This window comes from Hylaeus volcanicus, chromosome 1 (genome assembly GCF_026283585.1).
Source record: "Hylaeus volcanicus isolate JK05 chromosome 1, UHH_iyHylVolc1.0_haploid, whole genome shotgun sequence".
Classification (NCBI taxonomy): domain Eukaryota; kingdom Metazoa; phylum Arthropoda; class Insecta; order Hymenoptera; family Colletidae; genus Hylaeus; species Hylaeus volcanicus.
This window is the reverse complement of record NC_071976.1, coordinates 15,437,046-15,581,224: the sequence shown is the minus strand read 5'-3', so window position 1 is coordinate 15,581,224 and position 144,179 is coordinate 15,437,046. Positions and strand designations below refer to the sequence as shown.

Here is a 144,179-nt window from a genome sequence, read left to right as displayed (position 1 = left end):
AATTGTAATGTTTTCACAATCCAATCTAAAAATAAGTGAAAAATGAAAACGCAAGCAAATGAAAGATATATTTTTTTTTAATTCTCTCTTTACTTAACTTCGAAAGACGATTTAAGGATAACAGGAAAGAAAAATGGCTAAAGTGTGCTATATTTTCTGGGCCATCCTAATACATCTGCTGAGATTTTCTACAAGCCTGCATGGATTGGAGGCGGGCAAGGAAACGCAAAGAGAGAGTGAGAGCAAGGGAGAGAAGTGGAAGGGACGACGTTTTTGCCGTCGATGCATAAATTCCGCCGACTTTGCGTGCACCGTCTCATGAACCCCGGGAATCTGGGGCAAAAAGGGTCGGGACAGGTTTACCAAGGTTCTTCTTTGTCCGCCACCTTGTTATCGTTATGCGCTCTCTCCTCTCGTTTTACGCTCTGCCCACCGCGCGTCGTTGCATCGACTAATTTATTGATTGCTATTCAGTTCGCTTAGATCGTTTGCGAGAATCGAGACAGATTCATTTCACTTTTTTTTGTCATGTGCTACTCGTGACGATCGAAAGTGCTGTTACGTTTTTTCCCCGACACTGTGTATCGAGGCACAAGAAAAACTTCGCATGAAATTATAGATGAAGCGGTGATTTATCTTTGATCTACCATGTTCTGTTTCCATATAGCGAAGAAAGATATTTCACGGTTTCTAATCGAACAATCCATTTAACTTGTTTCATATAATTTTCTTCGTAGATTTGTAAACACTCTACTTATCGAGAGTCTATTCGTATAATTTTTTATCTTACAATTAGTGCTTAGCTACAAGACGCTCAATTTGACCATCAATTTCAACATAAAATTTGAAGAAAGTTTACCGATATTCCTATAGTATAACAAACTATGCTATATTCGAATCTTGAGAATTTCGGCTTATTATCTTAAGTTGCTTAACTAATATTTTATTTTTCATTGCTATTTAAAATATTAAATTTTGCAAAATTTGGAGCTACTTTAAAACACAACTATTAAACTAAAATTTGTTGTGTTCCAGTGTATAGACCATGAGGTACGCATCTTCAAAGTGTGCATTTGATAACAACGATAACACTATAACTAGAGCCACTTTCTTTTAAGTGGTCGATAATATTTATTGAGTACTTTTAACGTGCAAAGTATTATTAAAAAGTGGCATAAGCTTCATATAGAAAATCATTATAAAAGTTTCGCCGAGCGAGTGAGAAAAACAGGCGTGCTCAGGCGGGCGCGGTGATAAAGGAACACGATAGCAGCGAAACGAAATTCGAGTGTGCGACTTCAAAATTAAATAGCGTTCAAAAATGTCGCTATTTCGGCTTCTTTGTTGATCACTTTCTCGATCTAATCCAATTTTTTTATTTTACTCTAGCTCGAACACCCAGTCAAAATGGTAATTCGCCTGGACTAAAAAGGATTCTTCGATTGATTGTTACGTGCTATGCCGACGACGCCTACGTTAGGAATTTTTCGAACCCGAACAGTTTTCTTTGAATACAAAAAATATATTTCGCGCGCTTTAAACTATTTAAGACTATGCAAGTGTAGGCGGAATTAAAGAATAACAATATTTCAACGAATTGAAATGAATGAACAATTGCTTCCAATATTCATTACGTGCAAGAAATAATAATCAGCAAGTCTCTTCGAATTGCATTGATTTCTGTCCGTTCGATTACTGGAACATTGTCCTTGTATTCCCTAAACCAGTTTCAGGAATTGGTGAGAAGAATCTTTCAACATCTGGATGCTTTAAAATCTTAGCAATTCGATGGGGCTTACTGTATTGAATATCATTTCCCTGGGCTTCCAGTTGCAGGCCTCGCGTCCCAAACGTACTGTAACTTAAGGAGACTCACTGTATCACGAATACCTCTTTCTTCGTACCAATGACAATGTCGAAGAATCAGAATTCGCTAAATACAAACCTTATAGCTGGTATATTTTGCTAATGTTCTTGTTATATTATGTTTCTTTTAAATCCAAAATTTACTAGCTCCATTCGATAGTAACACTTTCTAATCCAAAAAATTAATTATTTTATAGTACGAAGAATTGTTAAAATTCATGTACATTTGAATGTGTACATACAGTACATACAATACATACGGTCTAAAGAAATTATCCGATCAGTGAATGTTTTTTTCTTTTTTATTTTGAAGCTTTTAAATCTCAAAGGAGAGATTTATTCGCTTTACATGCTGTTGACAATGTATATGTAGAACTAAATTTTGTTAACATATCTGAAATTATACATTAATATTACAGTTCTTCAAAAAAGACATAACACAATTACACGCCGCAACGTTCGGTTTAGTAATCAAAACAGACAGATTGATGGACAAATATAATTTAAGTTTACAGAGTTGCTGTAACAATTTGACTCTTTGCTTTTCAAAGAGTGGGCACTGCCAAACAATATGATCAATGCTCTGATAATCATAATCACACCAACACTTAGAATTACTTACTAATCCTACCCTTGCGAGAGAAGCAGCAAGGTTATAATGATCAGCTCTACAACGATTTATCGTTACAATTAATTCACGTGAGAGATTCCAATGCGAGAACCATGGACAATTATTATCCTTATAAAAATTATGAAAATACTTTTTCCCTTTACTCAAACTAAGATCAATCAAAGTGGTTTTAGTGTTGTTTATCATATTATTCCTAAAAATCTCACGAAAATCTGTGAAGGGAATACGAACTGGTTCAGGCATGTTGGTATCACACATAGATTTGGTAGGATAGATCGTTTTCAAGAATTCCAGAATGCGAAGGTATCCAGTGGAATGTAATGTGACCCGTGTTATCTTTGTTTTGTAGAAAATTTAAATATTTCGTTTTGATCTCTAAGACATAAGGATTGGTTTTGGTTTCTATGAAAGGTTTAGCGAGACTCTCAAGAACACTAAGAGAATCTGATAAGATGAGGTTAATATTATTAACATTATTAAGGGCTATGTCTAGAGCGTCGTTAATTTCAATGCATTCAGCCGTGAATATCGATGCATTCCGGTTTAATGACCTTTTAATTTCTACATTTAGTTTCGAACAATTGCAAGCAGTGCCGACTGAAGGAGCATACAGTCTTTTACTTCCATCTATAAAAATGGCATATGCGTGTTCTTTTTCTATGAAGCGGCTAAGATCACCATTAGGATCTTTTGATGACTTAATTGTATAACCAAGAGTAGAATCAATTGGAATCGGGCTAAATATTATATCAAAATTGTGATTATATGGGTTATACTTATCAGTTATAAAAAGACAAGGACAAAGGCCACTGAAATCCGCGATACATAATTCAAGAATAGTTTTCTTTTTCCGTTTTCTATATCTAGAAATGTTTTTGCACAAGTCATGAAGAGTTTTACTGATAGGAAGGCTTTGATTAGACAAAGTTTTTACAAGATACATATTACAAAGAAATTTGGCTCTTTCATAAATAAGAGGTAACTTTGATTCGGCAAGGAGGATGTTCATCGGAGTTGTTTTACGATAGCCCAATGCTAATCTCATTGCAGTATATTGAGTTTGCTCTAGTTTCTTTTTTAAATTCTTGCGAATAGGAAAGTAAACAAAAATTCCATAGTCTATTATAGAACGGATGAGGCTTTTGTATCAGTGAATGTTCAACGTTCAATTGCAGGGAAACTAGCTACTCTTAACTTCGTATCCGTGAACGTGTCCCAACCATCGGCATCGTCTGTATTCCCAGCGGATGCGTGGTGAATTGCGAATTCTACACCGAAAACAAATCACAGTCCTGGCCGTGCCTCGTGTCCTTCGAGATTATTCGACCAGTCCCTGGAATGTGCACGACCCTGACCGTGGACTAACACCTTCTTGTCTCGGCGACGATTGTTTCGTACGTGATGTGAAACCGATTGCTTCCAGCCGTCTGTGCCGATAGACTGTTGGGGATATCGACGCTTTGACGTGTTCGTCGTTTTTAGAACCGTTTAAGTCGCTTTAGTCGCTTCAAAGATGTCATCTGAATGACAATTCCCCTTGATTTCAAAGGGAAACGTTTTGGCAGCTGAATTTTACATGGACATCCGTGCCTTGTACGTTTAGTACTTTGATTGTTGATAGTACTGTCCTTCAAGTTGTCAGGACTTATGTTCTTTGAATTGTCACGTAGCTCTCTTCACTTCCGGAAACTATTCGTATGGAAGCTGTTTCTTAGCTACTCTTGCAAAAGCAGACAAGCTGACTCGGATAGTACTGAGTGTCCTTTGTTTGGAAAAGGTCGCAGGACATCTGGTTACGGACTAAGACCACCTACATGAAACTGAGTGGCTACTATATACAATACAGTCATAATAGTTCAAATTTGTTTGATTGTGTGAGCAATCCTTTGACTTGTGATTTATGATGATGTTCCAAATGAGGGGAATGATCTAATTTTTGTGGTTTTCGTTTGTGCCATTGAATATAAATAAAATATTAGAACAAGTAGTGAATAGCAAGAAGATTGTTCGCGCAATAAAATAAACTTAGACCATTTTTCCAGTTATAAGCTACATAATTACGCTTCATCGCTCGGAATAACCGAAGTCTTGGTGTTTCTGAAACTTACACAGTAGTACGTAATATTGGTTTTCAGAATTTCACACTTTCGAGATTAAGCTTGGACCAGCTAAAGGATAGGTAGGCGTTCTAAGTATTGGCCAGTACTTTTAGTCTGGACAATTGCTATCAGAAGTAAAACTCTTTAGTGAACACGACATCGGAAATAAGGGTTCCTTGAAAGAACTTCCGCTCTCATCCTCCACAGCGACTATCGAAAAGAATACTTAAAAATAAACACCCAGCATAGCGGTACTCTATTCTTGGAACATCTACCTGCCCTTTAGGTTGTCCTAACTCGGCCTAAACAACATTTTGCGCATTCGAGAAGTCAGTGTGATTATAAGTGGGGAAATCAGCGATTTTTAATTGAAACCGAGAACAATAAAATTGCTCCGAGTTATTAGCCATGCGAAATGATGGGTTCTTTGTATTAGGTTGTCCCAAAAGTTTCTCCCGTGATTTGCATTCAGTTATTTTGTGTGGCACTGTTCATATAAATAGACAACCTAATTTCTTAAATGCTAATATTGTAACAGAAATGAAGCAAAATAAATCGTACGCAATTCAATAATATAACATTAGACATAAAATATTATGTATATATTACTTATTACTGAAATGGAAGAAACTTAGGACAACCTAATACTAACAACCCATCGGTATAAATATTAAGGGAATGATTCCAATTCCTAAATCCAGGACAAACGTCGAATCTTATACGTAAAAGTTACTCTAGTCTGTCGATGTCGATGGTTTGGGTTGGAACATTTTATACATCCGAAATTAGATATTTCGTCTCATAAAAAATTCGAGATAAGTCAGGTTGAACATTCCACGGCTACAAAGGTCTCGAAAGTCATTTATTACTGTCGGCATAGTGAATTGGAATTCTCGAATAGCTGTAGGCCACATATACCTAGTCCTGACCACGGGTCATATTAACCGTTACTATATGCAGAATAAAATGAACTGGGCGCTGTAGGCCACGATGAATCGTCCTGGCAATACCGTTTGACTACTCCAACCCTCTATCTGTCGTCTCCTCGCGTATAACAACAAGTATCCGATCTCTGTTTCTCGAACAGTCGAACAAACTGACAAGGCGGAAAAAGAGGAAGTCGCACCTGTCTGGGAAGCGGTCTTTGACTAGCAATTCATTTTCCTCCAACTATAATTACGGACTCACTTTTGAAAGTTTTGAGATAATTGTTCATTATTATCATTAATACGATAGATCGATAGCCACTCGATGAAAATAGTAAGAGATATTATTTAAACAAATTTGTATTATTTTGAATCTTTGTTTGATATAAGCGAATGATATCCAATTTGTATGTTAACTTGAAAGATTTGTTCGAATACAATTTCAAATGAGATCTTTCCACAAAATTAACAATGATAGACGTATGTATTTTCAATGAAATTCCTTACTTAAAGCTTTTGTACTAGAATATTTATCATGTTATTTACGGTGAACAAAAATGTTTATCTGACAATTATAAGTAGAACAACAGCTGATAAATTAGGAGGTGTCAATAATTTCTTATAAACAAACAGGTGTATATTGATTCAATTTCTCTATTTTCGTTGCAAATTCATGTACTCTTCGTTTCTTTTCTAATATAATTTTATATATATGTATATATATTCATATTTTTCCCTTCTTCGATTTCATTAAAAGAATAAGAGGTAGACATTACAATGAATAGTTACATATTATACTATGTGTAAAGTAAGGTATTTCTACATAGCAGATTCTGTTTTAAGAGCTATGCTAATTAAGTTAGTTAAACGTGGGATACAAGTCGAAAAGTCTTTTCCATTTTGACAATTGAGTCTTCGTTATTTTCTTCTGCAATAAAAATCTTTACTCAAAATCCTGAAATAGATTTCAAACTAAAGACATCGTTTCGACGTGCAACAATTAGAAAATTGGTCCACTGACAACAGATCTACTGAACCAACAGATTAAGCAAATTTTTTAGAATTTCTGCAACTTCTCGAGTAAAAATTGTTTACGAACGATCGTTGGAAGAAGGATTTTTCAAATAACACCCAAATCTGTCACTGGCTCATAGGATAAAACGCCACTGAAACGACGCGAAAAAATGCTCAAGGAGTCGTTGACAGCGCGTTAACTTGGTCCGCATTTCGGCGACGTTTACGACTCGGTTGCGCGGAACCGGTTGCTACTCGCGAGCCGATTTCGCCATCGGAGCTTTTACGATAAAATAACGCGAATCGTTTCGCAGGTGGTTACGTTTTAAGAGACGACGATCGACCAGTTCGGCACTTTCCTCTTCCCCCCTGCTTTGACGATCAAAAACCAAAATAAAAGCGGTGAATTGAAATATCGTCGTGGCATTAGTTTCTTATATAACTCGCGGGTTTCGCGGAGCATAAATTATTCGCGTTATTACGCTGACGGAAAGTAGAGGAGATAAATTCGCGAGATAAATAGCGATACGCCCGTGAGGCCAGTCGTTGTTTTACGGGAGAGAGATACATTTATAATATTTCGCTCGTAATTCACGGGACGGTTAACGCGACGAAAAATCGACCAACTTTCAGCGATTTCGCCGCGAAAGCTTCTCACGGTGCCGCGAGGTGCACTGGTAGGAAATGCAGATCACGTAGACACGCGCCGTGGGGCAAACTTTTTCGCTGCTTAAAATGTTTTTGCACTGCTTTGTTCGCCGCCCGACGAGTAACGTCTAGACGGATCGAGACGGTACGTAAATACGTGCAATTTTCTCAAACTATGTATATGAAAGAGGAAAGTAAAATAATTGGCTGCTTCCTCCTTTAACCCTTATCACTCAAAGGATTATGAATTAGCTTATGAAATAGCTTTTTATTTGTTAAAAATATTCATAAATGTTGGGTAAGCACAAAATGAAAGTAAAGAAACGAAACATACTCATATTTGATTATTGCGAATTAAAAATTATTTCAGAAGAAACCGTTAGATATAAATAAAATAAAATTGAATACATTACGAACAAAATTATTACAGATAGTTTCAAAGGAACAATGTATAATATACACTGGCTCAGTTAAGCAGACTCACATTTCTCATTAAACATCTTTTCATATTATATTGATCATAATAATAAAAACTATTGAATAAACATTAGTTTTTTCTTTGGTGTACATCTAAAATTTCTTGATTTGTTAGGTGTACCTTGAACACAAAAAGTTTGCGGAACACTGACGTAACCCACAGATGACTCGGTATCCGATCCATTCGTTTGCACCTCGAATCTTCGCGTATTCAGTTTTTTTCAGGCAGTAATAAGTTCAAATGATTGCTTTTTAGTTCGTCAAACGTACGCATGCTGTCGAACAGCTGGTATGAGGTAATAAAATTCGTAACGATCCATTTCTTCTGCAATTTACCGATCGAAGCAAATCCATTCGATTGGTTTTACTTGGTCCGTAGTGCATTTGCGCTCAGCATTCTGTTGCGTACGATTCCGCGACGTATCCTCTGTTCAAATATTTTCAAATGTTTCAATTTGCATGCCACTGTATGTCTCGACGAGGTCCCTCTGTAACGATATAGTTAATTTAACTATATCACGTTTGGATACAATGGAGTATTGCTACCATTGCGTACTGTATTATTCACGAAGTACTCTCGCTGTTTAACATTGCGAAGTCTGTCGATGTCGGCGTGTCAATTTACACATTTGTGGCTAATGTTGACCCAATTAGTGCGTTTGAATGTAATTTAGGAAGGCATCGATTGTGAACGGTGAGTCAGTATTAATAATTATGAGTAGAAGCTCGTTGTCTATTCTATGTTAATCTTGCAGAATTTATTTGGAGTACTAATATGATCTAAATTAATCATTCATATCCTCTGTAAAATAGCTAACTTATTCAGTTCGGTACAAATACCGAACGAACGAATCTGGTAACACAAATCTCTTGGTCGATTGAAATACAATAAAATATAGCCGTAATTAAATACGAATATAGCTTATCAAAATTGTGTACATTCGCATTGAGTGATGCATTTTAAGAGAATTTACCGGTGATATTTGAAACATACTTTGATGATCTTATCGATCTTTTCACCGTTCTTCATTCAAATTATGAAAATATTAGTAAATCGTGTGAATATTCAGTAAACAATTCGCATTTTAATTTTGTCTAATTAACAGTCAAAGTAAGACATTTTTTTTCTGGCACCTGTTGAATATTGTATAAATGTAATATAGAGTCAAAGATATGAAAACATATAAAGAGCGAAAATTTGATAAAAATAATTATTTCTTATTCTACATATTAAATAGACCATTAGAAACAAAGTTAAAATTAGTTCCAACTAACTTGTAGTGATCAAACTTAAGATACCCACTGTACACAAATAAAAGATTCTCTAAGATAAACCAGATAAAATTTATATTCGAGGTGGGTCTCAACTGACTCCCAGAAGTCAAATTGTAGAACTGAACCCTCCTTTTATTTAAAGGCCTTTTTAGACGGTCATATCTGTTCTCAGTTCAGTTTCAGTATCACTCGAACTCTCAGTTTTTCCTATGTCTAGAAAGTAAAGAGTAAAAGAAGAATGAAAACGGAAACTGAGAACTGACGGGATGGATAGACCTATTTGTTTCATTTCATTTCTTCAAATTCCTAAGTACAAACAAGGGAACAGTGAGAACTGAACGGATCATGTAAAAAGATCTAGTTTTCCAAACTGAAATGAAACGAGAATAGAAACTGAGATATGATCGTCTAAGGCCGATCGCACACGGGCGCAATCGATCAGTTTCAAACCACTCTGAAACTAGTTACATGCGACCGTGGATCTAGGTAAGACAAAGAGATAGTGGAGTAGGTAAAACAAAGAGCACAAACGGTTTGCAACACTAATTTCAAATCGGTTGCGTCGTATGCGATCGGCCTAAAAGGACCTTAACCGTTTGAGTCCCAGGACGTATTGAAAAAACACTGTCGAAGAATCCTAAACAGCGCAACCACGCATTCTCTAAATGAGTACTGGGTTTTCTAGACATAAAATCTGAACAGCGCGATCGTGCTGCTTGGGATTCAAACGGTTAAAAAACACTTGTCCGTTCAGTCACCTCTCGGTAACTTTGGCGACGAAAACTGTTCGAATAAGTCTCTACTGCGAGTGCACGTGTCGAGGTACATACAACGAGGATCGCGAGAAACAATCGATTTCCATGCGAGGCGGCTTCGCGATCCCATGTCCGCGAGCTAGGCGGGACATTAAAGACGCAAAGCATATTCCCAAGAGGGAAGGAGACCGACGCGAAACGGAAGAAGATAAATATCGGCGTTCGTCGGGGTCGGCTATTATGAATCGACGGAGAAGAAAAAAATACATACCGAGTCCGTGTAGTTTTTAGCTTTATCGATCAAGTTTATAGCCGAAAGAAGGCATAAACCTTACTTATTACCACGCCCACGCTTTCTGCGGACTATTAACGTGCGAAACTAATTCACATTGTGTAGCGCGACTCCGCGGGCACCGAGACCAGAGGAATCTGGGCCACTGGCTAAACACCGGCCAATAAATCGAGGCATTATCGATACTCTGACCACGGAGAAAGTGTTCGATATATTTCCCCTGGTGCCCGTCGATCGAGCATTACGCCATTGCGCGACAACGGTCACCCTAGTATACACGTACACCCCCGCCCATCAGCAATAAGACACTCATCGAAATGGAAACAAATTTGTTTATATTGCTTTTCTTATGTATGCTGTGTAATATCTAGTGGAGTAATTGGCAACGAAATGTAATTTTGTCGCCCTTAGAACAATTATGAAAATCAGTATTGTTTAAATACATCCAACGTGCTACAAAATCATTAAAACAGGAAATAATAATGTAGAATACTGTTATATGATGTTAAAAGAAGGAATGTTCGAAATTGAACAAATTTATTTATTTATTCATCGAAAATATACATTTCCAATCAATAAACTTTAGTGTCACAGAAGAACATAATGCATATTCAACATTTTCGTCGAAAAACACAATCATAAAACATGATAATTTTAAAGAGAAGAGAAAAGAAAAACTAAAACTGTAGTTTATAAGTTTTAATGTAAAATATAATTAATAACAAGAGATGAAATTTCACTTTTTCGAATATGAAGTCACAAATACAACAATTATTACTGTCTTGTATTAGATAGAGCAAGAGTAGACAAACATTACACGTCATCGAGGCTTTCAACTTCTTTTGCCTGTGAAATATGAAGAAGTTAACCCTTTGGACTCGAGAGGTGACTCTCAGTCACCACTAGGTTTTCTTTAGATTTAATTTCTTTGGAACTCGAAGTGCAAATAAAATGATTGTCGTTGAGGCAATGGTGACCTGATTCTCAAATCTCAAATTAGAGATCTCATTTTCGAAGTCAATACAATCTTAGCATTCGTGGCAATAGAATGCTAAGAAAGCATCTCAAGTTGCTGGTAGATACCAGAAAAAAAGGCCTCGAGTGCAAAGGGTTAAAAACACCCAGGTGACCAAGACTATGAATCTATGAAAAAGCAAAGCTACGAATACTACACCTAGGAGTCATGTATGAAGTTGGCTAAAAAATTTAACAACTAAAAACCAAGTTATTTTTGTTTTCTAATATTGTTTTTTCGTTGCTGAACTTGTATCATATATATACTACTTGTCTATACGTGTATGCCCTTTAGGGTAAATAATGTATTGTATATCGTGTTTTATTAGTCTAATTTTCTATCAATCTTTCTTTGTCTTTTCCAGCCCTAGTAATGACAGAGATGTTTTAATGATACTGATCTGTAAAAAATAATATCGTAACTTCAGGTCTCATTTTTCACTGTATATGACCTTTGGTACATCATACCATCTATTTTATTTAATATATATTTAAATAAGCCGAAGCTTATACGTAAACGATACAGTTTCAGTGTATTCGAATAATTGATTATAGGCATCCATCTGCAGCGAAGCGTATGAAACGCACAACGTAGACTTGATATACATATTAATGAACGAGACCAGTTAACTGATTAGATTACCCATTTACATAGCCATCATTTACATATTATTAAATCTGAACTGGTATTAATGCTAATATATTATATAAAAAAATGCGTGAATGTATTATATATTTCATATTTTAAATGGCAATAAATCAAAATAAAAAAATAATTCTATTATTATTATAGACATTTTATTATTGAAAAGTGCTAAAATTACACCGAATATGATGTAAATGTAAGTGAGACGCTTGTTCTAAACCTAAAATGAGCTTGAACTTGTTCAATGATATGGATATTTATAAATTCATTTCTAATATAGAAGTTCATCTTAATGTAAATAAACATATAAAATCAAATATATACAAAATAAAAAATGTACCATAAAATTTCATTCTATATAATAGTCTTTAAATATGTACATCACAGCAGAATTGTTACTATTTCAGTTGGTTGTAATCACCTGATTGTCAGTTAAGTTATAGTATTCTATGTCTGTGATATACATAGAAAATTGTGAAAACTTTTAACTTAATAAGTTTCTCGATGCTTAAAATAATTTTGCAAGAGACATACAACATCACAAACACAATTGTATGTACTATATACGTGATGTTTTATCTTTAAACATAAATGGGTTAAAAATACAAGGTGTCCCAACATTTATAACCATGGTACACGTACACGTACGTGATTGCATAGGAGAGACGAACTCACCGCGGAATCCTGACCGCGTTAAGCTTGGACTAAGCTAATTAAGGCTAAATCGACTGGCTGTGTTGGCCACGGAGACCGTACCCAGAGAATGAAGCTGGTGCGCCAACATTAGGCTCGGATTGCTCTTTATGGAGCCCCGAACACGGAAGGCTCGTACACGAATTCCCGATCGCTATCTTCGCGATCGAAGTCTTCGTATAGGTCGCGATGGCGATGGACTTCCATCTTGGACCCCTAAAAGGTGACAGATGCCGCGTTCGATCCCGCGGAAAAGGGAAAAAGTAACTCGACCGACCAAACGTTTCTTTTTCCTTTGCACGTCCGCGGCTAATTGCTCCACGGACAATTAACGTAATCGATTTTAACCCCTTACGGCGGTTGTCAACGCAATGTTAGATCCTATCGAACAGCTGTAAATCTTGAGGCATGTTACGGTGACCACTGTTCTCGCAATGAAATTGTAATTTAGTAGGGTGTTCCGCGAAATCGCTGTTTCGACATTGTTGCAGAGTGAACGTACTTAGGGATACTGATAAAAGTATAGACGAGTTTAATTTTTATTGTTAAGACTCATTTTAGTATTTATCTTTAGTCAAACTTTATATATTTGCAACATTTTTTAATGTAATTAATTTTAATGTAATTATCGCCATTAGCAGTGAAATATTTCTACAGGAATGCTAACAGAAATAAAAATAAAATTACGATACATCAATAAAACGAATGAAATTAATATAAAATTTTAAATATGGCATTTTATTCTTCTTATTAATGTTTCATAACTTTACTATTTGTGCAGTTTTGAAGACTACACTGTGAAGCCTAATGATTTATTTAGAATTTATTCCAATAGTTGCCGAGTTCGCTTTAAAATTATTGGTCGTAATATTTATTATACTGTATCTCAGAACTCGGGAAATAGCTGTGTATCAAATATGAAGAATAATCTCTCGAGAAAGTTGGCTGAAAATAGACTCTAGGCTTTGTCACGATCGACCAAGTAAAGTGACTCAATTCACGCGGGATTTCTCAAATATCCTTCAATCAAATGCGACTAACATGTCCTCCAAGCACAAACTGTGACCCGTTTCACGTTTCTGCTTCATCAATGAACAAACTCGGAGCCCATACAAGGTGTCTGTCAAATGTCGATGATTCACTTCTAATTTTCACTTTAGCACGTGCTTGTCTAAAATTGCAGATGACTAATTGAAAACTAAAAAGATACCTAATATTCTTCCATAAATTGTTAATTCAAAAATATCCAATATATCGTCAATTATATATTAAAAATAATATATAAAATAGTGTGACTGATTTACTTTAATTTTTATTCCAATATTATTTTTAACGACGATATACATATATAGATACTAATGAAGACTACACTTAACCCCACGTGATTATAATCAACCACTTTGCGATAATAATTATAGGTTCCATAATGTAGCAATTCATTTTTGTACAATTTTGCAATATTTCATGGAATAATACCACTTTCTCTGTGTCTTCAATTTCCTTTTTTTAGCTTCAAAAAAAGATATTAAAGTTCATATTACTACTATAATTATTCATACATGTCATTTACATTATAATAGTTTCCACAAAGCAATCGAGAAACATTTTCAGAGTCGTCGTTCAACCAAATTAAAGAGAACATCTGTATATTTTAGAAGATAAGGGAAAATTTGTGCCTTCAAATAGACAAGTTAAATATTATTTAGTCTTGTTGAATATACGTGTCTATACCAAACACTGCCATATACAGATACGAAATTATATATTTTTTAAAGAAATATATTATGACATAGTTCTTCATAGTTATGACATAGTTATAATTTCTTTTCTAATGAATATGTGTTGTTCTAAACTTGGGATTGCAAATAGACAATCCGAAACGTTGACAAATAAAACAAACATTTACGACCACCGAGACTATCTTAAAACCCGTGAAATAATTTTACAAATGAATATATAACACGAATTTATACGTATTTTAAAAAAATATCCAATAATGGACCATCCACGAGTTCTCCGCACACGTCCAAGTAACTTTCTCGTTCGAATGGACCACGTGTCCCAATTCATCAACACACTGGCGGACGGTAAACGTCGACGAGTGGCATTCGCGCAATAAGTACGTGCTCGAGACCAGCAAAATTTGCGACAGGTAAAATTGTGCATAGTCTCTCGCCTTCTGCGAGAAAGCTACTGAACTCTCTCGTGATGTACACCTGTCGCACACGCGGAGTGATATTCATCGCGTGCAACAGAATCGAAACATAAGAGAGACGTTCTCATAGGGGCTTGGAACGTTTCAGCTGTTCATTGGCGTATAATGCAAACGGAAGTTATTGGCAATGTCAGCGTCACAATTATTATTCATCCCCTAGCGTCGGTTGCTTACACGGTTGTTACATCGCGTACTTGCTTAACATAATTGAGTTCTAATTGTTGTTGTCTATACCCTCGTTTATATGTAGTAGCGTCAGAAGCTGTTCTGCTATATTTGATGAGACCTGGTACTGACCAGACATTCGTGATTGATAGCTATTTGTTTCTTTTTTTTCAACTTCTTGAGTTTTATACAACAGTTTATATTCTACATAATTATGAGACTATGTATAACTCTATAGAACTATGTCATAATATATTTCTTTAAAAAATATATAATTTCGTATCTGTACATGGAAGTGTTTGGTATAGACACGTATATTCAACAAGACTAAATAATACTTAACTTGTCTATTTCAAGGGACAAATTTTCCCTTATCTTCTAAAATATACAGATGTTATCTTTAATTTGGTTGAACGACGATTCTGAAAATGTTTTTCGATTGTTTTGTGGAAACTATTATAATGTAAATGACATGTATGAATAATTATAGTAGTAATATGAACTTTAATATCTTTTTTCTGCTTCCTTATTAACGTTATCATTTTGGTACAGCTTCTAAAAACAACTTTCGTATTCTAACATCAAGGAAAATACAGCCAAGAGCCCTTGTAGTCAACGTTGTTACCATACTTATATCAGAGAAAGGAAAATAATAATAATATAAGAACAAAAGGAAATGAAGAAATAATGGAAATTCTAATCTTAAAGAAGAAGGCATTGGTAGCCAAAATTGATCCAAAATCTGTTAGTCTATAAATTACAAGTCCCTCTAGAGCCTAGACTCGTTGATCTCTCGAAAATCCAAGAGTTAATCCCAGAATGCCAAACATTCGTAACACCAGCTCAAAGTAATTAAGCACAGGGCTATCTTTGGCTATGTATTTCTAAATGTGTCATCCAACAGTGCACAGAATATCCTATAATCTGCTAGATATTTACAACTTCTCTCTAATAAATTATCACAAGTAACAGAACGTTATTTTCAAACTTCCATTTTCAGAGGACACAAAGACACTTGATTAATCGTTTAGTATCATGATTTATTTAAAGAAATTTATAATTGTACTTAGATCATTTCTGGCATTATCTCTTTACAATTTAAAGAGTTTCTCGACTTTGTGATCTAATTTTAAGTTACCTATCGCTGGATTCCAACTTGGTTAAAAATCTTAATAGCACTTAGTTATAATTGTCGGTATTGTCGCATTTTATATACTATGCTCGAAATATAAGGATCTATGTATCAATCCTTAAAATATATATATATGATTTCTGTGTCTTCTGTGTCCAACCTTTTCACTGTTGCAATAATGAATAGTGAAAAAACTCAGCGCTGAATTCATGTCACGATATGTTTTCAATCATTTCATCTACGCATGTAAGAATTAAATTTATAAATAAAATATTTTCAAAATCGTTCATAGAATAAAAAATTCATATATCTGATATCTTATGAAGATCTTAAAATAAAAAAAAATCTAATTTCTGAAACATTTATTGTCAAAAACTAAATTACTCATTCAGTTTGTATTTATTAATCTATCAAGAGGCTATAGTACGGTTAACAATGGTTCGTACTTTACCCTTATTGCTTACCAAATGCTACCTACCTCGAAACAGAAATAAATAATCGATAATCAAAGCCAAACAACATTAATCGCGTGTCTGGCGAACTTTTCATAGTTTTAGAAACACAAATATTGGGTTGCAAACGAGCATACGACCCGCTTCGCGCCAAGACATTCGTTGCGCGCATATTTCCTGTGTCGGCGCGCGAAGTAACAGAGCAAACAAACGACGAGGCGCGAAAAAAACGTCGGCGAGGGGCAGGATGAGGGCCAGTTCCGAATCATTGCCCGCAATTTCTTATTCCCGCCTAACCACAGAGACACCAGAGACTCACGAGGCAGGCCAGGGGGGCGGAAAGGAGCGAACCACGCGGATCTTAAATATACCCACGAGCGTTCCAGCGCTGAAGAAACGAGTAGCCACGATTCCTCGCGATTCGAAACGGCTGGACCAAGGCGTAAGAATTCATACATAAAACAATGGTCACGTGTTACCTTCGGAATTGATGTCCTTATCACGATTCGCGAAGATTTTCAAGGTGTAGCTACCATACTCAGCATTAGCCTTATTCGTTAACTGATCCTTCTCGCAGAATTGTACACAAAATGTATCATAAAATGTGAAAGCCACTTCGAAGGTTAATTAGAAACGCAAGAATAATTCAAAAAAATTAGACGTATTTGAACTTGTTCCAGAATTATAGTCATTTTTGTAGTCTACTAATGTTTAGTTGGTTATTTTCTTAGAAAGTGATTAAAATATGCATCTGCGACACGTTAGATGTTATGTCTGGATTGTCGTTCTTTCATAATCTTCTTTTAAACAGGATTCGCTAACACCTGCTTGTAAAGGTGTACGCAATGGTTACATCCTAATCACTTTTTCAAACTTAGACAATTACATCGGAGACTTCTTTAAACTTATTTTACTATACAACCAATAATGACTATCAAAAAAATATGTCTGATTACATTATCATCAATTATCACGGACTATAAATCTACTCTGAATTGTTGCCGATGACTTGATGAAAGAATAGCGTAAGTCATAAAAATAGTAATAAGAATAATAAGGAAAAGTTACTCGGACTTTAACAACTCGAAATGATTCATGAAACAATGAACCTCTATCGGAAAAGTTAACTCTAGTACCTTTCCTTTCTAGAGAGTATCAAATTAATTTGAATGAGTGAATATCGTTACTTTTTTTGTTTATTAGAACAAATACATTTTAAACTTATGGTACGCTTTTCAAAAGGAAAATCTTTTTAACTTTGTAATATACAATTTGGAGAAAGAAAAACCCAGCAGTTTTTAATTCTGAATAATTATACTAACTACTTTAAACACCATAAAACATAAAAATGTGTTAAAGCTGCTGCTAATGCGCTGTGGCATTAAGGGATATTAGGTAATCTCACCAACGAAACCTTTGGTTCTTCAGAACTACGTTGCTCTTCAAGAACAATTTACCATTTTCCATTTTCCATTTTCTTCTCTTAGTTCTTTCCCAACTTCACCACTACATTTCCCCGAAAAGGTCACGAGCAGCGATCACTCGTAACATCCCTTGGTCTAATAATGGTATCGGTTCTCACCAGTCATTCCGTCTGTCGCAGCACGCGCGCAGTCAAGCTCTGCGATTAATATGCACCACCACCGAAAGAGGATTATTAAACCGGAATGATGAATGACCAGCGGGACCGTAATAGAATCCAAAGGGGGTTGACGGCGTTTTAGGGTTTACTTAACGATGACAGTGGTCGCGCGATGGTGGAAAGGATCCGTGGTGTAGGGGAAACAACAAAAAGGATTCCACGGTGAGATATTTGAGAATGATTTCATAGTTGCATTCCTCGAAATCCGCGGAGTTGTCGAAGAGCGAGGGAGATACCACGATGCCCATCTGGAATAATACATAGAATACCTTTTGCCATTGTGTCCCTTTTCGGCCCCTTCTCGCCCAGCCACTACACGTTCTTCTCTGTCTGTTCTTTCTGTTACTTGCTCTCCGTTTGCTCGCATATACGGTATACAGGGTGTATTCTAACACGTGGGACCTATTTCAGTAGTCGATTAAGGACACAAAAGCAGTAGAAAAAGTGTGGAATTTTAGGACCAAAGAGACGGACTCTGTCAACAATTCCACGTGACTTGTGTTATGATTTCCCACTCGTAGACAGAGACTCAACGGAGTAATGGGATTTATCCCAAGGCGCGTAATTTTGTGGATTGGATTATATTGTCTCGATGAATAAAGTATAATCTTTTATGGTGAATTGCGCTAATATTTGTGACTATTAATGGTAATTTCGTTACTATTCTTCATTAAATTCTAAACAAAATTCTATTAAATATATAGTTGAATTAATTTACTAAAATCACTAGGGTAACATCTTAACCATAAAATAAATAGCAACTGACAATCCAATGAAACGTCGTATGTGGCTATTTAAATCACTTTATATAAAGATAAGTAACTGAACATTGATAGAGTACAAAGCTAACTACCGATAACTCAGCAACAGTACTTGATAGGACACATGTTCACGAACCTTTTTCGTTGATTGTATGACTTTGTTCAAGTGCTCAAGTGTTGAAGAAGGTCCCGTGTATTAAAATAAACTGTTTATGTATATATAAGGTACTTCAAATAATACAATAAATCATCACACAGCAGTTAAAGTATTACCTATAGATTATTCATTTAGGAGGTGATTCTAAAAGTCAAAATAAAGCGAGAGTTCAGTAGAGGCTTCGTTCTAAAGTTCCAAGCAACTAAAAGATTCAAATATATTGGAAATATAGGCGGTGGAATAAATGAGTTAGACTTTTCTTTTACCGTTGACTTTAAAAACTTTATTAGAAACACTAGGAAGGGCACGTCTGTTTTGCACGAAAGAAGCAGCTCGAATGAAAGAGTGTGAGGTCAGTAACGAAGACCCTATCGGTCCCATACTTTGTCTAAACAAGCCAAGGTGGGACGCAGCTGCACCATCTTGACTTGTGTCTAGGAAAGAAACCCAAGCGCACAGAGATGATTTTTATAACGAAAACTGTCTCTTTTAAAAAGAGAAAATCCAACAAAATATAACTTTAAACCTCTGCCACAATTTCATAATTCTAGAGTTTTTCCTTACTCTAACTTCTACGACGACTCCATAAGAGGCTGTCCAATCCTACTTAAACACCCTGTATACGCATCCAGTGTGTATAAACGTAGATACAGATAGATGCGCGTGAGTCTAGATAAAGTGCAGGGCACCTTCCTCTCTCGTAATATGGTACACCTACAACGGAGCAGAGGCATTATGCTCGTCTGCCAGGCGGCGCGTTTCACCCGTGGATTATGCAGCCCGCACACGTACGTTCCCCGCATTATGCTCTCTTCGATTCCCGAAGAATCCGCAGTCCTCGAACCTGTGTATCGTCGCGTGGTCTCCTGAAAAGGCGACGATGGTCACCGATGGTCCCTCTCGCTTTCAAGGCACAAACGAGCCCGCGACTGAGCGCGCGCGCCCGCGCCACTAGCATAATTTGTCCGACCATTCAAATGCGTAATGATGTAAGTTAAGCACGTACGCCGTCGTTGCCCTCGTGACAGGAGGTTCGAACGAATCGCAGGAAAATGGCCCCCTTGAGAGAGAACGCTCTGTGGGCATGATTTTTTTAGCGTTCCACACCTACGGCCACGCCGCGTCGATTTTGCGGGCAGGTGTCCCGTGCCCTTTCAATTATTACGCGGACACTGGCAAAGAAGAGGGTTGACATCTCTCGATGGGAGTATAATAATGCATAGTCTTTTAAGATTCCAGACGTGGTCGAAACAATGAGGGATGAGGGGAGGAACCATTGTCTTGGCGCCTCGAGATCGCCTGTGTGTCGAATTCCAGGATACGCTCAGTGGCGTAGCCGAGACGGAGTCTGGACGACAGATCTTTCAACCCTAACGTTTTTCTCGGATAAAATAGACTTCCGTACCGTGTATTTGCATATGTTTTGTTTGATTTCAATTTCATTTTTCGGCTCTGATGGTATTATTATCATGACGATCACCGAACTGGGTCGTTTGCGCCATTTCGTCTCATTTTACTGTTCTGGGCTTTAGATATCTCTGTAACACTGTGGAATTGTTTTTGAGATTAAATTAGCAGGGTGAATCAGATCAAGAGGTTACATTTTTAGCGATAAGATGATATCATTTTGTTTAAATTAAGAGTAGAAATTTTGTCAGACAATGTATAACTCGTAAAAAGAAAAAAATTGTATTTACTTATTTTATTGCTTCAAACCATAAATGGATTACAAAGTATCAAAACATAAAAAAACAAACGTGGAACACAACATTTACGAGAGTTTAAATTTCTCCATCAATTTATAAATAGCATGCCTAAGAGAGTATGAGGGAAAGCAACAGACATGCTGAGATTGTCTATTGTAATGGGTAACCTGGTAAAGTATCTATTATTAGTATAATTAGTCTTACGATCAAAGGTAGAGAAAACAGAAGATTGATGTAAATATCACAGGACGAGCGAACAGTTTATTCTAGAAATCGTACGTTTGAAAAGAAACATTGCATTTTTTAATACTCCTACGTTGGTTAACTATGCGCATGTGGAGCAAGTTAAGAATTTATGAGAAGACAATAATTCGTGACAAATTTAATGTAGAATGCTAAAATCAGACAATTTTAGAAATTTGCGTTAAATTCTCTCCAGTTGATTCTGATACTCGATATTATTCTGGATCTATATACTGGAAATGTATTCGTTCCAAAAGAGTACCTACAAAGGCATCGTACACCAGGTTCAAAGTGCATAGATCTTGAAATTTTTTAGCAGTACGCGTTACAAATCTTAGCAATTCAAAGGCAAAGTATAAAATTCTAGATATTTGTTTAGCAAATTTGTCGAGATAAATTGTCTTCTTCGATCTTTTATTCTCTATGACGAATACAATGAATAGTAGAGAGATTTAAAGAAAATTTATATCGCTTAAAGTATTCTTAATGACAATCCAAGAATTTACGTATCTCGATTAGAATTTCATAATTGTATTATTGGACTGATAACATAGGTTACCTGTACTGATAAACACCTACACTAGAATCATCTATTAAGATTGATACTAAAATTACAAAGCAAGTCAATTTAAGCCAATTGTGATGCAATCTTTAATTATGGTTAATTATATTAATAAATTAATAAGTATCCTGCCTAATTCAGTGGTTTTAGTTAAGTTTAAAATTCACAGCTATACAAACTTCATTTCCTTTAACGAATGCCCATCCTGCACTTACAATGGGTGTAGAAAGTATTCGTACACCGATCAATTTCCAAAAAAACTGTGTAAAATTGTAATTTATTAACTTATTTTTTATAAACAATGACATTTTACATGTTCTAGGAAATCTCTAGAATAGATTGATTACAAAAAAATAGCTATTTATGTAAGTTACGAAATTAAGAAAAAGAAAACAATTAATCGATAGAAATGTTGAAGCAATAAGTATTCGCACAACTATTTAAAAGTACTTTACTGGAAATTTGATGTTTTCTAATTCACACGGAGGAATAAACTAATGTGTTTACGTTACAAACTCTACTGTAAATGGTTTGTCATAAGAATCGTACAAATACTTATTGCCTCTATACTTTTACCCACTTTTCGCATTTTTTTGTTAATTTCACAAATTATATTAACTAGTAAATGTTGTTTGGACTATATTTATCTTAGAGACTTCCGAGAATATGTAAAATATCATTGATTACAAAAAAAGAAGCGAATAAACTACAATTTCACACAAAAGTTTTTTCGGAAATTGATCGGTGTACGAATACATTCTACAGCCACTGTATATTCCCATAAATTTTGTGGCATAAATACCTTCGAAAATATCTATAGTATTCCAAGTTCAACGACATTTCTCCACGGCTGAAACTTTTGATAAATTGTTTGGTAGAAAATGAAGGCAAGAAATTCTTCTGTAGACAGCGACGCCAGTGTTCAGAACTCACCGCCACGAACACCCGATCGTTTTACAAATTAAATACGTACGTACGCGTGGCGGGGGCTATGTGAGTTAATGCAGTATGCGAAGAAAATAGCGAAACGCGCGAGTCCCGAGAGGCGAGAAACCGACGGATAAAAGAAAACCGTAGAAATCGATTCCTATTATGGCGGCTCCATTGTTCCAACGGACACCTTGACGCACGTAAACGTTGGCTAATGGCTAATGGCTAATGGATCCCTTCGATCTATCGCGATTGCCGCGCGCGCACACCTTCCCTAAATCTTCGAATCGCACAGGTGCCAATCTCGCCGCAGCCGAGATCAATTAACGAAGACCTCGATCGCCGACGTTCGTCTTCGATTGTCTACATCTCTCCACCCCTATATCTGGAGACGGTATACAAATTTCATTCAACGAATAAAAGATACGCAACTTTGTACACCTTATTCGTTCGGTAAAAATTTAACTTTAAATTGTATACAGAATGCAATTATAATCAAGAATTTATGATAACGTGAAAATTGTTTCTTAGTCGACATCTATTTTCAAGCACTGTTCATGAATATTTCTATAAATAATGAATGCATATAAATATAATGTCGGATGATGTATAAGCAAAAACTTTTTACGATGTGTATTAGTTGTACAATTAAACAACCTGGCAGTTTGTGGTTAGAAAATCACATGTGCAATTTTTTAAGCGATATAGTTAAGGGACAAATTTTCTTCGAAGAAGTAAAGTCATAATACTGTATTTAAATAGAAATTTTGTATTTTGTCGCGAACATAGAGAAACTATAAATTGGTTGAACGATTGAAATCAAAAACTAAATGTTTAACTATGTACAAGCTCAGAACACTCAAACAAACAACACTTGTTTCAACAATTTTTAAAAGATATTATACACTAAATTCCTAATATACTTCGTTTAATATTTACTGTCTCGGTTTGTGTCTTTAAGCTTTCATATTCTTAGTAAAAAAGACTATGCACCACTGGTGTAATGTAATGGCATGTTTACGCGCTCGATAAACGTCACGGAGCCATGGTCGACACGGGGATCGATCGGAGATTGATGCGATGTGGCCCAATCATAGTTCAAGGTAGGGTCATCCAAGATCTTCGCGGTGGATCCATAATGAAGCGAAATGGATTGGGCTTGGCGAAGGTGTAGAGATACGCCTGTATTCGTGCCAGGTTGCGTGCTCGTTACGAATTCGACGAACGTCGGTGAAGAATGATGATCGATAGCCGTTAACCATTTTACAATATAGGACCAAAGATCACGGTTACTTCGTAAATCGAGCGCAGGCCCCCTTGAACTTTAAGTTTATTATAAAAATGATAAATTAGATATTACGTGTAATATGATTGGAAAGACTAGACTTTTCCAGAATTGTAGCCTTTTTGGGTAGATTTTTACCCTCCCGTTATTCCGATTCATAGAAAAAGGCGAACACGCAAAAGAAAAACGAAATAACATTTCTCCTTCTTTTTCGTCGCTATTCTTATTTTAATTCATCTTTCCTATAAATAAATAGGTTATAATGATTTTATCTTGACTAGCGTTGTTTCAATTATTATTATCACGACAAAACTGTTTCCAAACCACAGAAATGCATTTACATATTTTTTTTCAATAACTTTTTATTTATGTTATTTATTAGGTTTTCTGTTTTCCAATATTAATCTTATTTCACACTATATCCATATTATTTTCCCGAAATAGTATCACCATAAAATCGAAACATCGACGATACATACTATTATTCAAAATTGTTTTCTTTTTGCCTATCATCCAAATCTCATTAAAAAATAACGATTTAATAAATACGTACGTTTAAAAAAAAGTCAATTTATTTGTTATATCTGTCCCATGACCTCACATACAAAACAAATGTAATCCATATAATCATGCTCTTTGTACCAAATAACTTTTGTAAACACCTTTTATACAGTGGGTGTAGAATGTATTCGTAGACTGATCAATTTCCTAATAAAACTGTAAACTTAATAAATTACAACTTGTAAAGTTAATAAATTACAATTGAACGAATTTTTTGTTTTAATTGATCAGTGTACGAATACTTACTACACCCACTGTATATTAAATTTTCAATATTGATCACATCTGTGTCCCTAAAACTTCCCTATTCCTTTGTTAAATCCCCGTGAACTATGCGAAAGTCTCACAAGCGATATTCCAGTCTCATAAAGTCAGAAATCTTCGTAAGTAGCCGTCTAGGAAGCCACTATCGCGAGATCAGTCGTTGAAATCCGTGTAATAAATCGCGCCAATATCGATGGATTAATTTATCATCGGTCCGCGCCTCAGGGTGATTTATTTCCAGCGGTAACGTCATCGATACCGATGCATTAATAACGCTGCAACTTTCTTGATACCCCACTCGACACGAGGAAGGGGAAATAATCGTAGCGCCACAGACTATTAAAGTCAAGGACCATTAGGTGATTACGCGATCTTCGTCATTGAATTATCGACACCGATGCGCGACGATTAGCTAAGGAAGCAATAACCGTTGGATTTGATATTCGCCGTGGGACTTTCCGCGATCACGGAATAGCCATTTCCAAATCGTTGCACCTGCCTTCTTGAATCATTGCCGAATCATTTAGTTCGTTCCTGGCTATTGACAGACCCTCGAGGACCAAAGGAGCCTCGAACGCGTTCCCGTCATTCGACCTAATGTGTGCACAGAATTTCGACCGTCCCACAGGTTCTCTTTTCCGGAGCTACTTGAAAATTCATTATGGTTCGACGGTTGGGAAATTTTCTCGGAACTTTCACTGCTGAACGAACCAATTCAGAATCGGGGATCTTTGTGTAGCTACGCTTCGTTCGATTGTGGCATTACCTTTTTCTAGTTTCCGGAATTATTGCTTTACTTCTAGTGGAGTCTTCTTCGGAATACTTTAACGTAGAGATCTTCCAATATTTCCTGTTTTCTATAAAACTTAAATCGTATTCTGGAATAATTTGAGTTCTTGATCGTGATACTTTTCATGTATTTCTGACTATCGATGTGCTAACTCGGAAAATGTGTATACTAGAAGTTCCTTTGCGTTCAAGTGAATTTCAAAATACACATTCTCCGGATGAACTAGGTCGTATACATTTACAAATCTTTCGAATTCGTTGATTAATATTTTTTTTCTTGACCAAGAAAAATGTTTAACACGGACAATAACAACATAATCACAGATAAATAGACCAAAAAGGAAATTTTGGTTTCCTTCGAAAAGTAAAAAATATCAACGTACATAAATATTAATTGAAGTGATAACTTACTTTAATCAAAATATTATACTATATTTTAGACTTACTTACGAATGTTAAGGCTTGTTCCATTCTAAAATGAGCTCCAATAATTCCATATAATAATATACAATCCTACTAAATGTAATACATACTTTGTTTTCTTCTATTATAAATTTAATCCCGAACTGTTCTCTTTGAAAATAATTCGTCAACTACTTCAAGTTATTTTAACTTCCATAAAGACCATTAAATTGAACAACTTCGAAATATACATCAATTTTAATAATATCGATTAAGTTTTTTGAAAATGTATGACGATATTCTAAGTTTATTTGAAACAGGAAAGTTCACGTAAACGCAAACTAATGTATTCCAGTTTGTGTAATAATATATTACATAAAACGATTCACGACAAAAATGCTATTTTAAATATTCTCAGCCACGTCGTGTTAACGATAACAGACATTGTCAATTATCGCGATGAAGCTAAAACAAAGGTCAACTGTAGTCTTTTATAATTTCAAGAAATTGATTATTCCGCGCTGAAAAATAACTTTAACAGCAGCCCCGAAGTGGTTCAATTCTAAAAGACACTGCTGGAAAAATTCAAAGAAAAGTAATCAAAAAACGAAAATGTTTATCGATCCAGTAGACGAGACGAGTAATCAAGGCACACGATCCCTAACTCGACGTTGAAGTTCTTCGAGCATGAATTCCGGCAGGAGCAAACACAAACCGTAGCTCCGAAGCGTTCGCAGGTTTTCCGTAAACGCCACACGAATGTTTCTCCTAAATCGACACACCTGCCTTCTGGAATGCCTGATGGTTTCGGTGGAGCGAGTCGGTCGGTTGCTCGAATCCTGCAGGACGAAAACATCCCCTTCCTGGAAATGGGCATCCTCTCCCTGTGTACACAGGATTTGACTTTTCCAGCCGCCGTTTCTTTTCCTTAAGTACGCGAGAACCGCAAGAATAACGATCAATATTTACGAAGCACTCTCGTCTCCATGACTCGTGGTATTTGTACAACCTACCGATGGAAGTGCCTCTTCACCTCTTTATCTGCTGTGCATATCCGTTTGATATCTTCATCTCGTCGAATTCACCGCTTCCCTGCACGATTGCACGCTATCGGCCGCCCAGACGAAAAAGGAGAAGAGAAGTAACGAGGAAGAAAGTACCCGAGAAGCCAAGATGTGTAACAAACGGATCGTAGGTCAACGATCAGGGCCTCGATCGGGTTTGTTTGAGGACGATTTAGAGATCCTGCAGTATAGAGCGTGACTCGACTTTATTAAGGCAGCCGACAACCCTTAAAGCTCGATCTCTTCTTTCCAGCGCCTTCGTTTCTCCTACATGGCTCATATTCGTTATTTGCTTCGTTTCTGAAAGACATTCATGACATCTCCGTGTAATTTAGCGAAGAATCGAGGGGACAGTTGGCTTTTCCGCTAAAAGTAAGCATTTTAGAGGCATTTATTTCAAGTAGAAGGCAGAAGTGATCCATCAGAGGTTTTTACTATTCGTTTACCGGGTTTTTATGATATAGAAAATATTTGAATATATTTGAACAGAGTGTCGGTGGTATTACTAATTGAAAAAAAACAGAACTTCTATGGTTGGAAAACTTTTCCAGGAAACGATATCTCCGCTCCAAATTGAGCTAGCTCGAAGAATTAAAGTTTTTTGTAACCGTCAAATGGCTCTTTGACACAAAATAGTATAATGTGAGAATGTTTAAAGTTGATAAAACGATAACGTTTTATTGAACTAAGTAATTTTCCTAAGCATAACAAAACCTGATAGAGATCAAGGAATAATTTCAATTTCTGATGAAGACATTCTGTAAAGAAAGGTTGTTTTACTAGAAAAGGCCGCTTTTCCTTTATTATTGTTATATGGGCGCAAAGAGCTAAATTTGAAAATCCTGTAAAGTTGTATATACATATGTATATATAAGAAAAATTATTTAAATCTTAAAATTCCTGGTGTATTACTTTAGAGTTTTAAACAATAAGTAGTCGCCCTGGTACAATTTAGGAATCATTATTCTTTATAATATTCGTATGAACATATATACATAAAAAAAAAAATGCAAAATACTCCACAATACCATTTTTACACACACATGAAAAACAAATCACCATTATTACATTAGCATAAGCTACATAAGTACAATGAAAAATTATATCAATTGCATCTAATTTATAAAAATATTTATAGCACACGCAAAACGAAATGATTTATGTTCGGTCAGTTCTTTATCTATATTTTTGATTATTGGGTTAGCATGTGTTTCGATAATAGCAACAAAATTGAAGGTAACTCTCCCTTACTGCATGTAGATATCATCGTAATGGCGATCTCGAAAACACTATTGTCCCTCTCAACCGCGGTAGAAACTCACCGACGTGCCTTAACAATCTGTAAATCTGACAGTGACTGGCTGTTCACACTATCAAGCAAGAACTGATACGGGCCGTCGGAACATTCTCTCGGAGAATGGCAACCGGCGACAAACGGAACCGTGACGGACACCATGAATACTTCCATGCAAAACTCATTGAAGAATGCTTCGACGGCCAAACATAGAGAATCAATCTTCTATCGTCCAACGATCGTTTTATCGGCAGCAAAAGCCTCTCAACAACTAACGAGACACGGTTGCCTCACTAACGAGTGGAAGCTGTGCTTTAAATCTTCAATTACTAGAACGTGTAACCAATCGAATCGATAACGAACATTAAAACAAGAGGAAAAATTGGAGTGTCATAAAAAAAAAATTATTAACAACATTCTTTGCAGTATGAAACTCATTTACGTAATATACAATTTACTTAACATTCTGTTAGTATTCAAATAATATTTAAAAAACGTTTGTTTAATTTATTATAGTTTTTGGCTTGCAAATGATTATCCACTAATGTTAATTCTGTATTATCTTCATTCTAAGTGTAAGCATTGCTTGATTTAGGCTGGTTAATTGGTTTCTTTATCTTTTTATGCGTAGAATAAAATGAGAAATATTTTTTTGAACGAACGAATCAAAATTCAACTGTTCGACTAAATGTTACAAGCAAATCGCGGTTCGAATCTTGAATTACATTTACTAGAACAAAGTATCAGATATTGCCACGTGGTTTATCAATGTAGTTTGTAAAAAACAAAGAATTTAAATAAATCTATTATTTACTTTTACTATTTGGCGTGTAAATCAACGTCAGAGATCATTCGCATAAGTGTTCGTGATTCTCTTCTTTCGAAATTATTTCATAGTAATAACTGCGTTTATCGATCAAACAAACGTTTTATCATTTCGTTTTGTACACGTGATATTAATTGAAAATCTGAAGAATTGATCTGAAATAATCAAGCTATCATTTTATAATTATAATATATGAAAAAAAAACTTTTTTCATGTTTACAATTGAAGACCTCTTATACGAGAGACGATTTTTGTCCCAAAAATGAAATAATTGAAAATCTATCAGTGGCAGATAAAATACTTCAGCACTTAGTCTTTCCCAAGAGAAGTCAGTTTAATTGAATTGGTGTTTGGAAAGAGGACCCATGTTACAAATTTTCGAAATTTGTGTTTTTTATTGGGAAAGGGTTTATGTAAAAAAATTGAAAAGTACCTATTAGTGCCTTTGAACACTACTAAATGTTAATAGCAGTCCGCAAAAAGATATAAATTCATGTTTTAGAAATGGAAGGACCTACAGTGGGTGTAGAAAGTATTCGTACACCGATCAATTTCCCAAAAAACTTTTTTGTGTGAAATTGTAGTTTATTCGCTTCTTTTTTTATAATCAATGATATTTTACATATTCTCGGAAGTCTCTAAGATAGATATAGTCCAAACAACATTTACTAGTTAATGTAATTTGTGAAATTAACAAAAAAATGCGAAAAGTGGGTAAAAGTATAAAAGCAATAAGTATTTGTACGATTCTTATGACGAACCATCTACAGTAGAGTTTGTAAAGTACTCTTAAAAAAGGTTCTAGTAGAGGAATGGCAAAAGATCCCACTTCGAATAACTAATAATTTAGTTAATTTAATGCTTAGAAGAGTTACAATAATTATAAAATCAAAAGGAAATCCCACGAAGGAAGTATTATATACTCATAAAGTAATATAAATTTCTTTTTTTTTTTAATGAAGTTTTAAAAATTAAACAGTTGTACGAATACTTATTGCTTCAACATTTCTATCGATTAATTGTTTTTTTCTTGTTAATTTCGCAATTTACATAAATAGCTACATTTTTTTGTACTGTATCTATTCTAGAGATTTCCGAGAATATGTAGAATGTCATTGTTTATAAAAAATAAGTTAATAAATTACAATTTTTCATAGTTCTTTTGGAAATTGATCGGTGTACGAATACTTTCTACACCCACTGTATGTAAAAATAATACAAAAGTAGAGAGTAAGGTAATACGTAAAATTAGAAGAGGAGCCTATGTTGCACTAGGTGCTCAGGACATCGCTACTCAATGACACTAATAGTTATTCGTTAATTCTGTAAAATTATAAATTTGTAACATAGCCCCTTCTTTTAGATACCCATTGAATTATAGTTTCCTAAAGAAAGCCTTCTACATAACTTGATATATAGAGTTTGCAAATAAACCACATCTCCGCTAAACATAAATCTACATATTCTATATTCTAATTCTTGAACAAATCCCTATACATTCATTTGATTCGTTATTCTAACAAAATTTCGCCCGTTCCTGACTGAAATGCAGAGTATCGCTGGAATCGGGCGTGTTCCCCGTACTCTATTAACGATTCATCGACTTTCTAGTGGGAGGATGCAATGTCCCGGCGCCGTGGTCCGATAGAATTTTAAGCGTTACATTAGTCGGACTAATGACCGACATGACTGTTCGTGGGTAGATACCGGTTCTTTGAGATCCGAGAGAGTTGAGGAGCATGCCCTCGAGAAGATCGTTGCAGACGAGCGAGCAATACGGAGAACGACCACCGTCGCCGCGAAGAGGGCGCCACGTACTTGGTCGCATTCGCAAGCTCGATCTCTGTGTTCTATTCGCCTCTCTGATTTTCTACGTGTGCTCGCGGATTTTCGAGGAAACGTCTTCCTACACTTTATTCGTTCAACAGTCCTAAAAAACCTTTGACTCGTAAAACCAGCAACGGAATGAAAGAAATATGGACAAATGGAATAGGTGCAGCGACTTACAAACATCGCGATCTGCTAGAAAAAGAAGCAAATTTCTGTGATCTAAATAAGAAAAGAAACTAGCTTTCAGATAACAATTGAGTAGATCCTAATAAGTGTACAAATATTGAAGCATGGAAAATGAAATTCATAAAGAATTTATTTTTATTTTTACTCCTGCTGGCGTTGTCTGCAATGGATCTATGCAAATACAGATTATTTCGCGAATTAGTATTTGCAGAAAATTGTATTGCAGTAAATACTGCTCTAAAATTATATACGCGATATAAAAGAAAAATTTCTATTCTGTTTACATGGAATCATGTAAAGTAGTCTATGTATTTTATTATACATTCCGATCTTTCATCAATACTACACATTAATCTAATTGAAAGCTAATAAATATAATTTAGAGATCGGTCTAAAAAAACCTCAGAAGTGAAACTCGATAGAAATGTTTCTCGAGTTGTTATCCACACTTTTTCGTATTAAAAGTTTCCGTCTGTGTCTTCTTTAACTTGCCAGACCTCCTATTTTGTAAAACGCTAATATTGGCAGATTAACTCATGGGACAGGATATGCGACGGAACTAGGTTTGGTCCATCACGTATATTTATAGGGCCGGGATCAAACGGGTGTTTGATGGAAGCTGAAACTCTTCGAAGTGTTACAGAGCGAGGGCAAATAGAGAAATAGAAACCTGGAGGGCGCGTGCCGAAAGTGAAACAGGAAACGAGGTCTAGCGGTGATCGTAAGTCAAGAAAGCACTCTCGCTCTCTTAAAAGCCTAATGCCACGGGAAAAGAAAACTACGAGGGGGGCTAATTCATAGCTAGGCTAGGATCTCGAGGCGAATCGTGATCCGGACGGGCCTCTGTCGTGGTTATGCGCGCCATGAGCCGTATGGAAATTTTCAGCGACAGTAATGAGGCTTAAGGGGCGGTTGTGTAATCAGTGTGCTCCAACTCGATGGAAACAATGTTCCACGGGGCCGGTGTTCGCACTCTGAAAATTAAATTCCACGCGAGTTTCGCAATTTCAGCGGGTCCGTGGTCACGGAACCATTTATCACGCCGCCCGTTTGCTTTTGTTAATGAGTGTCAAACTGTCTTTTGCGACGCTGGCAATGCGTGAAACGTCTTGATTAAATGAAAACAGGGGACCACCGTATCGCGGTTTTGTCATTTAATTCGATCGTCGTCGCGTTTAGAGTTAAGCGAAGATTAGAGAAAAATATTACAAATTCTATTTTAGGTATTTGGCGTTGTACAATTGAAGTAAAATAATATTTTAAACAGAAAGCGGAATTTCTGCAAATAAACTATTTTTAATTCACGAGAATATAACGTGTGAAATTATGGAACAACCTTAAAAACTGAAACTTATCTATGAAGCTAAATTCAAATTATGTTCGAACGACAGTAGGTACATTTCTCGTCAATATCAATGAAATACATTAATTACCTACGAAATTATTGATAATGAAATCTTGAAACTAAAACTAAATTTTTATTTTTAGGTTTTTTATGAATTTTAAATTTTGATTATTGATATTTTCATAGTTTTGTATCTATATTATTTATTATTATAATATGATTGAGGATCATATCAATTTTCTTTTGAAATATGATTCTTTTTAACAAGGATTTATACTTCTCTTGAAAAGGATTAAACAATCGACCAAAATATCGAGATAAATGAAATGTTTCACGTACAACTACAGTTTGACCACAACATTCAGGTGATCAAATTACTAGAATATACGAAGCAAACAATACAACACTTCTATCATTTAACGTGAAATAAAAATTCCTTAATTTAAGTCACTCGTGACACGGTTCTCAATTGCTATTATTTGTTTACAAAATAGAACAAAATAAAATTTTCTTCGAGAGTAAGTAAAACCCAGTCTACTCTTCAAACTCGTAGGCACTAAAACGGTTAATGGAGGATCAAAAACAATCGATCAATTTCGCAACTTTTGATTCGTTTCACTCACAGGCGATGTCAAGGGAATCGTAAATATTTAAAACGCGGTATTAAACGGAGAGTGCATTGAACGATAACTGAGATATTTAACTAAGAAATTACGTATCTTATCCAGGCTGGATAGTTATACGAGTTCTTTTTAATCGTATTCAATCGACTTTGGAAACTTTCCACGGCCAAATTAACGCCCAATGAATAAAGTTCCCATTGATATATAATTCCCTCGCGAAAATTACTCCAAAAGAATAAAAAAACAAAAAGAAATCCAAACTCAGCTGAAATTTACGGCTGCCGTCGCTCTTGGATAAGATAAACGATGTTTATCGAACTATACAAATTATTCTCTATCTATAATATCTGTGATCGTAGATCGTCGAACAATGTTTTCTACGCGCGATTCCATTTGGAAAAATCTGCATATTTGGATTAGTGCCACTATAAAAAAAATGAACAAAATATAAAAATTAAATGACACGTAGTCAAAATCTAACAATCGACAAATATGACGCTTTGAAATTCGATGCAAAATTAGTTTCTTTCGAATAATGTCTATATTCCTTCAGAATCCAAATTAGGTTTTTGGAGCAAAATCATACCACGAGTTTATTAGCGCTTAACTAAATGTTTTATACAGATGGAAAGTGGATTTATATAACAACCACTGTCAAATGGGTTTTTTTTAGAGAGATGAATTATTTAAAAAAATAAATACCATGTGTTACGCGATGTATTCATTTTGAAAACTTACAAAACATACAAAACAATTTCGTGTTTCAGAAATTATCCGATCCTTTTGTAACTTATTATGTAATTTGCTTCTTTCTACATATAGTTAATTTTTTGTCTACAAATTAATTTCTTCCCTTCCCACTTTTTCTTGTGTTACTACGTTCACACAATTGTGCTTCTGTTTTAAAATTTAAGGTTTATATTTGTACACATATAAGTAAAGAGTGTTATGTAGTCTGATCGAAACATGTTAATAAAGACGACAAAAGTATTCTAGCTTAATTTATCAAAAAAAGAGGAAACCACACGTATCACATATCAAACGAAATTCTAAGAGCAAACATATTAATTACAATGCATTAACAATTCCCGACAAACAGAAGTTTTAGTTTAGACAGAAGCGAATGAAGTTGATTTAAAAATGTCTTAAGTTTCAATTGGCACCATTTACAATTTGGATCAAGGAAAATCGTAACATTTCACGTAAATATAACTCTCAATTCGTATCCAAATATGTGAAATAATACACTTTTTCACAAATATTATATATTCGACAGCACTTGTATTCGCAGACATGATTTCTCGATAACGAAGTTGAAGAACCATCAAAATCTCGATAAAGTTATGTAACTTGTAAAACTTCATCGAAGCTAAAGAACTTTTCTTCAAGATCAAACGTCGGCATTGCCATTGCAACCTCGCACAGTCGATAGGAGACATAATACCGAATGCACTTTTGTAATTTTAATAAAGTACCGTAAATATATATTTTCTACTCGCGTTCTGAATCGAAAAATATAACGTTAGTTTCGCTAATGAAAAAGCTCGCGTACCACTGATTTATACAATCTTCGACTCTGCCACTAGATTCGAGAATCCTAAAATATTCACTATCCAAAACTTAAAGAAAAATGTACCGTCCCCTGTTCTACGTCGCACACCCGATGATTCCCCGCGAACTAAACTCGTCGAATCACTGGTACAAAAATTTCCTATTCTCCGTTGACTCAGAAATAAAACTCTCAACGTAACGAAAACTGCACGTTCCAGCGACTGGGAAAAGGGACGTCGGAGGTATATTCGCGGCGCGACAATTCCACGGGGAAAAGACACGATCTCGGTGGTGGCACTTGTCTCGTATCGGCACACTCTCAAGCAGGCCTCGATCCTCCGACGGGAGAGAACACGGGCTAAGGGAGATCCACTCGGAAACTCGCGTCTCGCGAGCAGGCGGCGTAATACCGCGTAGTCGGCGAGCGCACCGAGACACGTCGGCCAGCGCCGCGGAGGGAACGAGGGTCCTCGTAGTTCGTGAGTTCTCGGCACCGCTCGGCATTCCCCGCCACCCCCGTTCGACGCTCGAGACTGCCGACGCGAGACGAACAGCCGCGACAGCGCGCTCGGCCGACAGACGCGTCCGCGACACCGACTAGGAAGGAGGTTCTGTTCATTCTGCGTTCATGGGACTCGTCTCGACGTAGCTCCCGCACGATCTATCCGCTTACGCTCGTCTACGGAACAACGCGCGCCGACACGCTCCGTCGGGACGGGTGCAACGAGCGTTTTTCTGATCATTTTCAGATCATTCTAAAACATCCACCGATTAATTCCGTGCTCCGTTTTCACGCGAAGAGCGTCGCTCCGGTTGGCTACGCGACCCGTGCGAATCGCAAGTGCGTGAGAAAGTAATACCGGGGGTGTGCTTCAGGCGAGAAGGATACGTGCTACGTTTCTTGTGCTCTACGTGGGATCCCTGTGCGAAGGATTTTTTCCTCCTGGATTTTTCATGTTCTTCGTGCTCTCGGGTGTTCACCTGGATACCTGATCTGATGCGCACACACGACGTGCTTTTTTTTTTTGTTTAAATATTTTTTGAAGATCGTTAGTGAAAAACGTTGGAGTGAGTTTATCGTTTCTGGGTTTCGCGTCGATTCGCCGTGACGATCTTTCGTGAGATGATCGGCGAGTTTACGGTCGGTTGGTGGTTCGCGTGATACCGTCGGATAACTTTCTTGACCCTGAATCGGAGTGCCGGAGCGTCGATCACGGAACCTACGGAGCATCATCTCTCCGATGCGTCGCGAGTCTACCGGACCGTCTAGGAAGCTTCTTTCGTCGACGGCTCGTCGTTTGGATTGGATTACGGCAACTTTGGACCAATGAGAGGGCTGACAAGGCTCGCTCCAGGTGAGAGAAACACGGGGTGGACCCATGGAACGCGTACCTCGCTGGACACCGTTGCAACCAGCCGAACACCGGAACGACTCGATTGGTTCTAATCGCGCGCCGATCGCGAGAAATTCCATCAGTGAATTCCGCGATTCGTGAACACACTGTGCACGACCCTTCGCTCGAAGACTCGGCCAGTTTGGATACAACGCTCGGCGTTCCTGGAAATGCTTCGAGGATAAACACCCTTTGGCGAGGAAGGAAAGGATACAACACGGTGCTCGACTCGCGAGAAGTAGAAAAACAACGCGAGTAGGAGAACCGTTATAATCGAGGAAAGTGAAGTGTGGATGTGGTGTCCGTGCAACCGTGGTGGAACGTGGTTGTGGACGACGACAACAAAAGTGCGATTGTTGTTGTTCTTTTTGTTATTGTTGTCGTCGTTGTTGTTTGTTATTGAGTCTCGGTGAGCGTGGTGACGGTGGTTTTGGTCCGTTGTCCACGTTGTTACGATGGTTTCCTCGTCCTTTGTGACTTTGGTGTTCCTCGTCTGCCTGCAAACGGTTCTACTCTCTACTGTGAGCAACTGCGCGAAGACGATCAGCATGTACTGGAACACCACCAACTCCATGTAAGTGTCGCGAGTTTTATTGCTTCCTTTTTTCCACTCTCGATCGACGATTTTCCTGGCAGCGGGTGGGAAAACCGACGCCACGTGGCCGGCGCGCCGCGACCTGTGATTTTCGTCTACCGTTCGGCGACGTCGAGCCCGACGCTGGATCGTTAGCACGTGTGTCAAACCAGAAGATTAGGCGGAAGTTCCATTCGAACAAAAATTTCGTTACTTGTTCGATAAAAATCAGTATTAGGTTGTCCCAAAAGTTTCTTTTGCTTTATTAATAAGTAATACATGCACAATATTTTATGTTTTATGTTACATTACTGAATTGTGCACGATTCATTTTGCTCCATTACTGTTACTGTTACAACATGAACATCTATGAAATTAGATTGTCTATTTATATAAACACGACCACATAAAATAATTGAGTGCAACTCGCGAAAGAAACTTTCGGGACAACCTAATAGAATGAAACGTTGGATCGAAAGATTGATTGTTTAAGATTCTGTGGATAGGATCTAGTGTCCAGTGTTAAATGTAACGTTTTTGGATCCAGCGTTACATTTAGCTTGTTTTTGTGCAAAATCAGTGATCATTTCGCCGAAAGTGGATTTTTACAAATATAACTTCATTTTGATAGGTAAAAATTGATTTTATTTTGTTTACTTCTCGACACCGGTAAAAAATTATATCAAAAGTGCAGTAAATGTGTTATTTGTTCATAAAGAGAAGCAATTATTACTTTTGTTAGAAATCTGTATCGATAATAATAGAATCTCTTAGTATTCTCAAATCTAATACGAATCGCCGCAAGTGTTAGTTCTTGCTCCCAGTGGCTAAATTACCTACAACTTCTTTCGGACACAACCGTTTATCGGCTGTATGTAGCAAAGAAAAGAAATTGTCAATCACGTTTGACATCGCTCTTCAAATAGTAAACCTATTGCTTTAGAAACAGTTGTTTTTTCGAAATTAATTCATCTATATAAAGCTTATCTGTTTAATCAAATTCTAGTGAAACTTAGTTTTCGCTAAAACAATCACAAAATTGTGTAAATTGAAAGTGAAACAATGTGAATTGGTATTTTTCAAGTTAAACAACTGAGAGCTTACACAAACAACTGTTCGGTTGGGTAGACGTAGCAGATAAATGGCTAGCCAATGTTTCTATTAGACATGTATTACCAAAATAAAGGTTTGCCCATGTGCCAAAGCGTTTTGAAGTCGTCGCCCGGGGAATCGATTTCTCACGGCGTCGTCGCTTTTGAGTAACGGTCCGCCTCCGTCCATATTCGGCGGAGCTTTTATCGCGTCGCCCCGCGGTATCGCGTCTGCCAAAATTACAGGGTGCATCGCGACGTCGCGCTCGCTATAATACTCTCGCGAATGCCGAGATCGTTTCGTCGCCGCCGTCCAAATCGTCGACGATAAAAGGGAAGAAACGGCTACTTCCAGCGGTCGGTGGTACGGGAAATTGCTCGCAAGATACGAACGATCAATTTCCTGTCGGATATGTTCAAGTTCGTCTAACTGGTTGCAACGTTCTTCGCGTGTATCAGTCGCCTTGTCTTCCTCCGTTAATGAGACCAATGTCGTTAGAATTCCAACTGGTATATACTTGTTTATTAAATGACGAAAAAGTGGGAAAAGTGTTGGTGAATGCCAAGAAAGTAAATATCTACGATCGCAAAGAGCAAATATGGAAACAAGAAGTTATTACATAGTTCGCGTTCAGAAGTATGACTATGGAGGGATTCTTCCTGGGCATTATTCGCTTTTGTCCTTAAGTCAGTGTAAGAGATAGTGTACGAAGAGTATAGGGATAGTTAGTGTACTCTCTTTGGGCAACTAGAAATACTTCAAAACGATTTGATAATATAGACGCAAATTAAAATACGCGATAAGAAGATTGGTTGGTAATAGAACGAATAAATTCTTATATTTCCGAATATAAACAAAATCTTATTTGCTAATCTAGAAAAGTATAGAATAAATTGGTAAATTGTAAAAAGTAAAATATAATAAACTCATAAAAAATGTTGCAAGAATAATGTTGACGAAGGACAAGATATCAATCAAAATAATTTGGGAAGAATAGAACATCGAGTAGCGATAAAACTTCTTGTTAAGAATATGTAATGTTATTTGGACACTAGAGTAACCATACAAACATACTTTATAAGGCTACTGACGTTTCGTCGTATCAGATGTTTACTTCTCTTCGGAACATTATTAAGATCATAATACTCGAAACTAGGAACAATGTAGGAAAGTTTACATTCTGTGAATCGAGGATGAATAATTTCATTAAAAAAAAAAAAACCCTAAGCATTATTTAAACATCTAACGGTAGTTAGTATCTCATTTTAGTGTATCATTACTTGTATAATCCAAATAATTAAAATAATGTAATTATAGAACTGTGAAAGTGTGTGAAGTTTTCGTGCAAACAAGTGTTAAATGTTCGTGAACGTTGGCTTAAAAAATTTCACGCGACGCGAGTTTCGTCAGCAACGCCATCGTTTCGCGCGATACGTGTAAATCTGCACGCGTAACAAGGCTCGTTACTTTATCACGGAAAAAAATCTATAAGTGATCTCGTTGCTTCCTGCCCAGACAGCGAACGAAATCGCTGGCGCATGGCAAACCGAAGCGCGGCAGACTCGATTCACCACACCGCCAATTAAATCCGCATTATGTGGTTAATCTAATTTGTCACGGCATTTTTCTGCTCTTTCGAGTCACTGGATTCACGTACGAATTGGTAGCAAAAAGTTACACTTGTCACGACACCTGAAGTTCGAGTATAAAACCGAGTCGGTTGAACTTCGCGTTGAAATCGCCGAGATTCGGACGTGAATGCCAATCAAATGTAATTTATGATCGTGTAAGGTTTCTCTTGATACATTATGCATGCTCCCCTTTACTTCAGTTCTTGAGATTATTATAAACGTATGATAGACTTCCATACATTTTTGGTTACATACTTTTAATATATTGTATTCGACACGAAAATGTCGTGTATGTTTACTTTTACGATTTATGTTAATATTTAGACAGTTTTTCCCTTATACTTGTTAACATTGTTTTGACAGTTGTACATATAATTTGCAGACGTTTATTTTACCTGAAGAGACATTAGTGAGTTTAGATACAAATTTATACGTTATATTTGATATTTGACGTCGTGTATTCGGATTTTTTTTTTGTGTATGAAATGCTAAACGAGCCACTGAAATGAATAAGTTTATTTTCGTACAGTTGAAGAATGGTCTTTACGGCTAATTGTAAGTAAAATACATTAATATAAACTTTAACATGCTCGCCTTGTGTGTACACCTTGTAAAAGTTATTCGATAACATCGAACAACTAGAGACACTCCTACCTTGGAATAAGGCCGAATGTATTAGATTAGACGTTGAAATCACCGTGAATCGTGTAACAGTTCTCTCTGAGCTCGAGCTACGAATATCTCGCAACATCACTTCTTTCTTTTGCAAAGAAGCGGCATCCTTATATGTGGCTTGTTAGTCGAGCAATTTCTTTTGCTCGTTACGTAGCAATTTGCGTAGTACGCGATACTTTTTACCATCGCCCGATGGACGTGTCAATCTATGTTACAACGTCGCGACTCGCGTCAACGTTTTAATCGCCCTTATACCCTTTTTCGAGCGTGAAAAACCTGCTTGGCGTATAATTTTCTCCATCGTTTGAAACTTGTCCATCATTTTCTCGATAATCGCTCACGGTATCCTCTGACTAATTCGATTCGACAAGGATCGCTAGTAAAACGTGAAATTCTTCCGAAATACCAGGCGAATCTACAAAAATTGCGAGAGTGTCAAATATAAATACTTCAAAACGAGCACATCGAACTCATTTTGACATGAGAACAAATTTATACGGTCTTGAAAGTTATAATCTGTTAATATGTTACTGTATTGTCGAATTAAACTAATATGCACAACTCGCTATAAATGTGAAGTTTTTTATTCACTTTAAGACATTTTTTTTCTATTAAAAGTTCTGAAATAACCGTTTAATACTTTCATTATAAACGTTCTGAAATAACTCATTAAATTAAGGCACACATATAAAGTGAAATTTAAAAACGCGAAGAGATCTTAAATATTGGTAAAAAGTTCCATAATTTGTTGCCGTACATGATAGACTGTCTGAAACGATGGCACGTTATATTCAGGTTCCCCTGTCCGAATGTATGCGTGCGTGGATCGCGCACAACGAAATCCGGCACCCTATTCTCCTCTCGTATAAGGTCCCGACGCCGACGTCCGGCTGACTTTGACGATCAGTTTGAAGTCGCGCATGCATTACTTATCAGCAGGACGAGGTGGCCAGGTTCGGCGTGTGCGTGCCACGTATGTGTGAGAATCCATTTCGCGAAGGAGAAGGACGTTGTCAGACTGTCTTCTTCGTGGGACGTACGGAGAGCAGTAAAAAACACGTCCCGTGCAGAAAAAAGTCGAAAAGGAAGTAACGCGTATAGCGAACAAAAAAAGGCGAAACTGAAAGAAAAGACCGAGTACGAGAACCCATGCTCTCGGAGACTGTAAATCTTGCCTGCTTATTGGGAAATCGCAATTCGCTTTATGAAAGGGGCATAAGAAAAATGGAAAAAATTGAGTGAACAAGACAGAGAGAGAAAAACGAGGAAAGTCATGAGCAAAGCATGAAAACCAGTGGCTCTTTGATTATCGTAAATCTGTTTCCATGGAGTGCATACATACATACGCGGAAGGCGTATTGTTCTCCCGAGCTAAAAAGCGGTTACTGACGTTTACTGCCTCGTTGTGTTTTCAACGGGGAGAGTCTTTTTACACGGCGAAATGTATTAAAAACGATTGCTTTGGTTACTTGGACGTGTCGTACAGACTGAAGTGATGTAAGAGTCATGAAAAATATTGTATATCTTTGAAAGAAAAGAAAGTCGTTGGTCTTAACTCGTTTTGTTAATTTCTATTTCTATAAAAAACGCAAAAGAAAAAGATAGTCCGAAATATGTTTATTGCGAAGTAAGATGTTGAAAGCGATACGAGGGTGCACTATGTCTTGGAAACTTAACGTTCTTTTAAGTCATATGCCAAAATCGATACCTACAAATACCTATGCGTACTCGAAATCAAGAAATTGTACTAGGGTAGAGTAATAAATCATTTGTAAGTTTATCTATACAGAGCTGTCGCTAATTTCAAAGTTTAGGGTTCGACCAAAGATGCACAATTGATTAGTCATTTCGCGAGGTAACTCGTAAAATGTTGATTTTGAGGAATAGCCATGCTTTTACGCGAAATAACGACGGAGAAAGCGCAGTCGCAGCGTCAGAAACTGTAGCGCCGCTGGAGACTTCGATGCCTGACAGGAGATCTGCCGCGGCAGATTATTGAACTCTCTCGACCACGGCTAGACGATTCTATCGGGTTCAGGAAGGCATGGAACGGTCCATGCAATAAGTATACATATTTCTATTTAGTTATCGGTACACTCACGTTATCGTGCGTTTCATATTCTACTTGTTTTCGCGCACGCGTAACACGCCCTATCGTATTTTTAACCAGTCGGCGTCGTTAATTCTTGCTCGAATAGGACGTGCTGACAAAGTGTTAAATTATTTCTAATATTTCACGATAACAGTGCTGATATTATCGATATTTCAAAGATGATTACGCGTGTTCGTATCGACTGAGATATTTATGAAACGAGTTTCCATGGTAAAATATGTTTCGCGATGCTTTCGACCAGCGAGGACCAACTGTTGTTGCTAATAGGGGAAATAAAATTAAGTAATATTCTCTGTAGGTCTGAATAATGTATTATAATTTAAAATAGTGTCAAATTTATTCAAGATATACATATATTATTAGAAAAGCAATGGCGTTCCAAGTTTTTATTTCATCTTTACCAAATATTTCGACTGTTAGATTTTCTCGTGGCCTTTAAATGTAAGAAAATATTTAGTTTAATAATACAATATTCCAACGATATTAAACATTTTATGATTGAGAATGGCCAAAGATTCTCGTGGTATAAACGTGATAATCAAATAGTAATGTTATACCAAGCATCAATGAGAATTATTATAAAAGTGTGTGAAATCTGACAATGATTCTCATGTTCAAGCTGTCTTATATTTGGCCTTAACGAAGATGCAACAAATAGAATAGTAGTATTTAAACTTTCATTTTCACAACTGGTCTCTGATTTCGTATTTATCTTCACTAAAATCTTAATCGTAAAAGTATTTACCTACCTAAATACCGTCGAAAATGAAAAGAATACATTACCCTAAAATGTGTAGACTAGGACTTACATTTTTTAAAAATGTTATTGTATCGTCAGATGTCAATTTTATAATCACGATAGATATAGCTCTATTCTACTCATACATTCTGAATTTTTTTCTTAACTTGCTAGATTTTGCGCATTAATTGCTTTGACATTCATTTCGTTTCGGCAAAAAGATTTTTTCATTTCTTGCAGTTTCGTCCAAATACGCGTATATTTAACAACGTACGTACACGTCGAACGCAGAATTATTGTACGGATTACCGTCCATAGCGTGAAAGTTACGCATCAGTCGGTTCGATGGACGTTCGACAGGAAAAAAAATTTGTTACTTTTTCTGGGAGAATACGTTCCTACAAAAAACATACTTTTGAGTAGCTACATGGGACGTTCGTTCGCTCGTTATTCTTTCCTGGTGTAATATTTCGTCACGTGTCGAAAAACAGCGGCCAATGAGAACTAGTCGGCGTTTTACGAGCTACCTTCTGGGAAGTTGGAAAGCCAGCGTCGTGAAACCTTTGCAACTGTTATTTTAACGTGAACCCAATTATTCCGCGCAGCGAGTCACGTACACTAGCAAGCATGAGTAAACTTAACGAATGACAAGTTGTGGGTGCAGCAAACAGTGGACACGTTTTGACAGAGTTCTCGATACCGTACATACAACCTTGGATCAGCGATGGACAAAATTATGTTCGAATAACAGATAAAAAATAAAGTCGATTTTGACATCTGTTAATTCAGAAACTAAATTAAAAACGCAAGTAGTCGGCATAAACATTACTGTTCAATATAGTAAATGTATAGTAAATAATACTTTCAGTTCGTTTAATGAGATAGACGAAGAATGTAAATTTTCAACACATGTTCTATTGAAAAACTATACGGATAAGTCTTTATTCGTTTAATGTAAAATATTATTTCATTTCATGATTGAAATTTTACTTTTTATCGAATACATAATACGCTATCAAAAGCACACGCGAATAAATTACTAAATGCGGTAAAATGATGGTTTTAGCAAGTCGAGTGTTAATGATACGTGGTCTGAAATTAAACCACACCGAAAGTCTTAATTTCCGTTGATCTAGATTTCGTAAACCGTTACACTTTAACACGGCCTCGGTACCGTTATTAAATTGCTGGTGTACATGCCGACAAAACTCGTTTTTGAAAACCACCGGAGATTCCTATTATGTATCTTCTCGGTAACTCTGTTTCGTGGCGCTTTATAGCTCCGAGTATTAAGGCAACATCGATCTGCAGCAGCCACAGACCAGTGGTTTCCTCGAGGAAACTAGTACCTTGAGTATCCGAAGATTGAGAATTCGCTACCCGATTCATGGAAATAATCGTTGGTCAGTACCTAGTCTGCTACCGTGTCGAATCATGTGAAAACAAAAAAAAACTTCTGTCACGACGCCGACGTAACGTGAAGAGCGAGATATCACATGAAAACCGTAACCGTGATTTGGAATGTGGAAAAAGTCTAGTAATTTCTTTATTTACATCTACCTAAAGTTTTGATATTTTCATTATTAGTATCTACACACAGTGCTTGACCTCAAAAGTTGAATGTTTACGGAAGATTTGTACATATTTCTTATGTAATCGTTGTTGAACATGAAATGTAATTAATTCTTTTTCCTGAAACTGTCTCCGCTTGAAAATATAAAGAATCAAGAACCAATCAATATATCAAGAATCGATCAATATTGTTTCGACCTTTTGATCGTATAACTTCGATCCTCTTCGGAAGTATATTTGAATTAAGAATTCCACTTGCTTTCGAATAGTGAGGTTTTATTTTTTGGTGTAAATGTCAAAAATTTAAAAATTCATAATAAACTATGTTTAAGGTGTAAAACCATCAAAGAAACAAGCTTAAACGACCAATTAACCTGAAGTTAATTTCCTAAAATTAGAATAAATTCTTAAATTGATTTACACTAGTATCGAAAATCCATTAGTGGCTACAACCAAAAAAACAGCAACAACCCTACATTAAACGAATAGAACATTATTGTCTTTTCTCTTGATGGGTTGACACCTTAAACCTTGTTTATTACTAATTTTTTTTATTTTCAGAACTGAGAAAGTAAAATAATAACCGAAATAAAGTAATTATCAATAGCCACATTCTAGTAATAATTACGCTAAAGGTACATAAACAGTTGTAGTCAATTGCTGGGCAAACTTAAATACATTATGAACGGAGAAAATTATACCATCGAGAAGGGTTTATCGAACGACTAATTGACACTTGCGTTGATCATAGGTACACGTTTTGACTCGCGTGACTCGGTAGTCGGCGTTCCTAATGATGCAAATGTCTTTCTTCCGGGAGAAAGGAACCTTGTCGTTAAAGATAAACTATTTAAGAGGCCGATATCATCTCTGTTTCATGTTTTAGATATATTTCATTTATATATTTTATACATTAGTAATAATTCAATTAATAGTACTCTCATTCATAATCCGAAGTGAGTTAGTGTACGTGTAGATGAACTTTTACGCAACAAAACAATCAATAAATATTCTACATTATCAATATACACTTCTGTAATTATCGAATACAAAAAAATATACAAAGCGATCTAATTTCGACTACATTTCTCTACATTATTTCCATATCATTTGTAGTTAAATTTGCTTACTTCAGTTATTGACTTTTACTTGATTCAATTACTAAAATTCACGTATATATAATCATTTTCATAATACTATTACATGTATCGAATTCCAAACGAACCGCAAAGCTTCCGCAGAATATTTATTCTTATACAAGGAAAAGAATTCAGAACCGAGAAAGTTATGAATCGCATGAAATCCCGGTTGCGTAGACCGACGGACGTCGGGGCGTCTCTTAACGAGCCGCAAATTAATTATTCATCATTAAAGGCTAACGGGCCGTGTGGTGGAATCGCGTCAACGGTGTCCACGCGAGAAAAACGAGATGCGAGACACCGCGGCGACGTTTACGAGTGCGCGGACAGCGCGTAAATATCTCCATGAACTTGCGGGACGCCTTCTTCCTGTTACCACATGTTTCGCGTTCCATAGGATTCGTTGGATCAAAGAGAGCTGCTCGCAGAAACGCACGCAAAACCTGCGATGGGAGGCGAAAAAACGCGAAAACGCGGCGAAGACAGCGGCTAGAAAAGCGACTCCGACTGATTTACGTACCTATAAGTACTCCCGCTTTTGCGTGATTTACTTTCCAACCAGGGACCCGTCGCTTTATACGCGCCCGCCTCTGCGCGGGAAATCATTGCATTTAATTAGGCAATAAAGCCCAGATAGTAAAACCACGAAAACGATTCGCGAAGAAGCGTCTCGTCTAAGCGGCGTGTGTACGTGCGCAACGTTCGAGTAACGTCTTCTATTCAGAGATGGACGAAATTCTCATTCTAGGTTTTAAATTGCGAGTAACAAGCGAACTCTCTGGAATTTCATTCACAGTCTTGTTATAAAAACTTGCGATCATCCTTTTGTAAGTCATAACTAGACTGCGGATCTTTATGCATTTATAGGAAATTTGAATGTACAAGAACCTACAAAATGCGAACAATATGCAAGAATATAAAAAAGATTGAAAGTAAAGTTCATGTTACAATATTTGCAGAATAAAAGAAATTCCTATTTAGGTTCAATTTTTCTAGACACGTTCGCGAAGATTTTATTTTGCATAAAGATCCGCAGTCTCGTCATAACCAAAAGTTATAGTATTTAGGGGAGTTATTTATTTAGAGGACATGAAATATTTTCCTTAAATTTCCTCCACATCTACAACGAATAAACGTGAGTTTCTCTTTCCTATAAAATATTTATTTCCATGTTATTTTTCTTAGGTTTTCAGGGAAATCAAATTAAGAGAATTAACCGAAATACTTTATTTCATAATTTCATCTATATCTGATTTATGTAACGGTCCAAGGAATCGTTATACAGAACAACCATTCTTTATTAATTGAACTTTAAGGAAGACGCTTGAGTCTTTTTTCATTTCTCGAGTTACTGTAACTTTTAGTTAATCAACGGACCCACACACGCACACCGTATTGAATTTTCTCCGTCGTTAGCGGTGCTCGACGGGAAACCCCAAGGAAAAAGTTCCTCTCCTCGAGACAGCGCAGCAGGTTTATCGGGGACCGTCGGCGTCGTCTCGGGGCAGCGTGCAATAAATCCCGGGCGTTATCAGTATTTAATATCTTCGTTAAAAATCCGCGAAGAAGGCCGCGAAACAAAAGATCATTATTAGCGTAAGCACCGCGTGTACATCATTACTCGGTGTGTCCCGTGCAACCGGTGCTGCTCCTCCCGCTTCCTGCTACGGCAACAATACGGAGCCTACTCGAGTCCACCGGCCAGGGGAGAAAAAGTTTACGTCGGGGGCGTTACGAGCTACGAGGACCGCGTTACGGTTAATTAAACGCGAACGGAGCCAGGGACCAATAGCACGATCGCCTGGAAACTGGAAACCCTCAGACGCGTAGAGAAAGCACGTCCCAGTGACGCGTCGGGCGCCCTCCAGACGAACAGGACCACGAAATCGTCAGAAAAGTGTCCTTCCACTGGGCAGCTGTTTCCTGTTACAAAAACCCTACGGTTTCGGCGGGGGGGGGGGCGAAGGGAGGGGCACCTACAGGGGTAGCAAAGCCCCCAGTAGCGTTGCGGTTAGGACTTACATGCGATTATGTGTTCTCGCAGGGCCCCGTGCACGACACACCGTAATCCATAAAACGCGCGCGGCCTCCACGCAACCCGCACGAAATTTATGCCCTGCCTAATTCCGGGAGGCTCGTTTTGGTCGCTGCAGATGGACGCGATGCGTGTTAGCCAAAGGGATACGAAAATGGAAACGAAATTGCGTCCGGGGTGGGGTTAATTGTTTCCGTGGTGCATTTTTGGTAGAAATAGGCATAGGGGCGTGTAGGAAATGAAAAACTGATAGCGTATGGCACGATAGTTATTATGTGGCTGAATTTTAAAAGATTAGTTGTGAGATTCTTCGTTGTTTCCGATAGTTACCGCAACTGTTCCTTCCGTATATAAAAGCGAATAACATAGCATATCCTAGTTACTGTCGTTACATTTTACATATCTTCTATGGATCTCTCTCTCATGCGAGTCGTTAACATATTAATACCGACACAGTGTAGCCCCAAAAGTAGCCCTTAGTTGAAGAACGTAAATTCTACAGAAACAAGAATAGACGGTGTCCATTTGTGATTACAGAAAATCCTCAACAAGAGTACAGAAAATTAACATCTTTTAATTCTATGATACACGTATGTTAATAGTTTAGCGACTATGCAGAGAAATAACTCTAAAATTATTCGTTATATATTCACTTTGTCCGATTTTCTAGATGTTGTCAATAACTACCAAAATTTGATACCTCGTGAAACTTTAAACGCTTCCAAAATTTCATTAGATACCCCTACTTCAAGCACGTCTAACGCGCATAAGGGAAATCAATGTTCCCGACTCGTGAAAATTAATATTTGCTCAACATCACCATAGATGGGGGAAAACGGTTGGAAATAAATCGGAGGGGGAGCCGGTCGTACATCAGAATTATAGAATAATCGGGCATTGTGCGGCGACAGATAACCTTCGACGATGACACGGCATAAACGATATTTCGCATTACTCACGCATACCATTTTTCCGGGGATTTTCTACCCCACACCCCTGTCAGTCCAGGATAGGGAAAATTTTCGTCCAAATAAAATCATCAAATAATGAATGAATCATAAACAACTATTTCTACATTACTCGTTAAATGTATTTAACGTTGTAATAAATATTATACTGATATAAGTATTAATGATACGGTAAAATTGAAAATTCGTTCCTCTCTTTATATATTTTACAACTGTAATGACCTAGGCAAAATTCATCGTTTCAAAGATATATTTTATTTTTTTTGTAAAAACTCTATTAGTTTGTTTAAAGAAACACATCACATAAGCCATTTATAATTAAATCCAAAAAAAAAGTAAAAACAAGAATATTTTTGTATAATATATGTACATTTAAATATGTTATATTTTTATTTATATTTATATACATATTTTTACATGTATAAGTACGAATATTCACCCTTCTTTATTATTGAAATTACAATGAAAACTTTACGATGGTTTTTGTACCGAAGTACTATAAGTTCAATATTCAAGTTATAGTTGAATTCGTTAAATAACATATTGTGCGCCGTGGGGCAAACGTAGTCGCAATGAAAATTTCCACAGCTCAGCAGGTGGTGGCGCATAAGACGCGTGGGCAGACGTTACAGATGTCGGAAAAAGTGTATCGTTCGATTCTAGATGGGAAGGAGGAGAGATGGCACCCACCCGGCAATAATCATTATTACGCCAATTAATTCGCGCCTACGTGTGTACACTGAGCTATCCGTGGTCAGCACGCGATTCTATCTGCGAAGGAACGTCATTAATAGCTAGTCAGATATCGCTATACACTTAAAATAATTGCGGGTCCAAGAATGTGTGAGCACAGTGTGTGACGTCGAGAAGCGTGTTCTCTATGACAGTGCTTCCCAACAGGTGTGCCACGACGAGTGTGGGTGTGCCGTGAAAAATTTCTAATAAATTAATGAAAAGACTATTTGCAAAAGAGTAGTTTATCACTTGGGAATACTGCAGAGAATATTCTTATATCATTTGTTACCAACTATTTATGGATGCAAACGTTTAATTAACCACGAAAAGTATAAAACGGTTATTTTTAATGAATTATTATTAGACTTTCCAGAACATACATGGGTTATATAAATTGTTGGTAGATAACGATTAATCAATCATTGAAAATTGGTAACAGTAACGACGACAAAAGTTGCCAATATAGTTTTCTATAATACTGTAATTGAGATTAGATCGTATATGAATTTAAATAAGCAACTAAATTTTTTCTATTGTTTTTTTTATCGTTCGATCTTCTGCCTCTAGTTTAACGAATTATTTTATTTTTATAGATCCCTGAAAAGGTTAGAAAAGGTGGGACCGAAATATGGTTGAGTTTGTTAGAATTATCTTTATTTACCGAGGAAGTATACAATTAACGTGCATTCTGGAAAGTCTATCTAATAATTATCACTTTAAAACTTAAATTCTATTCACTGCGCAAAAGTAGTAGCATTTGAGTGGCGTGAATCTTGGACAGAATAAATTGTTTAGTTTTATCTCAAAGATTTATCGATCATTTTAATAAAAAACAGATTACTGTAACTGTGTAATATTAAGATTACTTCCACTATCTTAAGAAGTGCAACGTATAAATTCTAGTCTCTGCCGTGTGTTGCAATGCACAAAGGTTGAGAAGCGCTGCCTTATGCGCGCGCGCGCGAAGGAATAATTTCATTCCCACGGGAACCCGCGAAGAATCCCCGCGTTGCTTCAATTAGCTCATGATCGATGCCTTCATTTTTTGTCTCTGCCAGGAGGCTCGTAACGCCTTTCGTTTTCAGAGAACTTTAACGCATTTTAACTGCCCTGGCTACAGTCCGTCTTCGGTTACGGGGGCTCAATTATCGATCATAATTGAGGGAGTGTTACGAGCGAGAATGAAAATGCTCCTTTTCGGCATCAATGCTCCGCGGCATCGTCCACGCCACTTCGCATCGCGATTCAACGCTGCTCGATACTAACTTCGGAATACCTATTGGGTTTAACAGGTGCCAGGAAATTAATTTCTTTCTTTCAAGTACAGCGATGAAATTACGTATTCGGGTTATTATTTAGATGGAAATTTGATCGCGAAGTAGTAGGTCCTCCAGTTCTTTCAAATTTGTACGTATACAGCGAGAATGAGGGTGATCGTACTAGCATTGCAATGATACTATGAATCGAAAGTAACTTCATCGTATAAGCTTAAAATTCTTCAAGTTCAAGATCGAGCACTTCATTTAAAGTTTAAAGTCTGATCTTTAATGTGGTTTGTTCTAACGAGATGCAATTTTTTGTCGCGGAGTTATCGCGATTTAAAACTAACCTCACACTTTGGCTCTACTGGTAAACAATCAGACTTACACATTGGGAGGAATGTGCTTTGGACATGTATGGATAGTAAAAAAGTTCCACACAATATCCAAACTTATTTTCACACTTATTTCCACATTTTTCGCACATTCAACTTTAATATACCCTTTATAAAAAAAATAGGAAAAACATTGTTTAAACCAAATGTATGACTTTACAGTTACAACATTTTAAATTCCCTTACACAGTCCGCACAAATGCGTCGCCACTACCTGGAAAGTCACCATCGTTGAAGTTGTTCCATAGAATTTAGGAGTTTAAATGTCATGCTTCGAGTCTATTTATTCTATTTATTCTATTTATTCGAGTCGATTTATTCGTCTATTTTTCACATAATGGCGCAAGCTCAAGGCTCGCTATTCTTCGGGCAACTAGGATCCTCCAAATCGGTCGCGGAGCGCAGATCAGTGTAAATCGAGGGAGGACCCGCAGTAATCGGTCGAATATCGAGTCAGTCGAGAGGAAAAACGGACGGTCCACGTCGGTCGGACAGATCGTTATCGCGTTATCTCCGGCCTTTGTTCCCCGGTTTCCAGCCGTGACATCTCAGGGCAAGAACGAGTCAAAGACCGCGAGACAAGGATCGGGACAATGTCGATTTCCGCGGCGTCACCACACCCGGAAGAAAGTCCGTTCGAATGCCGATGATTTCCGAGGCCTCGAATAAAAGAGGCGGCGACGTCACGCCAGCGGAGACACACGCGTGTTTCTCGCTGGCTGAGAAAGAGAAAGAGACGCGCGTGAACCGCGTATAAGTGCACGTTCCGTCTGCGAAACCGTGGAGGAGATTGCACCTTGAGGTCCTGCGGTGCACGTTCCATGAAGGGACGACGACCAGCGAGGGAGGGACGAGAGACGAAGAGAAGAAGGAGCAAACACGAACGAGAGGAACTGCCTCTACGGTCCCTTCCACGACGTATCCTCGCTTGCTCGTCCTCATTTGTCTCCTCGGTTTTCGAGCCACCGGCCAAAACTCATGCCTTTCTTTCTCGCCCCTCTTCTCTTCTCGCTGGTTGCTCCTCCGTCTACTCGTTCCCTCCTCTTTTCATTTTCTCCTCCTTTTCTCTATATATTTTTTCTTTTTTTTTTTTACGCCATCTCGCTTCCAATCCACCGCTCGCTGGGACCCTGAAAGGCCTCGCGGCTCTGTCAGCCCAAAGGAAGGGAGAGCGGGAGCAGAGGCTTTTTCGAATCGAATCCCTCATTGTCGACTCGGTAATTCGAGGAGGATCGAAATAACCCATTATCCCGTAATGAGCGGTGCATTCACGTCCACGTGGGGATGGGACGGGGTCGTGTGCGTGAGTGCGTGTACGTTCCGTACTTTTGCCGCGTACGCGCCACACGCAACGATGTTACATTTACATAGCTACCGCTCCGATGGTCGCCGATGACCACGGACGGTGTGTACAGGTTGTTGCGTCGCGAGTCCAGTTGTAGTTGCTGGTTCAAAGATGACTGACTCACGTGGGCCGCTTTATTCGTTTCATCGACTCCAAGAATATTCGATGGAACAAATATGGCGAACAACGTAAGATACAAAAATTAGTCACTGGTTTTCAATCCAAACGAAGATAAACGAAGATTGTTAATTTTGACTCATTCGGAGACTCCATCGGTAAGGGTTCTATAGCGGATTCTGTCTTAAACCCATATCTTTACTGGAGATATTGGATATTTACAGTGGGTGTAGAAAGTATTCGTACACCGATCAATTTCCAAAAAAACTATGTAAAATTGTAATTTATTAACTTGTTTTTTATGAACAATGATATTCTACATATTCTCGGAAATGTTTAAAATAGATAGATTACAACAAAAATAGCTATTTATGTAAGTTGCGAAATTAACAAGAAAAAAACAATTAATCGATAGAAATGTTGAAGCAATAAATATTCGCACAACTGTTTAAAAGTACTTTACTGGAAATTTGATGTTTTCTAATTCGTAATTCTAATTCGGAGCAATAAACTAATGTGTTTACGTTACAAACTCTACTGTAAATGGTTCGTCGTAAGAATCATATAAATACTTATTGCCTCTATACTTTTACCCACTTTCGCATTTTTTTTTGTTAATTTCACAAATTATATTAACTAGTAATGTTGTTTGGACTATATCTATCTTAAAGACTTCCGAGAATATGTAAAGTATCATTGATTACAAAAAAAGAAGTTAATCAACTACAATTTCACACAAAAGTTTTTTGGGAAATTGATCGGTGTACGAATGTACAAATGTACGAATGTACGAATAATTGTTGCTGGAAGTTGAGACTGGAAAATCCTACAATAATAAAGGTAATCGGTCCGATGAGTACTAACCCTACGTAGAATGGCCCTGCTACTTATAACCTGTGGATAGAATCACCAACTAAACATGTTGCTTAGTAACCATCACTTCCATTCCGATAACCATCCTCGTAATCGGTAAATAGATCCTTACCCAGCCGATAGCGATCTGGTTGTTACGAGTAAAGGTCGATTCAGACTATACGACACGTTCCGGCAACGACACGTACCGGCACCGACACGACGAAACAATTCAAACACGCGTTTTAATGAAACTATTCACACTTAACAGACACCGACCTGAACGTTCCGTCAACGGGAATAGTGTGAATAGTTTCATTAAAACGCGTGTTTTAATGTTTTGTCGTGTCGGTGCCGGAACGTGAAGGTCCGTGTCGTATAGTCTGAATCGACCTTAACACGTATGCTTGCTATTCGCAACGTCTTGGGGCACTCAGATCTCTAAAATTTTAATGTCAAAAAAGGATCTTTCCGTACCGTGCCTGAATCCTTTACTTCATACTGCGTACGGGTGAGAAGATGAGACCCGTGAAGAACAAATTTATGCACAATTTAAGCAGTAATACCATCGAGTATCATCTTCTCATCCCTATGTCATACCTTGCAGTCAAGGACGGTCCGTCTTGGCACCCTGCAGCCTTTACTAAACCGCTATTTTTATTCTTACCAAGTATTTAAAAATCTTGTACTGTACCATACTTTTCCATATTTGGTCATAACGCTCGGTAAACCGTATTACTGACGGTGGGGGGTTATCCGTCAATCCCTGTGTGCGCAATTCGATACGATGGTAGGAAATGTGTATTTTTGTCATCGCAAGATGTGCCACATAGCGTCCGGTAAATTTATAACGTGCTACCTGAAACGGCGCTCGGCATAGCTATTTCAAACCTATAAAAAGCCCAGATTTCCCTCTTACCGCTAATAATACTCGCGATTGATTGTACTTGCGGCAGAAACTTGCGTCAAACTCTCGATTCATCCGCATCGGAAACGTGTCGAGGCTGTCTCATCGACGACTGACTCTGTCTATACAACCAGTGTACTTCTTTTCTAGCAAGCTCGTTTAATATCACATCAGGTCAGAGGTAGTTCCCGTTGCGCGTTAAATATGGACGTATGGGACTATTTATACTCGCCAGGCAGGCTGTTTCTTTTATAGACCTCGCGGAAGGAGAATATGTACACATGGCATAGATACATGCGAATAGCACGCGACGCGTCAACTCTGATCGATAGTTAGAAAACTAGATAGCTCGATCATTGCGAGCTTCTTGGTTTACTTTTCAATTCTCGCGGCATTATCTGTCGTCCCGTTCGACCAGTCCAAGCGATATCTCTTCGAAACTCGTGTAAAGACTTATTTGTCGCGAGGCATCCCTGTCTTCCTGCTAACTTGCCCGCTTCCTTCTACCCAAAACTCGAAACACGCTAACGGTTATCTTATTAGCCGAACGTAATGTGAAAACACTTCGACGAAACGTTTCAGGATCGAGCTTCTTGGAAACTTTCCAATTCCTTGTTGTTAAGTGCTCAGTAGTCGGCGCGATTGACATGGAAACTTTGCAACGAAGATGGCTGTTCGAAATTCGAATTTGGCGTTTTGGAAAGTGGTTCGTGTGATCGGTAAATAATGCAAACGCACATCGTGAGTCGCGAGTTGAGGGAGAAACCGAAGAGACATCAGGGATAATTTTCCCTCATGTGGCACCGAACCCTCGACAGGTCTTCAAACCGAAGCCGACGGGGAAAGATTCTTAAATTGATTTTATTTAAAAATGTACTAACTTATAATAGATTACATACGTTGTAAAATCGTATGGTGTTAGGCTTGTTACCTTTAGTAAACGCGTAACTTATAAATAGTCTGTGGATCTTTATGCAAATTAAAATCGTTGCAAGCGTACTAAACAGGGGACCCAAAACAGGAGCTGCAAAGGTCCTTCGAAATGTTAATTACGCGGTCTACACGCTGTATTGACGCAGAGGAAGATTATTTTGAGTAAATAAACGTGTGTATAAAAACTTTACTTGTACTTTTTTCTTTTTATAGCAAAAGTTCGGTTTCTTTTTAGACAGACTGTGTATATGATAGTATACCATGATATACTATAACTTTTTTTTTATAGTAAGGGTATTGCGCATAAAACTAATTAGAACTGTATTTTAACAGAAAGATCGTATAGATTTAAGTATTTGCCAATTGATTTTAAAGCTTTGTGATTTGGTTTAGCGAAACTCGCTTATTACTCCGGCAAAAAGTGGTCAACGGTGTAGCTAGCGCCATCTGTGGAGCTAGCTTGAAACTACCGAGTCGCTCGCTCGTTTCTGACTCTCCGAAGGATCTCGCTGCACTAAATCCTTGCTCCCGCAAGGGGAACTTCTCTGCTGCCGCGTTCGCCCGAGCCGTTCCACCTCGAAGTCCTCGACATACCTTCGGTGAACGGTGGTATGACTTTGGCGTATCGGCCGGTAAACAGCGTCGCGTAATGAAGTAATCATCCCCGTTATCGGCACTCATTAATCGATCCACCTCGACCAGGCACAGTTACCTTCCAGCGCAGCGGCTGCTTCCTCGATAGTCCGAAAGGATCGCTCGATAGTATCTGTCGCACGTTTCGCGGTATTTTCCCGTCGCGAATCCCGTTGCTTCAAACCTCGGGAAACAGAATTCTGAATTTCCATTCGCGGGTCAAGAAAAAACAAAGTGCCACTTCGTGATACTGTTATTCTTCTTTTTCTGTTTTATTGAGAAAATTAGTTATGGTCCAATACTGATTCAGTAAATACTGTTATTCTTTAACTTTAGGGTAACACGCTAAAGTTCGGTGGAAACAATACGCCATTTTAAATTTACTATTTTTTCCGTGAGGAATAGAAATGATGAATGTGACTGGATACTGAAATTATATTTCTATTTTAATATTTTTTAGGAAAGAATAGAAATGATAAACAAGATTAGAAGCTCTAATAATAGTAGGGTACGTGCTATTCTCCAGAGTGGTATCAGCGAACCAAAGAATTAAGAATAGTACTAGAAAGTTAACAAGTCTATCTAGCGATAAAGGGAACCGGTGCTTTTCTTCTTATATTTTCTTAAAGTTTCAGTTAACAACAACAGTAACAACAATTATGTCCATACACAATGTTTCCATACTTATCAGTGCCCATACCAAACGACATATCAAGAGTTTTTAAAAAAATACGAAATCATTTAAATTTAATTGACAGTATTAATACATAAACACATTTTTTGTATAAGCAATATCAAAGTGTAGCAACCCCCTTAGTACCGTACAAATTTTGTTATGTTCCGATCAATAATACTTTAAGAACTATGCAGATTAGGAGATATTTTTTTAAATTAATTTATGTTTCTTAACAATAAAGGTAATGTAGAATTGAACCTGTAGAATTTTAATTTTTGATTTTTATCCAAGTTTTTCTCAACTTCACACTTATTTTCACAATAAGTTTGTACTTAGTTCATTTTTTGTTGGATAGTATTTCTTTGCATAAAATATAACAATTAAGTTATAGTAATTAACAACTATTAAATACTAGGAAGTTTCCCAAAGATATTTCTTTATTAATAGTGTCCGTGTATTATGCCAGGTGTGAGAAACACTCTAACACGTTGCGAAAAATTTCTTTCAAAAATGTTAATCTTGCTCCTCGTTCTCACAGTTCGGGGCATTGCTTACTTTAATCCTTATCTGAATAAACGTATCACTTCGTTTATCTTTCCAAATGCACATCGTCATCGATACGAGAAAATATCCAAGAGTTTTCTTTTCGAACCGCGGGACTTTGTACGCCTCTAATCTCGCGGCGTTTCTTTTTTACCCCGTCCATTCTCTTCTCACATCCTAATCATCATTAGATTCCATATTCCCTTATCTGTTCCCGACAAAACAAAGAAATCTAACGCGTTATCTGGGCGGTTGTACACACGCTAAACAGTCGAAGTATTTCTGCTAATGGATAGACGTATTGACACGAACGTTCGTTTGTTCACCGAAAGGATCCTGAAAGGACATCCTCCGCGCGGATAGAGGCGCCGTGCGCCAAGAGAAAGATTGTTTACGATCGAACTAATCACCATTTCCTAAGATTCATAGGAATGCCAAAGCGAACAATAGAAATACCTGGCACAGAGTGGTTGGACGTGAAGGCTGTCGCTTATCTTCGCAAATTATCTTCTTTAAAACGATTGTTTCCGAAAATTTCGAGGCCATTGTGTGTGTATAGGCGGCGGACGGGCGCCATGTGCTCCAAGCTGGAACAATCTGATCGCTGATCTAAGGATTCTACTAGGTGTAATACGATAGGAGGCTTTAAAACAAAGACGTAGAAACCTAGAATATGGCAACATAACACCTGGACTGGGCTACCTGCTGCTGGGTTTCGGGCCCACCGTTTTGTACAGGCTCCTTTTTTATACGCGTACGTACACGACGCCTATTCTCGGAATCCTTCGAACACTTTCCAGCTTTCTTTTTTCTTTCTTTCTTTCTTTCTTTCTTTTTTTTGTAACAATACCTCTATTTCTCGTAGCAGATATTACACTTACACCGAACATTGTATAGTAAGGTGAATGTTTAATGTTTGCGTGTGCAAATTGGATTTTTACGATTAATTTTAACGTATCGCCTACCAAGTGGATAAACGCCTTTTCCATAAACAGTTTTTGTTTATAGAATAAAAATTGATTGATTTATTCCTCGGCTAGCAATAAAAGTAATCGGTAGGATATCTATGATAGCTATTAGACGCTCAATGTGTCAAGCAGTTCTAGTAGACGATGGAAGATGAGAAGATTAGCGCGAACCTTTAAGCAAATCGTAGAAATTATAAGAAATATAATTTTTTGCGGTGAATATATATCAACTATTTCATACGTTACATCATACATATGCGCTTAAATGGTATGGCCAACGGGACGAAAAATCTTATTCACAAAAACGGGGATTACAGTAACATTCAAAACAGTGATACCAGAAACACCAGTGGATAAATTTTGACATCGAAGAAGAGAATTTTATTCAAGTTTTCCCATGTCATCGCATGTTTGTTACTTTTCGTCGAATATATAGAGCATTAGATGACAATCTGATGTAGTAAATTGATATTACGGTACATGCGTTAAAAAGTAAGGTACTTTTAGATGCAGCTTTAAGTTTAGATTAATATTTTGCGATTTTGATCGGAGAATCTATGGAGTGACACAAGGCTAACCTACACTTTAGCAATTTCTACGTGAAACAATGATCCCCATGATTATACCCACGTACTAATTTTCGTTAAATTATTGTCCTCGACAAAGGGTGAACATCACCCAATCGTAATTTTGTCCATGAAAGGAGATTTGGAGACTACATGCCACCGCATGGCTCGATCCCACGGGCACGGACGTTGAATTATCGTCGAACCGTTAACAAGGGAAGAAACAACGAGGACTGTGTGCCTTGGCCAGTTCTCATCAGGACATTCACGAAATTTCTCTCGTAGGATACATATGGCAGCCTCTCCCTAGGCTTCCGATCTGCCGTAGAAATTCGATACGATCGCGTCTGGGTGGGTTTCCAGCGCCGACAGAAGTTTTCCTTGTTTCGATGGTCGAGACGCTTCTGGAAAACACGTGTCCTAGCTGCAGGACATGCAAGGGACACAGTAAGTTGCATGTGTTCCGTCCTGTTCGTGTGGTTGGGCATTCCTGGGGTCTCGTCGAGCGCGATGAACGGTCATCTTCCGTCCGTGTCATTGGAACACCGAGAAACAGAGGGATCCTTCTTGGAAAAGCTGGATCAACAGGCCGCAGATGGGAGCACGGCCAAGGGAAAAGAAGTAGAAAGGATGAGGAGGAAATGGAGAAGGAGGAGGAGACCAGGATGAGAAGGAGAGGGAGCAACGAAGAGGAGCAAGGAGATACGAGCTGGCACAGCCAAGGGAGAAAAAAAGGTGAAGGTGCAACGAGGTAGAAAGCAACCAGTCCAGGTCCAGGTATTCTATTATGCTCTGTTATCTAGATTATGGCATTCCTGCTTCGAGGAACCTGGCAACCTGGGGTGGACGGAATGGGGTGTTTCAGGATACCCGGCCTCGCTCCGAGCTCTTTCTCCTTCTCTCCTCCTGCGTCACGGTTTCGTTGCCTCGGAGCATCCATTAATCGTCTTCTGTCGGGTGAAACTCCGAAATTAAAAAAAATATATGTGTAGATATGTATGAAGGAGAATCTTTGAAAGGGAAACGGTTGGACACGACGAGCCCAGGGACCAGGTAGGCCCTGTCGTTCCGAGCGAGATCCCTTTTTCTGGCTTCGAATCGTGAAATTTGTTATACCCCATTGAATTGCGTTAAACCTTTCTCGAAACGAGCGGTTGTCGGCTCGATGCGTCGCTTAGAATAACCTTTTCTCAGTCCCCCGCGAAAGAGTCGCTCGCTGGCTGACGCCATTAGCAAGAAGCGTATCCGCGGAACCATGAAAGCTTACGGTCGAACCATTTACGCATCGATGGAACCCCTGACTGGCTAATCACCATTTACGAACCCTCCGACCGGCTAATGAATATCGTGCCTCCATCACGGAAAAGCTTCTTTTTAAGTCATTTAGTTAATCGCTGGAGCATGACCTGTCTGCATCGGTGTATTACGAGGTGCCGTCTTGTCGCCTTTGGTTTTTAATATATGCATTGCCCGTCTTGCAAATGCCAGACAATGTACTTCTAACAGTTTGCGTTAACTACATTGCCTTGTATTGTTCCCACGGATCCGCACGCTACTGTCTACAATATAGAAACGGGGATCATCGATCTTACTAAAAATTTGACAGGCTACAGTATGTATATCAACCCTACCATCACCTGTGGGATGATTTTTAGCTATCGCTCTCACCATGCTCGACCTACTCATTTCGCGTGTTTACATCAACGTGTAGATTTTTTAAATAATAGTTCCCACTTGGGAATTACATTGGATCGTCGCCTAACATTCTCTACATACCTAGAGGAAACTAACATAAGACAACGTGTTCAATTTCTCTTCTATTTATCCAAATGTAATGTATCTATTCCACTAGTCTTTTATACGGTTGACAACTCTTTAAAATATATAACCATAGGTTAAACAAGACACACTCCGAAGGAAAAGAGGATCATTTAAATTCCACTTACATCGGTTGATAACTGTCACATATGTGACACATATTAACGGTTCATCGTAATTAGGATATTTTCATCATCGACCTATATTTTTTATCTACACGTAAAGTTCTATGATTTCCTTAAGTATCCTGCCTTGCCAAACTCTCAGTTATTATATGACCTACTAAAGCAGCAAATTGGGCATCAAGTAAGCAGTATATGCAGACCTATCGATCATCTTCATCTCCTGCATAAATTAGGTAGAAATCGAATGTAAGTTAGAAGTCATTCGATTTTCATTTCATAAACAACTTGGGCCATTCGATCAACGAGTAGTATTACAACTAACCATGTTAAAGTGTAGATCATCTATTTGTACATTTCAAAGAATAACGAAATCTTAAGACAGTTACAGATATAGTCTTGAACACGTGCCCTAAAGTAGACAAACTAGGGATCATTTGGATGGTCGTGGCTCGAAGATGTGTCCTTTTCGCGGCCGTAGCACCCCCTTCCCCACTTCCAGTTTGGAAGTTAAAGCACGCCGATCAGAAGATGAGACCCTGAGGGGAACCAGACCACTGTTTAACATGTATACACCTGAAGTACCCCTCGAGTTTCGTCGCGTTATCCCTCCACTATAACACCAACAATCTCCGTTGGAAGTTTGTCAACGTGAGTATAAAGTAAGTGTAGAATGTATTCGTATATACACCGATCAATTTCCCAAAAAACTTTTATGTGAAATTGTAGTCTATTAACTTCTTTTTATTATAATCAATGATATTTTACATATTCTCGGAAATCTTTAAGATAAATATAGTCCAAACAACATTTACTAGTTAATATAATTTGTGAAATTAACAAAAAAATGCGAAAAGTGGGTAAAAGTATAGAAGCAATAAGTATTTGTACGATTCTTATGACGAACCATTTACAGTAGAGTTTGTAACGTAAACACATTAGTTTATTGCTCCGTGCGAATTAGAAAACATCAAATTTCCAGGAAAGTACTTTTAAAAATGGCTCTAGTAGAGAAATTGAAGAAGATCCCACTTCGAATAACTAACAATTTAGTTAATTTATCGCTTAGAAGAGTTGCAATAATTATAAAATCAATAGGAAATCCCACGAAGGAAGTATTATATACTTGTAAATTAATGTAAATTTCTTTTTTTTTTTAATCAAGTTTTAAAAATTAAACAGTTGTGCGAATACTTATTGCTTCAACATTTCTATCGATTAATTGTTTTTTTCTTGTTAATTTCACAACTTATATAAATAGCTATTTTTTTTTTAATCTATCTATTTTAGACATTTCCGAGAACATGTAGAATGTCATTGTTTATAAAAAATAAGTTAATAAATTACAATTTTACATAGTTTTTTGGAAATTGATCGGTGTACGAATACTTTCTACACCCACTGTACATGTAGGAAATTAAGTATTTTCTCGAGAAGTTTACTAAGTCGTGGTACCATAATAAAATATTCGTCGAACACAAACAAATGATAAGGATTTGTAATTTTGATTAGGGAAAATAAATTATTGAAACCTTTGCTCACCTGGTGCTCCATCGCGCTCGGGAAAGCCAAACTGCGCTGTTCACCGCGCATTTTTCGGAAGTAGCACGGACTGAAATTCACTATTTGAACTCAAAAAAGTCCGAAAACTAGTGATGTGAACAATTATATTTCACAGCAACAATTTCGTTTAACGATTTAACATATTATTTATACAAATATAAAATTAAAAGTTCGAGATGGGGAGATCTCCCCGATCGGTCGGCTAAGTAACACTAGGATTATTGAGAACAATGCATACTATATACTATATCTTTGAAATCAGTGATGGTAGGAACAAATTAATTTACAGATATAACTAGTCTCAATTCTATTTTAACAATTATTGTTAAGAATTCTAATAAAAGTACTGTTAATAATTGAGTAACTTCTGTAGCTTGGAAGTTCTAGCGTTAATTATATATCTCGACGTGTGTCGAATATCTTGTAGAAGAAGGGAAGTCGTTAATAAAAGAATAAAAAGCCCTCGAGGACGATGCAAACGTGTTCGATTTCACTGGCAATCGAGGTTCAGCGACACGGTAACGTTTCACGAATAAAGTTTGGGCGAAAAAATCGATTCGACATCGGTCACCAGCGCGATGCCATTAACGAACCGATCCGAAATCAGCCGGCATTCACAGAATTTTAATTCCCATCCGAACACGCCGGAACGAACGATACAGCAGCATTCCGGGATTGTGTCTACACCGGGAAGGCATCGTGCCGCGATCGTTTGCTTTTACGTTTATGTCGCCGTTACGAAATCTCGGTTCCAATTGTCCTTCCACTCGGCCGATACGGATCGTTGCCCCGCGACGCTTTATCTAGATGGATCTCGACTGCCTTGCCGTACACGAAACCACGAACCTGGCAGAGAGAGGTCAAAGCTCTTTCTATCTCTGTCTCACTGTATCTGCTCCTATGCTCTTTGTATTTCTTGCTTTGTTCTACCGTGTCGCGACATTACCGGTAGAAAGCAAAGGATAATTAAGGACTTCCGCAGGAGAGGTTTCCTTCGAGGCGATTAATAAGAAGTGCATCGATCTGTGGGTCAGCTTCCTGGCCAAAGTTGAGGAGTAGGGCAAAGTAAGGTGAAATCTATCATTTGTCCAACTGGACTCATAAAACGAATATAAATAGATTATTTTACCATTAATATTCGAGATGATTTCACTCAATCTTTTTGGTCGTGAAATAATGGCGTAGCATTCATTTTTTATTCTTCTCTTTTGCGTTACCATGATTTTCAATACCTCGTATGTTGAGTTCTTTTTTTATTTCTTACTAGTAGATAATAACATAGTAGCTAGATGTTAATAGAAACATTATTATTATTATATATTCGATGTTTGCATTCTGTTCACTTATTGGTCTAATTTGAATTAGTAAAGTAGTGTTCCTCTTGTTAACCATATTTTCTATGATATTTATTCGCAACTTTACTACTTTTAAAGAAGATATGATTTTATGAACCAGTACATAAATCCGATTTATACAACACCGTGGGTCATGCTTACATTTCACAAAATAGATGGTACAAAATTTGTTCATATTCTATACAAATCAGTATATCTGATATGATCAAATATCATTTACTTAATTACTGAAATTAAAATATCTCATAAACTAATGATTTTTGGACATAGGAAGGTTAATAAAATTGTATAGAGTATACCGAGCTACGTTGTCTAGTGCAGTAAAAAATATATTTTCTCAACAAGCTTTTACTATGCGTGATAATATTCACGTAAACCGAGATGGTAATATGTAGTAATCATCCTGTATATACCAACAATATTCTTCATATTGATATTCTTAAACAAATTTGTTCACAATTTTATGGTACCTGGAAGAAAGCAGAACGATTTGTACTAAATAAATAAAAAATAATCACTTCATCTAGTTAGAAACGCGAAGGGGTCGAGCGATTCCGCGGAGGAGGGTTCTCGGGATTAATAAAAGCGCATCGGTGGCTTGGACCAGCATCGTGGCTCGAGTTACTCGCTTTCGAGTAACGTTCAACGAGAAATTGCAACCGACCGATAAGCATTCGTACCGTTTGGCTTCCGGTTATGCTGATAAAGCTTACGTTGAATGGAGCTCGTAAGCGTGCATTGATACAAGACGTGTGCTGAAACGATCGAGACGGTTGCACCTGGATTTTCTGGCGTCTCCCGTGAGAAACCTGTTCGTTTTGACTCTGGAGGCCATGCATACGCGGGAAGAATGAACTTCTTGATGGAGAAAGACGGGTTTTTAGTTGCGTTCAGCTGGTGGCAAATGGAGTCGATTGTCCGAGTATGTCTCTAGAGACTATAGTCTAGACTTCAGACGTTTCATGAAGAGGCCAGTTAATTATTCCTAAGGTGAGCAGATATTTTTAAAGACTCCCTTGGATAGTTTGAGTTCATCATCTCTCGTTGCAGTACAGGTATACAGATCATTCTTTGTTTCTTTAAAAATTCCAATTTGGTATGTCGTTATGCGTTCGTCTGACTGAACGGAGTTTACCCTCAACGCGTTTAAAACAATTATGTATGCGAATAAGGGTAGTTCAATATATAGAGTTTTCACATTTTATATACATACATACTGCATATCTTCATATCTTTTTAGTTTAGTTCAATTTATATGCGAATATCGTCCTAGTTCCTAAATACTAAAAGTCTTCTTCGTTTTTAATCATAATTTTTTGCTTGAAAGCAATTATTACATTATTTATACATCAGTTTGGGACGTATATTATATGTCGTACTTTAGTTAATTTTGTTTATACAGGAATTTAGTGGATTCTTTTCATATACAGGGTGTCCCAAAAATGTTGAAACAACTTTTTCCTTAGCGAAAATGTTGTCCGAGGCTTCGTTGAAGAGATATTAACGGAAAACACTTTACCAATCAGAGCGCGCTGATACCGTTGGAGCGGCCGCGGTAGCGAAGGCTATGTGCTAAGCGGCCGCGCTTGTACGCGAACAAGCGACTCGACGTGCATCAAAGAACATTGGACGCGACCGCTTAGCTCGTAGCCTTCGCTACCACGGCCGCTCCAACGGTATACGTGCGCTCTGATTGGTCGAGGTTTTCCGTTAATATCTCCTTAACGAAGCCTCGGACAACATTTTCGCTAAGGAAAAATTTGTTTCAAATCACCTCCCGAATCACCCCTTTCAAAGTGTTACAACATTTTTGGGACACCCTGTATAAATTCAATCATATGTTTTTTATATGCTGACCTGGTAAATTAATTTGTAACGTTTGCAGATTCTAAAAATGATTCCAAGTCAAAGAGTGGATACATAAAATAAATAAAAGCTTACTCGAAACCGCAAAATTATTATCTTTCGATTCGTACACGTACAAGCTTGTCCGAATACATATTTTAAATCGTACCACCAAAATAATTGCCATAGAATTTATATTCGTGTTTTTGATACTATTCATGTTCGATGCCAGGCCGTGTTTTATATATAACGCGTTCAGCGCTTCGTATCAGCGTTCCTAGTTTACCGATACAAAAACGAAATACAATTTACTCGGTTCGAAGTTTGTTTTTTTCCATCCAGCGAACACCCATCCAAGTTTTCCACATGGAAATTGGATTTATCGGTGATCCTTCGTCCGACAAAATGCTCATAAACCTCAACATAGAATTCCACTGGCGTACGGATACGTGACTCGTGTAATTAAGCACAAAGATGAATGCTCGATGGGCCTGCGCGTATTCTGTGTGGCATAGAATATTTCAACTTTAACACGGTATCGTAATTTCCGTGTCTGTGGAATACAAATAATTCCAGGATTTGTGCAGCACGATTTCAACGCAAATAGCAATGGCAATACCACGTAAATAAAATGTTTGTAAACAAGAAAATGGCGATCCACTGATTGTTTTGTCTCGTGTGTTCTTTGTTTTGCGTATTACATTTGTCGTATCGTTGTTTTGTTATTCATCCACGGTATCGCGTCAACGTTCAAACGAACATCGAATACTAATTGATCATTAGTGAATCTATAACGTAACGATGAGATAAATCCAATAACATACTCGTTTATACGTATCAATTCCCAGACGTCAAGCAGGTATCAAAACAAGTTGTCATCGGTATTTCTAAACTGTATTTGTTGACATCTTTTGTGATATAGACACAAGTCAAACATCAAGCATTGAAATTTTACTAAGCAATGATGTAACTGATCTATCTGATTAGAATAATTTCACCAGAGTTTATTTTATTTCTAATTCAATATTTAATTCACGACATTCTGAATGTTAAATGTTGAGAATGACTTCGAAACAAAGTATCGAAACGTAAAATATTTTAAATATTTTCCATTTATTTTTAGCTTCAGCTTTGGAAGGATTATAAGGGCTATATTTGTCCACGTCTCAATCCCATCACTACTATGACGTGTTATTATCCCTTGTTTCTTTGCGTGCACGACTACAGTCGAGCATCTCAATGGTCTGCGCAGAGGTTTGCGAATTTATCGTCTGAATTTTGCCCGTAACGCGATCACGATATGCCGCGTCGCGCTAAGGTTACGATTCTCTCGAACCCAGTCGCTATCACAGAATGGACCACAGACGGCTCGGTTGGCTGGGGCTCCACACTTATAGGGGTCTCCTATTGACATAAAAGAATAGCTTAGAAGTTTATATGCTCCTATAATCTGTATATAATTTCATAATATTAATGATTTATAATTTTTTCCATGAGATAGAATAACTATCGAAATGAAAGTGAGTACACACTGAGCACTCTTTTAATGTACAGTGAGTGTAGAATGGATTCGTACACCGATCAATTTTTCAAAAAGTTTTGTGTGAAATTATAGTTTCTTAACTTCTTTTTTTATAATCAATGATTTTCTATATATTCTCGGAAATCTAGAATAGATATAGTCCAAACAACAATTATTAGCTTAAAATCGATAGAAATATAGAAGCAGTAAGTATTCGTACTGTTCTTATGACGAACTGTTTACAGTTGAGTTTGTAACATAAACACATCAGTTTATTGCTTCGTACAAATTAAAAAGCATGAAATTTCCAGTAAATAGGAAAATGGAAGAAAATCCCATCCCGATTAACGTCAACATTTAGTTAATTTAAATTTCGTTACTTTTAATAAATAACTAATTTTTTTGTACTGTCTATTCTAGAGACTTCCAAGAGTATGTGGAATGTCATTGATAATAAAAAATAAGTTAATAAATTACAATTTCACGTAGTTTTTTTGGAAAATGATCGGTGCACGAATATTTTCGACACTAACTGTAGTTTAACAATGATATTTTCTTCTTTTTTTTCGAAAATTATTTAGTTTCTATTTCTATGTATTCTAAACGTGATAAATAAAAATTCGATCGAGCTATGGTGTGCATGATTTCAAGTAAACTGTTGATCCGATAGAAAAAAATCAAAAGAATTATTAATTTACATTAGAGTGTCTTTATCTTCGACCATCGCGAAATCGAAAATTGACAAAGTGGCTTCACATTGAATTACAACGAAAAGCGTAATTTTTATATATTCTGACGACTTCCAAGTGCCAAATGACCTGGGTATCTTTCGAATGCTGAGAGGTCCTGATCAGGCGGCAAGACGATTATCGAAGTAATTAAAAATTGCACGCACCGCCAAATTGAAAGAGCAATGTCGATCATCGGATACGACTGTGGAATAAAAGAAAAAGTTGCATCGAGAGAGCGTTCCTGTTCGACGGTCTCGATGCATTTCTTCAATTCTAGGCGCTGCAATGTTGGGTCACGGTTTAACGCGGCGCTGTAACGCTTTTTAAAGCAATTACGCTCGCGTTCGCGCATGCATCTTGATCACCAAACGAGAGTGTGGCCAAATGAATGCGTTCGAAACTTTTTCTTTATTCTTTTTTCCAGAAAGACCATGACGAGAATCCAATTTCATAATTACTGCACTTCGCAGAGATTGCTTTCGACACACGTGCATTGGCCATTTCAGTGCTCGAAGTCAGATTCTTTGACGCGATTATCGACGATAATGAACTCAACGAGCGATAACCATGTTTCGCATAATCGAGCAATCGATTTTCACGTTGCTTTTATTCGTTGCACCGTTTTCGCATGTACACGAACTGGAATTTCTCTTAAAAGTTCTTGTAAAACTAAGCAAACTTATCAACTATAAAGGGTTTCCCGAAAGGAGCTTTCAATTTTGTTGTAATAAAAAAAATGCTCCGAAATATGTCTGATTCTTTAAATTTAAATGAAAGCGCACCCGATTTTAAATAAACATAAAAGATGATATCGTATAAGTATTTACCACGATTACATTGACAGACATATTTTGTTATTAAACAACAAAATTTGAAATATCCATTTGAAAAATTCTTTACGTTCCTAGATATGTAGATATAAAGAATTATACAATGCAGTAAATTGTGCATTTTCTGGGAATTCTCGGGCAGCATATTGAAATCTATATTCATGTGAGATAATTGGAAAAGTTCTGTTTCCATAGGATGCTCCGAAATTAAACAATGAAACTGTGCCAGCATATTCTGTGAACACAAATAAGTACACAGATTTCTATAAACATAGGAATAGAAATGTTTTGTTAAAATGGTTTGAATATGTGCTCTATGAATTTTTAACAAGATATCCTTATAAACCATCATGATCGATTTAAGCATATCTTTGTATTAGGTAGACTGGAAAGTAATGTCATTTCTGCAATTTTAAATCCTTGTTTATCACTCAACGGCTCATTAATTTTTATCGATCATTGAAAATTTGTTTGAATTTAGTGTAAATGAAACGACATCACTTTCCAGTCTATCTAATACTACAAAGTATAGTGACTATCTAAACTATTTTTGTGCTTCATTTTTAAATTTAAAATGTCTTGAATTATATTCCTGTTATATGTTATAACAGGTGGTTTCTAATGAAAAAATGATAAAATACAATTCCTTGAGGATAGTAGTCTTGAATTGAATGAATGGTCGACGTTTGAAATGATGTATTAATATCTGTTTAACGAATAAAGGAAGATAGAAACTTTCTTCAAATATTAATCACTTTAAAAAATGTTAAATATATTTTATTCTTCTTTATTTCTTAAGAAAATTTCCCATTTCTTCAGTATATAATTTTATGCCTTCGGAGTGAAAACTTATTTATATTAGTTTGTTCTCTTCTTGACATTCAACATGAATTAGATATTGATTTTAATTTATACCGAATAAGCATTCTTAGAACGAAAAGAAGTTTTAATTTACTACAAAAAACTTTCTATGTAGAACTCCGAACAAATAAAATCAATTCATGATTTTTATCTTTTAATATTTTCAAGAAGTTTCTCCAATTTTTGTTCGTTGCGAATGTTTATTAAACACCTTGCTTAGCAAATAAGTTACATTCTCACAGACAAATAAATTCTTTTTCCTGTCAAAATTTACTACCATGGACTAAGAACAAATAGAACCAATTCGTTACCTTGATCCTGCAACATTTAAAAAGATATTTCGTATCTTTTCTATTCTATGAATCTTTTATCTTCACAATCACGTGATGCTCGAAACAAACAAATGGAGCTAAAACGAACGGAAATTTTGCGTTCGCCCAATATTTATCGAGCACGGCGAACTGTTGGAAAAGAAAACAGAAAGATCGGGGGCCTCGATTCACACCTCGACAATTTCTTCTCGATTTTCTTGATTTAGACGCACAGGCGCGTTAAAGGGGGTCCGCTCGAAGCCTGGCGAGAGACGGTAGAGCGAGTTACGCTTCTCGCTATGCCAGAACGATTCCCTCCAGGGCGATCGTGGATCGTTATCGCGTGGAAGAGTAGTCCTCCTCTCGTGGCTGGGCAAAAAACGCAAAAGGAAGAGGCCCGACTCCAGATGCGCGATCATTTGTAATATTTAATTATGGGCGAGTCCGCGGGGAAGATTGTCTCGCTACTTTGGATTGAGGGGAGACTTTTTTTTGTTGGATACTTTCTTTTCTTCGGCGCCGATTTGATTTCGTTGCCAGTTATTTAGATCACGAGAGACGATGAGCGCCAGGAATTGAAAGTATTTTAATTGAAACTCATGTAGAATGGATAGGCGTGATTCTATCATCTCGATAAATATTTTTTTATGAATTTGACTTTGATTATGAGAAACAATGACGTGGTAATATTTTAACGATGAATCGTAGTGTAGAATGGGGATACAATTTTTTAATATGTAAATTGACTTCATTTTTATTATTATCGAGCAAAATAGTTAATATGCATTATTTTGAATCAGAGCCTTGTTTGAGACAACGTAAGTGACTCGACGCAATAGTACATTTTTTTAATTCATTCGGAACACCTATACAAGTTGCACTTCAGAACTAATTTACATATATAATTGATTCGTCGATAAAGGAAACATTTCTAACCCGAAGTCACAAGATTGATGTTTAATCAAAAATTGTTAATATTAATGCCTCTATTATTACTCTGACGATTATTAAGGTCTGTTAAATTTTATATTAACATAGAAAATAATCATTATCGTTCACTTCGGATGAAACTCTGTACACATGTTTTAATTGTTTTAAATAAAAATGTGTATTCTTTACATGTATAAAAGTGTACTAAAAGGTTGATTGTCTTTTACATGATGACAACATCTTCTTTCCGTTAACTATACCTAAAAATTAATAAGAACTTTCGTACTTTTCTTTTAAAAGATGGATAGTATCGTCTGAGTTAATACCTGCTAATTGTCTCTACTTTAGATACAATGTATTCTAAAAATATATAAATGCTAACCATATATCATAAATATTAATACATATGCTTCTTCAGTAATCAAGTAGTGAAAACACTGCAATTTACGTGCAGGCAAGAGGAGATATTGGTGGAAATATCAGTACAAAATGCTACTTCGGTGTTCGCACCTCGAAGTTTTCTGCTGCAACCCTCTACTCAAGGTTATAAAAATATAATACTGATCACACGAAACTGGATACCGTATCTGTAACAGCAACGACGACAGCCACGAGTATTCCAAAGTCGCGATCGAGCCACGAGGATCCATAATATCGGGGCAAATTGTCGGGTCTGCGCGGCGCAAAATGCGAAGCAGCGTTACTTCCCAGCGGCATTCTTCTAAAATTATCGATAACTTATCGACAATTGACTATAATTTCCCGTCGTCAAACGCGGGATGTTACTCGACGACGAAAAATCGATTTCACTTCTTTGCTTCGTCCTTCGAACGTTTTAACTTGATAGATGATCGAATATGGTTGCACATTTTGCCACGATATGCGTTTTTGCTCGAGGTCATGAAGTCGTATCACATTTTCTTTCGATTTTGTCATTAAACGATGAAGGTTTTTATCATTTTGTGATCCATCCGTTCTTTTACAGACTCTGCGGTAACACAATATCAAACAACGTCATTGTTCAATAAATGAAACAGTCACTCGCGACTCGAGCTTTTCATAATTATACAGATATTACAATTAACGATTGCTCTTCGGTAAATAGATTTGTAATTGTTGAGGAAGAATACCATCTTAAACCGAGATGTGAAAAGAAAATTTAGGAATATTTGTAATGGTCGATCATACAGTTTTATTAGACGACATTTGTCGATACTCTTACATAGAACCATCTGCAAGTATACATGTAATCTTTCTCACTTTTAAATTTCTCTATTTTCTTTTCTATTCCATCAAATTATCATACTTTCTTTAGTTCAACTTCTAGTGTGTATTTCTAAGTTTCATATTACGTAGCTTATGATAGTTACATTTAATGAATATCCATTTATTCATGTATTTTCCTTTTTTAATTATGAATGATATGTACATTATATGTATGTATGTACTCAAAGAGCTCTACGTAAGAAAAATGAAATGTTGTTTAATAAATTACACGATCTACCTCTACAATATTCCTATAATTTTAACTCTCACATCTCCATAAGAAAAAAATACCACTCTCTAACATTTACAATCAGAGATCATTTCTTTTTAACTGCGAGTCTTTACAGTAAATCAACTGTGACGCCAGCAGAAAATGCAATAAGCTAAACCGTTATACAGTAGTATTCAGAAACTCTTAATTTATGTTATAAACCCTACACTTTTATAAACTTTTATAAACTTTTATAAACCCTATACTTGTTATAAACTCTTACACCCTATACTATATTAATACTAATTTTAAAATAGTATAACAACAGGGTGAAAATGCCAAAATTAAAGAAATTAGAATTCTTTCTCTTCTTCTAAGACACCGAATATTATCCTTCATCGATAATAAAGTTGTTCGCTTTTCCTCGAGCAGACATCTGCATCAATTCTTCATTCCACTTGAGACATCTTTATTTATCGATCCCTCGTTAAACAATCGTCTACTTCGGAATTCATCGAGGACCAAAAATATTATGTTAACGAAGGTGAGTGCGTGTCAGAAGTATGGCGGGCCTAATGCGATTCTGATGTCGCAGAAGAGACTCTTGAAAGGACGAAACGTAAGAGTCGCTAGCTGCGTCGAAAAGCTACCGGGAACGTGTACACACGCCGGAAATGGTAAAAATCTTTTTCTCGCCCCGAGACTGGTTCTTAAGCGTCGCGTTCGTCATCCTCTCGTTACTCCTATCCTTTCTAAATAAAAGTAACCACCAAAGATGAATTAAAATTCTCATCCGTATATAAATTTCAAATATCAATTAAGTTAGAGAATGAAACATTTCACAGTAAACAAAAAAATGAATGATCATCTAAACGTCCTAAATAAAACGTAGTACGTTGATTCCGTTTGTGTTTATTATACAAAGAAAAATTTGCTTCTCTTTGGTTGTCACTACCACAAAGATAAAGGGGGAATGTGTTTCCATGAAAGATGAACAAAGTATACTCGATCGAACAGTCAGTCGAACAAAACTTCGTATGTTTACTGCGAAACAAAATTTTATTTGTTAATTAAAATCCTAATTTATTCAATATTGTTAATCAAAATTGTTTATCTACCATTGGTTACTTGAATTTTTTATCTAAAAAAAAAATTAATTTTGTATGTAGATTCTGCAAAAGAAGAATCTACAGTTGAATCTACAGTTAAGAAACTACAAAAAAAATGAAATAAGATACAATAAGAGTGTTGCCCATCTCTGGTTTAGGTACTGAAATATTTACCTCTTAGGGGTGCACTCGACGGCGCGAACCTTGGTCACCGAGTGTACTTCTCGGAGGTAAACACCTCAGCTCGACACAGAATCCTCGGAACGACTTACGTCCTCGTAGTCTGAATGGCCGCTCGAACCCAGAGGGATTTACGGTTCCAACTGAATGGAGGTTAAGCGGGAACATCCGATACAATGCGTCTGATCGCCAACTCTCTCGCTTTTCGTCGACTTCTTCCAATGGTGCGCAGACGCCAAACCCGAATAACGCTAAAGTACGCTCGAGCGCAATGTAAACAGGACGCATTGAGTTGTTGCAGTCCACTCGTCGACCAGCAAACACATTGCTCCTGATGACTGTCAGGAGATGACGAACAAATGCGCCGATTAAGAGGGAAAGAACCTCGTTGATGGGCTTTTTGAGACGAAAAATCGACCTGGTCTTCAAATGTCTTTCGCAAATAAAGCCTAAAGAGCTACTCTTTATATTTAAACATCTAAGCATAGATTACACTAGTAAACGTCAACGATTGCCAAGGACTATCTTGCAATTACTTCTCGAATCAAACGCCTCCATTTTTCACACCATAGTCTTCAATTTTTACTTTCACGAATAATATTGGGTCGGTGTCGAAGTTTTAGTTAGTTGAGCATGAGATCTCATAACGTAAAGAACTCTTCAGCCGTCGTGTAAAATAAAATCTATTTCTTTTAATATAAAGCATATTAATTATTTCGGTCTCCCATATCCAATAGGGTATGGACCCAGTTAACGTTGTAATATTTTTTTCTTAATCCAGTTTTAAATCGTGTTTATAAGTTAATTTTAATTTTACGTGTAAGTGTATATACTAGTGACATTTTATATAGTGTTATTTAAATAAGTGACATTAAACTTAGTTACCATTAATTAATACGTGTAAGCACAAATAGACATAGTGATGTTTTACTTAATAATATTTAATCAGTGACATTTAATTTAGTGAATATATATAGTGTTAAATACAGTTAAAGATGGAAAACTTAAGAATAAAAAGAAACATTAAACCTTTTGATGGCGAAAGATATAGCATGTGGAAGTTGAGAATTCGGTCTTCCATATCCAATAAATAATAAAAATAAATAAAGCAAATAGTTTTGTTGGACATCATTGGATAATGTCCGAAGATATTAGAAGTGACGGTAGAAGCGAGGAAAAACAAACTAATCATAATTTAAACTTTTTACGTTACATAGTTTTTATATTAAAAATCCATTTAAATTAACTTATTTTTAAGAAAGTATATGCCTTAAGCTAAACACTAGCCATTTTCAAAATCCGATTTAAATAATAATTTTCTTATTTAAATGAAACGCATACTCATCCTTTAAAATGATTTGAATCTTATTCTTTAATAGAAGCTGGTGTTTTCCCAAAAGTACGTTTTATCCTTGAACACTGGAGACTTCTTCGTTAACGCCTGTCGACCTATTTCCACGAAGGAACACCTCTTGAGCCCCCTCCAAAAGCGATTATGCACCGTATTTAAATATACCAATTACTGCTCAGTAGTAACTACCTACTTTGTACTGCTAAAATTGTACTTATTAATCCTAATCGATTCGCTGTCTCTGTAAAATATACGAGATAGTTATCTTGCACCTGCCACGAAATACTTGCACAGTATCTGATTTTAATTCGAGGAGGGCCGTGACATCAGGCCGGTAAAGCAAAAAAATTGATGACAGGTCGTGATTATCCGAATGCGCCGCCTTGTTATTAATTTTCCTTTGGTTCCCTATACAATTATCCTAATCTTCTAAACATTTTTTACCCGGTCATTCCGGTCATTCCTTGCCCTTGTCGTCGCGTTCCGACCCGGAGGCGCTTTCCAGACCCGAGAACCGGGGGGAACTTTCCTCACGGCGACGCGTTTCCCATTGAATTTCTTAAAACATGTAGGCGCGCGCTATACCCAGCACCGTATGATCAGCCGAAATATTCATGAATATATTTCGTATATTACATGTATCCCGAAATACGAAAGATGTTATTACGTTGGGCCTGGCACTCTTCGAAGGTAAGACCCAGGATGAGAATCGGGGGGCTTTCGAGGGCGAGAGCGTATCGTCTCTTCGCTCGGTGCAACGATGAAAATTGTGCCACGTATCGCGCCTAGGGGCCGAAACGAGGATGACCAGAACGAGGAGAAACCTCGGGCGGCGGAGAGAGGGAAAAGGGAAAGAAGGCCGAGGCAGATGCATGAGTCCAGAAAAAGAAGCAGCTGCACCCTGTACGCGCACCCGAACTATCCTCTCGACTTGCACCGCGATTCTATGCCTTCTGCGCCCTAACATGGAATCCCCCGCCCCCGCCTTCTGCCCTCTTCTTTTCACGAAAAGGAAACGATATGCGTTACGAAATAGCCCCGTGTGTGCGCGCGGCCTGTTTTCTTCGGGAAGCCTTTATGGCCCGTCGAACCGTGGCCGAATCCGTGAAATCAGCGACGATGCTCGCGTGGAGGAACCAAGCCCTGGGCCGCAGGATTACAAAGCTACGACTATTTCTTTTCACATATTTTCTCTACTTTATATTCCATACGGTCTAGTGCAGGTGCAAACAAATATCTTTTACCTACAACAGTGATAATGTCAGCACAAGACGCGTGTGAAAGTGATTCAAGTGAGATTAGTTTCCCTAAAAGACGTCTTAGAGCAATTCTTTTTCTGTTTAACCCTTTGCACTCGAGAGGTGACTCTCAGTCACCACTAGGTTTCCTTTAGGTTTCATTTCTTTGGAACTCAAAGTGCCAATAAAATGATTGTCGTTGAGGCAAAGGTGACCTGATTTTCAAATCTCAAATTAGAGATCTCATTTTCGAAGTCAATCTAAGGTTAGCATTCGTAACAATAGAATTCTAAGAAAGCATCTCGAGTTGCTGATAGATACCAAAAAAAGGCCTCGAGTGCAAAGGGTTAATATTTAATATAAGAAAATAATGTTGTTAGTTACATATTATTGTAAATCTGTAGTTCTACGCTGTTCAAGAGTAACCAGTTTGAAAATTATGAAAATCGTATGTATGACATGCCATTGGAGTAGTCTGTTTTAACTTGTACGCAACAAAATGTAAGAACTGATGTTGGATACATTCTCAAGAAGCAGTATGGACAGGATGATAGAGCGCTAAAAGAGTGTAATAGACCCCACCTATTGGGTCTTTTTTAAAAGTAACTGCCTCTAGACGTATGAAACAGAAACAGAATAGTACGCCCACCAATAAACGACACCCTTTGTAGTCGCGAGCGTGCAAGAAGGCGACACGTATGTCTTGATGAATACAATTGGTTAACCTTAGGGGTGGAGGCAATCACACTTCTCTTGCGCGACGATAATAGGTGAATGGACAATGAAGGAGAGAAAGTAACGTCCGGATTTTGCACACTGACGGATTAATTAAGTGTAGCGTTAGTAACTCCAGAAACAAACAAACCAGCCAATATGTTTTACGTATTTTGAATTTTGCTACAATTTTTAGTGGCAATTATTGCAATAGAAAATTAACCGTTTTATGTGCCACGGGCCTTTCTTATTTCCCTTGTCATATTCCGCGTCGAAAAACGCCAAACGGCGCAATAGCACTTGTTATAGCACGCCGAGGGGCGCGATTGCCTGCTATGATTATGGTCTTCGTAGTCCAGAGCGTTGGCGCTTTTTAGGACAGAACAGAAGAAACGCGATCGCCACTCACAATCAAACGTTTAATCATATTAATAAATTGATTTGCTTCTCTCTCTTCTAATTCCAAAAATATATTGTACGTCTAATACATATGCATTGTAGTTGGTACTTCTAATGCTTCCAATGTAAGGGTACTTCAAAAAGTTCTCTCAATTTAAAGCCGTGTATTAATGTACAGATATTTAGGTAATATTTACCTACTGAGTTGAAATTCGATCTTGCGATAGATTTTAATGTCGATCATACAACAAATTGCAACGAACAAATACAGGAGCTATATAGTCAATAAATGAATGGAATATAGAAGAGCCAGATTACAAACTCTGAAGAATTTCCTATAAGATAGCTAAGAGTCCAGGTGAGTGTATTGCTATTAAAACCAATAGCAACCAAAATTGTTTCAAATAATTCAAACTGATATTATCTGGGGAAATAGTTTGCTATTTTTCTGACAGCCTGCACGGCTGATTGACTAAAATTAGCGACGTTGTTTGTCCCGGAACACCGAATTTTTGATATTCTTTGCAACGTCCGTTTCATACAGGAAAAAGAGTACCGTTGCGGAAACCCTCGAAGCATACTTTAACGCGTTCGCCTACCAAGTTACTTTGCACCTGGATATGGTTGTTACTCGAAACACGCAAGTTTAATTGAACAGGTAATTAAACTGATACATGTACACCGACTCTCGTAGGAATCACCGGTGAATGACGCTATCGATATTACATGAATCGACTACAAATAAATTCCAATACCGTTGACATCCATTTACTGCAAACTTTCTCATTTATTTTTTTTTAATGGTATTCAAGTTACTCGAGAGAAAATAAATTGGAATATTCTTGGTAGTAGTTGAAGCATTTATTTACTTAAATTAAAACATGTTTGCATATAAATGCTATCGATCATCTATGTATCTGGTTATCATTGGATAAAAGAAACTTGATGACGTGTATATGTTCTCTACTTGGAAAGAAAAGATCATATCTGCAAGAATTTCTCACTTCATGTCATTCTACGTGGTTATTTGCATATATAAACAGAAATTACATCATTTGAAGGTTAAAATTCGAGCCTTTTACATATGTATATGTGAATGTAGTGAGAAAGAAAATATGTTAGGAAAATCTGTGCACTTCGTTATATGTTTACTCAAGACATATATACATACATTTAAATAAACGTTGAGGAGGATGAGAAAATACGTTGGGGCAGTATGCGACGTATTGGGTGAGCCGGTCAAGGTGTTATGTAAACGAAACTACGCTTGCTTGATACCATGCGCCATTGTTCTGTCATCGATCATATTCATAGTCTCGCAAATGTAAGCGGTTCTATGTTATAAATGTCTTAATTGAAGTTATCGGAGAGGGTCATCGATGTGCAATGGAATTTGAATGAAGAGTTCACTGTCGGTCAGCGACCTACTACAATTGACAGATTGAAAGATATTACAACTTCCTTGTAACTTAGAATATGCATACATGTGTTCGGTTTTTTTATTAGGTTTGGAGCAAGCTTTTCTGAACTTTAGCTATACATATTTATATATACGAAACCTTTAATTAATCTTTAAACACTAGTTTGTAATAGTGACGGTGCAATTGTTCAACTTCAAAAAATAGTCGACTTAAAGGACTTAATACGGTGTACATGTTTGAATAGTGCCAATAGAATTAACAAATATCGTAAATCATCTCAAAAATAAAATTCCAGTTGATTTTAATCTTAGAAGCAAGCAGATCACGCATTAGTTCAAGAACTTTGCGACTATGTACAATACTTGGTTGAGATGGAATGGTTTACCGTCACGATAAACCACATGCAGCGTCCAACATCGAGTGGAAGTATCTTTGATACTACTTCAATAGTTCATGCAATTCATTAGGCAAGAAGTTGCTATGAGACTCTAAGAGGTACCTGCGCCTTAGTTGTTCCGAATAATATTAGGTTGTCCCAAAAGTTTCTATCGCTTTATTAATAAGTAATACATCCACAATAGTTTATGTTTTATGTTACATTACTGAATTGTGCACGATTCATTTTGCTCCATTACTGTTACAACATGAATATCTATGAATTTAGATTGTCTATTTATATAAACACGACCACATAAAATAATTGAGTGCAACTCGCGAAAGAAACTTTCAAGGAGAAGCTAATACTAAGAAGAAGTTTCTTTTCACTTTCAAGCAATTTGGACATTGTTCCAGTTGTAATTTAAGTTATCGCAAATTAACCTATTAATTTCTTATTCAAGAAAACAAGGAGTTATCGAACATTGTGTAGAATATGCTAATATAGAGGGTAACGCTTACGTGAATTTTGTCCATTATTTTTGTATCTTGGAGTGATCGTTGAAGTAACTGCACATGTCACAGATACGTCCTGTTGCTCGTCCTCGATATTATGCAACTGTTTACCGCAGATATGGAAGTTTGTTTTCACACGAGATATGAAAATGTTCGCGAATAATATTAAACAGGGGAAAGAGGGTGTCGAAGTTTTACCAGTATTCCCTGGTGCGAAGCGTGTCTAGAAATTGCGCATGTCCGCCCCAGCGCCACCTTTTCACTTTGATAAGGATATCTCGGATCCGTAATCTCACGGGCGCGCGAGTTATATACTATATTTCTTGTCGAACGTTATCAAATACGCCGAAGGATAACTGGCTTCCGAGAAGGAACAATCTGCCGATGCACGATAAGCTTGTTAGTCTCGAGAACCGTGGTGTGGTTGGTTCTCTGTGCCCCGTGCCCCCTCGCCCATTCCCCGTCAAGCTACACTGAATCATAACTGACACCGAATTAAAAGCAAAGTCCTCGTCGCTCTTTCACACCACGGTTTCGTGTCTCCCTCTCTCGTTCCGTTCAACTCGTCGCGGTAATTACGAGAGCACTGTGTTTATAAAAGGTGTTGCAATAAAGTTAAATTAACCTGTCTTCGTCGACGGACGGCGTCTATCGGGTTCGTTAAACATTTACATTTGTCGCTGGACAGTCGGGGGATCGGCGCTCTAGAAATTTAGAAATACGGCGGGGTACGGCGTCGCGGCGATATCATATTACGCCTGTTACGCCGCCACAACGTGGATTCTGATTAACTTGTCAAGAGTTGGTATGTAAACGACGCGACGACAGGAAAGTAACAGCTTGACGAGTTTAACGCGAGGCCGCCGAGGAAACTCCTTAAACTGAATAACGCGAACGCCGGCGCCGGGGTGAGGTGCAGTTGGCCTTCCGCGACGCAAAGTGGTTTTCCCAGAGACGAAGTTAACGGGTTGACTCTTCGTCAACGTGGACCATTACCGAACGTTGAATAGCATTTTGCTTCCTTCGGTCAGCAAGCGTCGCACAGTGGTCCCGATGGCCGAAAGCCTGCCCAAAATGCAATTTTGGAAGTTTCGAACATACTTTTTTCAATATTGTGCGTGTGTTGTATACATATGAGTGCATTAAATGCCGTTTGAAATTTTTAAAAATACCAATCGTTTACTGATATACAGAGGTTCAAAGTTGACGAAATTTCATGCTCCTTGATATCGTGAAAAGTGGCGCATGTTTATTGTGTCACAGAAAGTTTATCCTCAATAGATTCATATGTAAATCATTTTACCATAAAAGTAGATGTTATAAACATAAACTTTCCACAAGCACAAAGTAAAATATCTTTTGATTCATTATTGTAATTCCCTTCTCAATATGGTATAAATTTTAGTTATCCTTCGATGAATCGGAAGGTAAACAAAGATGATAGTCACCGAGTGACACGCTCTGCCAAGTTTCTTGATATAACGTGACATGTCAGGTATGATATCCAATTGAGAAAACTTGCGGAAATTTGCGCCATTTTAAGTTATTTAAATTTAAAGTCTATGCTTATAAGGAAAAGAAGATTGTTTACGCGGCATTAAAACAAACCTTATTATCCTTAATTTTAATTTAACATTAATTTATTATTGTTATTTCTACCAATCTATTCTAACTATGTTGCCCTATAAACCTAGAAATCCTATTTCATAAAGGTTTCATAATAATTTAATATTTTCAATATGCATGTCGACCATATTGGATCTGCCATTTTGAATTTTGCAATTCTGATACCAGATTCGTAATTTGCGGCCCAAGTAACCATAAAATACCAAGTTTCATGAAAATGTAACAACTTTTTAATATACGTGTCGGCCATATTGGATCCGCCATTTTGAATTTTTCGAAATTCTGATACCGGATTCGTAATTTGCGCCCCAATTCCCAAGTTTCACGAAGATCCGAAAACCCCTTCTTATTTTGGCCAGGTTTTCGGCCATCGGAACCACTGTGCGTCACAACTTGATCCCAATTCCATGCCACTTGTTAGTTGAACAATATTGAACTCGCTTTGCCATCAGCTACTACGCTATCAAGTTATAAATGCCTGGTATTATTTAAAAAACAAACATTGATTATTTTTAAACGCCGAGCGAATGATCTGTTTATATCGTCATCTTTAGCATCTTAAACACTACAACTTATTATGAGTTATTTAAGAGTCACAGTTGTATTTTAAAGGATAACAGGTATTTTTTACTTCATAGCGGGGTAACTGTCATCGAGTCGAGTTGAACGATGTAAAATACTATAACCTTAAAATGGTCTTCGTTTGAATTAAAATGTTAAAAGCAGTGACTATTAGCTATAATATAAGCATTTGCATGTTCTGTACGTTTTTGAGATAACCCTTTCGATCCATTTGAATGAAATAAATGTACAGGATTTCAAAATTCGTCCCTGCGTTGTACCTGAGCTATGCATACGTAACCAAATATTTGAAAAAAATTATTGAACAAAATTCAGCCTTATTATCTAATCGCATTTCCGACTGAAGGGTTGCAATATCTAAATATCTAGGCATTTAAAAACTCCTCAACAAGAAGAATCTCCAGGTCACAGGTCCCAATTTCAGTACACCTTAAAACCCAGATATTACCAAAGTATTCTTATTAATTTAACATACACTATTTATGTTATACTGTTCAAAATAACATACAATTTGCTCTACATGTGTAAACGACTTATGGCGACAAGAGTACAGGAACCGTTAACCGTATCGAAATGTTACGAGAAGTCTCGTACTTTCTCTTAAGAGAATGTTAGTTATATATCTAGATTAATTCGAGGAGTTTCGATTTTTCCGTAAAAATAGGAAAATTCGCAGCGTCTCCATAGCAAGTGCCAAATCAGCGGTCAGTTAATTAGCGCGACTCGTTTTCGAGACCGCTCGAAATTACGTGTTCCGTGCACCTTTAAGAAAAATAGACGAGTGGGTTGCGAGGTCTCTCGAAGAAGGTGGTGGAAGCAGGAGCGAGAAAAAGGGTGAGACGGAGAGAGAGTGGAGCACCGGTTATCGAAGGTTCAATCTTCGGGCCATGGGGGCCGGTCACTATATGGGATTCTGGGGATACGGGGGAGATAATCGATTACCATGGGACCGATCTTCTCCTCCTTCTTCCCTCGTTCCCTTTTATTTTCTTTCTTTATCTGCCCCCACTTGTGCTCCCACCCCGCTTTCGGGCCAACGCCAAAATTTATACCTGGCGGCTGCTACGGAGATGCACCCTCGTCTGAATGGAGGCAGGGCATTCAACGGCACCGCGAACTGTGAAACGAAAAATATATGGTTTCCAAAAGAACAGCCGTAGGTCGATCCTCCAAGGTGGATGAGAACGGCGGCAAGAGAAAGAGAGAGAGAGAGAGAGAGAGAGAGAGAGAGAGAGAGACGCGTACATACACGGGGCGAGAAAAAGGAAACGAACAGAAGAGGAGAAGACTGAAAGAAGGTGCGGAGAGAGAATAAGAGGCGAGAAAGACCACGGGTCGGGAGAGGCTCCTGCGAGAATCTCCAATGGGAGAAACGGATTCTTTGAATTTTCGAGACCGGCAAGATTGATACCGAAGACCGTTCTTGGACGTCTGTAACCGTGGACGGTATTGTCGACAGACAGTTGGACGTCTAATGACGAACGATGGAGGCTTCTTGTCGTTCGAGGAGCTCCAGCCGAGCCCCTGTGCTATATCGGCGATCTGTGAACGATGGGATTTGGAAAAGTATCGATGGTCCGATTGTTACTGACGCTGTTCATTAGTTTTCGTGCGATGCTAGGCTACCTCGGTCCGATAGGACGTCACACTTAAAATACGGTAGGCTGGAGGGTTCATCGTATCAGGTTATAATCGAAGATATGTCTCTTGCATATACAAAAGTCTTGCTGGTAATTATTAGGGAGACCAGAAAGTAATGTCATTTCTTTTACATTAAATTCAAACAAATAAATTTATAATATGTTTTTATTTTTAATCAATTATGTAATTGTCCTCGTTGTCAATAACCTTCTGCCATCTAGTGTGCAAATTTTCAATACCTGATCGATAAAAATTGATTGGTACACGGTGAGCTGGTAAATAATAAGCAAGTATTTGCATTCGCATAAACGACATTACTTTCTGATCCCCCTAATATAATTTACTATTCGGGGATAAAAATAAAACTTAATATACAGCTGAGGACAGCTATTCAGAGAATACGATAGTGACTGCGAAAGCGCTGCATCGGTATAGAAATCTTCCCGGTTGTTGTTCCAATGTGAGAAGGAAGTGGCCCACCTCAGGTGGGTAAAGTTTGATCGATGGTATAGTATCTTTCCTAATCGTTTGACTTCAAATATATTACAACTAACACGCCAACAGCATTGAGTATTTATTAAAGATTTTAGTGAAAGTGTATCTGTGCGGACTGCGGATCTATTCAGCTTACTTTCGTTGAAAAATGTATAGAGTTACCAGTAAATGTTTTCACTGACTCGTTTTAGTAAAATTGTACTAATGTTTGAATGTTTGCAATTTTAATATACTAGTGAAACACTTATATGTAGACTGCGGATCATTATGCATTTATAGGAAATTTGAATATATAAGAAACTACAAAATGCAAACAATATGCAAGAATATAAAAAAGATTGATAACAAAGTTCATGTTATAATATTTGTAAAATAAAATAAATTCCCATTTAGGTTCAATTTTTGTAGACACGTTCGCGAAGATTTTATTTTGCACAAAGATCCGCAGTCTACTTATATGTATAGATATATGATTTTTGTATAGGTTAACCCTAAAATCTTTTGCGTTGATGAAAAAAGAATATGGCGAGCCGCCATCAGTCGTCGATTCTAATGAAACTTTCGACATTTTTTATTTTTATTTATCAATTTTTATTGTACAATGTAATTTAGCAATGTTTCGAGAATTTGTCTACTAATTCACAAAATCTTCGAAAAGACTGCAACTTTTATTTAAAACATTTTTCAGTATCTTTTCTTATTTAAGAATCGCCTAGAAGAATTGTATAAATAATCGCGGTTCTGATATAAGGATTGAGAAACATTGAGGGTGAGAATATAAAGAAAAGTCATGTATATACAAAACAAAAAATGAAGAGGGAAGCGCGGTCACGAACAAAGTTAGTTTATTTACCGAGAGTCGAAGGACTCCCGATGGAGTGTATGAGTTTCCCACATGAGAATTCTCTTTAAAAAGTCTGAACGCCAGGAGCCGTCCCCTAAAACTTGTTTTCGAGCTTACAAACCCGAGAACGATCCCGACCGATCATTACCGTCTCTAATCCCTCATTCATGGACATTAAACTGTTACGCCGCGGTGCCCCTTGCACCCCGAGTACCCTAGTTCGAAAACACTCGACAAAAAAACCCGAAGCGACAAAGTACCCCGCGAACTATTAACCCCAGCCAACAATGGCGAGCAAACAAAACGCTGCACTTCTGTCCGCAATAATTTTTTATACCTTGCTGCCTCAGTATCTGGACGCACAATGGGGAGAGAACCTTTCCCGAACGATCCAGAACAAGCGTGGAGCGTGACAACGCCGTGTCCCCGGCACCCTAAATCCAGGGATACTCACAATCAAGTGGGGCTATTATTTGCTGAAAACTCGACAGGGCGCTTAGTCGTCGCGAGACGGAACGAAGAAGTAAGAGGAAAATCAGGAGCCAGATAAAAAGGGGATACGGGAAAAGGTATCTCGAACTTTAGCTCGTGAATCTTTAGAGTATCGCTGGGTCGACGTTGACGTCCTCAGGTATACGTGACCTTCCTCTGCAAAGCTCCTTGGAACTAAGGAGCAGGAACCGAGGCAAAAGGAGCCGGTGTTCTTGGTGTCGGACAAAGGCAACGACGACGGTGGCTTCTGCAAGCGCGCGCAGAGTCTACCGCGTATACGCACCGTTTGGCCCCATTTCTCTATAATAGAACAGAGATCGGAATTTTTTCCACGCTGCGCACAGTGTGATGTTTCAGCGATCTAGCTGGTAATTTTCGAAATGTTCCAAATGTGTTTATGAATATTATAAATCAAAAATAGAATATCCATTTCACCAGAAAACGTAAATATTATTCCAAAAAATAAGGTATAGTTATTAATTAATAGGGTCTGAACTTCGACCACACATTGTTTCATCCTATGGACCCGTATCGTTCGCTTGACTTCAATTCACAACTGTATTGTACCAGTATTCTCTAATGATATTTGGGTGGATGTATTGAAGTTGTATGTCTTCCAAGATATTTTCATACGTTTTGTTTTTTCCAAAATCCATTTTGTTGGCCTTCCAAAAGCTTTGTAACAGTTTTTTTAACGTGTTTTTTAACGACTGTTCTCGAGATATGATTAGACTTTTAACATAGTATTTGATCGTGTTGGAGATGCACGTTGTTTGTTCATAAAGCTAGACTCATAGTCTATCGAACACAAGCAGTCAGAACGTGGACAAATGTAGACAATTTTTTAATTGCAAACCATTAGGAGAACTGCATCTCGTTTCGACTATCCACATTCAAATCGTTTTCCATTGAAGAGTAATTGATATTTTTCCATCTAATTAGCCTCAAATTAAAGGAAAATTATTTGTGTTTTAAGTCCGATAGGTTAGAACTTTTGAAATCTAAATATTTCGAATTACAATTGAGAAAACGCAAGTCATGCGAAAATCGGAATCTTGTTTATTGGTATTATATTTACAATATGTAAAATTTTATTACAAAAATAAAGAAAATACACTTTCGAATTATTTTATTTTCTGAGACGATCGCGTTTATATTCCGAACAAACCAAGTTCAACACGGTTGCTCCACTACTTTCGACTTATAGAATTGGAACCACAATTTAAAAATTTGGAAACATTCTCGGAATATATTACTGAAGAATTGAATGTCAATAATGTCAAAGACAATTCCGAAATTGAATTTTAAAAAAATTAAGGGCCATTCTTCCAAAATGAAAATATAAAATGACAAAAAGATTGTCGGAATAGGGAATATGTTTTAAGAAGACACCACAAGTGGCTTGATAAAGATTTAATTTTGCAAGTTGAACACCCCTTGGAACACAGCAGGAACATACAAGTTTTCCAGTTCTTAAATTATACGTGTTTAAGGATTCCATTTCGCACAGAATGGAAGTACAGTACAAATAGGATAATTTTCATTATCGCATTATTGCATTAACATAATGTAAGAAAACAAAATTTCAGAAAATACATATTCTGTAGTTTGATCTGTAGTTTGCATACATAAATTGTCGTGAAAATTGACTAACATTTTGTAGTAAAAATGTATTAATGTTAATACATAATTTATAAACATAAATTTTTTTTAAATCTAATTATATACGTGAATTTGTCGTTGAAAGATACACAATTTTCATGGTTCTCGGAAAAGTCGTGACGCATTTCTGCAACAGGTGGCATTAGTTTACTTTTGGCAGTACTAGAATCAGTTGCAACCACGCGATTGCTGTCATTTGACAACTAAGAACTCTAACTTTGTACTAAACAAAAGACTGATCGATTTGGTTGAGTTTGGAAAATTTTACGATAAATTAAAAATGGAAGATCAAACTATGCATTTTCGTCATATTCTATTGTTTTACTTCCATAAAGGGAAGAACGCAAATCAAGCTTGCGAAAAGTTGCGTAAAGTTTACGGTGACAACGCTTTACAAGAACGTCAGTGCCAACGATGGTTCACGAAATTCCGTGCTGGTGATTTTAATCTCAGCGATGCTCCTCGGTCAGGGAGACCCGTCGCGGTTAATGATGATAAAATCAAAGCAATAATTAAAAAATTACTGGAGCTTGGATGGGATGTGTTACCACACCCATCATACTCGCCAGATCTTGCGCCATCGGACTTCCATTTGTTTCGAGCTCTTCAAGCTTCTTTGCGTGATAGAACGTTCGATTCCGATGAGGCTGTTAATCAGCACGTTAGTCAGTTTTTCGCCGATAAATACAGATCCTTCTATAAACGAGGAATTATGAAACTCACTGAACGGTGGCAAAAGGTTATCGAACAAAACGGGCTATATATTATTGATTGATCTTTGTCCTTTATATAAAGAAATAATATTTGAAAAATAAAAAAAAAAAATACGTCATGACTTTCTCGACAACCCAATACAAAATTTTGTCCTACACTTAATAGTTTCCGAGATATTGGATCACATAAGTTTTGTCCAGCTAGATCGCTGAAATATCACACTGTGCGCCGCGTGGAAAAAATTCCGACCTCTGGTCTAGAACATCAGAATTTATGCCGAGGTTACTCCACCCTTGGGCCTTCGAGAGTTCCACCGATTTACTTTTATGGCCCCGTAGTGCCGCGATGCAACGAAGAGGACGAGGGAAGGTTTGGCCCGTGGACGAAATCCTCCTTGGCGGTTGCGCAAGGGAAATTGCTACAGGAAACGCGAAGGAGTCGATGGCTCTATGGAGGCAGGAACGAATTACTAAACCCGATCGGGTGAAAGGGATGATGGATGCTAGAATCTGTATCGCGAACGTTATCATCCTACGATTCGAGGGGGTTTCCCCTCGAATATGGATCCCTCGGATGAAGATGTCGAGGATTTGTGGAGGTTGCTTTACGTATACCTCGTCGGGTCTTGTGACGCTTAACTCTTACACTAAAAGTACACATGTTTGTACACGTTGGATCGAATACGACCTGTACAGAAATTACTTCTGTATCCGATTTGAAAAGAAGATATATGGCGAGTTTTTATATTATTACATTTTTATATTGTCATATCTTCGGTTTTGTTTCAACGTTGTAAACAGTGTTGAAAATAATTTGTTCGTACCATTTTAAATGCTCTGAAGTCATCACTAGTTCAATGGTTCTTATAACGAGATCTACAGTCCCATAAAATTCGACTAAACTGGTTAATATGTTCCTGAAAACTCTTTAATTTACATTTAAATTAGTCTTGGTAATTGGCAAAATTACAATCGAAGCTAAAATTGTTGTTCTTTATCTGTAACACAATTTTTTCCTTTTTGTTTCAGGTAAGTCACGAATGCTTAACATAGACGAATCCATGGTTAGTTTCCAAAGAAATTTCTCATCTCAGGTATTTATCGTCGCTAACAAAGCAATATACGTAAGTATATAAATATTGATTAAATGCAGTACTCATTTGGGAACACTTTGTTTACTTATAGAAATTATCAAACTATACAAATACTAACTTCGAGTTCATCGTAAACAATGAATCGTACCCAATTTCCTTTTACCATAAAACATCCCTAAGAAATAGGTCGCCGATGGTCCTATTGTCCATCATCGGAGAGTTAATACACGATCACGATTGATTTCTACACTCTCTCGAGGACGTATTCTTCATTTTCCGTGACACTAAGCGCCCAGGGAGCTTTTCGTCCGTTTCATTTACCGGGCCCATCGAAATCCCTCAGACCTCAAGATAAATACGCATCATCGTCCCCCGAACAAAGATGAATAGGTTTACGCGCACGGGATTCCTGCACCGTTGGTCTCCATTTGTCTATAACGACCGGGATTCATACCGAAGGTAACCCCGCCCCGGACCCCAAGGCGAAGGCTATTCAACATCCACAGCTTAAGTGTCCGTGCGCGCGTCGAAAAAAGAGAGAAGAAGCGAACCGTTCTTCAAGGTTGATTCCTACGCCACTTGCCGCTCGCGGACATTTTCTTCCGCCGCGTTCTTTGGCCAAATAGAGGCCCACTGTCGTCCCACTCGAAGGTATCCCGATTATCCGTAGGTCTTTTGTCCCAAAGGGTCGTCGCACGTGATGCGACCAGGTACACCCAGGCCTAACCCAGACTAGGGGTACGGTACCCTGGTCGCGCAGACCTCTACGAAAATCACGCAAAGCAGCTAAGATAGAAGTCGCGTTCGTACTTGAGAGATCTGCTAGCCTGTTTCAACGAGGACTTAGGTCGCCGTGTTTACTCGACTGCTTAGCACGTCGTAAAAGGATGACGAGTCTATTTCCTCGAAACGAATGGCACAGGGGACACGCTGGGGCACAGTCGGAGAGAGGAGGGGTCGATGTATGTGCAGAGGGCTTGGTCGAGGAAATCTTGGAGATGTTGACAAAGACAGAGAGACCAGATTAAGGGGCGGCGAGAAGAAGGAAGGAAGGAAGCAAAAAAGTTATCTGCCGCGTGAAGAGGATCTGGCATGGCCAAGAGTAAATGATGATGACGACATCCTGATTCGGCGCTCGTTTCAAATGTCAGAGAGAAGAAATTCGTGTACGAACACATGCCATATGGTTTGCATACAGACTATTTGTTTACACGTTGGCGTGCAAGCGATGGCAGATATGTGTACACGAGGATACCGACACACACCAGACGCAACGTAGCTGGAGTTCTTCTAGGATGGTGAGAATTCCTCCTGAACACGAGGGTAATGCTCACCGAAGTCTCTACAGTGTGTTTCGTTTATCTAGCCAAGTAAATATCTCGTGACGCGCTGAAGTTACGAAAAAAATTTATTTACAAAAATTGTTCGGTTTGTAGGGTACAATCATATGATGTAATTTTGTTCGGGTCTAGAATAGTAGGGAGGGGGGATTTTAAAGTCAAAATAAGTTTTTTAAATGGAACTATATATTTTTTTTTTCATGGTCTGATAGCTTGTTTCGAAACGAATTCAACGGTATATCACATTATTTAATTTGCTGTTTCCAAACGTAAGAAATACCGCGGCTATTAGCTGCAACACTGCAAACAAAGATCGACCTTCTTATGTCTCCTGAAGCATCTTAAGTTATCAAAAAAATGAATACAATATTTATAGTTTATATCATTAGAAATTGTTTGAATAAATTAACAATGTTTCTTATTGTTGACATTGTTGACAAGGATGCCATCTATGAAATTCCCGAGCGATTTCGGCATAGGATAAATATCTATCACCACGCAGACGAACTAATTCGGCATTTTCCTGAACTGTTAAGGACATTTTATGGAAATCAATAATTTCGAAAGCACCGAACAGAACTAATCTCTAGTATTGCACTTTCTCAACTAAAATAAATGAGACTCGAGCCAAATATCACAACTCATCAAAACAAATGACAACAGTGTTACAGCTAATAACCGCGGCAACCCGATATCTCCTACCATTACCTACTCAAAATGTTACAAGTTTATAATATAATTTCTAACGTTTGGAAACAGCAAATTAAATAATGCGATATACCGTTGAATTCGTTTCGAAACAAGCTATCAGGCCATGACAAAAAAAAATATATAGTTCCATTTAAAAAACTTATTTTGACTTTGAAATCCCCCCTCCCTACTATTCCAGACCCGAAAAAAATTACATCATATGATTGTACCCTACAAACCGAACAATTTTTGTAAATAAATTTTTTTCGTAACTTCAGTGCGTCACGAGATATTTACTTTGCTAGATAAATGAAACACACTATATAATGACCACTGTTCCGAATGTCGAATGTTATCGTGTTAAGTGGATACACGAGACACCGAAGATCTACGATAATAAATAGCTTCCTGCCAGGATCAGAGCACTTTGAGATTTTTTGAGTATCGAAGCTTGAGAACGGTTCACTTAAAATTTATGAACACTGTGTTCCAGTATTAGTCCTTGGATGAAATGTGAAATAAAAATCCTTGATAGAATGAAAATCATGCCATTTTAATAATAACTACAATATAAATTAACAATACAACCCTGATTAAGCTTGGTAATTGTTGAAATGAGAATTTTATATTCTAACTGTGCAAATATAGAGAACGGCAAGGTCCTTGGTACACCGGCACTCAAAAGTTAGGGATCAATCGTTACTTAACCTTAAGATGACCTTTGGGATCACTTGAGATCCTATTTGATCTTAATTAGACACGATTTGAATGAATTTGCAGCATTTGAGGGAGAAAAATAATCGTACTGGCAAAACTACAGTTATTTGTATTATAAATACTAAAATTGGATAAAATAATTCTATTTTTTCAACAACTTTTCGAAGCTTTTCTTTTGGAATAAATTTCTAGAAACGTTTCATGTATAGATAAGTAATCTACTATTATTTAATAAATTCATTGTTTGTTATCAGTAGACTGCGGATCTTTATGCATTTATAGGAAATTTGAATGTGCAAGAAACTAAAAAATGCAAACAATATGCAAGAATATAAAAAAGATTGAAAGTAAAGTTCATGTTATAATATTTCCAGAATAAAATAAATTCCTATTTAAGTTTAATTTTTGTAGTCACGTTGGTGAAGATTTTATTTTGCATAAAGATCCGCAGTCTAGGTATCAATATATGTCGAAACAATTTATTTATTGGATTAATTGCCACCATTTTCCAGCAGTTTTCGCGATCTTGTAGGCAAATTGCAGACATCAACTGAATAGTGCACTTAGTCTTTACTTTCAATGAAGTCATAAAGTCATTGTCTTCGTTCTTCTACGATTTTAAGCTCATTTTGTTTCGCAAAGCACATCGGGGGATACTGGAAAGCAATTTGACCTAAGCTAAATCAAATTACCGTTAAGCTATTATAAACGATTATTATCTGAAAGTACCAATAAATCAAATGGTATTAAGGAATGACAAACAATCCAATAAACCCATTTGAAATCATAAACTCTTAGATAAATCGTGGGCCTATTATTCAGTGGTAGATTAAGGTTGTCATTTTCGAAATTTTCTTAAATTAAAGCTTAATATTCAGCTAGCAGGACCAAACGTCAAAATTAATAAAAATTAAAGAATAAAAGCGGATACATTTAGTGCTGAATTTGTACTAATTTGTACTACCAACAGAAAGTTTGTAGCTGTTACCATTATCAAGGAAACCGCTTAATATTAAGCCAGCAGCGCTATGATTTTTTCGAAAATGGTACGAGGTACAAAATTATTGTTTGTGATACAAATTAGTACAAAATAAGTACTAAATATTTCACTAACAATAAGTCTGATATGATTTTGCTGATTTGGTTCTGTCAGCTTAGAAGAGGTCTCTGGAGGTTGATGAAACGCTTCTTATGAATTTCGTGCACAAAAATCTTCTAGATTTTAAATAGAAAATTCTAGCTGATCTTCCATATTCTCCCGACCATGTCTCATCTGACTATTACCTATTTCTCTGTTTGAAAAATTTTCTTCGACACAAGAAATTCAAGTCTTTGGATATCCCTAAAAATCACCTTGATCAACTCTTCGGCGATAAAAAAATCTTCATTTCGTAGGAAAGGCATCATTCAACTTCCTGTATGATGTGTAAAGGTCGATTCAGACTATACGACACGGACCGGCAACGACACGACAAAAATATTAAAACACGCGTTTTAATGGAACTATTCACACTTAACAGACACCGACCTGAACGTTCCGTCAACGGGAATAGTGTCGTTGTTGGAACGTGACGGTCCGTGTCGTATCAAAACAGTATCTCGTATACTTGTTTCGATAAAGTTCCTCTTTGTGTAAAATATTACGTTAACTTAACATTTTATGAATTACCAAGAGACGCCAGAGTTCTGTCCTAGATTTCTCACCGTTGGCAAGAAAAGGAGAAGATACGGCACCACCTCTTAGGACGAAGGGAGGGATGGTTTGGGACGGTGATTTTCCGCGAGTCACGCGAATTCGTGACTGAATCCCGAGAATCTCCCAACGATGTGTCACGCTGGTGTGAAACGTCACGGCACTAGGAAGTGACCCCGAACTGTCGTTGGGCCCCCGTACCTGTGTACGACAGTGTCCATAAACAATGGGAGCTATCTCGGGGATATCAACACGATGGCCGACCGTAGAATCTGACCCAAGAAACGGGGCCCTGACCTCGAACGTACACCGGGACACGGGTTATCTTCCATATCGGCCGGACAGAAATGTCTCAATGCGCAATCCGGATCTTTGTCGAAGGTGCAAATACAACGGGCGCTCTGTCTCTGTCAAGGAAGTCCGCTGTCTAACGGATGCGCCCAGGACTCGCGATCGGGACCGCCTCGGGACAGATTAATTATAAGGATTATGGAATTGCGACAGAGATAACGTGATTGATGCTAGTCCGCCGACCGTTTCGTTAAGATAACGCGCGGCCAACAATGGAGACGGATGCTGCAGCTTCAGCTGGCAAGAGCCTTCGTTTTCGACAAAGATGGGAAAAATCCTTATCTGGATGAAAATGATCGTTTATTTGCATATTACGCATTTCTGGCACTTATTTATACTTGATTCGTGCCGCTAATCAATTTATTCTGTCATCCGTAGAAAGGAGGGTGTTAAGAAATGCCCATTTTTGGCATCGCCTGGAAATGAAAAATTCATGCAGGATCTTTTAGAGTATCTCCCAAGGAACAAAAAATGTCCGTATCACTTTCCCGAGAAAAGATGGGAAAGTTGTCAAAAATGCGTTCAAAGTATGAATGTGATGATAACGGAACTTACGTATATTTACTTACGTACTTAGAACTTACTTATATATTTACTTATTTACTTAGAACTTACGTACGCGGGAAATATGAATATAAAGCGAGCACAATTCCAACGTATGGAAGTTACAGAATTAGAGTTTTTCCCTAGATTAACTTACAACGATCTATGCTTATACGAATGTGGGACGCATGTGGATATAAATGACAGCGGAGATTTTGAATTTCAAGTCGCAGTACCATCGTACAATATTAATTTTAAAAAATACCAGATTGATGTGGAGTCAATTAACGCCATTTTACTTCAAACGAAACTGCATTCACGACATTCAAATAGTTTAAAATACTTTGTATATGTACTAATTGATAAAAGTAAAACCGCAGTGGAAACCATACTTGCATACTCATGTGGATGCAAAGTCGGAGTACGCGTTGTTGGTTGCTGTTCCCATGTAGCCATGATTATATGGTACTTTGGATTTACTCGATTTCAAGCTTTAATTCATCTCCCAGCTAAGTTCCTTAAAACTTATTTCGAAGACGGTTCGATATCCGAAGAAGAAGACGACGAAATGTAAAATATACGTAAGTTCCGTTATCATCACATTCATACTTTGAACGTATTTTTGAAAACTTTCCCATCGTTTCTCGGGAAAGTGATACCGACATTTTTTGTTCCTTGGGAGACACTCTAAAAGATCCTGGATGAATTTTTCATTTCCAGGCGATGCCAAAAATGGGCATTTCTTAACACCTTCCTTTCTCGACGTTAAGGGAGTGGACTCCAGTACCTTGTATGCGCTCATACACACTCAAACAGCTCCACATCACTGTATACGTACACGGAACTGCAAGGGCTTGCGTATTGTCCTATTTTTGTCTCGACAATGAAAATTTGAGACTTCTCAATAGTCGTTTCCGCTAGATAAATGTTCAAATTTGTGCGCAAGCTCCTATAGGTAGTCTACTTTTGCTTTTTTGAGTCATAATTAATAATATTCAGCAGTATTTCGCGATCAAAAGAAGCAATATGGTGGTGCGACAGTGCTGCCGCGTTGTCTGAACTAACGCTGCTGAAACGGACGCTGCTGAATATTGTTAATTATGACACAAAAAAGCAAAAGTAGACTACCTATAGGAGCTTGCGCACAAGTTTGAACATTTATCAAGCGGAAACGACTATTGAGAGGTCTCAAATTTTCATTGTCGAGACAAAAATAGGACAATACGCAAGCCCTTGCAGTTCCGTGTACGTATACAGTGATGTGGAGCTGTGTGAGTGCGTATGAGCGCGTTCAAGGCACGGACGTCCACTCCCTTAAGAACAGTGTCTTATATCCACCTATCCTACGCATAGATACACACTATTTATCTAAGAAAATATCTCTGGACACACAAAAATCCAGTCGCCGCACCCGCAATCTGTATTTAGCGTTAGTCACAATCAATTTTTCTCATACCTTACGAACCGTGTCTCATCTATGTCCTACAATTTTTATCTCATCCAAACTCCCAAAACTTCCTACAACATTCCTAAAAGTCTACTTCCTACTTTCTATGCCTAATAATAACCCTCTGCATTTTCTTCCGTGTCTTTACATGTCGATAAATAGGTGCGTTAGGTTCTGAGTAAATAAAACCATCGCTCATATTATTAGGTTGTCCCAAAAGTTTCTTTCGCTTTATTAATAAGTAATACATGCACAATATTTCATGTTTTATGTTACATTACTGAATTGTGCACGATTCATTTTGCTCCATTACTGTTACAACATGAATATCTGTGAAATTGGATTGTCTATTTATATAAACACGACCACATAAAATAATTGAGTGCAACTCGCGAAAGAAACTTTCGGGACAACCTAATATTTTGTACACACATACATATAAACGACATAATGTTAACAAATATAGATGGTACAAAGTATGGATGTATACCGTACACAAGGCGTACCGTATATACCGTATACAAGGAACAGTACGCAGATTAGGATGGACGGTGACATTTTACATAATAGACCTGTTTTTGCTTCCCAACTATTTAGATTATTAAATAATTTCAAACAAATTCTTCGTTGTTTTTTCAAGCAAATATTTCAAAATCATCTCAACATAAAACATCTTAACATAAAACAACCATATTATTGCTATATAAATGGCAGGTATTCAAAGAGTTATCATTAGAACTACCAAGAAATATTAAAATTCAACTAAATTCTTCGTTGCTTTTTCAAGCAAATATTTCAAAATCATCTTAACATAAAACAACCATATTATTGCTATATAAATGGCAGACATTCAAAGAAGTTATCATTAGAACTACCAAGAACGATGCATACTTAAACATACTACGTTACCTTTAACATTGGAGGGGGAAGGGGAAAACCTATTTATCGATATAAATAGCCTTGATCCTACTATAATAATTGTGATTAAAAATTGTGGCAAAAGCATTGTTAATAATAATGTAACTTCAAGAAGAAATTCGACATACGTGAATCAAATTGACATGTTTAGTAGTCTAGTATTAAATAGAATTGTATTCGCATGGTATTCGCTAGACTGCAGCACAAATGGGAGTTTCAATCTACACTGAAACGAACTATCTTTCGAATAGAAATGGATTTGTTACGATCTAACTCCTGATTGTACGAAGTGACCCCCTGATAACGATATGTGATATTTCTCAAGTAACGCGAAATAAATAACTAAAAATTAGATCAACTGGATGATTTATCATAAGTTTATGAAATATCATAATTAAGATGTTCAACGTACAGAATTTCGACCGTCACAAAGACCGATTAGATCAAAATGCTGCAATGTTTCGTTTGGTTTGAATAATTTTGGAATAGGAGTGGTAATAGTATTGTAGTGCTGGTCCATGTTTAGGAAGGTTTCGGTAGAAGTAAAGATAAATGACACAGGGTTCGTAGAATGCGGATGACATTATGTTAACAAGAGTGGGTAACACAGAGTTCGAATGACATAACGTAGACAAGGAACAGGGCGTAGACTAGGGTGAATACATAGTAACGAGATTTTTTACACAATAACTCTACGCTGATATTGTTTTCTTAACTCTTAAAAGTAATCAGTAATTTGAAACAAACTCTGCGTTGATTATTCAAAAGCAAAAACAGGACGAATTGTTGGATTCGTGTTGAATGGAAACGAATTGTTTAAGTAGTAAAAATATGAACGTTTTTAACCAAACACTTGGTAATCCTTGGAAAATTAAAAGAATAAAATATTTATACGTTTAACATGAAAAAATAGTTACGTATTAAAAATATAAATAAAGAATAATCAAACAAATATGAAGCTGTTAATTTTGCCACCCCATTTGCTTTATTATTCTTAACTAGTGCCTTTTGTACATAACTATATATTTTTTTATTAAAAAACATAGATATTTACAAGGATTATCGTATCTTCGATCGAAAAGGTTAAAATTTCTACTCTCCGGCCGACACATTCGTATGAAAACGATTTCAAAATATAATACATTCTCGACTAGTCAACGGCAGAGTTTGTTTTAAATTTCCACTCTTAGCAATTGACAATTACACAAATTCTTATCAATAATTTATCGACGAGTCGTAAAAAGTACAAGGCCGCAGATGTTTCCCGAGCAACGAAATATTTTCCAAAAGCGTACGGCTACCTGGAAGGTATCGAAACTAAACGATCCAGCAGGCCGTAACTTCGGCCCGGACAGTTCCAAAAACTGATTTCAAGGTACCATTTCCCCATCGTAGGAACAAACATTTCCATAACCGTAAACCTTTCATCGGCTTCCCTCGTGCCCTGGCGACTGGTATCAGCCATAAAACTGAAGAAGCTATAACGTGGCAAGGTCATGCCGCAAGCTTCGACGCTTTCATCCCAAAAGCCAAGTGCTAATATACAGAACTTCCCCGAAGAGTGGATCCGTCTAATCGACGTTCGAGATCGCCGTAAAGTTGGCGATCGTAAAATTAAATTGTCGTTAAATGTCACCGAGGTTCGCTCGATCTCTCGCTGCTTTCACGACGATGACAGCATTCAGGTAGAACGAGAATGAAAAAAATATCGCACAGAAAGAACGCGGCTAAATGGTACGAGGCATCTGCCAAATTGCAGCTGGAAAAGGGAGTGTTGCCGACATCGTGACGTCACGATAAGCCAGCGATCCTTAAACTTTTGCACTTACAAGCAGTTAGGCTATAGTTAGCTGTCAACTTCCAAGAATTTAAATCCGATGATCCGAAGTTATGATCACGTCTTGATTACCATTACTCTTGGAAATTTCTTAGGTTATTCTACTTCTTTGCCAAATTCTAAATTTGTATTAACTAAACAAACGTAAGCATACGTAAATTAACATAGTTTAATAGAAATACAATGTTTACTTTATTATCAATAGTAGGACGGCACTAAATACCTGGGCAGTACAGCGGGTCTTAGGAGCGCAGAAGGTTAATCACCTGCTAGTGCAACAGGTCTGATTTATTTATTCATTCGTTTAAACAGAAATATATTACTGATAGCGGAGGTTGTAATACAAGCCATGTCAAAATTATGTTGGCACTTGTGTTGTAAGTGTGCGTGTAACTGGCTGTGCGAGCTGCGATGATCTGTTGCTAATGTTGGAATGCAACGATTGTCATTTTCAGGTGTTGAGGAAAAGGGTCTGCTTTTCCTTAAAGCAGAAAGAGGGATGGGGTCCTAGCAGGGACAGAAAGCAACAACCCTCAGTCCGACAAAATAAGTCAAGCGGTATAGGTCGTTGTGAATTTGGACAATCTTCCTTGAACATTCTTGTATTGTAATCTTTAAGAAAATAAAATTTATAAAAATAAAATTCTAACAGCTAATCACGGTAAGCGTGTGATAAGCGAATCATATGTAAAGACATTTTGAATTAAAGTTCTATGTAGTACAATTTAAATTAAAGTCCTATACTTGAATGAAAAAGTTCCATATAACAATTGGAACATAACGAGTATTAAGGTAATTTTTATTTAGTCCGTATAATGGCAGACTTGTAATTAGAAAGCGAGTATTCATCAGTTTTTTTTATACGTTATGAATGGACACGGCAGGTGAGTTTTTAAAGGAAGTACGTAGAAGAGAATGAGGAAAAGCAGAGATACCACTTGAGCCGTTACAGTTGCTGATAAATATTTAAGTCCTAGGGTCCATGGTAGATAAATCGTAAAAGACGTTATACTAAATAAAGAGCTCTTTGATAAAAGGGTAAGTTTCTTTGGTAACTAGAGCAAACAAAACAGAAATTTCTTCTTTAAAATTTAAAGCTAATGAAGAAATTTCTGATATTTATTATTTAAAATTGAAAATTAAATTTCGTTCGTACATACTTTTCCATATCTTATCTTTCTCTTCTTTCCGAATTAATCATTGTAGATTCGATTATATTGTACATATATACTCTTGAAGACAACCATCTAATGAAAAACATTTGTATTAAATTAATGATGCTTCAAGAAAAATCAGGCTCGTTCTTGCTACCAAAGAAACTTTTCTTGTTCATTCAAAAATCACACAGGGAGCGAAAGAATCGTTAATAACTTTAGCATTATATGAACAAGTTGTGCAAAGATCCATCGAATCTGTCATTTTCATCATTTCTGAAATTACTACTTCCTATAGATTTTCTGTAAACAATCCTATCAGCCTAAAAGGATCGAGACAGTTCTTCGAAATTTCTCAATGATCTTAAATGCGTTAAGAACCACTGAAATAAACGCTTTCTTAAAATCATTGGCATTACCCTGTCTGGCATAGGCGACACGACCGATACCAAGGGTCCTCCCCGCGTGTTCATCGGTAGAATTAAACGGTGTGACATTTATACGCTCTCAGGAGGACCGTTTCACCGGGGGACCAATTTAAAAAGCGACGATACCTGAAGCTGCAACAGCTATGAACGCTAATTGGCAGTTAAGATTAATTAACGACTCGGCGATGTCCACGACTCTATTAACGTTGTCCTTTCCATCGTACAACGTGTATGCCCATCCGATGCATTAACCGAGAAGTTGGCTGGAACCGAGGTTCAAAGGGCGAAGACTGCGGTTGCTTTCGACACATTTGAAACGCCACGACTGATAAATCTACCAGAGAAACTCTGAAAGCACGCGCAACGTCGGGACGCCCAAGCCACGTGGTGCAACCTCGGGTCGTCCCGACTATTTCTTTCGACTAGGAGCATTTGATCACCGATCGGGACAGACACTCCTTTACCCGCGTAGCTGGTCCAATTACAAAGCTGTTGGCGTACCAGTATACATAAATTAACAGAGATCCTGGCCGAGACGAATTCCACCTAATCGAGCACTGTGACTCACGGAGTCATCTCATATTTTTAAAATGAACGAGCCTCGGGGGATCAATTTTATTCACATCTGATACATCTTACAAATTTTATTAATACCATTTCTATTGTAGTATAACGAAACTGTTTTTGTTTCATCTATTCTCTGCATCAGTTTAAGCTGTCATTTCCTGTATTTGCTTATTTTAACTGTACACTGAATTGATGCAAAAAAAATCGGATCAAATATAAGTAAAATGAATGTTATATTATGTTGAATCGATTCTAAAAAGTGGTAGAAAAGAGGCTGTGCAACACTGTTCTAGGGAGTCTATCAAAGATTTTTTTTATTAAGGTCTTCGTTAAATCTGCGAGAAAATAAAATTCGGAAAACGTTTTAATACGATGTGATACATAATATGTGACTCCTATATTCTATCCAATTTGAACAAGAACTTTATCTATCACACTTATTGTTTTTTTTCTTTTTATTTAATGCAATGAGAATCTCATTATAGAGATTATTTTGCTATCATACTCATTGTATTATGAAGTAGCTAATCTTAGAGCTTGCGACATAGTAAATTATTTAGACAAATTTGATTATTGATTATTGATGCATACCTTACTAAGTCGCAACACATTCTTTCACAGAAAAATATCTAATAATTGCAGTTCTTATTACATAAAATTCCAAAAATTCCCTAGTTCTTTCTTGTTCCTTATTACTAACTTGCAATAATCAATGTGTGGAAACAGAGAAGGTTATTAACATACCAATAATATGCATGAGTTCATCGCAACCCAGATTAATATACTCTAATATACACTATAAAAGAGAAATGCTGAAGATGCACAGGAGATTGTTACACGATACGAATCGCGAATGTGTATACGATGCTTTTCTGTGGCGATGGTGTCTACAAGCAATTTTCGTGCTCTCCAATACACCCAAGTATGCTACCTCAAGCTTTTCTTTTTTTTTAATTTATTTTAAATCTCAATGGAGATTTATAAAAATCGAGTACAAGGAGTAAGAAAGGACATAATTAACTTGTTACAATGGTTTGTACATTAAACTGTTGCTACTTATGAGTAATCCCAAACTTCTACTTAATGATACCGGACTTAAATTATAATATTTATACCCTTAGCTTACAGTTTTTCAAAAAGGTTATCATGTGTAGGCAAGGCTTAATATTCGGCTTCGCTATTAACATGGATACCTCTAAAGGTAGCTGAAGACCTACCTTGCGAAGATTTACAATTAGTTTACATATCTCGTTATTATACAATTCGCACTGCCATAAGACATGATTAAGCGATTCATCATGTAAGTTACATCTACACCTGGGGTTGTCAGTGATTCCTATCCCAGCAAGGGTACCTCAAGCTTTACTCATGGAAACAGAAACTAATCTAACAAAGTAATCGAATACAATTTAAATTACAAGCATTCATGAATCTTCAAAAACGCTATCACAAAATTACCTTTTAGTCGCTAGTCGCGAATAAATCGTTGTCACGGACGATCGCGCGACAAATTCACAGCAAAAAAATTGGCGATTCGCCGTCACCTGTTCGAGAGGTCGAATTCCTGCAGGCAAAGAGGATCGTGTCGCGGCTTTCGACGAGCCTGATAAATCGACGGTATGAGACGGAACCCCGAAAACACGTGCGCGGACGTGGCTGCGGTATAATGTCCCGGCGGACTATTTCTTTCAACGGCGGCCCTCTGATCTCTGGTCGGCTCTGACACTCCGTCTAGCCACTTTAGTGCCTCCATTCCACGCCTCGCGAGGGAGGTGGAACGACGAGAGGCGAACGTTTGTACGCTCTGGGCGGCTTTTAATAGGACGTAGCGTCGCGGTACGCATAGATCGATGAACTTTCGGGTGAAGTCTCGCGCCATGCCATCGAGATCGTGTTGTTTGGCTCTCCTGTCCAATCATTGGCTCGTTCTCGAGTACCTCGTCAGGAATAATTCGCAAGATTCGGAATTTTCTTTTATTACAAACTGTTCTTTCAGGAGTTATTCCAATGTAGAAACTCGTTTGTAAGAAAATGTTTAGGAATTGCATTTAAGAATATTAGTAAATCTATGAAGCTGAAGTTTTTAATACGTATTTCTACTGATTTTAAGTAACGATATAAGCATTAATATTAAATATTTGGGAGACAAACGATAAACGGGAATGTGTCTATTTTAAATTCATTTAAAATTTAAAACCGATTCAAACGGTAGTTCTCGAAAAAAATATGGGACTATTGTACGTCTAAAAATTATATGAGTGAAAGTTGTACTATTTAAATGAACAAATGTGATGATATAAACAAATTCTCTGTTCTTTTTTAAATATTATCATGTACTTTCAACTCCATGGCGTAATGGTAATAGCTGATGTTACAACAAGTTCAATGACGTAGCATACTTTGGCTTTATAAATTAATTTTTGGAAAAAAATCATAACCGACTTTGAAAAACATTGAAACTGCACTAAAAACTATGAAATAATTTCTAATTTCAATATAAATACTCACCAGCTCTGGATATAATTGTTCAAAAATCATCAGGCCTTGATGAATTTGATTAAATTATTAATTACATCATATTAAATACAATGCAACTTTTTCAGAGGCGACGCAAAATTAAAAATTACCAAACATGATTTAACTTTCTGTAGGAGGAACCAAATATTGGGGCTTTAATTATTGCTATTATTACATCCACTTTAGACATCATATACATTAACGCTAGTCATTATCGTCGAATCGGCTAACCTCCTCCTTTTCGAAATCGCCTAAAAAATGACTAAGTAAAGTGATCGAGCATTGACAACTTCAAAGTATACCATTATTTCATTTGATTTGAATTAAATCTTTAATTTGTAAGACATAAAATAATATTGAATATCATAAGCGTAATAATAGTAAGAGTAAATAAACAAATAAAGATGATATATTTCTAAAAACGAAACTTAACTGATTGGTCATCTTTAGAGATGAATATTTTTAAAAAAAATAGAAGAACCTTGTTTTGTTCTTTTTGAATTGGTAGAATACGTTCTAAGCTAGAAATGGCCAGAAATGGGGATGACCAGTTTTTGCAGCAGTCTTCAATTGCTTGCGGTGATCGCATTCGGAGCATTGGAAGGACACACGGATCCCTGAATCATCGTGATCGAGAAATCGGAGTTCCTTCGAGGTATTCTTCTCCATCGACAAGGACACCGTCCCATTCTCTCCTGCTGCGAACGAATGCTTTTTATCGGTAGCGCGGTATCTGGCGTCAGACTTTGATCTCGGTTATCTTGAGAACTGGGAGAGAGTCCGTCGCTGACGTCTTCAAGCGTCGCGGAGAGCATCGTAAATTTTACAAATGCTCTCGTTGACGATAATCACTTTGTCCCCTCCTGTAAATCCATAAACCATGCGGCGTTACGATTTTTTCCGGAGATTTATCTTCGCGAAACACCAATTTCCTAACGACCCAACGTTTGATGGAGCCATATTTTTTAGAGTTCTCGACGCCCGAACTTGTTGTTCCTTTGAGCTTGGATGAACATAACTCTAGCTTAATTTGGTCCAGAGATATTGCAACAGGACGACAGGGTAACTCGCGACGAAAATTTGACCGAAATTCGATCATCGAACGAAACAAAATCGACCGCAAATTCGATCGCGTGAGTAGATACACATCGCGATTAACCGCGAAACGGCTGTCGATTTTTATCGAGGCAGGAGTACAAATCGTACGTTTCTCTTCGGTTTAAAATATTGAAACGTCGTGAAAAATATCGCGGTATTTTTGTTACTATGCTTTACGATAGGGCACGTAGATAAAGGTTGCCTAAATGGGACCACTTTGGACATTATTACATCGATAGTTAACTTTCTTCACCAAAGGCCAATGTACTTGATACGAAAAAGAATACAAAGCACGATATTACACAGGAATGCAATTAATTACAGATCTTCATAAGGAAATTTACATTTGTTGGAATTATCGCTCGTACTGCTGTAGCTTCATATTTCAAACCATAATATTCACACATGACTAGCAACAAGTAAAAGTTTAATAAGTGTTTGGAAGTATAGTCTTTTCGGAAACACTCTAACAGAATCGTACAATAGTTAATTCCCCCATACGAATAGTTTGACCACAAGGAACGGAGAGCATAACAGGAAATCAACGTTGAATCGCTCGAAGGAACAGTCGACATGGAATTTGACAAATTATTGTTGGTAACAGGTCTCGTATCCGCAATCGTTCGCTTGTTTACTGCTGAGCTCGCACCGGGACAAAATTTTACCCCGAGGGAGAAATTACTAGGTGCCTCGTTAAATTTCGTTCCTCTTCTGTACTCCGCTCAGGAACGTTTCTTCCCCTACTCTTCTCAGTGCTCGTAAATTCCGTGTACTATCGACGTCAAGGAAAAACATACGGCAGATTAACGTAATTAAAGTACTATGACGTATAATGGACTCTCTCTTTTCGTGGTCTAGCGAGTTAGAACGATAGAATTATTCTTGCGATCTGTGAATCTTTTGTTTTCGACATTGGACATTGCCTACGCGATAACTCAAACATTTATATTCAATCAGCAACCGACAATTTTTCTTATATTTCTTTTTAAACTTTTTTTTCACGTAGATTTCTCATTTTATAGATTCGATGGTTTGCGAAATATTTTGTGTTTAAGACAATATGAACTAATATGAATATTATACAAATGTATTCGAAGTACATATTATTCAAATTTTTAAAACGAGACTCTAAAAAAAAGAAATTACACAGGAAGAATTGTAATTTTCCAGAAGATATTTGTGCGATGCATTTCTCGATCAATTTAAAGAAAAGTTATAGGAATTTCTATATGTTAATTGTAATTTGATTTAACCGAAAAAACAGAGCAGAGTAGTTGTCTTGAAACCAAAACATATAATATAACTAATAGAATATTAACCTAAAGTGTAAAGAAGATACGTTCGTACATTAAGGATTAAATTCCAATTACTTTGTATCTGTCGTGTAATTAAGTTCAAACAATACCTCTTTTTCTTTCAAACAAGCATCATAAATGTACGAAAATTAGTGTGAGAGTCGTTGACTTACCAACAGAAAATTGTATCGATTGATTGGTTTTTCTTCGCGTCTTTGACCAGTAATCTATCAAGTTTGACCTGTAACAACAACCTCCTTCGCCAAAGTACCTCCCTCGATGGAGGAGAAAATGTGTCACTGAAGAATTTAAAACAATCTCCGTGCCAATATAAACCCATCACAGGGATTAGATATGCTGCATAAAATGCAGAAGTAGCAGGAAGTCTGGTGCCTATAGTTGTCCAGGATACGAGAATAAACCAAACACGAGACAGATTCGTCTGCGGGCGAGGCAGACGTCGAGGGAGTAAGAATACAATAAATATTTGAAGTTAACTAATAATAACGCAGGCTCGCTCTAATGGCACGGTTAGACGAAAGGATGCCGCCGCCGCGGCCGGCGTCGTAGACGATGACGACTATGACGACAAGAGAATCACCCGCACGCTTTTACATAACGCATTAATGCTGTGCATTAAATGGACCGACCGCGACGGTACAGTGGGGACCATCTTGCAGGAAGTTATTATAAATACGGCACGAGGGCATGGTATTCGTCACGGTACGAAAGGTCTAGGGAATGTAACTGTCTTTTATAAATAATTTAATAGTTCACTGGATTGCCGAGGACGAACGAGTACCGCATGGAGCTGTAAAGATTGCCTCTGAGCGATGTTCAAGATGTAAGAGCACAAAATGCATTTCCATGATGAGAATAATACGAGCTCCTCGAAAACCGAATTGATCACCTCCGAGTTTTGTACGTTTTTTCGTTTTAGTTGAATCTCACGAAACGAGGCTCGTAACAAATTTGGTCTGCTTTTCATTTCATGGCGTTGGTCGATTTAGTTTTTAAGAGGGTATTTTACTATTGATCCTTTAACTCTTAAATGCCTCAAATTTCAGATACCGGTCTCTTAAATCGAATTGTACACTTGCAATTGGTTTGTTTTTAATATTTGGTTGTATGTATGTTACCATCGCATAATGTTCTTTTGAACAAAAGTTAAAAAAATAAACGTCAGCTGTCAAAATTGTTCAAATACTGGGTTGTCCAGAAAGTTCGTGCCAATTTTTAAGAAAAATTCAAAGGTATATTTGAATGTTTATACAGGGTGTCCCAAAAGTCGGGGAGGAGCCGGAAATGGGGGGTAGCTGAGACGATTCTGAACAACAATTTCCTTTGCAAAAATGTCGGATGGGGCTTCGTTAAGGAGATATTAACCGAAAACTCCGACCAATCAGAGCGCGCGTAGACCGTTCGAGCGGTCGCGGTAGCGAAGGGTATGCGCTAGGCGGCAGCGCTTGTACGCGAACAAGTGACTCGACGTGCATCGAAGGACATTGACGCTGCCGCCTAGCGCGTAGCCTTCGCTACCGCGGCCGCTTGAACGGTCTACGCGCGCTCTGATTGGTCGGGGTTTTCGGTTAATATCTCCTTAACGAAGCCCCATCCGACATTTTTGCAAAGGAAATTGTTGTTCAGAATCGTCTCAGCTACCCCCCATTTCCGGCTCCTCCCCGACTTTTGGGACACCCTGTATATACATTGAATATATTTATTGAATTATGTAAGTACCATTTTGTTCCACAATTTTTCCACCTTTTCAGGGATGTCCACATGTTATTTGTTTTCAACCATTCCGATATATTCAGACCTGTACCGTCTACTAAAAATAATAGATACATTGATATTTTGTTTAAATTTAATTTGGAAAATCAGGCTTCTAAGAGTTGAGGTGTAATTTAATACCTCGTTGAACCTTTAGAATGTATTTCAAGTATAAACAGATGGCTCTTAACACATATCTTTTAATTTATTTGTTCCATTTATAAGAGAAAAAGTTTTACTCCCTAACATCATGTATTTAAAAAATATATTCCTCTTTCAGAATGTTATCTTAATGTTTTAATCTCCATTTTCCAGTAGTTCATTTTTGTGAATAATACTAGTTAATAAGATTGAAATAAAAGGAACTCCTGCTTACGAAATTCAAATATATAGGACAGTGCGAAGCTCGTGGAAAAAGTAGTTCTGATAAATTGCTAACACGGATTTACGACAAAAACGAACAAGTACTTTATATTTTATTAGCGAAGTCAGGAGCAACGTACCTTGACTCCTCTATATGTTTGAATTTAAAATGTCCAAGCAATTTTTTGCTTCGTTTCAGTTTGCCGAAAGAGAGAGAATTTGTTCGCTAAGAATAATCGAATTAAGCTGATTTAAAAGGCCCGCGAGGTTTTCCTGAAATCATCAACGAGGTACTGTACGGTGGCAAATTGGGAACGTGTAGGATTCTCGGGCCAGGAAATCAGCTCGTCGACGTTAATCGCGTTCATTCGGGCTCGTTAAATCTACGCCCATAAAAATGATGACGATCTACCAGTCGCACCCGTTTTAAGTCGGGTCTTAACGGTTGTTAGCACGATGAGAACAAAGGTTCCAGTGTTTAGTGGTGGAAAAATAAAATCCCCCGAGGGGAACCAATCACGAAACGAATTTGTAACCGCCAACACAAACAGGTGAATAGGAGCTGGGATGTAACACCCTTGCTCAGAAACCCGTTCAACGATTCCCATAGGCTGTTTCTTATTTACAAGTGGTGGAACCAATTCAGTCACGAGCTCGTTAATACGGTATCAAACTTTTCTTATGATACCAGTACGATACAAACAGCGTCATCATCGAGATTTCAACAAAACAATGATATAGATAGTTGTTGACTATTCGAATAACCTGGAATATAATCATCGACATGTTTGTAACTATTTCTTATGTAGTGAAGATTTAGCATAATCAACTATTAGATTTTAATCCAAAATACTTACTAATAACGTTCAGATTGATCGTCAAGTGTAACCTACGACTTTTTTCATTTTTTATGATCTGTGAAAATAATTAATCAGGTATATGCAATTGATAAATTTTTTATTTAGAGACATTACATACATGTTCAAACCATTATTTACTCAATAATTCTAATTATTGTACGAAAAGTCGTCGCATCCATGATCTCTGCTAAAATGGTTCGATACAAGTGTATCTATTAGGTTGTCCCAAAAGTTTCTTTCGTAATTTGCGCTCCATTATTTTGTGCGGTAGTGTTTATATAAATAGACAATCTAATTTTTTAGATGTTGATGTTGTAACAGTAATGGATCGTACATAATTCAATAATGTAACGTTAGACATAAAATATTGCGTATGTATTACTTATTAATAAAACGAAAGAAACTTTTGGGACAACCTAATATTTCAAACATGATGTTCACATAAAGAGTAATTATTGATTTGAAAAATCTCCTAATACTCGATATTCTCTATGCGGGATTACTTTTACTCTCTAGTTGCTTTAATGTACGATCAATCGATAATTGTACAAATAAATGTAACGCGATGAGCACAATGATGGTCCTGTTATGGCGGAGCTAGAAATCGATACACTCCAGTACAGCGGAACAATTCTTCTTTCTTACAATCTCAAATGGCAAGACCATTTATCCTTAGCTGCTTAAAAGGATTTCTATTCCTAAACCGTGTTTGATACTAATCGAACTATACTTATAGTGGGTGTAGAAAGTATTCATACACCGATCAATTTCCAAAAAAACTGTGTAAAATTGTAGATTATTAACTTATTTTTTATAAACAATGACATTCTACATGTTCTAGGAAATCTCTAGAATAGATAGATTACAAAAAAAAGAATAGCTATTTATGTAAGTTACGAAATTAATAAGAAACAAACAATTAATCGATAGAAATGTTGAAGCAATAAGTATTCGGACAACTGTTTAAAAGTACTTTCCTGGAAATTTGATGTTTTCTAATTCGCACGGAGCAATAAACTAACGTGTTTACGTTACAAACTCTACTGTAAATGGTTCGTCATAAGAATCGTATAAATACTTATTGCTTCTATACTTTTACCCACTTTCCGCATTTTTTTTTTGTTAATTTCACAAATTATATTAACTAGTAACTGTTGTTTGGACTATATCTATTTTAGAGACTTCCGAGAATATGTAAAATATCATTGATTATAAAAAAAGAAGTTAAGAAACTACAATTTCACACAAAAGCTTTCTGGGAAATTGATCGGTGTACGAATACATTCTACACACACTGTATACATTTGAATCGAAGTAAGTTGTTTGAGTATACTAATTCTATTGCACTACAAGAATCGTGCTCTACTACAAATTGAATAATTAAATAGATAAATACATTGCTGGTGTAAAAGCACATCTCAGACGTACCATTACCGACTCGTGAATTGAAATTAACGTTCGTATCGCCTCCCATGAGCACGGACAACACTATTTCTCCGGCGCAGGTGTCGCGGCACTGTACCGTGACTAATGCGAGAATTATCATACTTACAGAAACTGAATCGAGCCTCCTACCATCCTTCGGCAAAAGAGAACGGGGCGGTAAGAAACCAAAAATCAAGAATCGTTTTAACGAACCGACGGGCTCTTTTAAATAATTCATACACGTCCCTCAGTCACGCCGTAAATTTTCAATACTAATTCCTCGCGGACATTACAACACCGTGGCTCGTCAGCGGCCAAATGGAAAGAAGGGGAAAAATATGCATTATATGGGCACAATGCTTGTCTAAGGAATGAACATGATGAATGAAAGAGTCAAACGATGGTCCCGAAGCCGGTAACGTCCAAGGATGCATCCGCGGCGTCTTTTTGCTTCTTTCTTCCCGTTTACCATCTTCCTCTCTCTCTATCCGTCTCCGTCTCTCTCACTTTTACGTCTCCACCATCTCTGTTCGTCGTCTTTGACGTAGTCTCATGCTTTGATATTCCTGCCAGAATATCCCACTTATAGTTAGCGCATAAGGCCTGGTGCTTTCTCCTGGCATGTTCTCCCTTCCTTTTTATCCCTGTGTGTCTATCTTGCTCCCTTGATCGCTCGCTAGGCTCGCTAGCAATGCTCTTCCTCGCGTTTCCAGGCCTTCCCTGCCATTTCTTGGGTGTTTCTCTTCACCCTGGCCACGGCTTCCTCTCCGTTTCTCAGCGAGTCTTTGTCCCGTCTCCGCGAACGACGTTCAACGCTTTGAAACGTTCACTTCGTTGGCGTTCGTTTCTTCGGGGATACCCTCGGTCGTGCGCGCTGGATCTCCCTTAACGCGGCGAAACGAAGGTCAGGGATCGATGATTAAAGGATCTCTTTACAGGCTCGCGAGAAGAGCGTGTCGTTTATGCGCCTGGCGTCGATCGCCGCAGTTTCTATTGCTGCTGCTCTGCCGCTCCTTTCCGAGATTCTTGAATACCGTGAACTCCCGGGAAACGACGGTAATTACGCCGATAGGAATCTCGCGTAATTGCAGACCTCGGAGCGATAATTTTTTAGCGTCGGATCCGCGAAGCTTCTTCTTTTCTCTTCTACGCTTTTTTTTCTAACGCTCCTGTCGAAGCGACAGGAACGACGGACTTCGCATTTCGAAGGAATAGGAATTGTTTACTACGATAAAACCTCAATGATTGCGAGAAAAAAAACGTGGCTCGAAATTCCTGCAGTGATCGAGTTCGTGTAATCGATCAAGGTAACGGAGTCGATAAGAGAGAGTACCACTCGAAGAGTACATCTTCACTGCCTATGGTTACTACTACCAGTTACTCCGTTTAAAACTCACTCATTGCAAAGCGACTAATTATTTTACTTGCCAATATTTTGCAATAATCGAGGCTTTAACTACGTACATTTTTTGCAATTCCATTTTTCTCGTTCAACAGGTGGCACTCGATAGTATCAAGACCACGCTTCCTACGACTGTATACGGATTAGAAGATTTTCAGGGGTACCAAAGGCATACAGGTCTCATGTTGTTAAATATTAAACTTTGTTTAACTTTTACGTGACCGATTACCGTCTTTGTGCTAACTATCGGCTACGCATGCGTACAAAATTTAATATTTTATGTAGCGACGAAAAAATATAACATTATTTAAGTATTTATTCTAAATGTCTAAAACTTCAAGCAATCAAGTGTATCAACTTCGAGGAAAAACGGCATTTCATGCGTCACAAACTAATAGAATCACTCAAAGTGTGCGCACATCGTACTTGTGGACATTCAGTCGAAAGGATAGAGGCAAAGGGAAGGGTGACGTATAAAATTGATCTCGGGGAATGATCGACAGGAATTTCTAGGGGTCCCGAAACGATGGAGGTCTCCGTTCGAAACACGCCCACTTTTTCGCTGTTCCAATTAGGCGGCCCCCTCGCGTGGATTTTATTTGGTAGTTGATTGGTGTCTAGCGGACAGTAGTGGGAATTAATGAAGACGGTTAGGGGTAGGCTACGTCGAACAGTTATTGGTGTTCGAACAATTTCGACGGCCGTTCGCGGATTTTACAGGCTCTTCTGATCGTCGAAGCAATTAGCACCGGCGACCTGACGAAGGAGATCCCGAACTTCGCGGATTATACATTTGACACGGAAATTACGAATAAACGTTTAATGCCTCGAACTCCATGAAGGAGTTTCAAATCGCAGTCGAGTCGAGATCGCCCATAAAAAAATGTTTCATCGTTAGATTCGAAGCAAAATAACACGAACGTTCATTGGAACTTTGATGGGTATTGGAGAAAAAAAGTGATCTAGTGTTAATAAATTTATTAGAAACAAAACTTGTATTATGAAACTCACGCATGGTTCGTTATTTACAGATTTCGACCCACAGTGGTCATCTTTAAAATAATATCTCAGACGTGTTTATATGCGATATCAAACACATTTTCTGCTGTTTATTAGGAATTCAATTATCGTTAAATGAATCTTAAAACGTGGTAATATCGGATTGTAAATGTAACGAGTGATATTCTGTCGTATTTTCTTGAATGGAGAATTGGCAAGATAAACATTGGCAAATAATAGAATATTGTTACCGGTTAATAACTTAGATCATTACCGAACATTATGAATATGTAATGAGGGACCTAAATGAGAACCTTGCGGTTCAAGAGACGCTACGTTAATTATTCCGGAGGAGGTATCTTTGACCTGAATAACTTGTGAACGACCATACAGGTAACTGCTTAAATTAAAAATATTTTAATTCAATCGTATATTAGACGATTTCGAGTAGAAGTAGAATCGGCGTTATCTAGTCAGACGCATAGTTGTAAAGCAAACTAAGATTCGAAACTATCGATCTGTCTGTAACAATTTAAAAGTAACTGTGCTTTTAAAGACTAGAAGCGTAAAATGCAATATAGATATAAGTTTATAATGTTAGCCGTCTATCATTGGATATAAACATTGGTGCTACTAGTATAGCCTTTTACTGAATATGAAGGTAGGCAGAATGTTAAGATCGATTGAAGATCGAACATAAGGATCGCCATAAAATGAATTTGCATTCTTTCGGTAAAATCTGGAAAATACCTGTAGAAATTTACTTTACCGATAGAAATGATACTACACGTGTGGCGCGAAATGCGAATACACGAGAGAAAGGCTAATACGCGGCGTCGGAGAAAACGACGAGATGTATTAATTAGAACGCAGTCGTATAATGTTTTTTGTGATACATATATTTGTAACCTTATAATATCCTAATAATAATTATACTACATAAACAAGGGGTAATGCTCATTCATAGAAAACGGCATATACCTATCCCGATCCACAACAGCACCATTATAGCACAGTCCTTTCAGAAGAATTTCAGAAGGATTAGAATTTAAATATACTATAATTAAAGGAATCGATGGTTATACATACCTCTTTTAGGAATTCTTAACATGTTTATATTTCAAAAATTCATTTGTTTATTTCATCAAGAAATTAAAGAAGCAACGAATACGTTATTTGTAGATTTGTGAATATATTATTATTTTTCATTTATGGTGAGAATGTTAGACTGGCATCGCTTTAGAAAGAAAAGTCACGTTAGAGATCCTATTGGTATTACGTGGCTCAAATTGTTAAACAACTTACACGTGTTACTACTAGATTGCTTATAATAAACATTTTAAAAAAGTGACAACAAATTTAGCCATATCTAGGTTAATGACGCTGATGTAACAGCACCCAGATGGGGAAAAATCGTGCGCTTTAATCGTCTGTATCGAGACGAAAAACGTGTCCACGTAAGCCGTCGATATTCACAGACGCACAGGTTTCAGGTTCGAAGGGGTCAACGTCGACTCGTCCTATACATATTCATGGCGAGTATTTACCTAAGGCCAGAAAAGAACTGTTAAGAACCAAGGCAACGTATCGCATTAATACAAGGGTCTTCGGAGATCCTACGAATACGTAGGTATATGCAAATGACACCGTTCCCGCCAGGGAAACCTTTAAATCACACATCGAAGCTACCAATAACACGTCGACGATCGTAATACAAGACGGCCTTTATGCGCCTTGGCGAGCGAGAGCACCGAAACGTTCGTCCTCGAGTTAAAAGGATCGCGTTCTAAGTACCGTAACATGCAATAACAGGCTTTCATCGGGCATAATTCGAGCCGGGATTAAAATAACAAATAGACGAGTCTGATGCGTGTTGTGCGTAATCAGTATACATTGTACGTAACGCGAGGCGTGTCCGTGTACCTGTCGGATCGTGAGTTTTCCCAGGATCGAGACTCGATCATCTTTTCATTGAGGGACTTTAAGCGACGTCATCTGCAAAAGTCACACGTTACGTAAGCTTTTTTTTTATTTATTACGCTATTGAACCCCTTACGGGATTATTAGGAATATGCTCATTCCTGAGCATATTGACAAATACATTGTAAATTAAATCAATCAGTACACATTACGGAATTAAACAAACTTAGAAACGATATGTGATTTACGACGATAAGCCATGAGATTTTAGAAACTTGAATATAATTAATAAGGGTTGAATCATTGGTTTGCTGAGGAATACATCTATTGTATGAGGCGGATAAAGTCCGATTTTACAAAGATTACGAATTATGTTATTCCTATTGCAATTAAGGATGCGACATTTCCATACTACGTGATTGAGATCCTGCTCCGAACAACCACACTGACAGCTCGGGTTATCGACATGTTTAACTCTACAAAGAGATTACGTAAGCTTATAAACACACGTTACGTAAACAAGTTTCAACCCTTCCAGTTTTCGACGTCTTTTTGATTTAACCTGATCTGTTCGGGATTGATTATCTTATTTGGAAAAATATTGTACCTAGAAATATTGGTGTAATAGGATCGTGAAACACTTGTCCAAACTGTATCTAGGACTAACGAATAAGTACTGGCATGGCTGTGAAAATTTTATGAAAAAATGGAGAAATTGAACAGCAAAAGAACATAGGTTCCTATTGAAAAACTCTTTAATCGGTTCTCATTTTACTTTTGTCTCCTTTTTATTAAGGCACCAAGAGGAGGCTGTATGCGATGCATCGTTCGCTTCCACGCGAAGCCAGCTCGGTTAATCGTAAGACCACTTTATCCTTTGCCATCATGTCTTATCTCGTCTCGTCTACCAGCGCAAAGAAAGAAAAATAGGGACTCGTAGCGACCCGTTTCGACTCGTTTCCCTCAAAACGGAATCTCCAGCGAATTTATGCATCACAATTCACCACGCATCGCCGCCATTAACGCGTCGACGACCGGGAACAAGACGTGGCCCAAGGTACATCAACCTCCGTGGAAACCGAGTTGCCTGGTCGAAAGTACCAAAAGGAGCCACGGCGTGCTTTTATCGCGAGTAATTCGGGCCACGATCGTACGTATACGATGTCTAATAAATTCGTGAATGGCCGGGGCTACGACTGAAATGTCCTATACACCCACGCGTAACGCACACACAGGGTCCAGGATGGAATACGGGTTGGCATCACGGTTGTATGCGCGTGCCTCTCGGTCCCGAGGTTGTTGGCGTTGGTTGCGCGCTTAGGGTGGGTACCGAGCCGACGAACCGACATGGGGGCACCGAGAGAGAGCGGATATTATCGCCAAACGTTAATTTGGTCGAGGCCCGGCCTACCTTCCAATTTTCGAGCCCTTACACGCCCACTTACGAGATTGTCCGTTAATGCTCCGAAACGTCGGGACGCGTTTTCGACGCCCGCGTTTTACCGCCACGGAGAGAGCTTTACGGGCTCCACGTAGCCGGTCGACGGGTACACCTCGCTCCGAATCTCTTTAGACCTCAACCGTACGGCCGCGACACGTGTTGAGGAAATAACGTATGCACCCACGATGAGAAATCAGACGCGCTCTATCGATATTAGACCACCGCTGAGAGTACTCGATCTCTACCTAATGGACTTTGAGATTTTCAACTTTTAGTCCTTGATTTCTAAGTACTAAATCTTCAGACATTTATTCTCTAGATACTGAACCTCCAAATATTCTAAATCCTTGTCATCTAAGTTTTTAAATTGTATGTGTTCGATCTCCAAGTACTGAACCTCTATCTATTCGTCGTATGAATATTCAATCCTTTAATACGCAATCTCGAAATATCTAATATCTAGATATAACATCTCTAAGTATTCGATCCGTAGGGATTAGTGCATCTATTAAAGGTACATAGAAGCATATCTACTTCTAACAAGTACTTCTCAAGGTTTTTTGACGTACAAACAAATTGCACATTGCAGAATTGTAACGTATAAAGTGATAATTACAACAAATTATTAGGGGGATCGAAAAGTATTGTCATTTCTTTTAAATTGAATTCAAACAAATACTCTTAACAATTTTCTATTTTTAAGCAATTATGTGATCACCCTCGTTATCAATAGCCTATTGCCATCTAGTGTGCAAAATTTTCGATGCAAGATCGATAAGAATCAATGAGCTGATGAATGATAAATAAGTATTGAGATTCGCGGAAACGACATTACTTTCTAGTCCACCTAATATAATTTCAAGCTTGATGATTTCTTAATTCTTTCACCATCACTTTGAAATCAACTGCATACATCTGCAACACCATGTCGGTTCTTTGTATAACGTGCTAGCCCTCAAGGAACTCCATCTCCGTGTATTGCTTCAACCTATAAATATATATTATATTCTCGAATAATTCCTAAACCTTTATATATCAAAATATCTTTTTTAACATGAAAGCATTTGGTGAAAGATTCTGAAAGATCAATGCTCGACTGTAAAATTTCTAATAACAACATTCCTTGTCAAACTTGCATGCGTAAGCGACACGATACATAGCGCGAGGCAGCGCGTAACACGTGGAAGGAATTTGTTTGTGAGACCTCCGCTCGAAATTAAATGGAGCGTTGTGAAAAGGAACGAGCACGTTCGTTCGAGCGTTAAGGTAGGGTTCTGGTTTATTGGATGTGACGTGTGTTTTGGGAGCAAATTATCACACGATATTCAAATTTGACATTATTGATGTTTAAACTGTAAATATGTATGATCACTATTCGACGAAAGTGAAGGATGTTGATTAGAATATTGATTTGATTTTCAAAAAAGATATAAATTTTTGTCCTTGCTGATTTAGTTAAATTTTTTTTATGAAATTACATCGTTAGGCATACCAAATTATGAAACAGATTTATCTTTTCCATTGTTAAGATATTGGAATATAAATACATGTCGATGTAGTAACATTTGACTATGTTGTTTATTATTATAAAAAGCTACATATTTTAACTTAGCTATCTTTATAATATAAAATCTTCTCATAGAGGAACATACAACTTTCTCACCGTCTCTCTAACCAATTCTAGTTACATCCCGTAACGTCGTTAACGCCACCTTTACTCTTTATATTCTAACACTTGTCATAAATAAAAAAATATATGTTCATGTAAATATCCTAAAAATCATTTCCTCTTTGTGTCCCAACTGCCAAATTCAAATAGATTTAAAACTCTAATTCGAAAAGTTTCTTATAAACTGTCTGCTATTTTATTAATTATTCATTCATAACAGTACTGGTTGTACATATATGTGTATATGGTTCAAAAACGACAAACTGAAAAATCACAAATTATAATCAATCAAAAAACCGCAATTATAATACCTCAAAGATAAAAAAAAAGTTACTTTTCCATCTAAAGAAACCGGAGCCCTATCTTACGAAAACAAGGAAACCGTACATTAACGGTGCCTGAACATTCTCTCGTAGAATCGGCCATCATCTCGCGGTTGTATCTAATTTATGTAATGCGAGAACAAATATACTCGCGGCCGTCTAGGTACGTATTTACGTAGAGAAAGGAAAATAAATACGTCGGGGGCGAAACAAGTAGAGCGTTCGCGGGATTGGAGAAAATAGTCCCAGCGTCGATTCGTAGACCCCGAAATAGGGCGGTGTGAACAGCAGGGAACGTTACTGGACACTCGTGCAACTCGGAGGAAGGGAGACACACCATGTATTGGCGTGTGTGAGCGCCGTTGGAAAGAACCGGTTATAGAGGAACCGTCCTCTTCACCTTCTTCTTCTACTTCTTCTTCATCATCATCATCATCATCATCTACTTCTTCTTCTTCTTCTCTTCTTCTTCTTCTTCTTCTTCTTCTTCTTCTTCTTCTTCTTCTTCTTCTTCGTCTTCTTTACCTTCTATTCTACTCATTCGGCGACCTTTCGTTCCTCACCAAGTATCCAGCAACCTCTGCTACATAATACAGGCCCAGTACCTATACATACAGATTCACCTGTAGTGTCCGTGTGTACATATACATGCAGAAAGACCGTGTGTACACTTGTATGGGGTCTCGACACCATGGGCGCCTGCCTATCTGACATTGGGTGCCTACGAGGGCGAGTCCAGGCATCGCTTCTTTTTCTTTCTTTCCTGATCTGGCTACCGACGCCGACGGTCCCAGAGGGAACCTTGTACTCCCTGCGAGGAAACCTCCGGGGGCGTCGGAATTTCGCGTATGTTTCACGGATAGTCTGGTTTCCGAGCGATCCGATACGCGGAAACGGACCGACCTATTGTGCTCGCTTGGAGATATCCTGCGGAGAACGAAACCTGCCGCGAAACGTGGTCGTTAATGCTTTGTAGTCATCGCGTAGATGTTTGTGAATTAATTTTTCGTGCGATGAATGATGCGCAGCGGGTACCGATCGCGTCTAAAATATGCATCTATTCGAATAAAGAAACTTATTCGATTCATAATTGTATAATGTGATTGTCAGGTTCTATGTAGAAAGGTAACACAAAATTGTAATTTGTCTCTATACTTTGTGCTCGTTGTTTGAAATAAGTGTTTGTACATTTATTACTAGACTGCGGATCTTTATGCATTTATAGGAAATTTGAACGTGCAAGAAATTGCAAAATGCAACCAATATGCAAGAATATAAAAAAGATTGAAAGTAAAGTTCATGTTATAATATTTGCAGAATAAATTAAATTCCTATTTAGGTTCACTTTCTGTAGTCACGTTTGCGAAGATTTTATTTTGCATAAAGATCCGCAGTCCATTTATTACGAAACTGTAACGATATTATTTATTTAATACAATAAATGTACGGATTACACGTAGGCTAGTGCAATAATATTGTATTGTATTCATGAATGCATATATATCAATGAAGAAAACTATTGATTTATGAAAAAACAACTTCTAATTAAAATCTTAGTTCCCATTCTTATAGTTTTTAATACGGTTCGTTCCATAATAGCGAATCCCACGGCCCGTCTACCTGATGCGGTACGAGGCAACTGTCTTTAATATTTTATTACGACGCTAATGAAAAGAACACCAGAATGAAACTTAGCCTCTTTATAGAGAAAACTTCAAGGAATTTTAAAAACGTGACCTCGAGGTGGTATTTGCAAAATAAAAATTTATTTATAATTTGTAATATTGCAAAAATCATATCTGCCCCAAATAAAAATATATCCATGAAGAACAACCACTCCTAATTAAAATAAAAAAAAAGAGAGATCAATAGGATGAATAGTTCTAGAGAAGAAAATTCAAATGTACAACCCATTTTCACGAAAATAGGCAAAAATCGCAATATTTGATGGCCTGTATTTCTCAACGGAATTACCCATTATAAAGGCATAATTTAAAAAAAAAAATTTTGTATTAACACCTCTAGTTTCCAAGTTATTTAAAAGAACATGTTTTTCACCCTCCACTTTAGGGACTGTTATCACCCCTTCAATATCCACGAATGCCGATAAAAAAATGCGTGTCAAATATTTGTTTGAGAACTCTCATATATAGTTTCATCATAATTGGTGTATTGGAGTTGGATATGTTTCCTTGTAAGTTTTTCCTGAACAAAAATACTTAGGAAAAACTTTAAGAAAGTAAAGAGTATCTTGATTCAAAGCATCGATGTATAAACGCACTCGAAAAATAAGCTATTATATGAATAAATTGTCTTCGAGTGACTACATATGTCTGGTCTAGCGCTGATAAATTAATTTTTCTGTTTCAGATTTCGAATAGACAACACAGACCACATAATAGACGTGAATAAGAATAACGCGCAGTTCGAGTACGATCAAGTGAATATAATATGCCCCGTGTACCAAGTGGGGACGCCGGACAACAAGACGGAGAAGTATATTATTTACAATGTAAGTACAGGATTGCGATGCAAAGTGTCCTCGTCTCGTTCCGGTATGAGTTTGTCACGAGCGCGGTTATTTCTCACCACAGTGTTTTCGTACAGCCGCAACTGACCGCGAATAACTATGTTTCATTTCAAAAACGTGTGAACCATTGGAAAGATGTAAGATCATTAGAGATTGCGACCTTTTAAAATTATTTTTCGTATCCGGATTATTCTATCGCTACCCTTGTTTGAATTTTACAATAACTTTACTTGGTATACATAATATTTGTAATTATTATAGTAATCAGAGGCATCGGAAGAATTATTAGTATCGCTGTTGATATTAGTAAATCAAATAATGTGTAAATCTATATATCTCAGTAAAGTTGCTATTTCGTTTGGAAGTTTATTTACCTCTTAGGCTTTAAGCCTTAAATTGCGTTTAGTACAAGATTGGTTAATTTTTAGTACGTCTACTTCAAACTGTCGTTAAATTCTTTCAATCATTTTACTGTAAAACAGAGTATATAACTTCCGGTACAAGATGCGTACTGTTACTCTCTGGCATCGGCATTAAATGGTATTTTTAGGGACATTAAAGGTTACAGATGTCTCTATAAATAGCACTCTATTTAAATAAATTTCATAGGAAGAGAACATTCTAATCGAGGAATCTCTACAGATTTAAGAATTCAAAGGAACTGAGAAATGAGTAATAAAAAAAGATAAAAATGATAGGTTTCTCCTGGTCAGATGGCTGTTTTGAAAGAGTGTGGCGCCGCGTGTATAGAACAACAGATAAATCGAGTTACACGACTCTGCCGCGACCCATTATACGAATGAAAAAATTGTCAAAGGGCGTTCCGTGGATGTTTAGACAGCTGTTACTACTCGAACTCGTTCGTTAACTCGCTCGAATCGGACCCCCAAGAACGACTTCCGCTTCGTAGCTAACTTATGACGCTAGCGTTACCCCTCGAGGGACTGCCAGGAAAATAGTCCATAGCTCAATACTTCAAAGTATTCACGACAAAATATCCTTTTCGACGTATCTGGAATAATCGGTCTAGCTCGTTATAGCGTTTAATTTTCGAGGGTAGAAAGCACCGCGTGTCTCTAAATCAAATTGTTGCTGGCGTCGTGGAAAGTTCCCCTCTTCTTGCTTTTATCGGAAACTATGGCTGTCGTTCAGTGAAGCAGACGCAAGCACGAGCCATCAATCATCGCTAGGATCTAATCACCAAACTACGTTGCCCTTTTCCTCTCTAGTATTGTCTCGATAGCGATTCCCGCACTGCGATCGAATTCGACAATAGACGCACGCCATCGCCGTTTAACCTTCTCAGGCCCAACTCTTTCTTTTGGTAAACAAATATTTGCCACGTGTTCAAGTTACTTAGGGTTCGATCAGTGTAATTGGATTAAGAAGTAAATCTATATACGTGAATTTGAATAATTACAATGATATTTTATAAGAGATTTATTATGTAAAGTTAATACAATAGCAAACTAAACTATTTGGCTGAATAATACTAATGAATAGCCTGCTAATTAATATTACAACTAGTTCTAACTAAGATTAACTAACTCGCAACGGACGATTCGTACAACGTACAACATACAACGTACAACGTACAACGACTGCGCACCTGCGCACACACTGCAGCGCCTCAAACGGCACGGTTGTAACATGCGTAAAGGCTGCTTACAATTTATTGACTTATTTTTAAAGTAAAAGTTCTTCTCAACGTAAAGTAAGATTGTATGTACATACGTTACTCCCCTAGACGGTAAGGCCTCGCGTAAAACAAAGAGAACGTTCGATGGAAGGGCCACCGTTCGTGACAAACTGGGAGCGTTCCCAATCGATTTGTCTTTAGGAGATTTCTAACGCTGCCTGCATGTTTTCATAGGTGTCCAAGGAAGAGTACGAGACATGTCGGATAACGAATCCGAATCCGCGGTTTATAGCGATCTGCAACAACCCCAACAAAACAATGTACTTCACGATCACCTTCAGGCCGTTTACACCGCAACCCGGAGGTTTAGAATTCCTGCCAGGACACGATTACTACTTCATCAGCACCTCGTCCAAGGACGACCTCTACAAGCGCATCGGTGGAAGGTGCACCAGCAACAACATGAAGGTCGTTTTTAAAGTCTGCTGCGGCAACGACACTGACACCTCCTCGTCCTCTGCGACATCGCGCAACAACTGTGAGTACCCTATACATTGCACATAATGTAAAGCAAGCCAAATTAAATAGACATTCGTTGTTTGGTATCTGTAATTCGTGAAAAAGGGAAAGGGAAAGTTATCATCGAAGCAATGAAATTGAAAAATGAATGTGTATTGTGGTGTTTTACGGATCATCTTAGATAGTTAAGAATATATTGATATAAAAGTGTCTTAGAAGATTAGCCTTAAGGGGTAAGGCTACTCCAGGTGCCTCAAAAATAAGTTCAAAGTTCGACAATTTTTTTTCAGAAATTTATTAAAAGCAGTGAAAAATTCAAGTAGGATATTTTATTAAATTCATATTAATGTGTAACAAAAAGTTTTGTTCGTGTTTTTCTTCTAAAATGGCGGCTTCAGTACCCAAGATTTTAAAGCACCTTTTACGCGAGGTTTCAAACGGGCGAAAGGATTGAGCACACAGATTTCAACCTAGAACAAAAAGCTGAACATTTTCTGTAAATATATTGCAAAAGCTAGTGGATAGCGTGTGGAAATTTAAAAATACTGTTTTCTCGCAAAATGGTGCATAAACAAACAAAAAATCAATTATTTTCCGAAAATTTCATCGAAAAATTGTCTGTAAAAGAAAAAGTTTACAAGTTATCGCAAAAACCATACCTTATCTATTAGATGATACGTTAGAGATGTCACTCTCCAAATTTTAAGAGAATTGGACAAGATTTGTAGGAGTTATCGTTTCGCCCGATTTGAGAAATGTATGTACCTTGACAAAACATTCGAAAACGAGCTTTTTGAGATTTCTCTGGACTATGAAATATTGTTTTCCTTATTCTTAAAGCTTTAAGGCAACATATTAACGAAAAAAAAAACAATCGATTTTTGGACATTTCTGGCGTGGCCATACCCTTTTAGTAACTGTAGTTATTGAAATAGTATAAATGTGGACACATTTACATATTTGATTAGGCGAGAATTGGACTCCTTGACATAAGTCGTTCTTAGTCTAGTCATATTTATAAACTTTCTTTTACTTTTTGCCATTATTCAACGTAAAATACGTGTATTTTAGTGTTATGTATTCGTGAAGAAGGTTTTCAACTATTCTATAATTAATGGAACAACGCACTGCGGTACATACATTAACACTGGTGCATTTTGAAAGCTAGAGTCATATACTATCCGAATGAAAGTTAACTACCTTAAAATCTTCTTGATGCGAAGAGAAAAGCAAAACCCCCTAAAAATATTTTTGGCTTCTTTAATCACAATTTTTCAAGTGGTCAGTATTTTTCAAAATATTCTAACGTCACGCTTTGCGTACAAAAGCTTGCGTCTGTCACGAGAATAGACGAGCCACGCATACATATGTGACACGTGGTAGCGAACGTTAAACCATCAAAAACCAGGCATCCAAGGAGTCGTTTTGCGGGTACGGCCCACATTCTAATACCCCCGATTATCATAATTCGAAATTATAGACGTTATCCACGGAATGGACGCCGCCGCCTTTTCATTCCGCGTGTAAATCACGTTTAAAGTCTTCACGCTTTCGCGTCAGTTCCGCGCACGATATCCTCGGGTCCACGTCGTAGACACAGAAGGAAACGAATCAGAAGAAGACCAGGCCATAAATTCATTATCCCTTTGATCGGCAACAAAGAGGAAGAACGATTCTCGCAACAGACGGGCCTCGATGGTTTCCACCGGCGTATTCTGAACTCATCCTCTTCACCCTCTCTCCGTGCTACTCCTCCGCCCAACACTCCTGTTAAATAATCCCTATCAATTATAATTCTTACCGTGCACCATTTGTTGCGGTTAGGGGACTAACACTGTGTCCCAGAGCACAATAAATTCCACTATTCCATTCTAGCCCCGGTTCTCTGTTCGTTTCCTAATTCGTTCCAACCTCGTGCCTCCTCTTCTCGCAACATCCACCTCCGTCTCCTTCGCTGCCCGCTACCAGCGGCCCCCGACACTCGCCAGAGACGATTCATGCGCCGTAATGACTAGCTATTTCGCAGCCCGAGAACTCTGAACTCTTCGGCGTCAGACATTCAAGATTCCACGGGACTCTCCGGCCTCGAAACCCTCTCGCGTCGGTCGGAGATCGGCGAAATTCTTATCTAGATGAGAATCTCCAATAACGAATAGAAGATAAACAACCGATCCTTCGCGAGTTGAATAACGATTAGAATTTGAATGTATAGAATTAATCGTTAGATACTTGGGTATTTTCGGACACAAGCGAAATATTACACTCGTATTTCTTTACGTTTCGATTGGTATTTTAAAAACAGCTTTCGACTTTCTTCAACTTCGAATGGAATTTGTTAATATAGTAGAGATATTGGAAAGTAGTCTCTTATTTAATTTTTCGAAAACCTACAACGATAAAAAAAAAATTACGTGTAAATAAAATAAATCCTAGATACCTAACGAAAACAGTAAAAATAAAGTGGTCGACGAAAGGTATAATATTTCATATTTAAATTGCTACATGTTAGTTTTATTCAGCATGGTGCAGTTATATGTAAAAATAAATCGTAATTTATAGAGTGACATTCTTTCGTACCGAGTTTTATTTTCGAATTTTTTAATCAATATTGAAAATTGGTCGAGTCGTATACTGTAAATAGCGAAAATTTTATATAATAAGGTTTGATAAACTTTTTCTCTATCTACTCTGACAAAGAGGAAATTTAATTAAATACCAATCTTTCATTTTCTATTTATTCTCTCATTGTCTATAATTTAAATCCTTTCTTTTATTCTGTGCTGACATTTATTTGAAATTATTGAAATTCAAAACTAAAACTAAAATTAATATTGTAAACACCTATGCACAAAGTGTTTCGTTTAAATTATATTTCAATAAATAACCATTCATTATAGGTCAATGAATTGGTCTAAACAAATGCTATTATATTATGGATAAAAAATTATAAGGTTGCATTAAAACAATTGATTTGTTTTTCAAATTTTTCCCATTGCTTTACTTATAACGAAGTTATTTATACCGTATAATTTGTCCATTCGAACCAAATAACTTTTCTGAAAACATTTCTTTGGTAACTTTATCCCTTTATGAGATATTTAATCATTCTGATTTAAATGAACCATCCTGTACATATTTTAAAGTGAATAAAGAATGTATCTCAATTAATGTAAATTGGTAATATTATAAATGGTGATTGATTAATTGTTAATTAAATTCGAATACGCCGTACATTTATTAATCGAATAAAAGTTTCCCCGTCTCTGCTGTCGGCTAGCTGGCACGCTGCGTGTAGGGCTGTTCAAGTACCCGAACAAATTAAGCCGAGTTGGACTCGGCTCGAAGTCACGAGCCAAGTCGAGTACTTGAAAAAACCGAGTAGCTTGAAAGATTCAAAGAAACCAAGTAACTTGAATTTTTCAAGCTACCCGAATAGAATCGAGCGGTCCGAAGAAACCAAGCGGCCCGAAAGAACCGGGCAACTCGAATGGTTTCAAGCTTTTCCGATAACACATGTTAGTCCGTCGTCGGGCAACAATGGTATCATAAAAAGGACGTAGCAAACTAGACCCAAAGAAGGTCGACCATCATTTTCCGTATTTCTTATCGGATCTTAACGGATGTATGTATCAAACAAATCGATTCCTTATGTTATCCCGATAAAAATGGTACCAGACACGATACAATTCGGATTATTTAGAAGGAAATTATACGGAAAAAATGATTTGCACGCTTTTTGCCTATCTTCGTTAAAAATAGTCCGATTTACATAGTGTTTAGTAGCGTTTTCATCAGGAAAACGTAAGGAATCCATCGGCGTTACTCCCGTAATAATACGATGCACATGAAGTGAAATCGGGTGATTACCGAAAGCCATAAACCATGGGTGGAACTATTCATAGCGCACGGTGCCAACTTTAACCCACAACGGACCTCAAAGGGTCCGAGCAATAAAGTGTGAAATGTTTGTCATGATATGTTCACTTTTTGTTGTGTTTTATAAAAGTTAAAGAAACAAATTGCACTACTGAATTCCTGATGTTATACTGATGAAAATGGTACCAAACATTTAAGATTTTTCTGCTGTGTAATAGCGTGACATGTAGAATTTACATTACACGAATAATTAAAATTAATCGATATTCTATCGTGTCTGGTATCATTTTCATCGGGATAACATAAGGAATCGATTGGTAATACATACATCCGTTAAGATCCGATAAGAAATACGGAAAATGATGGTCGAGCTTCTTTGGGTCTAGTTTGCTACGTTCTTTTTATGATACCATTGTTGCCCGGCGGCGGACTAACATGTGTTATCGGAAAAGCTTGAAACCATTCGAGTTGCTCGGTTCTTTCGGGCCGCTTGGTTTCTTCGAACCGCTCGATTCTATTCGGGTAGCTTGAAAAATTCAAGTTACTTGGTTTCCTTCGGGTAGCTTGAATCTTTCAAGCTACTCGGTTTTTTCAAGTACTCGACTCGCCTCGGAAATCGGGTCCCGGTTTGACTCGGCTTGAAAGCCGCTTGAATATTCGGTCTTTCCGGCAGCTCTAGCTGCGTGGCTATCGCGCGCGACCCTTGTGCTCTACGATTACTATCGTCGGCCACGAACCTCGAGAAATGTTAATCTCGCGGAAAACTTCAAACGCTCCTCGGTCTCCATGGCGAGAGACGTTTACGGAGGCAATTACCCTTGCGAAATCGAGGAATTAATTTTCAATTTTATTCCATGGGTAAATGCTGATCCTCGTCGGTCTTTGAGGGTTAGCTGATAAAATGAATTTTCCTGAATGCGAAGGAGTCGATGCTTCCTTATGGAATATCCTAAATAACAATTTCCTTCCTTCGTTAAGTAAATATGTACTTTAGAATTCATTTTTGATATTATTGTACAACGGATAGTCCACTCTAGTCAGCCTTTACTCTATAATACACGTGTACATCATGCCTTTAATATATTCAGAAACTGTATTACCCCAACCACGAAATTAATAAACATAGAATTGAAATAATTGGAAAACGTAATTTGGAATACTTATTCTACACAAGTGCAAACTTTATACTAGATAGGTCTTCCTTGGTTAGACCAGGAAGCGTAAATAACAAAGTGCTACCGTCTCTTAAATATGTATAAGTAAAATAAAAATGAATGGCACATACTAGTATCTCGCTATAGCATTGTGTATTTTGATTTGATATGTAGGATAGGCTGGAATTTTGTAATTATTTTTCAAAAATTGTAATTAAATCCTTAACGCAATGGCTACTACGTATCACATATCATGTATGATATACATATGTCCAATACCAGCAACGCATGCGTGTCACATGTTCTATTTTATGTCGACACAAACAAATAGAGTATGAACTCCAGATCAGTATCACATTATACGTAACATACTATTCAAAATATTGAATTGGCCTATTCGGTACATTTATTTCTATACAGCAAGTACAGTCTATGTTAAATAAAATTGCTACCAATGTAGTTTATCTCGAAATCCTGCTAGTAGATCTTCTTTTTAGCCGACTTCGAATAGGAGGAGGTTACTCAATTCAATATGTATATTTTTTTTTTTTTTACGCTTCTGTACATTACAATTGCCATGTCCTTTGAGTCTTCGACTAAGCCTTAAGAAGGTAGAATGCAATGGCTGATTTCGATCAGGATACTTAGCTTGGTACAAGATCTTAGCTCTTATAGCATTTTCTTCACACGCACCATAAACAATTATGATAACGTTGTTTCACTGTTACTGAACATCGTAATGAAAATGTAGCACCTTTCTCAATACGACTTTAACGTTTACCGAGATACTAAATAGGCATTTCGTGTTGATGATTATTAATATTTAACAGGGAATTTGTTTACAGACATGACCTACCGACGTGAATAAAGTCGTGCTAAGAATCACGTTGACTAAGCGTATTTCCTAATAGAAGATTATTAATTTGAAGATATCTCAGTAATTATTCATTTCAAGTCCCACTTCATGTAATACCTTTTTAAGCAAAATTTGATGATTTATCCGAATTCGAAAAGAAGTATTAGATATTCCATTTAAAAAACTGAAGGTGACCCTAATATCTCAATAAAAACGCAAGGTAATAAAAAACAGATTACATCACTGTATGTCCCCCTAGATACCATGCAACTTTAGTTTGAAACATTTTGTCGTACAACCTATACCTTACGAGTTATTTGAGGTCGTCATGTTATAAGACTCACCCTGTATAATTCAACAGTCTCTTTAAATGCACAAGTTTCTCTATGATAAATGGACTACAGTAACATGATCCGGGATCGGATATCTCGTTGAGACAATGCTAATGCAACGATCAAACTTTTTTTATTAACGTTTTTGTTGTAAAACTGTTACCGTCATATTCCTGACATTTTTCTGATTAAAATGAGACCAAACACGACGTAATTCGCAATATATTTACTAGATATTGTCTCACTGAAATAATCTCGGTGTTGGTCGCCATTTTCGCATATCGCTCCGTCCTCTTCTTCATTCGCTGTCCTTCTCTACACTCGAAGTTTGTTAGCGAAACATTAGAAGATACAATAACGACTGAAGGAGGCATGCAAAATCGGAGACCCAAAACATTGCACTCGAGGTTTTTATGTGTTTACACTTGACACGAGTCGAGCGTCGAACATAGAAAAGGAGAGATAATGAAAGAGAAAGAGGTCCGAGAAAAAGAAAACACTCGACAGAAGCGTATCAATCGGTGAGGATCATATTACATCGGTGGTCGGGGCTACTCGGGCGAAACTACGGGCAAAAGAAATAAGAATGGGCTGGCAGCGGAGGGGTGGGTATCTAAGAGACATACAGTGTCCCAGCCTAAGTGATACAGAGCTCTAACTCCAAAACTATTGGCCGAATGCAAAATTTCATATATGGAAATTGCGTGGTAACATGGGCCTTGTGTTTCAATAAAAAAGAAATATATAGTTCCATTTGAAAAACGAAACTTGACCATCATATCTCGTCAAATAACAAAGTTAACAAAAATTCCTTCTCGCTAAAACATGAGCCCCATTTTACCACGCAATTTCCATATTTGAAATTTTGCATTCGGCCAATAGTTTAGAAGTTAGCGCTCTGAAACACTTAGGTTGGGACACCCTGTATATGCTCCGACAGAAAGTTAAATCAAGTCTGATAATTTTAAATTTTGCGCCGCCTCCGAAAAGGTTTCATTGTATTTAATATAATGTAATTAATAATTTAATCAAATTCATCAAGAGCTGGTGAGTAATAATGCAGTTTATTATTATTTATCGTGTTTCATCTTCTAATTGATCAATTTTACACTCTTTTGGGGAATGTTTCGCTTTGACGTTACCCGGAAGTAAGAAAACCTGTTGCCCGCTCCAGCAAGTCATGATTGCAAACTCTCGTATCCAATTTTTACAACTCGGTATTTACGGTTATAACTGTAACATTCGGTACGTACAATTCTATTATTATACACGATCGTCATACGCTGTATAGCCGAATGATCGTCGGTGCGATTAAATAAAATTTAACGGCCGCAACCATAACCACGTCTATTTCGATTCGAGTGCCGCTTGAAAATACCGAACGGGTCCTGCAACACCGGTAATTGAAATCGATGGCTATTTCGCTGAGCCTGTTTATGGTCGTTGAGGCGACTACATTCGCGGTAGAAGCACTGAAAATTGCCCAAAATTCGAGTGCTATACGTATTAGTCTTCGAAATTTCTTTTCTTTTCATATTATTTCTTTGTTATATTATCTTTCACTTTTCTATATTATTTTTCAATGGGATAGTGTACAATTGTGAATTAATTCATATTCACATTAACAGAAGTTTTATTAATGTGTTAATGTTAATAGTATATTATTCTATCAGTTTTACGAAATAATTTCTTTGAAAATGTTCGGGATCTTTTCTTCTGCTTAGGACCTTACGCATTCTTGACACTAGCACGTCACCTACCACGGCTTTGAGAAATGGCGTGAATTTGATAGATATTCTAGAAATTGTTGTCCTAAAAGTGTCGAAATACTCGTATTTGTTGGGCTTTTCAGAACATAACGTACATTTATAGTCTAGTCTGAATCTATGGTACTCTTCGAGATTTATCAGCATGAATTGAAAATTCAACCGGTATAATATAAATTCTACAAATACATAGATTATACTTTAAGCAACAACAAATATTATGATGATCTCTTTCTTGTTAGAGTTTATCATACTTGCTATATTATAACTTCATACATGTACAATTCCAGAAAAGAATACTCAGGATAGAAACATCAAAGTTTAAAATGATATCTGTGTAAACTATAAATACATATTATACATTTTGAAACTTTTACCGTATTACGCATAATATGTATTATTTATTTATTGCTTTTAAACCGAATATGGTTTATACAGGGTGTCCTAAAAATGTTGGAGTTCCTTGAAAGGGGTGGTTCGGGAGGTGATTTGAAACAAGTTTTTCCTTTGCGAAAATGTCGGATGGGGCTTTGTTAAGCAGATATTAACAAAAAACCCCGACCAATCAGAGCGCGCGCATACCGTTGGAGCGCCAGACAAGAGCAGTGCAATAACCGAGAATGAGAATGTAATTTTTCTGTGTGTCGTTGCAGCTGTAGCAGTGACCAGCAGCACCGTGCCTAGCAGCAGCTCGACCAGCACCGCAGTTTTGGGTGGAGGAGTGCCACCCCCGCCACCACCAAGCGTCCTCAAGGGGGGAGATCGATTCTACCCAGGGGGCAGCATTCATCATCATCACGATCATCATCAACCGGCCACGGCGGCGCCGACCCTGCCCCACGTGCCCCCTCCGGCTATCTACCCCGTGCATCCGCATCAGCCTCCGATTCACAATGGACCGCCGTCTTCCTCGCCGCCCAAGACCTCGATCGGCCAGAAGAAGAAGAACAGTACGTATACACACATCGCCTTGCCACCTGCTCCCTTTGCCGCGAAACGAGTTTCTCGATGCTCCTCGTGACCATTATCTCGGCCAACCGATTTTTCCCGCGACGCGCCTCTCCACCGCATTAATTGTACGAGGGGGCTGTCGAACCACCCGAATTTTCGGATACCTTTTTACCATTTATCGAGATGTGCCATCTTTTACCGTTTATCGGCCACGTGAACGTTGAAATTATTCCTCTCTACCAGGGGGATCGTTTTCATACCGCTATGAGAATTCTAACTCCGTTTATTCGAGTATTCGTTTCAAGAAGTTGATACTTTTTTAGAGACAGCATTCGAAAACTACCTTTACGTTATTATTTAGTTGAATCATGATTATTTTTCGGCTTTTCAGCTAGCTTTGGATATCGAATTTGTCGGCAATTTAAGAAATTATCTAGTTTTATTAAAAGTTGTTATCATTTTATTTTTAGAAATTTATTTTCTCAAAGATTACAATACAGGAATGTTAGAGGAAGAGTGTCCGAATTCACAACGACCCGTACGGCTTGACTTATTTTGTTGGACTGAGGGTTGTCGCTTTCTGTCCCTGCTAGGACCCCACCCCTCTTTCTGCTTTAAGGAGAAGCAGCCCTTTTTCTTCAAGACCTGAAAGTGACAATCGTTGCATTCCAATAAAAGTTATTGTATCAATGGCTTATAGCACATACAGTGGGTATAGAATATATTCGTACACCGATCACAAATTTTGGGGCAAATTGTATTTATATATTTTACATATTCTCGGAAATCTCTAAGATAGATATAGTCCAAACAACATTTACTAGTTAATATAATTTGTGAAGTTAACAAAAAAATGCGAAAAGTGGGTAAAAGTATAGAAGCAATAAGTATTTGTACAATTCTTATGACGAACCATTTACAGTAGAGTTTATAACATAACACGTTAGTTTATTGCTTCGTACAAATTAGAAAATATCAGATTTCCAGTAAAGTACTTTTAAAAAAAGCTCTAATAGAGGAATAGATGAGTATAAAATCAAAAGGAAATCCCACGAAGGAAGTTTTATATACTTATAAATTAATGTAAATTTCTTTTTTTTTTAATGAAGTTTTAAAGATTAAACAGTTGTGCGAATACTTATTGTTTCAACATTTCTATCAATTAATTGTTTTTTTTTTTTGTTAATTTCGTAACTTACATAAACAGCTATTTTCTTTTGTACTCTATCTATTCTAGAGATTTTCGAAAATATGTAGAATGTCATATCGTTTATAAAAAATAAGTTAATGAATTACAATTTTACATAGTGTTTTTGGAAATTGATCGGTATACGAATACTTTCTACATCCACTGTATGTTAAACAAGTTTTACCTGTGTATAGTATTGTATGTCCAGTTTTTGTGTATTTCGAGAAAAAGAGGTTTAGAAATTTAAGCGTTTATCCAGACAAAATAATGAATTCTGAAGTATAGAATATTTAAAGAAAAATATAAGTTTAACAAATTTCTATGTTACATGAAAGTTTAATGTTTATAGAACATAAGGAAAAGAGCAAAGAACATATATACTCATAAATTTGACAAAAATGGGACGTACGTCTGTTATAAGCTATCGATCATATGCGCTTCGTTTTTCACCACTCGTGGTTCGAATTTGTAGCATGATACTCTTTTAATCTAAAGGGCTTGTCGTTTTTCATATCTATCGATGAATGGTGTGGTGTGTAGCTGTGTAAACTATACTAACCAATACAATACATCCAACTATCGTATATTCAATTTATTCGGAGGATCTCCTACATTTATCTTCCGCAATCTAAAGCATATTTCCAATAATTCCTCGTATCGATAACACCATATGGAGAGCTATTACAAAACCTGTTATTTCAGAAGGTAATTTATCTCTTTTTAACCACAAACTTGATAGGTCTCTATCAGCGCCACTTCCATCCAATACAACCGAATGTTTCCCGTGTAATTTGCTTTGCTTTCCAATTCTCACGTTCTTTATCAACTACATTACATTGCAGTAGTGTATACCGAAAATTGCTTAGTTTCAATAGGGTATATAAATTTTGGCCGAAACCAACGATTCTTCCATACCGCTCTTCAGAATCTGTCGATCGACCTCGCGATTATTATATCCACTAATTTCTTGTCAACAAGTCTAAATTAACTCGTCGCGAGCTAGACCTTCATCTGCCATCTCGAATCAACGTTTCTTGTACGAAGTGTCTATAGTTATCGCGAATCTTTTCCACGAACGATTATTCCATTGACTTCGCGACGTGTAGTGTAATTATCGAAAACGGAAGCCTCCATAATGAAAGGAATCGGAGACGGTGTCGGGTAAATGGTGTACGTAAAGGATTTCTCGCCAATCCCCTGGCGACAGGTTGGTGTACCGTGTTTGGGATTGCGTCGGCAGCGGTTTAAGGTGTCTTTAATCGTTGCTTCCTTTTTGCCGGGCTGATAATTATTACTTTATACCGGAATTACTGTTGCATAAAATTAAGATAAACCACTCGTCCACGGACGACTTTGCCGCTCGTTATCTTATGTAAATCTTTCTTTCAAAGGCAGAATTGCCGGGTTGCGTCGTGGTTCGTTATTAGCGCGACGTAATTGATATTTCTCCTTTTCGAGGTACGGTGTGCATAGTCGCGTTGATCGGTCTTCTTCTTGTGTCCCTGTCCGCCATGATAGATTAGACGAGACGACCGTCTTTAGATTGTTCCAGTCATTAAATTACCGTTATGTAGTTGAACGGTGACGGTTCATTGCGTGCCGAACAATCATTTTACGTAATTCATTCGGCTTATCGGTCGGTCGCATTAAGTCAGATAAAGTAAATAACGAGCGAATAAATTTTAATGAGGTTTAAAATTTTATCGTTCCTCGTACCTTGTTCAACTTATTACGGGCGGGCCCGATGCCTCCAGTAAAATTACTTTGGAATGAGCGATTATTAAAAGCGTGCATTGGTGTGGAACATGCGAAAAGAAGCGACACACCTCGTGGCGCATTGATGTCCTTGTAAGATACATTGTTTTGCACGAATATTTTCTAAATCAAAGCAATCCAGGATGATATAAATACTCCTCGGTATGTAATTGAATGCTAATTTGGTCGAAAGGTTGATTATTTCGACGTTTCAATTAAAAGATGCTTTCTTCCGGAATAATAAATGTACTTTAATAACCATCGGTGTTGAACACGTAGTAAAGTCATAAGGATTTCTCGATACAAATAAATCAAAAGAAATTAATTAATTATTAAGTAAATTGTGTAAAATATTCAAAAAGATCCATGTGAATTCTCTAATTTCGTTCATCTTTACGTGTTTACATTACTTCGATAAACAACGTGTAAAAAGTTCAAGTTAAGAGTATATAAAATTATTTTAAGAAAATAAAACATTTTCAAATGCAAATATGAATTTCATAGAAATCAATGTTAAAATGTATCGAAGAAGTAATAATTATATATTAACCTCTTCGGTAAATAAATTTGTACAAAAGTAATAAAATTACGAAACATTAATATGAGAAGTAAACAACATAATAAAATTTTAAATAATACACACGGTAATGAAAATAAAGAACTGTATTGCCAAAATAAGAAAGACACTACTTACAAGAAACAGAAAATAGTAATCTCAATAATATTAATGGAAAATTGATGAAAAGGGTTATGGATATTACACAAGCAAAATATTATTCCAATGGTAAAATTATTATTTAATTCTACTTAAGTTTAAAAAATATCGCTTCTTTTCGCAATTTTACTTAAGTTTAAAAAATATCGTCATAGATGTCGACAGGAAAAATCTCGATTTGCTTCAGTTCTAAGTAGAAAAAACTCAGCGTTTGATGGATTGCTAGCGTCGCCGCAAATGGAGCGCGAGATGGAGAATTCCAAAGAGAGAAATTTTAATGGATTAAAAGAGACACTTCGCCCGCGCGCGTGCCAGATGGAGAACAGTCGAACGGAAAGGAGAATTCAATTCGACGATCTCTCGACAACCATCTGTCGTCGTCGACTCGGTGCTCGCCCTTCTTATGTCGACACCTATGATAATTTCACTTCGAAATGCACCGCTGATGCTCGCATTTGCATTTTACCGATAGGCAGCGCGATCATTAACGAGTCCCGATGTTGGATCTCACCACGCCTGAGTGTTCGTGTTCCCAATCTGTCGAGCCTGAAATCACAGAAGGGAAAAATTCTTGTGTAAATAAAAAGTTTCGAATAACAAGTGGAAGATTGACAGCGTTTTGGTCCGTCATTTGTCCTACCAAAATTACAATCCGAAATTTAAAATGAATTTATATTGCGTCTGAAATGGTTATATACAAGTAATTGTAAAGCAGTAGGTACAGAGACAATTAAATCTCTCCTCCAAATTTTTATTTTCTATGTTATTTACAAAAACATTAACATGGTATTCCAATAATAATGTAGCGTATAGTCATATAAATTTCCAAATCAAAATACATCGTAATCGAGGTTAAGTTTCAAAATAACATTTTTAGGTGTATGTACTTCCATAGGTATATTTTATTCTTACACATATTTTCTTTACGCATGTATAGAAAAGAAATTCGGTAATAATAATAATAATAAATATAGATTGTAACAAAATTACCGTGCCCTTTATCCAGATCTCAACTTCATACTTAAAAAATCGCATGATACTCGAATGAACTTTATTACTCGTAAAAAATATTTGTCTAAACATTCTATAAACATGACCCTGATATTTAATGAATTAATTCCCTATCGTCGAATCAATTATCGAGGAGCATCCTCTCGTTTTTATCCTTCATAATGTTTTATTTATTAAACACACCTATGTCATGCAGAGAAGAAAAGAATCGACCAATAAACATTGGCTGATGTGTTTTCGTTTCTCGCGTGGTATACGAAAAATGTCTTCTTTTCGATAATCGATGTTGTTTGTGCCAACAGAGGAATATTCGGACCATCCGAACGAAGTAGTGAAGAACGAAGAATTGACCTACAACGGGGCGAGTTCCAGCCGGGTTGAGAATTGGTACAGCCAGCTGGCGATGATGCTGACTGGAAGCCTGCTGATCAGCGCAATCCTGCCGCAGTTATTGCGGTGAAGCGACGGCACCACCGACGAGAACGTATACCCCAATACGTCGAAACCCCTTTTTCTGTGATTATCCTACGTTTAATTAATTTCTTGAGGCAGCGCGTGTAAACCCCGCGCACTGCCGTCCCTCGATCGTGAAAATAAAACGCGCACCACTTACGGTCGGACTGCCTCGAGAGAGAGAGAACGAGAAAGCTTAATCGGGAGGAAAAGAAACGGAAGGTAACGGTAAAGCAAAAATGAATAAAATAAAACGAGGTGGTTAGGGAAAGAGTAAACAAAAGAATAAGGAAGATCGACGTAAAAACCAACGTCGAGAGAAGAGAGATACGCACGGCACACGAGCAGCAACGCCATATTAACTATTCAATCGAAGAAAGAAGACGAAGACGTTAGATAGTAAGATTTACAAAGACGAAGAACGACGAAACAGAGGAGAAAAAACGCTACTACTAGACACTATTATAGTATGCCCACTATTATCACTACTATAAATGGTAGTCGTATTGGTTGTCCTTCTTATCATTACGCTAATTCTAGATATTTATTCGAAATACGAGAAAAATGAACGAAGTCGTGGACAGTGTGCTAACTATCCTCCCGGCGAGAAAACGCGGCGATGGACGTTCGTCGGAGAAATATGAAAGTTCTTCTGGATGTCTCGTTCGCGCAAGAAATTCGATATTGTCGTACGACTGACTGCTAGACGTTGATAAACGGACGGTCCTTAATCATGATCACCGATCGTTCATTCAAATATTGCAAATGGCAATTAAGATGGCGATAAAAGCAGCCATTCGAGATCGGTCTCGCCATGATGTTTTGTTTCGAAATGCTCTCGATATCATGCCCATCCAGATCTTTTGCAATTTACCGAGCATTAAATTGAACGCGAATTGTGACTAGTTATGGGAATAGATTAGAACGACTAATTGGGACCACACACGTTTACGATTTATCGTATAACGAGTCGTACGACCAGTTTCAACGACGCGCGACGGTATCAACTCAGACTTACACATATAATAACCTGTTCTACGACAAATCTTGCCAAAAGTAGAATGGCTGATCTTCGCAAAGAGTAGTAATTCCTTGATTTCAAGATTCTCTTGTTACTAAACAACTTTTGTAATGAAAATAATGGAGAAAATGGTGCAAAAATTAAAATTTAAACAGAAATAGTTCCAATTCTAATATAAATAATCCTAATATGAATTGCCAATGCCCAATTGGATTATAATATTTATTTAAAAATATTGAGATTAATGGGCAAATACTGAGTTGTTTTGACCAATAGGAAACATTTTTACAGATTTAATATTATTTATTTCTCTTGACTTGATTTCCCCTTAGAAAACTTCAATCTCGTTTGCAACGTGTTTCTGGAGCAGTATATCGTAAAGTCAGATTACATGAATATGTATTTCAACGATGTCTGAAAATAATTGTTTATCATATTCTCGAAGAAATATTTTCATTTCATATTTCGAAGAATTTTGTGATCTTCGTCAAAGATCCTTTCTAAACTATGCAACTGGTGCATCATGCATAGACATTATCGAACTAGCGACATCATAGGATTATATTTTTCAGTCAAAATTGTACAATCTAAGATGACTCTCTTTGCTGAATGTTTAAAATATGGAAAGAAGATTGATACGTCGTTATCCGATGTTCTTACAGTACGGCAGATTTTGTGGTAGCGGTGGACAACAAAAATCATACGATAAATCGTTGAGTCGAAGTCGAAAAAACCCAATCCCTACAAAATTCATCGAAGACATTTTACTAGATTTGCCCGTGATGTCTAAACTTATCGTCTGCCTGGAAAATTAATTAAGTAACGAATATTTTAACGATCAAAAAATCGTTTCTTTTTCGCAAGACAAAGTGAAATGCAGCAATGGAATTAAACAACGACATCATGGACGAAGGACCGTTCGAGCCGCGTTGGTGATCGCGAGCAGGATAATTAGCACGCGTGTAAATAAATTCCTAATGAATATGTACAAGTGGCTCCTATCCCCCTAACACGGGGTAGGAGGATTTAAGAGAGTGCCGTATACTAGGTAAAATCTTATTATATGACACACGAAAGAGTGCGATAAGGCGTGAGTGAAAATGTAAGAGTGCGTGTGTTGGGAGACGCGTGTGTACCAGAACACGAGGATTGCCCATTGAATTGTGAGTGTCATAAAAATGAACTGTGTAACGTGCGACGAGCTTTTTGTTAAGTTCCGATCCACGGTTTCTCGAAAAACCGTGACGCTATTCGATGAACGAGTGAAGTTTCGTCGACCTGTCGAGAAATTCCGATATTCCTCGCTTTGCTCGGAAATCGTCGAAAAAAAAACGAGCGAGGAGGAGCGTAAGAAAGCATGATTAATGCGTGAAAGAGAAACTGGTCGCGGAGCGAGAGACGAAAAATGAAATTTTTGTATTATAGTTGTACATTACCGAACTCTATCTATAGATCTGTATTATATTTATTATCCGCTATCATTACGCTACGAATAATCACAACTCGATATTCTATATTTACTAGTAAAAATATCAAATTTCAATAGCGAATAAATTACGTATTCGGCGGGGTAAAACGACATGACGCGAGCATTAACGATGAGTTCACGCCCCCCTGTCATCATCGGATCATCATCCACCGTTCGTTGTTTTCTTCTTCTTTTAGTTTTCCTCGTATACGTTGCTCGAACCAGCGCTAGATTAAGACTGTGTAGATTCTTGAATCGTTATTTATTATTACATTTTTAACCAAAATAATTTGTCAAAACAAGCAGCTGGTAGTTCGCTATCCAAACATGTACCATCGGAAACGAGTGTTGATTCTCGATAATAGATACAATAAATAAAAAAAAATACTACAAAGAACTGATATTCTTTTCGAGTAGTTCAAAAATGTAATAATGTAAAAATTTGCTCTACTTTCTACCGTATGGACATAATGTCGTTATAGGTCGAGTTTACCGGAAGTCCTTTCGTTGTAATATAGTACACAGTAACCCAAGGGTTAATCTCTGTAAACCTTCTGCGCTGTAGGTTCAAAAGGCTTTGCCTTAATCCAGCCCTGGTTCCAACCAATCGGCCATGCGATCGTCGGTTCCATTGTATCGTCCTTCGTACTACATCGTTCTCTTCGGTCTTTGTTGCCTCTGTTGTTTTTTTTTTTTCATACTCTATTTATTGTCCGCTGTCACGCAGATACTTCGTTTCCATACAGCGTACCAACAGTACGTACGCGCGTGCAGGTCGCATTTATTTGTAAAACGTACGGGATTACATGTATACATGCACGGGTGGTCACACAATCGTTACACGCAACGCCGCTCGGATCTGTCCCCACGTACGCCCTATTCGCGAACGTTGAAGCTCCGTTTACGATGCGATGGCAGTCAATTGTCATGAAAGCTTGTCAATGCGCGTCTACTGCCGACGATCAACCGGATCTACATTTCTGCCGAACACAGTACTGCCAATAGTCATAGCAAACGTCAAGTATCTCGAATCGAATCGCGCGACGACATCATTGCCACGACAATGTATCACGTGTCACGCGTCGTTGTCCTATAAACGTTATTCCAAGCTTCAAATCACGTTACTGCCAATACGGGATTGGTCGTTCTCGCATCTGTCACGCGCGCCTCCCTCTGGAATGCGAAATCGTCGTTCGTACCATACGTTGTACGGAATTGCCTCTCTTCGTGATAGACAAATTGGGACCTTCAGTTATCATGAACGGAGGATCGGCCAAGAATTTCTTCTCGGGACTGGTCGAACTCAAATAATAGATACGATAACGAGTATCTCGTGTTGAACGCCTATCGATGTGTCCGATGCTAATACAAATTGCAATTAGTTATATTTTTCATTATATTTTTGCGAAGATAATATTAATTAATTTGTGAGGTTTTTTTTTTTTTTTAATATAGTACATATAGAATTGTACAGCGATTCGTTGCTATTAATATTTACATGAGTGTTACAGTTAAAACGTGAACTACAGTGAATCTATACATTGAATATGTTCGCGTTATAACTGTAACATACATATAAATAGCATCTTTCATAAGTTCTACTATAACTGTATCTATTTGGAGAATATCCTACTGCTAGTTTCGGTCTTGATACAGTCACGTGATCTTGTTTATCTCGCTGTCAGGATATAATTAAAAATACTTCGTGTAAGGTCTGTCGAGCCTACGTTCGGCAAGAAAATTTCATCAACCTATCGGCAATACTCTCGTAAAGACGCATTAAAGAGTAGAAAAGCGTTTCGAGTCCATTAGTAGTCACGTCGATACGCATGCGGCACGGCCTTATAGTCCGACCACCCGATTTTTGTTTTCACAGCTCCCAACCGAGTAGACGGTTACTCGAGCCGACGAAACACAAACAAGTAGGTGATTCCCAATGGAGTATCGCTAACGATTCGATCGAAGAGCGAGATGTTTCTGTAACAAATTTCGCGCGATTGACCGTAATTGACGAATGTTTGTACTGCTATTCCGCAACGGCGAACATAAATTGTAATCGATGCGACGAGCGTAGTGCTTGGATGTCATTGTGAACGGAGCTTAAAGCGTATACGATTATTTCCCGCGTAAAAAGAAACGTGCGTACGATGGCTGAAGATCGTTCGAGGACACAAGGAAAAGAAGAACGGCGAGCAGAAGTTGTCGTCCCGCGTTGGCCAAGGGAAAGAGATCAATTGAACGGCAACTAGAGTAACGAATTATTGTAAATACGAGTGTGCGGAGAGAGATAGGTATATCGTATGAGGCAGAACGAGAGAGTACGAGAGAAAAAGAGACCCCCTAATTCCGAATCGTAGATAATAAAAAAAAAAAAATGAAATGTATCCTGAAGGCTGCTCGATTGACCGACTCGTTTTCATTGTTCATTGATGGTTCATCGCCCTTAATACTGCGCCGACAAATCGGTGGAAAATCAATGACAACGATCAGCCGGAAAAAATGTTGAAAGGAAACGTCGGAAATTGAATGCGTGTATAATGTTATCCATTACAGTATTGTAAGCCTAAGTATTACATGCCTCCGATCCAACGTCTGTTTGTCTGTCTGTCCGTTCGCCTGTCTGTTTACACAATTTGTACTTCTACGCCCCCCACACCCCTATGTGTTAATCGCAATAGCAATCCGTAATCGTACCGAGCGATCGATGAAAGGGTAGCAGTCGCGACGATACTCGTGTCCACGGTTCGCACTTGTTTTCCTTTCGTTTTGTTATGTCAACGAGGTTACACTTTTTTCTTTGTTTAGTTTCTCTAGTCGTAGAATTGTTCAGACCGCTGACCAACCCGCAAATCGAAAACCCAAAGACAATCACCTGCACATTGTAAAGCGTTCGAAACGCCTCAGCGTATATCAGTTGTCTATAGCGTCACGAACCACCCCTAGATGTTGTTCGTTACCCTCACAGTAGGAGCATTCACGCGATTGTATTGTATGTACAAAATGTTCTCGTTACAACTTCGCTTTGCGGGTCTCAGAGTTTTGTTTCGCAGACGGACGCGCACTATACAAAGCGCGGTTTTACGTTTCGATAATACGATGATGCGATCAACGATACATAGCAGCAGTTGCAGCCTCGAATCGTGGACGTATCGAAGGACTGCACCAAGCGCGAACGAATCACCGATCGTCTCGATAGCGAATTTAATCAGACCAACGGAAATCCGTAAACGATTTACATAAATGCAATAGCAATGCAGCAAAGTTACATAGATCCATGTGAATGGTACTCATTCTTACGGACGATAGGTGAATACAGTATAACAATAATATAGACTCGAACTATCGATAGAAAATAGACAAGGTCACTCACTGCAATTCATTTTTATTTTCTTCCTTCTTTTTGTTTCGACCCGATCCATTCCAAAGCACCCCATCCACACCAGTCATCGATCACGTGAAGCTCTGCTCCTCGAAACATATTCTTTTAACCCTGGTAAATTTGGCCAATATAGTCGACATTGGAGAACGATTCTTTTTTCTTGGAATATTTCATGCGTCGACACAAAACATGAAATAATGTTTTGCCTGGAAATAAAGTTCTACCGATTCTTGCAAAAAATTGCTAAAAAATAGTCAATAACGACAAGTAGGAGCACTCTTGAATATTAAATCTATGAATAGAGCTGGATTAAAAAACTTTACCGAAAAAGTCGGTAACGTCAAACGCGCACAATGTGGATATTATCTGACTCCTTTTGGCTAGCTAAATACATAGATGAACAAAGCTTTCATCGTTGAACATTTCTTATAAAATAATGTAATATTAAGTTTCTTTAAATGATTGTAGATGAGAAGGTCGTATTCGAGAGGCATTCGTAACTTCCAACCCGGAATTGGGGTGGATTCAACATCTTTAGACATAATTTTGATCCATAACGTATACGTTTCAAAAGTGTTTTAAAAAGAAACCCCGGGGTAGTTCAAATTTATGAAAACAATTTTTAAATTGAAAATCAAATAATGGAATGAATTTAGCGATTGAACCTCTCTAGTGAAAAATTGTTTACGTTATTTAATTTAGCGCACAAAATTACGCGGGAGAACATTTAAAGGATATCATTTTTCAATGTCGGACGTATTAGTCAAATTTTGCCTCAACTACGAACAGAGACAAGCATCGTCTGAAGTATTTAAATGGTTATTGCAAAGTATATGTAGATATTCGATATTAGAGAATTAAAGACACGGATAATCTCGACGGATGCGATTGTACCGCCGAGCAGTTAATTAAATCGCGTGTTGAGGGTTTAGCCTTTATCCATTAATCGCGTACACGCGTGCCTGCAGCATGGTTTCGAATATATCCGCGAAGAACAAAACGAGGAACAGGTTTCACGTTTGATTTCAAAGACGTCCCTAGTCCCACCACAGCCACCACTGCGATTTTTATTATTCGTTTTCGCTATTTCATTGTGTTATCCTCTCGTGTGCGTGTTCAGGAACAATGTCAAAGAGGGTTAGAGGTCTTCATGGAAGATACCAACACGTACTCTCGTTGCGTACGCGAAGGACTTGTTCCTCTCTTCTCAAGACAGAGGGTAAAGAAACTGAATCGAAACTAAGTAACGAGAAAAGTAAAAGAAAAAAAAAAAGAACAGTAAAAGCATGAGAATCGATTATATCCACCGCGTCGAATCAACACGGCCGCGGATTATTGAGCGTAAAAAGGGATCGAGATGATTTCGTAGGTACGTCGTTGTAAATATAAATGAAAGATTACGATCAATAACGATAACACGATGAAATTTATATTAAAATGCATAGCAAGTAACGAGGATAGGTTTCTAATATCGATTTATTATAAAAGTGAATGTACGTTGATGTCTAAGATTTTTAACAAGATGGAAACACACGAAGTGGTTATTATTAAAGTATGATTATTACTCATAACCGAGAACACAAGTACTAATTAAACGAGAACGTTTGAATACAGAACCACACTTTTTAGCCAGGTCATGAATTCTCTCACGTTGCATATATTAATTTTGTAACAGGTACATTACATGACACAATACAATCGCGATCACAGAAGACATACGGGGCGCCGCGTTATTGCAGCACCGTGTATATTTTTCCTTCAGGACACACGATACATTCGCTCGTAATCGAACGTAGTTTACGATATCGTTGTTAAAAGTTACGCATGAGCATAGTTCGATCCATTAATCCATATGCAATAGACAGCCATTTTTTGAAATTAATCTTGTGCACTCCTCTAGCGCCTTTACGGCGAAATACCGGACTCCACTCGAGTCGTATTTATATGGCAACAAAATGAATTAATAAAACGAATAAATAAAATTTCAGTCGTAGACATATATAAATTTTAGTTGGGAAAACGAATATTTTAAATTTTCAGAAGCTACATGGCGAAATTGCTAAATATTTTAAACAAATTGTTGGAGTGTAAAGTCTCTATCGACGGTGGTGTCAATGACAATTGGTTAACCGTCTGACGAGTGAATAGTGTTATTTTTCAGCTTAAGCGCAGCAAATTGTTTCAATAGTTATAGGAACACGGATAACGTTAAATAAAAAGGAAAGCAAAAGATAAGGAAACAGTAACGCGGTGCACGTGTGGCATCCGTGAGGCGGGATCTTATAGATTGCGTGTGCTCACCAGTATGCACGTTCAGTACAGTACAGTCGTTCATTACAAAGCATTACAATACAATACAATACAAAGTAGTGTAGAATTTCATAATGGTAGTCCACTTGTAGCGAAATAGTGTTTAAACAGTCCAAGCAGACAAAAAAAAACCGGAAAAAAGACACATAATCGACAAAAAAATTGCAGCTAACCGTAACAGAGTAAACGTAAAAATCGATCTTTATGAAGTACATGCAAGACACATATACATCACGTACACACATACACGCATACACAACACACTCGTTGGCACACATCGTGGCACAAACAGCGTCGCCGAAATTCATTGTGGGCCGAGCAAAAAAGAAAAGACATCTACTCCAAGCATAAACACACATAAGTACGTAACATATGTACATGTAAACACAGAAGAAAACATGCAAATGACGCGATCTCGACGGGCACGCGACGAAAAGCGCACGTGCGTAAGCTCACAAGATGAAGGGAGGAAGATATGCGATTTAT

At 37.4% G+C, this 144,179-nt stretch overlaps 1 protein-coding gene and 1 long non-coding RNA gene across 3 annotated transcripts; one reads left to right on the top strand and one right to left on the bottom strand.

Annotated features, from left to right (window-relative positions):
- The first annotated feature begins 32,514 nt into the window (after positions 1–32,514).
- LOC128882041 (ephrin-B2-like) lies at positions 32,515–142,622 on the top strand. 2 transcript variants are annotated; one of them, XM_054133614.1, is made up of 5 exons: positions 32,515–36,289; positions 119,140–119,281; positions 121,173–121,476; positions 130,095–130,391; positions 135,365–142,622. In XM_054133614.1, the coding sequence occupies exons 1-5, from the start codon at positions 36,171–36,173 to the stop codon at positions 135,520–135,522; spliced, it is 1,020 nt and encodes a 339-aa protein (XP_053989589.1). In that variant the 5' UTR covers positions 32,515–36,170; the 3' UTR covers positions 135,523–142,622. The 2 variants fall into 2 exon arrangements, with proteins under 2 accessions (XP_053989589.1, XP_053989580.1); XM_054133605.1 differs by lacking the exon at positions 32,515–36,289 and adding an exon at positions 113,224–113,431.
- LOC128882110 (uncharacterized) lies at positions 64,823–79,037 on the bottom strand. Its single transcript, XR_008458295.1, has 3 exons — positions 78,857–79,037; positions 65,505–66,289; positions 64,823–65,387 (listed from the first exon to the last, which is right to left on the bottom strand). It is a non-coding gene; the product is annotated as an uncharacterized LOC128882110 (long non-coding RNA).
- Positions 142,623–144,179: the final 1,557 nt, after the last annotated feature.

What these genes read in the sequence shown, in the direction of transcription:
- LOC128882041 (XM_054133605.1), top strand. Translation starts at nt 113,283, where the DNA reads ATGCGTGTTGTGCGTAATCAGTATACATTGTACGTAACGCGAGGCGTG. An exon ending in CTGCAAAAGTCACACGTTAC is followed by an intron (nt 113,432 to 119,139) that starts GTAAGCTTTTTT and finishes TTTCTGTTTCAG; the next exon opens with ATTTCGAATAGACAACACAG. An exon ending in CGGCCAGAAGAAGAAGAACA is followed by an intron (nt 130,392 to 135,364) that starts GTACGTATACAC and finishes TTGTGCCAACAG; the next exon opens with AGGAATATTCGGACCATCCG.